Source organism: Balaenoptera ricei, chromosome 19 (genome assembly GCF_028023285.1).
Source record: "Balaenoptera ricei isolate mBalRic1 chromosome 19, mBalRic1.hap2, whole genome shotgun sequence".
Lineage (NCBI taxonomy): Eukaryota > Metazoa > Chordata > Mammalia > Artiodactyla > Balaenopteridae > Balaenoptera > Balaenoptera ricei.
The window spans coordinates 1047909-1191568 of NC_082657.1; the positions used below are offsets into that span (position 1 = coordinate 1047909).

Here is a 143660-nt window from a genome sequence, read left to right on the forward strand (position 1 = left end):
GATTCACTTTGTTATAAAGCAGAAACTAACACACCATTGAAAAGCAATTATACTCCAATAAAGATGTTTTTTAAAAAAAGAAAAAAAAGAAATCCTTCAATGCTATTGATCTCTGAAGTGTTTAGATATTCGGATTCCATGCGAACATTGTCTGGTAGATGCGAACATTGGTAGATGCAAGTGATTATACATTATCTTATTATCCTGTAAATGCACGCAGACTGAGGCATTAAAGTCATTTTATATATACCCTAAAGTCAAAATTATAATTGAGGTAAATTAATTCAGATATATCTAGTTTCTATTCCTGTCCCTCCACATTGTTTAATCTCTGCCCCTCTATATCATTACTTATTGAAGGTTATAGTTCATTCTTTAATTGTTTTTAATGTAATTGTATAGATAGACAGGTAGAGAGAAAATGTGTATTTATCTACATTATTTATATTCTTATTCCTTCACAATCATAAGAATAATTGTAGAATTACAGTTCTATAATTGTAGAATTGGAAAAAAGTTCTTTTGAGGTGGATTACCTCATCTTCCTTTGAGAACTGGAGAAGGCCCATGTGACAAATGATCCCATTGGTACCGACCACACAATTCCACACTTACTGCTTCTGATTACATTTCTGGGGAAGGTTGTAACTGCAGCTATGTTAGGTATTAAGTCTTGGTGTTAGCACGAGTGACTCCACTTAGAGGCTGTTGTTTCTGGTTTAGCAAAGTGAAAAGTCTGATAATTCTATCTTGTGGAGAAAAGCAATGTTTATGCCATGGTAACTTTTTTGAATTCTGTCTGCACATGAATGCATCGCTCTGTGTTTGCCTGTGTATTCATATATATATATATTCCTATTTTTTTTTGTTTGTTTAGTAAAAGGGATTCATAATTTGTGTATAGATATGTTGTTTGCTCACTTAACAAGAGTTATTCTTATTTACTATTATATCGCCAATTCTAGCAGAATAATTTGGACTGACAATCATGTAATTTAAAAAATTAAAAATACAAATTAATATTGATCCAACTGGAGAAATCAGAAGACTTATAGCTGTTTGAGCTAGATTAGGAAACTTTTTTCCTGGTTCAGAAATCACGGAAGAACTTAGAGACATGGGTGTCACTGCTGATGAACACAAAGGAAAGCAGGGAAAATGATGCTATTAGCACAGAGGTGTCCATTAGCCACTGCTTTGGATTCACAATAAGAGTAATGCAAAGACTCAAAATGGAAGAGAGACAGTAAACGTAGACAAAGGAGCTCACTATAATCAGGGTGGTGCATGTGGCTCTAGCCTCATGGGAAGGTCTGGGGGAGAGTCTGTTGCTGTGAATGTGTTGGACTTGTTGCTTGTGCCTGTGAAGGAAAAGGACCATGTACCCACTAGTCCAGATCATGAAGCCCAAACATATAACATCCATGTAAGATAATATAACTGCATGTAATAAGCTGATAAATTTATCAGGCATGAGTGAGGAATGGTATCCATAATTTGATTTTACACTTATATTTTTGCTACTTCTTGGACCAATTACTCTAATAGGAATGCAGACATTTAGCAAGAGTTGTAGGATCCAGAACAGAAAACTACAGAAGCCAATACACTTTGTGGATCGAATTCTGAAGTACACCCACAAAGAGGTTCTGGGGCAAAACTTAATGGCCTAGAAACCACTCAGAAGGCTGGTAGTGCTGAGAGAAACCCCTCTGGCCACTTTGTGTAAATAGAAGACAAGTTTACATCCAGCATCATCCAGGAAATATTTCAATCCAAAAGCTGCCATTGTCTGTGGGATCCCTCTGGAGAAGAGAAACAAGCTGTTGGCTAAGGCCAGTGGTTGACAATCTGATCTGTGGATCTCAACTCCTATCCAGTCAACAAAGTGAAGTTTAAATGACAAAGGAAGGAGGAGTTTCCCAGGATCCCATCTCCAGTCTGAGTGAGGAAGATGATTTCCATTTCTAGGTTGGCATTCCCTTAACTTTCTTCTTCTTCTTTTTTTTTTTTAATTTATGTTTGGCTGCGTTGGGTCTTCGGCAGGCTTTCTCTAGTTCTAATGAGCGGGGGCTATTCTTTGCTGTGGTGTGCGGGCTTCTCATTGCGGTGGCTTCTCTTGTTGCAGAACATGGGCTCTAGGCGTGCGGGCTTCAGTAGTTGTGGCACGCGGGCTCAGTAGTGTGGCACATGGGCTTAGTTGCTCCACGGCATGTGGGATATTCCTGGACCAGGGCTCGAACCTGTGTCCCCTGCATTGGCAGGTGGATTCTTAACTACTGCGCCACCAGGGAAGTCCAACCCTTCACTTTCGTATCTAGGAGATATTGATTTTAATTTGAGATAGAAATAAATGAATAAATGCTAGAAAGATAAATGAACATAAATGTGTCACCTTCTTCTGCTCAGCTGTATCTACTGCTGAACATAGCACATGATTTCCTCTCTTTTGGTAACACATTTGCTTACTTTAACTGGATTATAGCAGTACATACTTATGGGTGCAATGATTATTAATTAAGGTCTTATGATGGAATTCATCCAAATGTTCATATGAGGGGGTATTTGAATAAAGGATGCACGATTCACACAACATATTTTCCTACAGCTATGAACTGAATGAAGATCATTTTCCTTCATGTATGAAATTACCTTCAGGATTTATTCTTAAGTGAGAAAAGGCAAGTGGGTTAGGAGATGTTTAGTATTCTACAATTATTCTTATGATTGTGAAGGAATAAGAATATAAATAATGTAGATAAATACACATTTTCTCTCTACCTATCTATACAATTACATTAAAAACAATTAAAGAATGAACTATAACCTTCAATAAATAATGATATAGAGGGGCAGAGATTAAACAATGTGGAGGGACAGGAATAGAAACTAGATATATCTGAATTAATTTACCTCAATTATAATTTTGACTTTGGGGTAAATATAAATATTTCACTTATTTATTAAACTATATTATATCAAAATGAAATTAAAACAATCAATCAAATTTACTGACAAAAGTGAAACAAATATATAAATCTCATTGTGTAATAAAGTCGTAGTCTATCCATACAAAATAGTAATACTTAAAGTACTTTTTTATTTTTGGCCTCACTGCACAGCTTTAAGGATCTTAGTTCCCCGACCAGCGATCCAACCTGGGCCCCCGGCAGTGGAAGCACAGAGTCCTGACCACAGGACCTCCAGGGAATTCCCCAAGTACATTTTTAAAAACAGTTTGGACTATACATTTGTACTGAAATATATCTATGCAAAATCCCTATGGAGATTTAAAAAATTTACTCATGTTTATATTTCAAGAAAATATTCATATTTAAAATGAATAAGTACATTATACAAGAGATTTGTCACAGTTTGATCAAAAGTTAGAAAAAATGAAAGGAAACAATTTAAGTAAAAATTATATCATTTCAAACTTGATTGGAAGAATGAACTTAAACTTGATCTATATTTGTTTAAATCATATATGTATATTCTATCTCCTCTCATTAAAGGGATCTACAGATGATAGCCCTGTCCTGAGTAATTACCATCCAAATTACTCAGGCTGTGTTCTCCAAATGCACTTTCTCATGAAAGAAAATAGCATCTTTAAAAAAATTGCCAATCCAGATCTAGTGCAGGAAATGTTCAAGATGGAACATCTATTCAATCCAGGACACAAGGACAGCCTACCACACATCTGGGGTCACGTGAGAATGAGGATGCCACAGGATTCAACTTGAAAAGCATCCCCCTCCACAGTCATGATACAAATTAAATCTCAAAGAAAATTACCTGGACAAGTTTTAAACGCATCAAGTACTTTAAGTAACCACATGCTCGTAATGCTACAAAGCCAGAGTCAGAAGCCTTTCAGAAAGTTAAGGAATTGACTAGTTATTCTGGAAACAGAAAAATAAAGGGAAATATGAATGATTTCTACTGTCTTTCCAGTACAGACTATTTCAGGGTAATCAAATAGAGGATGCAGAAAAGTTTTTTGTAGAAGGATTCTAAGTGAAAATACAAAAATGATAATAGAATATTAACATTCTGCTTCCTCTAGTATAGTAGTATCTACAGAATGATCATCAGTGACAGCTGCAACCAACCGATAACAGGCTGTGGGAAATTGATACTGGATCACATGGTCGTGCTGATCAATCCTCATGTCACAGAAAGGGCTACATACAGCCTGTCATAATGGCCCTCCATTGTAGGCAATAAGAAGGACATTGTACCGCCTGAGAAGTATCCTTGACAAAAAGCTGAACCTGCATTAGACCACCCTTTGGAGCAAATTATGCATTTATTGGCCATTTGGAAGAATGTATTAGACAATATCAAAAAGCTGCAATTAGATAGTAGAATGATGGAAATGATCTTGTACAAATGATCCATTTTCTTCTCCACGAAAAAAAAAAGGTTTTGAAGGAGGGAGAAATATTAATTACAAGTGGTCTAAAAGACAAAATGACTGGATCCTGATTCAAATGATCTAAAACGGAAATTTTCTGCGGGGAGGAAATTTGTTATGTGTAAACTGTGACCATGTATTTGATGTCACTGTTATTTTTGTAGGTGTGAAAAGCACATAAATGTTCTGCTCATGAATGAATTCCATGTTTTAGAGATACATTCATGATTATTTACTTTTAATTTTTTAAAAAAATATTTTCTTTCTTTTTAAAAAATTAATTAGTTTATTTATTTTTGGCTGCGTTGGGTCCCGGTTGCCGCGCGCCGGTCTTCTCTAGTTGCCGCGAGTGGAGGCTACTCTTTGTTGCGGTATGCGGGTTTCACATTGCTGTAGCTTCTCTTGTTGCGGAGCACGGGCTCTAGGTGTGCGGGCTTCAGTAGTTGTGGCTCATGGGCTCTAGAGCACAGGCTCAGTAGTTGTGGCGCAGGGACTTAGTTGCTCCGCGGCATGTGGAATCCTCCCGGACCAGGGCTCAAACCCGTGTCCCTGCATTGGCAGGCGGATTCTTAACCACTGCGCCAACAGGGAAGCCCCCGTTTAGATCTTTAACATGTAGTCAGTTGAATTTTGTTTATCAACAACCTTCTATTTTATAAATGTACAGAGAGTAGTACTCCTTAATAAACAATAGCCAATGTTATATTTCATACAAGAGAAACTGTCAACTGTGCAGTACAAAAAGGAATGTGCATGTGTAAAACAGATTTATGTTTTTTAGATAAAACAATTTAATGTTTTATGGATAAGACGGTGTTTCTCACTGAGTCGGGCATAATCATTAATCATTGACTAACAGGAAGGAGAGGCCCAGATCCCACCACATCCGGCTTCGTTAGAGCCGTCCAATATGCCTCCTCTATCTTGTCTACTGTGACCTAGGTGATTTTTTTTTTTTCTTTAAATTCCCGGACAAAACGTACTAAAGCTCACAAAAAAGACTTTAATGCCTCAGTCTGCGTGCATTTACAGGACAATAAGATAATGTATAATCACTTGCATCTACCAGACAATGTTCGCATCTACCAGACAAAGTTCGCATGGAATCCGAATATCTAAACACTTCAGAGATCAATAGCATTGAAGGATTTCTAAATGCACTTCGGACCCCCCAGAAATTGGCCTTCGCCCCTTTAAGAGGAAGCGAAGCTTCTCTCCGACCTAGAAGAACAAGGCCTTCAGTTCGGAGCAGCCCCGGGGCATTGCTTGACCCTTTCCCTGGGAGATTCCAGCTAAGGCGCCGCTCCTGCGGGCCTGTGTGGCGGCGGGAACTCCATTACCCAGAAAGCTATGAGCTGAGCGGCAGCGACGAACACCCAATGAACATCCAGACTTTCGGCATTTCCGTGAGGGGCGCACTGGGCGAAGGCGGGACTTCCGGTATTTTGTGGCGGTCATTTTGGCGGTCCTCGGGGTCAGGAGGCAGAGAGCGCAGAGTCGGCGTTGAGGTGACAGACAGAGAAAGCGCGGGAAGAGGCTTTGTCCCCAGTGACTAGAGGCGGTTCTATAGTCGGGCACATCGCCGCTTGCGGGGCCGGTCTGGAGACGTTGGTGCCCGGTCCGTTCGGGACGCTCGGCTGTCCCCTCTCTGCCCCGGCTTGTGGCTCAGGTGGCGGCGGCGGCGGCGGCGGCGGCGGCGGCACCGAGGGACCCGCCTCAGGTAAACGCTCGTCCTCCTGGCCCTCACCGCCCTCACCGCCCTCACCCCACCAGACACTAAAGCCCCGAGTGCGGGGCGCCTGCTCTCGTGCCCGCAGCCCAGGCCCCGGTGTCCAGGACGGTGAGGCGGCCGTGGGTGGGGTCCTGTTTCTGACAGACGGTGTGATGGCGCGTGGCAGAGGGTCACAGGCGGACGGACCGGCAGGTGCAAAGGCTGGGAGGTCGGATTGAGCCGGGAGGATTGGGGAAACCTGGGGTCCGTGTTGCTTCTGCAGGGAACAAAGTGTGGGTAGAGTCGCACCTGCAGTGACAGGCTGAGGAGCTGTACCTTCCTTCTTGGGGCTCTTGGAGCCATGGAAATTTTTGCGGAAAAGAGACATGATCTAAGTTAAGTTTGAACAGATCCCCAGAGTCTGTTCAGTGGAAGCACAAATTGTAGGGCTGCTGAGGACATTGAGGCAGAGGGTGTTAAGGGTTTTTTCCCCCAAGGACACAAAACTGCTGAGAGTCAATACAGAGGTTAGATGGTCGGCCCGAGATTACCTGACTCTGGTGACCCCCAGGGGTTCAGGGAAGGCCTGAGCCCCTGGAAGGATGCCATGCTCACATCCCTCTAAGACCTGCCTCTTCCCACAGGTTTTCATGGCTGCAGAAGTGCTTTTGGAACCTAGTCAGGTAAGTGGCGGTTTCGTCCTCCCTCACTGGTCCCAACCCCTATTTTCTCCAAATTTGTGGTGTCATGAGACTTGTCACCTGCCATTTTCCCAGCCCTTGGGTGTGGGGACCTTAGAGAATCCTAGCTCAGGGTCCTGAGTTGAGTCCAGGGGTTTGATGGAGGGGTTCCCATTTCAGGCCACCAATGGAAAGAGATGTGGAAGCTTATCACAAAAACGGGAAGTGCTTGGAGGTGAGGCTAAGCTGGTTCAGGGAATTGCAGGTCTCCTTCCTTTCTGGTGAGAACAAACTGGGTGTGGGGAGTAAGAGTCAGACTTGGAATGATTGCCTGTGAGGTTAGGCATCTGTTCTGCAGGCAGTGGGAGGTCTGGATCAGGTGAGGGAGGTGTTCGCATCTAGGTCTTAACAGGCTCCGTCTGGTTGCAGAGTGGACAGCAGAGTGAACACAGTGGTTAATGGGAGCATGAGAAGACAGCAGACACCAGTGGCACCAGAGTCTGGAATCTCCTCTGAGATCTTAGAAGGAGGATGGACATGGGGTAGATGTGTGAGGAGATAGATTGTGGGTCTTCCGGAGTGAGGCTGTTGATGATTTCATCTGTCTCTATCCTGGCAGGGAAGTGTGACCTTTGAGGATGTGGCCCTGTATTTCTCCTGGGAGGAATGGGCTCTCCTTGATGAGGCTCAGAGATGCCTGTACCACGATGTGATGCTGGAGAATTTTGCACTTACATCTTCCTTGGGTAAGCTGTTACACCTGCCCCTATGCCCTGGGCAAGGCTTGGCCTTTCTCTTTTCTCCAGGGTCAGGTATGTCTCCATCTAAACCATGGGCACTGCTTCCTTCCCCAGTTGCCTGGGGTATGTGCTGTGGTTCAAGGGGTGAGCTGAGTGCATGCCTACTTCTCATCCTTATCACTCCAGCGCCTACTGCGCCAAAGGCCTTACAGGGAAGGATTTGGTATCGCTGTTCTTTAGGTCAGCGTAATGGATCCCACCTGTCATGCCCTCTCTCTCGCTGGGTGACTGTCTGGTTCCATGGCACCCTAGTATTGCTCCCTTCCTGTACCTCACATTTATTTGTTCCTGACTGTGGCTGGAAGTGTAGTCACTTATATAGTCACTAGTTACACAAATGTTCTTGAAAGTTCCTTTGCTAAGATTCTTTTTACTTTATTTTAGTTGTGGCAATTTTGCAAAACAAAATATTTACCACTTCTAAGTGGCATTTAGTAATTCTCATTGCGCAACCATCACAATCATGCATCCACAGAAGTTTTTCATCTTGTAAACTTCAACTCTGTACCCATTAAATGGTAACTTCCCCCATCCACTCACAACCACCATTCTACTTTTTGTATCTGAATTTGACTATTCTGAGTGTCTCATATTGGTGGAATCATCAGCAGTTGTTTTTTTTTGGTCTGGCTTTTTTGACTTAGTATAATATCTTAAAGGTTTATCTGTGTTGTAGTATGTGTCAGAATTTCCTTTCTTTTTAAGGCTGAATAATATTCTATTTTATGAATGTACCACATTTTGTTTACTATTATTCCATCGGTGGACACTTGAGTGCTTCTACCTTTTGGCTCTTGTGTATAATGCTGTTATGAACATGGGTGGGCAGATATTTAGTGTCCCTGCTTCAATTCTTTTGGGTATATACAGAAAATTGGAATTGCTTCATCTTATGATAAATCTATTTTTTTAAAAAAATTTTATTTATTATTTATTTATTATGTTTATTTTTGGCTGTGTTGGGTCTTCGTTTCTGCGTGAGGGCTTTCTCCAGTTGTGGCGAGTGGGGGCCACTCTTCATCGCGGTGCGCGGGCCTGTCACTATCGCGGCCTCTCTTGTTGCGGAGCAGAGGCTCCAGACGCTCAGGCTCAGTAGTTGTGGCTCATGGGCCCAGTTGCTCCGCGGCATGTGGGATCTTCCCAGACCAGGGCTCGAACCCGTGTCCCCTGCATTGGCAGGCAGATTCTCAACCACTGCACCACCAGGGAAGCCCGATAAATCTATTTTTAATAGAATTAAAATTACAGCTGCACAAAGGTTCCAGTTTCTCCCATCCTTGCCGACACTTCTGTTTTTTGTGGGTGATAACCATCCTAATTGGTGTGAAGTGGTAGCATAGTGGGGTGTTTTGTTTGTTTTGTTTTTGTTTTTTTAAAGCAGATATGTTCATTTATTTATTTATTTATTTTTGGCTGCGTTTTGTCTTCGTTGCTGGGCGCGGGCTTTCTCTAGTTGTGGCGAGTGGGGACTACTCTTTGTTGTGGTACGCGGGCTTCTCATTGCGGTGGCTTCTCTTGTTGCAGAGCATGGGCTCTAGGTGCACGGGCTTCAGTAGTTGTGGCATGTGGGCTCAGTAGTTGTGGCTCGCGGGCTCTAGAGCCCAAGCTCAATAGTTGTGGAGTACAGGCTTAGTTGCTTTGCAGCATGTGGGATCTTGCCGGATCAGGGATTGCATCCGTGTCCCCTGCATTGGCAGGCAGATTCTTAACCACTGCACCACCAGGGAAGTCCCGGTATCATAGTGTTTTGATTTGCATTTCCCTAACAGCTGGTGATGTTGAGCATCTTTTTGTGTGCTTATTACCCTTTTGTATATCTTCGTTGGAGTACTGTCTGTTGAAGTCTTTTCCCGATTTTTGAATCAAGTTGCTTGATGTTTTTGTTTTTGAATTTTAGGAATTCTCTATATATTCTGGATATTAATTTTTTATCAGATATGTGACTTGCAAATATTATCTCCGATTCTGTAAGTTGCCTTTTTACTATGTTCTTAGCATCGTTTGATGTACCAAAGTTTTTCATTTTGATGAAGTCCAGTTTGTTTTCCTTTTGTTCCTTGTGCCTTTGATTTTGTTTCCAAGGAATCATTGCCAAATGCAATGTCATGAAGCTTTTCCTCTGTTTTCTTTGAAGAGTTTTATATTTGTAGCTCTTAAGTGTAGATCTTTGATCCATTTTGAGTTAATTTATGTACCTGGTATCCATCTAATTTCATTCTTAAGCATGTGGTATTCAGTTCTCCCAGCATCATGTATTGAAAAACCTGTCCTTCCCTGTCGAATGGTCTTGGCCTCCTTTTTGAAAACCATTTAACCATATATGTGAGAATTTATTTCTGAGCTCTTTATTCTGTGCCATTGGTCTGTATGTCTGCCTTGATTCCAGTATCACACGGTTTTGATTACTGTAGCTTCACACTGATACTTGAAATTTAGAATTATGACTCCTCCAACTTTGTTCTTCTTTTTCAAGATTGTTTTGGCTATTTGCTGTCACTTGAGATTGCATATGAATTTTAGGATGAATTTTTCTATTACTGCAGAAAACGTCATTGGAATTTTGATAGGGATTGCATTGAGTCTGTAGATGGCTTGGGGGTCATATTGACATCTTCAGAATATTAAGTTTTCCAATTTATGAGCATAGAAGTCTTTCCATTCACTGTCTAATTTTTTTTTTTGGCAGTGTTTTATACTTTTTAGTGTACAAGTCTTACTTCCTTAGTTAAGTTTATTTCTAAGCATTTTATTCTTTTGATAGATACTTTATAAGTGGAGTTTTTTCTTAGTTTCCTGTTCAGATTGTTCATTGTTAGTGTGTAGAAATACAGCTGTGGAAAACTGCTGCCACGTCCTGCCCGCTGTCTGCCGCACATGGTGGGGTGTCGATCCAGGACCTTGCTTCATACGTGTGGAGGGAAGCCCTTCCCCTGAAGTTAGTTATGACTTACAGCAATTGGGTAAACTACACCTGTGCGTAGAATTGAAACATTTTTCTTTTCTCTTTGCCTGGTGCCTCCAGAAACTGGGGACTCTTGGGTTCCGAGCAGCCTTATCAGGGGAATGGAAAAGGCTGGCTCCTGGCATGTGCAGGAATCTCAATATTTTGGGGACTTCTAGAAGAGAAAAATCCACCAAGGCATAATCTGGTGGTAGGCCTTTGGCATGGCTTTCCTGGCCTTGAGAGGCCTTTTGGGAATTCGGTCTGACACTCCTTCTGAGGAATTCCACCACAACCAGTTTGGAGGAGCCTAGGTGGTCAATTGACCACACTTGTTTTGCAAACAAATTAGTTTCGATTTGGCTGTGTTTGGTGGAGATGAGGGTAATTTCAAGGAGAAAAAAGGCTATGTTTTAGTGGATATTAAATTCTAGTTCTGTTAATTGAGGTTTGTATTTATGAAAGTTATTGCGTTAGCCGTACTTTTGCCCTGATGTTCTGGATGGAAAGAAAATTATCTAGTGAAATTGTCACAGAGTGTGTGACAGTGTGACAGTGTGTCACATGAAGTGTGACACTGCTTGCTTTAAGTCTGCTACTAAAAGCACATGTACAATGCTTGTGTGACAATTGGGTATAAGAGATATATGGTCTAGGGCTTCCCTGGTGGCACAGTGGTTAAGAATCCGCCTGCCAGTGCAGGGGACACGGGTTCGAGCCTTGGACCAGGAAGATCCCACATACCACGGAACAATTAAACCCATGCACCACAACTACTGAGCCTGTGCTCTAGAGCCCGCGAGCCACAACTACTGAAGCCCACGTGCCTAGAGCCCGTGCTCTGCAACAAGAGAAGCCACCACAATGAGAAGCCCACGCACCACAGTGAAGAGTAGCCCCCGCTCGCTGCAACTAGAGAAAGCCCGTGTGCAGCAACAAATACCCAATGCAGCCAAAAATAAATAAATAAATAAATAAATTTATTAAAAAAAAGAAGGAAAGAAATATATGGCCTATAAAGTGTTTGCCCATTAACATTCCTCTGAGCCTGTTCATGAGATCTGATTGGTTTTCCCCCACCTTGTATGACTAGGCAAATATAAAGGAGGCCCAGCACCGAGGGACATGATCTGAACCTGGGGTAGGAGCCAGCACCCCAGCAAAGAGGGACGGATATTTTAGTCATCAGTGCTTTCTACTGAGAGATTTGCAGTCAGAAGGGGAAATGATGGAAAAATCTCCATGTGTTGAGGTATAGGGAAGTCATTCTGGCTTAACTTAAATTTTACTGACCAGAGCAGCCTATTTGTGGTCTTTCAGACGTGCATTGTACATCTGCTTTGGCCGTTGAGGAAGGGAATGGATTTGAAAGTCAAAATGGAGTAACTTGTTCAGACATCCAAGGTGAAACTAAGGGGCCATTGTATACATGATTTTAGTCACGTTCTTGTGTTATTGAAAGTTGAGTTTTTGAAGTGTTACACAGACTAGGAGAAAAACCACAGGCAGGTGTGTTATCTCAGAATGTGGTTACTGCTTGTGTTTTGCTTAATTGTCATAATCTCCCCTGTGCTGTGCCTGTTAGATGTCTTAAATTTCATCTCTAGCCTGAAAGAGGAAATCTATTCCACGACTGAGCAGCAACACTGGCCTCACTGCGAAGTGAGTCTAATTGCTGGGTCTCCAGCGAGATGCCATTGTCAACCTTCTCTGGACTTCCATGAAAAATTGACCTGGCTACTATGACTACGTGGGGACTACTGACAATGGGGAAGAAAGACTCTCACCATATTCCTGTCCCGCATGCCAGTACATCAGAAGGAGCCCTGTTGAACTAAGATCTCGCATGCTTTGTGGCACAGCCAAAAATTAAAAAAAAAAAAAAGAAGAAGAAGAAGAAGAAGGACCCCTGTTGGTAAACGTTACTATACAACTGACTGCCCATGAGCCTCCCTTGGCTATGCTGTGTGGAATGGAATAGGCTGGCTTCTGGACACACAAGTCCAACTAGTGGGATTAACTGTTTTTTCTTTGGAAGGACCTAATGGGTCCACTCTTAATGGCACTCAACCTAGCATGGAAAGACAGATCTGTAGTGTGACTGCTGACCCTTGGCTAGGCCACCAGAATGTTTCTTTAAAATCCGGACCTCCCTATGGGGGTAGCTCTGGGTTTGTGAAAACCCGGGGTGGCCTTACCTTCCTGATAACTGGACAGGGCACTCCTACTATTGACTCTCTTTCCATCGACCTGGTAAGCTCTTGGCTCCAAAATTTGCCCACATCCTGGCAAATGACTCTTCTGAGCATAGTAGGTATCTTGATACTCTGAGGCTGCTGCTGTCTGTATTGTATTTGTGGTATCTGGTTGCAGTGCCCCCTACATACTTGACCCCAGGGATATCGCATAAGAGGGTAGACCAAGATTGTAAGGGTCGTGCAGTGTGTGTAGGGGTAGAGTGTATGGTCAGGCCACTCAAGATGGCTGTTCTCTTGCTCTGTGTACATCCCCTGCCCGACCAGTGCCTGCTTCATCTATACCCTATGCACATGACTGACCTTCCTACTCACTTGCCCCAGGCCCCAGCTGGTGATCATTCTTATCAAAGGGGTGGTGAGGGGTTTGCCCCTCTACTGGTTTCCCTGGTAACTAATGAGCCCACCTGATGCCAGTTCCCCTATAGCTGGTAATCTTCCGTTCCCCCTGGGAGCGAAGACTGCTGTCATGTCCTGCCCATTGTCCGCCGTACAGGGTGGGGTGTCACTTCAGGACCTTGCTTCAGATTTGTAAGCTCCCCCATCCATTAAACCGTTGATGTCTCTGTTGCTGGGAGGAAAAAAAAAAAAAAAACACAACTGCTTAATTCTTTTTTTTCCACACTGCCTGGCTTGGAGGATCTTGATTCCGGACCAAGGAGTGAACCCAGGCCTTGGCAGTGAAAGCGCTGAGTCCTAACCACTGGACCTCCAGGGAATTCCCACAGCTGTTTAATTTGTATCCTCTTCCTTTGCTGAATTCATTTATTCTAACAGTTTTGTGGTGGAATCTTTAAAATTTCATGAGCTATGGATGCCTTTTGTCTTTGCTGCCTAATGCTCTGTCTAGAATTTCCAGTACTATGTTGAATAGTAGTGGCAGAAGCTGGTGTCCTTTTCTTGTTTCTGATATTGTAAGAATACTTTTTAGTCTTTCACTGTTGAGTATAATATTTGTCATGGATTTTAAATCCTTTGCTTTTATTATGTTAAACTAGTTTCCTTCTATTGATAGTTTGTTGAGTATTTTCATCATGAAAGGGTATTAAATTTTGTCATGTGGTTTTTGTGCATTGATTGAGGTGGTATGATTTTTTCCTCATTCTGTTAATGTGATATATTACACTGAATTTTGTATCTTTTTAAAATATTTGGTTGCAGCACGCAGGATCTTCCTTGCAGCATATGTGATCTTTCATTGTGGTGCGTGCTTCATTGTGGCGTGCAGGCTCAGTAGTTGTGGCTCGAGGGCTTTAGTTGCCCCGCGGCATGTAGGATCTTAGTTCCCTGACCAGGGATCGAACCTGCGTCCCCTGCATTGGAAGGTGGATTCTTAACCACTGGAACACCAGGGAAATCCCTGAATTTTTTATGTTGAACCATCCTGGCAAGTTGTATCTTGTAGAAAGCAAATAGTTGGATTATGTTCTTTTATCCATTCTGCCAATTTCTCTTTTGCTCAGAAATTTTATTCCATTGACATTTAGAATAATTACTAATGAGGGGGGAATTACTTCTGTCATTTTGCTATTTGTTTTCTACACGTCTTTTGGTCTCTTTTGTCCCTCGTTTCCTCATTACTGTTTTTGTGTTCCACTGATTTTTTGATAGTAAAATGTTTAAATTTTTTGTCGTTTCCTTTGTGTACTTTCTATAGCTATTTTTTTCTTTTTGGTTACCATGGAAATTACATTTACCATGCTAAAATTATAACACATTATTTGAATTTATACCCTTTTAGCTTCAACGATATTTTAACAAGGGTGAAAGGGGGTGGAGGGATAAATTGGGAAATTGGGATTGATGTATACACACTACAATATATGCAATAGATAACTAATAATAACTCACTGTATAGCACAGGGAACTCTACTCAGTACTATATATACTTAAACGGGAAAAAATCTAAAAAAGAGTGGATTTATGTATATGTATAACTGATTCACTTTGCTGTACAGCAGAAACTAATACAACATTGTAAATCAAGTATATGCCAATAAAAATTAATTTTAAAAAAAACCAATATTTTAACAAAATGCTCTGCTTCTATATAGCTTGGTCCCCTCCCCTTTCAGTTATTGATGTTGCAAAATTACATCTTTATATGTTGTGTATTCAGAAACTTAGACCAGTAATTGTTTTTTATGCATTAATCTCTTAAATATTATAGAAAACAAAAAGTGGAGTTATAAACTCAAGTTATTATAAAAGTGCTTTTATAATTGTCTATGTATTTACTTTTATCTGAGACCTTTGTTCTTTGTTTACTAACTAGTGTTCTTTCATTTCAACCAGGAGTCCCTTTAACATTTAATATTATTTGTTAATATTAAAATTTTATATATATTATAATATTGTAAAGAATATTTCATTTTTTGCAGGACACATCTAATAACTCCCATAGCTTTGGTTTATCTGTGATGTTTTAATTTTCCCCTCAGTTTTGAAGGACAGTTTTTCTTGATATAGAATTCTTGGTTGACAGATTTTTTTTCCCCTTCAATACTTGGAATATATCAACCCACTGCCTTATGACCTGTGTGGTTTCTGATGAGAAATCTCTTCATAATCTTGTTGGGGATTGCTTATATGTGATGTGTGCTTCTGATTTGCTGCTTTCAAGACTCTCTCTTTGCCTCTGGCTTTTGACAGTTTGATTATAATGTGCTGCATGATGGGTCTCTGAATTTATCCTGCTTGGAGTTTGTTGAGCTTCTTAGATGTTTATATTTTTATTTCATCAGGTTGGGATGTTTTCAGCTGTAATTTCTTCAAATAAGGTCTCTGCCTTTTTGTCTCTCTGTTTTACTTCTGGATGTGTACATTGTGCTTGTTGGTCTACCTGATGGTATCCCACAGGCCCTTATGCTCTTTGCTTCTGTTCAGTATTTTTTCTTTCTGTCTTCAGATGCAGTGTCTTCAAATTCACTGATTGTTTCTTCTCACTGCTCAGATCTGCTTTTGAATCCCTCTAGTGATTTTTTTTCAATCAGTTATATTGCATTTTTCAGCTCTGATATTTCTTTTTCGTTTGTTTATGTTTCTTATGTCTTTATTGGTATTTCTGTTTTGCTCATGCAACATTTTCTTAACTTTGCCCACATATTTTTTTTAATTTTTTTTTTTTGGCCACATGGCACGTGGGATCTTAGTTCCCCAACCAGGGATCAAACCCATGCCCCCTGTAGTGGAAGCATGGGGTCTTAACCACTGGACCGCCAGGGAAGTCCCTGCCCATATTTTCTTTTAGCTCTTTCTGCATCTTTTAAAATAGTTGTTTAGTTGTTTTCAAGTTTTTCTCTAATAAGTATACCATTTGGTCTTTCTGAAGGATGGTTTCTATTGATTTGTGGGGTTTTTTTTTTCCTTAGAAAGGGCCATGCTTTCCTGTTGGTTTGTATGTCCTGTGATTTTTTTTGTTGTTATTGAAAAATGGGTGTTTGTGTCTTACATTGTGGTAACTTGAGATTCAGTTCTCCCTCTTCCTAGGGTTTGCTGGGATCTGTTTGTTTGTCTTTCTGTTTGTTTGTTTATTGGTAGGGTGTCTCCATCCTGGAGATCAGTCTGAGGTATAAATTTAAGGTCTGCTCAGGTTTTTTTCTTACCCAGATATGCATGGTGACTTTGTAAATTCCCCTGTATATATGATTGATTTTGAGTGCCTTAGTCCTTGAATTTCTGTCTATCAAAACGGGACTAAGAGAAAAATGGTGTGAGGGGGGTGGACGGAATAGACGCCTGCCCTTTAAATCCCCTGTGAAATTGCTTCACCTAGTGAGGGGAGGGCCTTTGCAACATTGGTAGTGTGGTTTACAACAATGGCTGCCCAACTCCGTAGCACTACCATCATTAGAAGCAGCAAAAAGAGCACAGATTTCTGATATTTGGAGGACAGACGCCTTATTGCCCACCCTGGCTCCTAGAAGCTTCTCCAGGAACACATACATGGTGCCTGCCCCAGGGCTCAGAGTTAGGGGAGTTGGAGGATGAATACCATTACCATGCTAAGAGCTGAAAGTGATCAAAATTAAAGCAGTTTAGCATTGCAGAGGGGTTACATCAGATTGGTTCTACCAGTATAGTTGTCCAGAAGGGAAGACACATTGCTGGTTCTTACTTTTCTGCTCTCTTACCTCTGTCTGTCCTTAGGAACTTTTTTGTAGTATTTAAACAGCTTTCTGGTAGTCTATTGTGTGCTGAGTTGTCTGGGACAGTATTGGCTACTGACTTGTCCCGTCATTCCCTTAGGAATTGGATCCTCTTGGTCTCATGCAGATCCTCAGGTGGGGCTACAGAAAATGTCCTCTGCTTCACAGGATGGACATGACTCCATTCTCAACAAGATGGGCTCAGAGCAGGCCTGACACAGATGAATGGCAGTTGAGAGAGGACATCACTTCAGGGCTTTGTCGAAATCATACCAAGAACCTGTCCTGTTTAATTGTGTTTTGGTGCCATTGCTAGTGGCCACACCTCACTTCTACTTTTCCTTCTCCATTCTTAACACTTTGCTGACTTGTCATTTCTACTAGTCATTTTTATTCTTACTCCAGCTGAGAGCTACTCCCCACCTCTCTGGACTGCTTACCTCACTTATTCCTCACACTGTTCCCTCCTTAGTGCATTCCCACTTTGTAGTGTCCTAAAGTGTGCACGTGTCTTATTATCCTTAAACACCCATTACCTTTGTTCCAGTCAGATTTTTCTGGGACTGGACTGGACTTCTGCACAGCATCCCATGTCGTCAGCATATGTAATCCTGCTAAAAGCCATTGACAGAAGAATGAGCTGTAGAACATGCCTTTCCCCCTGGGCCACACCCTTTATTCATGTCCTGTGCTTGGGGAGGCCCGCACCATCCTGTGACCTTAGGGACCCAGTGGTGCACAGCAGCTGCTTCCTCAAGCTGACCCCAACTTTCTTTTCCTGAGAACAGTTTCATGGCCTGATTCTTTGATGCATCTATTTACATTTGTGATTGTTTTGCCCCCTCTCAATATGGTTAACATGTACTTCACCATCACTTTTTCAGGCTGTTGGCATGAAGTGGAAGATAAGGAAGCATCTCCTGAACAGAGCATTTCTGTAGAAGGAGTGTCACAGATCAGGACTCCTAAAGCAATTTCATCTCCCCAGAAGGCCCAGCCCTTTGAGATGTGGGGCCCAATCTTGAGAGATATTTTGCACTTGTCTGAGCACCAGGGAATGCATCTTGGGCAGAAACCATACACGTGTGGGAAACGGTTTTATTTCACTCCCAACCTTCAGCAGTACCAGGGGCAGCACATTGGAAAGATACCCATCAGAAGTTCTGCGGACCGAGACTTGTATATAAAGAGTTGCACAACCCACTTGTCAGGGAAATCCATTATATGTGTGGAGATTGCGAAGGACTTCTTAGCCAACATGGGATTTTTCCATCAACAGGTCATTCACACTGAGGAGAAGCCAAACAACAGTAATGAGTGTGAGGCTGTCTTTCACAGTGGAAAAAAGCATGAGAACTGGGGAGAAGGCAAAAAAGGCCTCAACTGCACAGACACACTTGTTGAGGCCCAAGGAGTCCTCACTAGAGAAGGGCTTTACGAGTGCAGCAAATGTGGAAAAGCCTGTACCCGAAGATGTAACCTCATTCAGCACCAGAAAGTCCACACTGGAGAAAGGCCTTATGAATGCCATGAATGTGGAAAATTCTTTACCTACCTTTCCAGCTTCATTATACATCAGAGAGTTCACACTGGAGAAAGGCCTTATAAGTGCAGTGAATGTGGGAAATCTTTTAGCCAGAGCTATAGCCTCAATAGCCATAGGAAGGTTCACACAGGAGAAAAACCTTATGAGTGCAGGGAATGTGGGAAGTCTTTTAGTCAAAGATCTAACCTCATTCAGCATCAGAGAATTCACACTGGAGAAAGGCCTTATGAGTGCAGTGAATGTGGGAAATCCTTTAGCCAAAACTTTAGCCTCATTTACCACCAGAGAGTTCACACTGGAGAACGGCCTCATCAGTGCGGTGAATGTGGGAAATCCTTTAGCCGAAGCTCCAGCCTCATTCACCACAGGAGACTTCATACTGGAGAAAGGCCTTATGAGTGCAGTAAATGTGGGAAATCCTTTAAGCAAAGCTCCAGCTTTAGTTCACATCGGAAAGTCCACACAGGAGAAAGGCCCTATGAGTGTGGGGACTGTGGAAAATCATTTAGCCATAGTTCCAACCTCAAGAACCACTGGAGAGTTCACACTGGAGAAAGGCCTATTGAGTGCAGTGAATGTGGGAAATCGTTTAGCTGCAAATCTAACCTCGTTAAACACCTGAGAGTCCACACAGGAGAAAGGCCGTATGAGTGTGGGGACTGTGGAAAATCCTTTAGCCAAAGTTCCAGCCTCATTCAGCACCAGAGAGTTCACACTGGAAAAAGGTCCTGAGTGCAGTGAATGTTGGAAAAAATTTTCAGCTGCAAAAATAACCTCATTCAACACGAGAGACTTCACACTAGTGAAGGGCCATAGATAGCTGGGATGTGCAGTTTCCTTCTAGTATAATTACACTGGAGGAGAGAAGTTGTGAGGGAGCCATTTACCTGAATTAAAGCCCATACATCCAAAAATCTGCAGTGGGGAGACTGCCCTAAAATTCCAGTTATGTAGGAATCTTTAAGGAGCTCTGTTATACTTTATTTCCTGCCAGGCTCTTTCTAGCTTTATGTCACTGCCAGTGTGGCAGAATTCATTTCACCTGTGTTACCCGGCAGGTTCACACAATGTGCAAAAGTTACCTCCCAACATGTTCAGGGAAGCTGACTTCTGTCCCATCCCTGTTTGTGGGGGATGTAATGAGTAGTCTTAGCTCTTGTGGGATCTTCATTCCCTTCCCATTTCCAAAGTAGGGCCTGGACCCGACCCAGTTTGGGCCCAGTGGACCCAGTCTGAGTTCTATTGGTGACTTGCCAGGAAGAACTGCATTTTCAGGGACATGTTAGTTTATGGTGACACTTGTCTTGGATTTTCCCAGCCTCTGAGTCACCAAGCTGGGAACTGCATGCCTCCTATTGCTCTGCATTTTGCAATAATAAAGGCATTAATGTTTAAGCCACCTTTGGTCTTGGGGTTCTATTCACTGTGTGAGGTGATCTGAAAACAACTGGGCTCTACCAACATTAAGGACTGCACAGCTCTCATGGGGGGTCCCATGCTTTGTGTGTCTCACATGTCAGTATGATTAAGAATATAACTGTTTCTGGTTTTGGCCTAAGGTAAATACATTGTTGCCCAGGGTCTCCTAGGAAAGACTGCAGGGTTTTAGGGTCCTAATTTGTGGACTGGGTATCAGGATTTTTTGTGGGCTCAGAAAACACCCTGAGGAGCCAGGAAGTTATGACAGCCCCCAGTGCTTCTGATAACAACACAAATTGTTTTTCTTATTCACAGTAAATATCACATAATGCTCAGCAGTTATCCTGCAAAAAACCACATGCCCTGATCCCCAGAGTTCACTAGATAATGCCACTGTAAGGCTAGGGCCAGAGGGAACCATCTTGGTAAAGGAACCCTGGAGTGGAGGAGAGTGCAGTGGAGTAGATGGAGTATGCCCCTTCTAAAATTGCATCAACAAATGCTCCATTGACTGTGACTGTGCAGTATCAGTGGGCACAGATGCCCAGAAATTCTCAGAACCTCCAGGCAAGTGTATCTTTTGGAGCTGAGGTCATTGTGAAAGAAAATAAGCTATTGGTTTTCTGGATTCCTATAGCCTCTCTGGGATGTTCACATAAAGGCCATTGCTACAGAGGCAGAGAAACAAACAGAGAGAGAAAGGGAATCCCTTAGTCCAGGGTTCCCTAACCCACGGGCCTTGGACCGGCACCGATCTGCGGCCTGTTAGGAAGCGGACTGCACAGCAGGAGCTGAGTGGCGGGCGAGTGAGTGAAGCTTCATTTGCTGCTCCCCATTGCTCACGTTACCGCCTGAACCATCACACACCCCACCCCACCCCCCAACCCCCGTCTGTTGAAAAATTGTCTTCCACGAAACCGGTCCCTGGTGCCAAAAAGGTTGGGGACTGCTGCCTTAGTCCACGGTGTGGCTCTGTGACCAGCCAACATTCCTGTTAATTCAGGTGGGAAGGAATCTACTACTCATCAGTATTAGCTACCACTAAGGCAAGGCTGCTCCTCCAAGGTCATCAGAAAAGAGAGGCAATATAGGATTGCCAGGCCTGATTTTTGTTTGTTAAATTTTGTTTTTTGGCTGTGCCATGCGGCTTGTGGGATCTTAGTTCCCTGACCGGGGATTGAACCCAGGCCACGGCAGTGAACCACTGGACCTGCCAGGGAAATTCCCCAGACCTGATTTTCTGAAAAAAGTGAGAGATCTAGATTTTTCTTTTGAACCATTTTGTAAATTTTTATTCAGGTATAGTTGACATGTGATATACTGTATCTATTTGAAGTGTATAAATTTTTACGTATAAAACCACAAAGCCTCATCATAATCACGATAATGAACATGTCTATCATCTCCAATTTACCTCATGCCATTTCATAATGTCCTTCCTCTCCCCCACCCACAGATCACCATTCATTTACTTTTATTTATAGTAGATTGTATTTTCTAGAATTTTATATGATTTTATTCATGAAATGTTTACTTTTTTTTCCTGGTTTCATTCATGATTCGTAAATATTTTGAGATTCTTCAGTGATCCATATATAAGCAGTTCATTTTTTTTATTGCTGAGTAATATGTTTCCTATACTTATGCTATTTGTTTATCCATTTGTCTGGTTATGGTCACTTGGGTTATTTCCAGTTTTGGCTATTGTAAATAAAGGTGCTAGAACATTTGTGTGTAATTCTATATGTATGTATGTATTTTCACTTGCCTTGTGTTACTAACTCAGAGTATAATGCCTGAGTCATAGAATAGGTGAATGTTTAACTTATGAAGCTTCCAGACTGTGACCTGAAATTGTTGTTTGCTTTTGCATACCCACCAGGAGCATGTAAAATGCTTCCACATTCTTTTGAATTTCCTTAAATTTTGAATTTAAGCAACCAGTAGTTTTAATTGCATCTCCCTAAAGATTCGTGATGTTGAGCATTTTTTTCATGGTTTATTTTCCATTTGTATATCTTCTTGGTAAAATGTCTGTTCATATCTTTTGACTATTTTTCTTTTCATTAACAAATAAATAGCTTATTTTTATCCTCAATTTTTTTGCGTGCTACATACAATGTAATTACCACAAAAACCATTTATATACTTTAAATTTAATCTGCATTATTCACATATTCTTAAATCTAGACTTTGAATAATATAATGAAGTCCTGGTTTGTAGTATTTTCCAGTTTGCCTGATACAAATACTGCCACCATGGACAGTTTCAAACTACCAGCAAGGTGTCACTGAACATGGAGCTGGGAAGAGTTCATAGAGGTACATCATTCTAATTCCAGTAGCTACAAATAACCTGTAGAACACAGATGATAATAAAACATAGTAAAATTATTAGGAAGTGACAAGTTTTGAATATTTGTTTCATGAAGGTATAATTGACTGAACATATAGACTGCACATATTTTGCATGTACATTTTCATGTTTTAATACATGTTTACACCCCGAAACCAAAATTTTCATTGGAAACAAATGACAGTCTATAATAATGGCACTTATTCAGTTAAATACTTCAGTTCAAGAAAAAGAGCAGGCAAGATGTTTGAATACAGGCAATTTTTGAGGAAAAAAAGCAACCTAACTTTGAGGATATTTTCCTCACAAAGGATCAGAAAGAATGCATATTAAATTAAAAATTGCAGTTTTCCAGCAGTTTATTCTGGAGTCAAAACCATAGTCTTTTCAGTATGAATCCTCTGGAAGTTTGTGTCTTTGTTCTTGTTGACAGAAAATTCACAAGTAAGCCAACATAATTTATAGTGATTAAGGTTCCGTAAGTGAGTGGGAACTTCAGTAAATTTGAAAACTCAGGGAGCATACTTATAAAGTGTTATTATGCTTTAGCATTCTCAGTATTATCATCCATATTTTAGAGGAGCAAATTTTAGCCCCTAATTCCTGAAGTTATCCAGTGCATCTAAACTAGGATTTATTGAAGTCTGTTTTTCTCTGTCACATTTCAGTCGTCCATATTTCATACAATCTATAATAACAAGTCCAATTAGTACTAATGTTTTGGGAAGAAAATAGCTGCCTATCATTCACAGATCCAGGACTGGACTTCTTTTTGTTTTTTTGGGTTTTTTTTTGCCTGCGTCGTGCAGCACGCAGGATCTTTTTTCCCCAACCGGGGATTGAACCCGTGCCCCCTGCGCTGGGAGCGTGGAGTCTTAACCACTGGACCGCCAGGGAAGTCCAGAGTTGGACCTTGAATAGCACATCTCTGGAGCTACAATCACGCAGATGTTTGCAGGCATCTGGAAGAGGCTAAAAGAGCACTATGGGCATGAGTCAAACAGCCAGAAGGTCAGATCAATGGAATGAGAAAAGATGTTACTATATGTAAGTGAATCCGAATGTCTCCAGAAGGATCTACAGCCATAAATGTGTTTCCTTTCAGACTCATACAGGTGGGGAGGGAAGCGTTTGTTTTATATTTACCCTCATATGTATTTATATGAACTTTTCCAAGTAAATTAAAACACGAAATAACAAAAGGAAGTAGTAGGCAAAATAACATAATTTAATCAATTAAATGAGAAAAGGTCAGAAATCATTTTGAAGACATATCAAAAAATATCTTTAACATACAAATCAGGTTCATTAACTTGAAGTGAGAAGTAACTAATTTTGTTTACATATGAGACACCACCATAGATACTAAGTGTCCTACGAAGAATGACATCTCATGGTGGATTACTGATACCCTGGTCGCATCCATTGAGGCCCCTATGCCTCACATAATTCAAATGAACGTGCCATTCAATCTTCACAGGCCAATACTTTGCTCTTACATGTATTCTAGCCAGTGCCTCTTTCAACAGCCTCTCCTTCACCTACATAGGAACTCAATACTATACACCTCTATACTTAGTGGCCCATGAGGTACCTCAATGGTTCAGCCATCACATACCTCCTCAACTGACAAGAAGTTAATTGGATCCAGCTGTCCTCAGGCACCCAACCAAGTATGGCGCTACATTGATGACATCCCCTCGTGAGGGGATTTGCTAGACACTCATGCGGGACACATATTCATCACTGCACTTGCAGAGAGCAGACGGGCCACTGCCTGACACAGATTTCAGCGTCATGCCACCCCAGTGGATTTCTTTTTTTTTTTTTTTTAATATATTTATTTTTGGCTGTGTTGGGTCTTCGTTGCTATGGGCCGGCTTTCTCTCGTTGGGGCGAGCGGGGGCTACTCTTCGTTGCGGTGCTGCGCAGGCTTCTCATTGCGGTGGCTTCTCGTTGCAGAGCACAGGCTCTAGGCGCCCAGGCTTCAGTAGTTGTGGCACGTGGGCTCACTAGTTGTGGCTCATGGGCTCTAGGCACACAGGCTTCAGTAGTTGTGGCACACGGGCTCAGTAGTTGTGGCTCATGGGCTCTAGGCACGCAGGCTTCAGTAGTTGTGGCACACGGGCTTAGTTGCTCCGCGGCATGTGAGATCTTCCCGCACCAGGGCTCGAACCCGTGTCCCCTGCATTGGCAGGCGGATTCTTAACCACTGTGCCCCCAGGGAAGCCACCCCAGAGGATTTCTTAGCTTCATCCAGTGTGCCTAAGGGCTACTCTACTGCTGATGTAGTTAAAAGCAACTTCTGATTTTGTCAGCTTCCATCAATGTAAGACGGGCCAAACCTATTGGATCTTTCTGGCTTCTAGAGGCAACATATTCTCCATTGACTACTAAGGCTTATTTACGCAGTCACCCAAAAATCAGCCTACTTTGGGGCCTTTACAACAGAAAGTCCTAGAGTCAGTTCCGATGGCTGACCATACAATGGGCTCTTCTTTTGGTGCCTCCTGGAGACTCCAAGGTGGAAGCTCTGGCACCCACCTCCTGTGCTTTGTAGAGTCTCGGGGCCCAGGATGGCAGTAAGTTGCCCAGGTGCTTCTTGTGCAAACTGCTGCCTGTTTCAACTTCACATGACATGCCATGAGAGCAACAACTGCGGGCTGCTTACTGAACTCTTTTGGAAAGGAAGGCTTTCACAGGACCTGAACCTGTGATACCCTGCACCCAGTTACCTATTATTTCCTGGGTCATGAAAGCAACACCCCATAAACTCAGAGTGACCATCACGGCCTTGATACATGATGGAGCCATTCCTGGAGCTCTGGTGTATCCCACTTGCAGGAAGAGGTAGCCTTCCCTGTCCTCAGTCTCTTGCCAGATGCCACAGTGCAGAAGGAAAGCACCCTTCTCCTGGACCCTTGGCTACCTGGGCATTCACTTGGGGTCAACTAAGTAAATAATGGGAGATCACATACTTTATTTACAGTAATGTCACCAGTACATGTGATGGAGCTCTCTGGAGGGCTGCATTCAAAAAATTTTGGATACTGTTCCTCAGTCATGTCAGACAGTTATCTTGGCTGATTATAGGCATTGATATTTTCTTCCCTGGATATTATTGTTTGGGCTTCATGATCTGGACTAGTGGGTACATGATCTTTGTCCTTCACAGGCACGAGCAGCGAGTCCAACACATTCACAGCAACAGAATTTCCCCACACCTTCCCATGAGGCCAGAGCCACATGCGCCATCCTGATCCTGGTGAGCTTCATCGTCTGTTTTTACTGTCTCTCTTCCATTTTGAATCTTTGTGTTGCTGTAATTGTAAATCCAGGCCAGTGGCTGATGGACATCTCTGTGCTACTAGCTTCATGTTTCCCAGCTTTCAGCCCATTTGTGCTCATCAACAGTGATACCTGTGTCTCTAAGTTCTTTGATTTCTGCACCAAAAAAGAAAAAAATGTTTTTTCTACTCTTGTTAAAGATCTATAAGGTTTCTCTTATTTCAGCATTTGGATCAATTGTTCATTTTCTTTTCTTTTTATTATTTATTTATTATTTTTTAAAAATAAATTTAATTAATTAATTAATTATTTAAACACTCGAACGACCTTTAATGTGCTTACAACGAATCACTTTACAAAACGCACGAACACTTTCTAAAACGTAACTTTTGACACAGTACACAAATTAAAATAACGATATCAAAAACCATGGTTGCATGGTCTGATCCTCTAAAATGGACTTTAGGAATCTCTGAGCAATTTACTAGGATTCTAAATGTTCATCCAATGAGCCTAGCTACATTTCTACAGATTTGAATGTTGCACTGAGAACACCTGCTCAAAGATGAGTTCCCTCTGTCAATCTCCACAGTTTTTCAAGGTCAAGTTACCTGTGAGCGCATTTGCATCCTCACTCCTTAAAAGTGTGCTATGAAATAAACCAGCAGGATGTATTGGGCGGAAACTGATTCCCAGGACACGTATGGATAAGCAAGTCAAACATTAAACATTCTATTTGAAAGAGGAAAAAAGCAAAGAAAGATGTTCCAATACACATCGTTCAAGGAATAGGAGTTTCTACTAAAATACAAAAGTTGCGCAGCAGCAGTTATGACTTTTAATGGTATTTTGTTACATGGGAAGACATATCCTGCCAGATATCTTGCAGGGAAAACTTTCAAGAGAGGTTACGCCTAATCTATCCCATATACTTAAAAATGGCCAAATCTGAAACTCACCAAGTCGTTTTAGGGATGAGGAAATAGGGCCACAGAAGTTAGGTGCCATCGTTTATGGCCATCAGGAGTCAGCATTTTATTCACTAAGCCCCTTGCTGAAGCACTGTATCCTTTACTGCAGGACTTCTTGCTAAAAACCCACGCCATCAAATGTCCCCCTGTTCTAACCACAAAGTGGTCTGCAAAGTTAGCCACCTACTCCTTTGTTTTCCTTGAAGCCAGATTATCACCGGCCAGGACTTTTGTATAAGGACCTTCCCCACACTTGAAGTGGTGTATTAAGTCAACCGCAGGCCAAGTTCTTTAACGTTTTCTCTGTTGGGATTACTTCTCTGCCCTGGACCAGCACCTGCTCTGCACCTCTCTGGCTGGGCAGCCCTGGGTGTGCTAACTGTCCTAACAGAGGGGCATCCACAGGGTAACCTGAGCCAACGCTGACTGTGAAGGTGATGTGACTTCAGAAAGGTTTGAAAAGCAGTGTAAGAACTGCAAACCTGTGTGAACGGTTCAGGTTAAAATATTCGAGTTCAGAGTAGTATCAGCAGACAAGAGAGGAAGAGAGTGTGTGTAATGGTCCAATTGACCCGCGTGAGTCAATTACACTTAGTAAGGAGGTGGGACTAGAAGTGAAGAACGGAGAGGAACATTGAGGTGAGAGAGACAACAATGGAAAAGCAATGGTCAACTCCAAGTTCAGAGGAACGGAAGTGTCTCAATTTGTGCGCCTGCAAAATATACACAGTGATCTGCCAACTGTCATGTTAATATGCCATGTTGCCTCTGGGATCCTTAGGAGGAAGTATTGAAGGGCCCAACATTTCAGTATTTTTCAGTGGTAATTTCAAGCTCTGTAGCTCCAGCTCTTAGACAGTAGCACTCTGATTCTATTATGTCTTGTCCTTCTTTTGAACTTTTTCCACTTTTCCCTGTTTTTGGTGATTCTTTCTCCTTCTTGTTTTTATTCGACATGGCTGGTGCAGACCACCGCCGCCGCTCCAGCCGCCTGCCCCCCTCAACGGCAGCTCCCCCGCCCCGGCCGCCGCTGCCGCCAACCGGGGCCTGAGTCGTTCGCTCACTCACGGTTTTCCTTTCCCAGGCTCCCAGAGGTGGCGGGCAGCGGCCTTATTTATGTATTTTGGCTGCGCTGGGTCTTCGTTGCTGCGCAGGCTTTCTCTAGTTGCAGTGAGCGGGAGCTACTCTTCGTTGCGGTGCACGGGCTTCTCATTGTGGTGGCTTCTCTTGTTGCAGAACATGGGCTTTAGGCACATGGGGTTCAGTAACTGTGGCACGTGGGCTCAGTAGTTGTGGCACACTGGCTTAATTGCTCCACGGCATGTGGGATCCTCCTGGACCAGGGCTCGAACCCGTGTTCCCTGCATTGGCAGGCAGATTCTTAGCCACTTTGCCACCAGGGAAGCCGCCCTCTGTCTTTTCTTGTGGCCACACCTGAGTGACCATCTCATAAATCGTACAAAACTCTTTTCATAGAAATTCCCTTTATTAAATGTCTGGTGGTTTGTACCATCCAGAAAATATCATCTTTTATCAATTCTCCACGGAAAATTCACCTGTTCATTTTTTATTTATTTTTAATTTTGAAATTTTTTATTTTTAAAATAATATTATACTATTTTCAGGTGTACAGCATAGTGATTCAGTATTTTTACAGATTATACTCCATTAAAAGCTATTACACAATAATGGCTAAAATTCCTTGTCCTATACAATATAACCCTGTTGCTTATATATTTTATACATAGTAGTTTGTATCTCTTAATCCCATATGCCTAATTTGCCCCACCACCCTTCCCTCTCTACTTTGGTAACCACTGGTTTGTTTTCTATATCTGTGAGTTTGTTTCTATTTTGTGTCATTCATTTGTATTGTTTTTAAATTGCACGTAAATGATATCATACAGTATTTGTCTTTCTCTGACTTATTTCACCAGGCACAGTATTCTCTAGGTCTATCCAAGTTGCTGAAAATGGCAGAATTTTATTCTTTTTATGGCTGAATAATATTCCATTTCACACACACACACACATCTTCTTTATCCATTCGTCTGTTGATGGGCATTTGGGTTGCTTCCATATCATGGCTATTGTAAATAGTGCTGTGGTGAACTTTGGGGTGCACGTATCTTTTCAGATTAGTGTTTTCATATTTTCCTGGAGATATACCTAGGAGTGGAATTGCTGCATCATATGGTAGTGCTAATTATAGTTTTCTGAGAAACGTCCAAATTGTTTAACATTGGCTACACCAATTTACATTTCCACCAACAGTGTAGGAGGGTCCCCTATTTTTCCACATCCTCTCCAACATATTTTTAGACTCTTTGCTAACAGCCATTCTGACAGGTGTGAGGTGATATATCATAGTTGTTTTGATTGCATTTCTCTAATAATTAGCAATGTTGAACATCATTTCATTTGCCTGTTAGCCATCTGTATGTCTTCTTTGGGATAGTGTCTACTCAGGTCTTCTGCACATTTTTGATGAGATTATTTGTTTTTTGATATTGAGTAGCATGAGCTGTTTATATATTTTGGATATTAACACCTTGTTGGTCATCATTTGCAAATATTTAATCCCATTCCATAGATTGTCTTTTTGGTTTGTCAATGGTTCCCTTTGCTGTGGGGAAGCTTTTAAATTTAATTAGGTCCCATTTGTTTATTTTTGCTTTTATTTATTTATTTATTTATTTATTTATTTATTTATTTATTGGCCACACCGTGTGGCTTGTGGGATTGTAGTTCCCGGACCAGGAATTGAACCTGGGCCCTCGGCAGTGAGAGCGCGGAACCCTAACCACTGGACCGCCAGGGAATTCCCTGCTTTTATTTCCTTTGCCTTAAGAGACAGATCTAAAAAAATATTTCTCTGAGTTATGTCACAGAGTGCTCCGTGGAGCATTTGCTTGACTTGGGCAGGGGTGCCCTGGGCTGGGGCACATGGTGAGGCAGTCACAGTCAGACCTCTCTCTGCCCTGCCTTGGGGACAGGACCCTTGGTCTCTCACAGCTGATCAGTATGTCCCCTCTCTAGCACTCCTGCTCTGTTTTGGCATTGCTCCACAGGGAGAAGGCAGGGACTGTGCGGTTCCTCTACATGTATGGTGGGTAGGTGATCTGTGGCCAAGCAGCTAGCCTCAGAAATCTGGGCTGCTTCTGATGTCCCGGTGAAGTAAGTGCCAACAATGGCGGATGCAGCCCCACCCGGGCTCTGCCCTGGGATCCAAGGGCCTCTGCATCTGAAGGTCAAGTCTTTTCTCTAGTCTTGGCTGCCCTAAACCTGGTGCAATGCTCTGACATGGAGGTAGCAGGCCCAGACATTATCAGGTAGGTAAATGGATCATTCACAGCAAAGCCATCAATGTTGTTTCCCAGTAGAAGGATAATCCTGGCCATTGAGCATGGTGTGCAATGTATGAGCAGGAGGGGGGACGGAGGGTGAACTAGGTGTTCTTTGAGTCCCCAAGCTGGGTTGGAAGGGAAAGAGGATTACAGTGACCAGACTCCCTTTGTTCTGAAACAGGCAACCTGACATTGAATCCCAAATACCTGTCCATTGCTGGGAGATCACAATGAGAAGACACACCCTCTCTGTGCCTCAGATTCCTCCCTCGAAATGGCCCATTTGCTGCTCGGTGACTACACTTGCGTCTTCCCACCTGTTACCACCCCAAACTCCTCCAACCCCAGTGCCGTCCTCATTCGCTGCATTCATAAAGCCTTTCTCCACTGTGAACTCTCTGATGTTGAACCAAGTGGCACCTTTGGATAAAAGATTTATCACATTCCTTGCACTCATAAGGCTTTTCTCCAGGGTGGATTTTCCTATGGGTATTGAGGTTTTGTCCTATGCTAAAAGATTTCCCACATTCACTGCACTCATAAGACCTTCCTCCAGTGTGAATTTTTCAATGTATAAGGAAAGTGGCTTTATGAGTAAAAAATTTTCCTCATTGGCTGCATTCATAAGGCTTTTCTCCGGTGTGGATTTTCCTATGGACAGTGAGATACTGGCTTCGGCTAAAGGATTTCCCCCATTCACTGCATTAAAAAACCCTTCACTAGTGAGGACTCTCTAATCCTGAACAAGTATTTCTGTGTGGCTGGAGGCTTTCTTGCTTTCTCCCCAGCTGTGATGACCTGTGATATCAACATGAGATGTAAACTTAAGGTCTTCTCAATCTTCAATAGATAGACCTTAATAGACTCCAGAGTTCCAAGAGTTACATTAGTTAGATTCTGTAAGTACAGGTATTGTTTAGGTGAGGAGATGGAATCCGTCTGTTGTACATCCTTCCCTCTGCCCCCATTGGAGCTTCTTTTTGTAGTATTTAAATAGTGTCCCTTTTTGTGTGCTGAGTTCCTCCTCTGCGCCAGTGTTGGCCACTCACATGTCCTACTGTTCTGTTAGGACTTGTATCATTTGCCTCCCATGTAGTTGTTGAACTGGGGGTGGAGAGTCCTTGGTGCTTCACGGGATGGACATGACTCTGGTCTCAGCAAAAAGAGCTCGTAGGTAGCATGGCCAAGATGACTGGCAGCTGGAAGAGCTTCATATCAGGTCTGTGTTCAAGTCATTCCAGAAACCTATCCTGGTTGAGTGTCATTGCCAGTGGCCACAAATCATTTCTCTTGTCCCTTCTCCATTCTTTTTTTATTTTTAAATTTATTTATTTTTGGTTGCGTTGGGTTTTCGTTGCTGCGCGCAGGCTTTTCTCTAGTTGTGGCGAGCGTGGGCTACTCTTCCATGTGGTGCACGGGCTTCTCATTGTGGTAGCTTCTCTTGTTGCAGAGCACGGGCTCTAGGTGAGCGGGCTTCAGTAGCTGTGGCCTGCGGGCTCAGAAGTTGTGGCTCGCGGGCTCTAGAGCACAGGTTCAGTAGTTGTGGCACACGGGCTTAGTTTCTTCGTGCCATGTGGGATCTTCCCGGACCAGGGATCAAATCCGTGTCCCCTGCATTGACAGGCTTATTCTTAACCACTGCACCACCAGGGACGTCCCGCCTTCTCCATTCTTGATATTCTGCCAACTTTTCATTTCTACTACTTCTCATTTTTATTCTGATTCCAGCCTGGAATTAATTCCCTATCACCTCTCTAAGCCACTTATGTGGTCCTCTCACTGTTTTCCCCATAGTACCTACTGACATTGTTTATGTCCTGAAACACATAGGTATCCTGTAATATTCCTTGAACACCAGATACCTGTTGCAGTCAGATTTTCTGGGGCCTGGACATACACTTGTGCACAGAATCACAGGTCACCAGTAGACTTGTTCCTGGTGGAAGCTATTGAGAGGAGTGAATTGTAGAACATGCCTTTCACCCTTGGGCCACATCCAGTCCTTGTTTCCTGTGCTTGGTGAGGCCTCCTCAATTCTGTGACCTTAAGGCCCAATACTGCAGAGCAGTTGCTTCCTCAATTTGACCCCAACTCCATTTCCTGAACACAATCCCATGGACTCGTTCTTTCATGTATCAGATGTACAATTGTAATGGTGTCACTCCCCCGTAACAAACTCAACATGGACTTCACAATTGTTTTCAGGTTCTTGGCATGGAGACGAGGATGAAGAGACACCATCTTAACAGACTGTATCTGGAGAAGGAGTGTCACAGATTAGGACCACCAGCACAGGTTTGTCTCCTGAGAAGCCCCAGCCCTGTAAGATGTGTGTCCCAGTCTTCAGAGATATTTTGCACTTGCCTGAACACCAAGGAACAAATAGGGGGCAGAAAGCATACACATGTGGGGAATGTGGGAAACAGTTCTATTTCACTGCAAACCTTCAACAGCACCAGAGGCAGCACATTAGGGAGAAATCCTTCTGATGTGATGTGGGGAGACCCTCATTTTTGAAGAGCTGCACAGTCTACGCATCAGGGAATCTCTCTATGTGCAGTGAGATTGGGAAGGAATTAGTGGCCAAAATTGGACTTCAGAAACAGGTCACTAATACCAGGAAGAAACTGAACAACAGTAAGGAGTGTGAAGCTGTTTTTCACAGTGGAAAAGGTCATCACACCTGGGGAGAAGGCGAGAAAGCCTCCAGCCACACAGGAATACTTGTTCAGGGTGAGAGATTCCTCACTAGTGAAGGGTTTTGTGAGTTCAGAGAATGTGGGAAAGCCTTCACCCAAAGAACTAACCTTATTCACCACCAGAAAGTTCACACGCAGAGAGGCCCTATGAATGCAGCCAATGTGGAAAAGTTTTTACCCACAAGTCCAGATTCCTTGCACATCAGAGAATTAACTGTGGAGAAAGGCTTTATGAGTGCAGCCAATGTGGGAGATCTTTTAGCCAAAGGAAGTACCTCACTGCCCACTGGAAAATTCACACCAGAGAAAAGCCTTATGAATGCAACGAATGTGATAAATCGTTCACCCAAAAGTGGAACTTAATTGAACATCAGAGAGTTCACAGTGGAGAAAGCCCTTATTAGTGCATCGAATGCGCTAAATCCTTTAGCTAAGGACAGCTTCTGCGTATCTATAGGGAAATCCACACTGGATAAAAGCCTTATGAGTGCAAGGAATGTGATAAATCTTTCACCCAAAGGTACCACTTGATTCAACATCAGGGAGTTCACAGTGCAGAAAAGGCCTTGTGAATGCAGAGAATGTGGATGGCACTGATGTTGGAGAAATTGAGGTGGTAACAGGGTGGGAAGAACCTGTGCAGTTATTATGTAGCAAATAGACCCTTTCTAGGGAGGAAACTGAGGCACAGAGAGAATGTATCATCTGTTTGTGATCTCCCAGCAATGGACACGGATCTGGGATTCAATGCCAGGTTGCCTGGTTCAGGATATGGGGGGGTCTGGTCACTTCACTTCTCCACCCCCCCACACCAGTTTTGGGGACTGAAGGAACACCTTCTCTATCCTGACACTTCTGCCCCACCCCATAACCGCCCCTCCCCCACCCTATTGAGCCCTACTCATACCCCAGACCCATGCTGATGGACAGGAGTATCTTTTCTCTGGGAACCAACATTGATGACTTTTCTGTAAGTGACCCCATTTATCTACCTATCCTAACCAGTGCTCAGATTCGATTATTATGATTCTCATTTGTGAAAGAAGGCGTGTGCAGCCCAGAGAGGTTGAGGGACTTCCACAAGAACTCACTACTGCCAGGCCTTTGATGAGAGTGGTTTCTCTACACACTGCACCCATCCACTGGCTTCTCTCCTGCCCCTCCGAGCAGGGCCTCCATTTGCTGTGTCCTGACTGTGAACCACCCACACCTGGCATCTGCACCTCAACTAGGGTCTCCAGCTTCATTTCCACCAGTGCACATCTCCCGGAAACACCCTTCCACTTGGGAAGTTCTTCACAGGGACAGTAGCACTAAGCCAGGCACTCCAGACTGGGTCATTGTTGTTATCCCAGGTTTGACACGGGCTCCACCGCCATATGCAGTGATTCGTTTCCAAGGTCCTGTCCATCTTCCTCATAAACCCACATCAGGATGTCCCTGTTGCCCCATTATGCAGTTGACCCACTCATGTTCTGGGCAGTGTGAGGGACACTGAGGAATAAGAATGTCCACTGTGGCCCTCATGTGGCCTGGTCCCCAAGGCTCTTCCTCCTAACCCCTCTACCCATCATCTCAGTGATCCTCCCCCACCACCATCGAAAAATGTAAGTCACCAAACAATGATTGTTAATCAGCAAGAACTTGCCCACCCTTCTTTGGGACCCACACTTGACCAACCTAACTTAAAAGCTAAGTCTTAATGCAGGCAGACATCTCCAATGAAGACTGTAAAATGGCATTATGGAATCATGATTTTAATTGATTTCTGTCAGGATTCTTTTTTTTTTTTAAATTAATTAATTAATTTTTCGGCTGCGTTGGGTCTTCCGTTGCTGTGCCCGGGCTTTCTCTAGTTGTGGCGAGCGGGGGCTATTCTTCGTTGCGGTGTGTGGGCTTCTTATTGCGGTGGCTTCTCTTGTTGTGGAGCACGGGCTCTAGGCATGCGGGCTTCAGTAGTTGTGGCACGCAGGCTGTAGAGTGCAGGCTCAGTAGTTGTGGCACACGGGCTTAGTTGCTCCGCTGCATGTGGGATCTTCCCGGACCAGGGCTCGAACCCGTGTCCCTGCATTGGCAGGCGGATTCTTAACCACTGCACCACCAGGGAAACCCCATCTCTCAGGATTCTTGATGTTGAGGTTGTTTTTTTTTTTTCTCAAAAAATGCTCTTTATTCATTCACATATATTATTGCATTTAATGCTCACTTCATACCCATGAACAGAGGAAGCAGAAAGATAATTCCTTCACAGATGAAGAGTTTGAGATCCATAATAAAGTCCTTTTTCCCAATTAACAGCGAGTGAACAGAAGATCAAAAACCACCTCTGCTTTCAGCTCTCCAACTTCACCCTTCTTTCTTGAAGACAATGGAGTGTTCAGCCCTCATTTTCACATATGTTTATTGTTATTAAAAATATCTTTAGCAACAAACTTGAAGTATAACGAAAAATCCATACTTCAAAATGTATAGAAATTATATTTACATATAATTTTTCACATTAACTCATTCAAAGTGTAACTCTATTATATTACAGTTGTTGGTTGAAACATCTAGGCATCTTAGCATTTTGTCTTCATATCATGCAAACTAAGTCCTAACCAGGACTTAGTGTGTGTCCTGTCTGGTTAAATTTCTATTCCTATCTTTTGCCTACTTTTATTTTGTGAGATTTGCCTATTTTCTCTTTTTTTTTTGACAAATAGGAGTGCAGGGAAACAACAAAGACATCTGTGAGATTTCACTCACTCACCAATAATGTGAATGACTTTTTTCTGAATGTAATTGTAATTTGCAATAGTGAAAGCATAGGTTCTCATGTTTTCCTCAATTTTTTTTACTATGCATGACTTAATGACCACATACATTATACATGTTTAAGATAAATCTGCATTATTAACATATGCTACCTCAGTCCTAAGTCCAGACATTCAATTACACAGTAAATTAAGCCCTGTTTTGTAGTGTTTGCCAATTTCCCACCATAGTCAATGTCAAATTGCCAACATAATGTCACCGAACACGGAGTTAGGAAGCATTGCCAGTAGGCCACCATTGTATACTTTTTCCACCTTACAGGTTCAGCAGCAGCAAATAATTTTAAGAATGTAGTTACCATAGTAGAATGATTATAAAGTGACAGGTTTTGCATATTTGTTTTAAGAATCGTTTCATGAATGTATAGTTGACTTAGAATAAATTGCAAGTATTTGAAATGTACATTTTGACATTCTGATACTTGTGCACACCCCTGAAACCAGTTTCCTCCTGCCATTTTTGATTCATCCTCAACATTAAAATTGCTGTTGCAAGGGACTTCCCTAGTGGTCCAATGTTTAAGAATCTGCCTTCCAATGCAGGGGACCCGGGTTGGATCACTGGTCAGGGAACAAAGACCCCATATGCCACAGGGCAACAAAGCCCATGTGCCACAATTAGAACGGAGCCCGGGCGCAGAAACGAAAGATCCTACATGCCACAACTAACACCCTATGCAGCCAAATAAATAAATTTTTTAAAAAATAACTGATGCAAGAACATATTCTACTTTTGTGATGACTATTTTCAAATGTTTATATAAACGGAATGACTGTTGGATCTTACCCCTATGTTAGATTATTTATCATATCATGCACATTTTTGTGCTTGTGTAACATCATGTATGTAGTGGTTTTTAAATTTATAATTCCAGGTATCATGTCATTGAATACATAATTTCTTAGCATGTATTTCTAAAATAAAAGAGCCCTCACATAACTCTGGTAACTTTATTGCACATGAAAGTATTCTAAAGTATTCTAAATATTACTGCATATCAGCACAACTGGGGACACAGTGTGTTAGATTTTGAATGCTAACACCCTTCAGTGCAGCCTGGACGTACAAGCTCATGTACCACAGCACAAAAGATGTGTGACAGAAATGAAACCTTCTTGGGAAAATAAAATGGGAGGTGCTGACCCAGCATGGCAGGTGTGGCCACACAAACACTCCAGGTAGATTGTGGGACAGGCGTGTGATAGGGATGCTCAACATTCTGGCGTGTGGGCCACACACAATCACACAGTTCTGGTGGATCCGTGTGACGAGGTGGGTGCAGACTGGCTTAGAAAGAATAGCCTCTCCCACATCACCGCAAGTTTGATGATGCACTGATGGTGTTCAGTTCAGGGACTGGGTCACCACCTTGTTACAAGCTGGAGATTCACACCTGTGAGCAGCTTTATCAAGCAAAGGACTTGGGGTGGGGTTTTACAGGGTTTATGTGAGGTGTCAGCCTGCATTCAGCCCTTAGCATTTGGACAAAGGTTTGTCAAGGGTGAGTCCTGAGGAGTTGTGGGCACGTTCTTGCTGATTAGCAATCATTCGGTGATTTATGTTTTTCTGGTGGGTAGGAGGAGCAGTAAGGAGATGGGTAAGGGGGTTAGGAGGAAGAGCCTTGGTTACAGGGAGAGTGCTGCAGTGAACATTCTTTGTCGTTCAGGGACCCTCACAGGGTTTGAAATACTTACCAGGACAATTTGTGCCCAGGCACATTCTGAAGTGGGTTCATGAAGAACATGGACACGACCTTGGAAACAAATCACTGCATATGGCATATGGTGGAGGTACGTGTCATATTTGGGGCGATGCTGAAGACCCTGTGTGGTTTGTTGGGTTCGTGCTGCTGTCCCTGTGAACAGCTTCACAAAAGGGAAGGTGTTTGCAGGGAGATGTACACTGGGAGAGGTGGAGCTGGAGGCCCTGGTGTGGATGCAGACGTCAGGTGTGGGTAGTTCATGGTCGGGACACAGCTGATGGAGTCTGTGCAGGGAGGTGCAGAGGAGAAGCCAGTGCACCTGTGCAGTGTAGAGGATGCACTCTCATCAAAGGGATGGCAGCTGAATGCCATTCTGGAAGTCCCTCAAACTTGCTGAACTGCAGACCCCTCCTTTCACAAATGGGAAAAATAATAATAGATTCTGAGCACTGGGCAGGTTGGGTAGATAAGTGGGGTCATTCACAGGAAAGCCATCAATGTTTGTTCCCAGTGAAAAGATAGTCCTGTCCATCAGCATGGGGTAGAGGGAATGAGCGGGGCTCTTGGGGAGAAGGGGACAGAGGGTGTCAGGATGGACAAGGTGTTCTTTGAGTCCCCAAACCTGCTTGGGGAGTGAAAGAGGACTACAGTGACCAGACTGCTTGTGACCTGAGCCAGGTGACCTAACATTGAATCCCAATTCCTAGTCAATTGCTGGGGGTTCACAAGCAGAGCAGAAGATACCCTGTATGTGGGCCACAGTTTCCTCTGAAGAAATGGTCCATTTGCTGCAGGATAAATGCCCCTACATCCTCCCACCCTGTTTCCACCTAAACTACAACTCCAGTGCCCTCCGTGACCTTTCTGATTCCTGCTCCATCTGAACACCCTGGGTCCCCTCCCACAGTTCCTTGGGTAGGAATTGGGACTTTTCAAATCCCCTTCACAGCATTTGTTCCCTTTGAGCAGCCACAGCAAGGAGCAGAGGCTGCAGAGTCTAGAGACCTCTTTGTGGATTCTGTCTGAGTCCCCTCTAGGGTTGTGACCTTGAGGAAGTCCCCTCTCAGCCCTTCCATTTCTTCAGGTCTGAAATGGGGATATTATAAATACCTCCCATGGATTTAGAGGACTGTGGAGGGTACATGTGTGATCCAAGTCCCTCAGTGCCCAGGTGGCTCCCTAGGTGCCGTTTTTGGTGGTGCGTAAGGATCCTCCCAATACTCTGTCCGTGTCTACAGAAAGTAGATTTATGTTTGACTGAAATGGATTTAACAGTGTTAAGGGAAAAATTTATTCTGACACTTGTTAAAATGGTAAGGAATTCTTTTTTCAGAACTATCAATATTTTGGATAGGTGTCAAGCTTCTGACAATATAGGTGAAATATTGAGTTCAACTTTAAGACAGCTGAGGATTTAGAGCCAAGGAGTAGAGTGAACGGGTCAGTGGATGGAAAATTACCAACAGAAAACAGGGTAAGAGGTGTTCTTGGTAAACCAACTTAACAATCTTGCCATAGAGGTCAGATACCAAGGATAGGAAATGAGTGTTTGATCAGATATCACTGAGGGAGTTATTCTTACTAAGCGGGCTTTGCAGATTTCTTGATAAAACTTGGCTAAGCAGGCCCTGCAAGGATGGGTCAAAGACCAAGATATGTGGGAAAGAACGCTCAGAGGAGTCTGACTAAAGCTTAGGCAAAGAGAGAGCCTTTGTCATTCTCTGGTGTTGAAGGAAGTGACCTTTTGTCCTCCAAACAATATAGGTTCATTTCTCATTTGGTTGTTTTTGTTCATTACGGACCAGCTGAGAGAAAATCAAGGTGGCAGTGTAAGAGGACATGAGCTCACTTCTCCACGTGAACACATCAGAAATACAGCTACGGTTGAGCAATCTTCACTGAAAACTAACAGGAAACTGGCAGAAGGACTCCTGTACAACCAAGGCTGTAAGCATCATGCACACGTAATCCAGCAGGAAGGGAAGAAAAGCACTGGGGTCTAGAGATATGGGACTCAGAGGAGAAGGGAGATCACATGGGCAGACACCCACCCTGGCCAGTGAGCTGATCGAGCCACAGACTGGGTGGCCCAGTCCTAGGTTCTATGTGGTAGAGGCAAGCCTCCTTACTGGTTGGAGGACCAGTGAGACAGAGAGAAAGGTTGGAGGAGCCTGGACTCTGTTTGGAAGGAGTGTGCATGCTCCCACCTGGCCCTGGGACCGGGCAGAGAGAGGTCCGCTTCAGCAGCTACCGGTTTCCAGTGAGCAGGTTCACCACACACCGCAGCCAGAGCAGAAGAAATGCTCTGGCTCCACTAACTCCATGCCCCAACATGTCGCTGGATCTGGGGCAGTCAAGACCAGGGAAGGACTCCATTTATGGATGAAGAGGCAGCCCAGTCCCAGGGCAGAGCCCAGATGGGGCTGCGGTGGCCATTGTGGGAACTTGCCCCACCGGTACATGGAAGCAGCCCACATCTCTGACGGTAGCTGTTTGGCCACAGCTCACCCACTCCACCATACATGCAGAGAAACCACACTGGCCCTGCCTTCTCCCTGTGGAGCGGTGCCACAGCAGGGCGGGAGTGGCGGAGGCTGGAGACACTGATCAGCTGGGAGAGCGTAAGGGGTCTTGTCCCAGAGGCAGGATAATATATCAATAATTGCCCAGCCTGAAGACCAAAGAAAGAGCCCAGAGACAAGGACAGAGACACCAGTGGTTTAATGGATACGGATCTTACTTATCCAGAGCAAGGTCCATGAGAGACACTCTACCATGGTCCCGACACATTAGGTAGGAAGTGGCAGCAGTCTTTTTTACTGTGGAGCAGAGGGAGTTTACCTGATTTAAAGGGAATTGATGTGAGGCTGGCTCATCAATTCTTAGGGAAAGCCGCAGAGGAGTATGCCACTCACAGTCCCTTTGATAAACTATCAATGTGAAGAAGTTATGATCTAAAGATTAGAACAGTCACTACCTGTGGCTAGGGCAAGAAGGTAGGCATTGACTGATTAAGCCTTATGATTAACAGGGAAGGTCAGCCATGTGAGTAGGGTGCAGGTGAATCAGACTGGTGGGGCAGAGATGTACATAGAGCAAGAATACAGCCATTTTGGGTGGCCTGATCATCCGTCAGTGTTTCTCACTGACTTGGGCACAATCACTGACTATGCAGCCAGGAAAGCCTTTGCTGGGGGTACCAAAAGCAGTGCTTTCCCTCTTGTTTAGCTGCATCAGGCCTGCCCAATATCTCCTTTCCAGATTTTCAGTCAGGGTCCTGTCTTTTTCCTTGTCCCTGAACATAGCTTACAAAATGACTCTAGCACTTCAGGGTGCACGCATTTCAAGAGCAATAGGATGTTTATTTACTTCTAGTTACCACTGGATGTCGACGTGGTTTGGCTTCAAGGAGTCTGAGATTAAATAAATGCTCTGAAGTATCCCCCCCTTTCCCTCAAGTATCCCCACCCCGACCTTAAGAGGGATGGAGCCGCTTCCTCGCCCCCCCTCTCCCCCCGACCCCCAGCTGATTTCCCAGCGCTTCTCTCGGTGCTGTTTGGCTTTTTCGTGGTGCTTCCAGTGTGGGGCGCCACTGCTTCAGGCCTTGGAACTACATTACCCAGAAGAAATTGCGCTAAGGGAACGTTCATCCAATGAAAATCTAGGAAAGGGGCATTTCCGGGAGGGGAACATCAGGGAGGGGGACTTCCGGTGTCTTCGTGGCGGACATTTTTATTGTTGTTGAGACTGTGGACCTGATCAATAGCTCAGCTGTGCGGTGTTGGGAACGAGGTGAGGGGCCCAGGAGGTGGAAGTGGAGAGTTTGTGCGCACTACACAGGGGCGGGTCTTAGGGTCGGGGACGACGCCGCCGCTTGCGGGGAGTAACCGTGCCAACTCCGACCCGGTCGCTGGTCTGTCGCCGTTCCGCTCCGCTCCGCGTAAAGGCTCCGATGGCGGCGCCTGCGCTGACGGACCCACCTCAGGTAAACGCTGCGGTCTCCGGGTTCTCGCCTGCCCGTTTCCCCACCGAAATACGAACGCCCCGAGTGAGCGGCGCCTGGTCACGTCTGCTCCAGGACAGTGAGGGCTTCAGGGGTGGTTTATCTATTTCTGACCACCAGTGTATGCGGTGTGAGTGAGGCTTGGAGATGCAACTGAAGCAGGAACATCCCGGGGACGTGTACTCCGTCTTGTTTCTGCGGGGAACCAAGTTTGAGGCCAGGCTGCATCTGGAGTGGTAGCTGAGAGGTTGTACCTTTCTTCTTAGGGCCCTCGGAGCGGTGGAGAGTTTTGAGCAAAGGAAGGACACGATCTGAGTTAGGCTTTTGAAAATTCTCCAAAGCCTGTTCAGTGGAAGAAAAGACTGTAGGTGGGTGATGAGGACTTTGAGGCAGAGGGAACTTGTGGCTTTTCCAAGGTCACAACTGATAAACGGTAGCACTGGGGACGGAGGCAGGCAGGGGAGATTAGCCAGTCAGCCCGAGGTTACCTGGCTCTGGTACCGCCAGGGGACCAGGGAAGGCCTGAGCCCCTGGAGTACCGCCATGGTCACTTTCTTCTATGGCCTGCTTGTTCCCACAGATTCCCAGGGCTGCAGAAGCACTTTTGGTAAATGGAGGTTGTCCCAATCCCTCACTTGTTTTGACCCCCACGCACACATTCTCTGTATTTGAGGTGTCTTAGGGCTCTTCACCTGCCATTCTGCTAGCTTTTTGGTTTGGGGACCTTGGAGAATCTCATGCTCTGGGTACTGAGTGCAGACCCAGACGTTCTATGGAGGGAGTATGGAAGGTTACTCCTAGAACCCACACCAGTATGTGGAAGTACTTTGAGGTGAGGTTGAGTTGGTTTAGGTAAGTGCAGGTCTCCTTTATTTTCTGGTGGGAATAAACAGCACAGAAGAGCAGGATTTCGGCTTCAAATGACTGCCTGTGTGTTTTGAAGGCAATGGGAGGTTCAGATCAGAGGAGGGAGGTTTTCTTCCCCAGGTCTCAAGTGGCTCCATCTCATTGGGCAGTAGGGGAAATGTGTGGGAAGATGGATTGTGGGTTTTCAGGAGTGAGACCGTTCATGGTTTTATTTGTCCCTGTTATACCAGGGCAGTGTGACCTTTGAGGATGTGGCCGTGTACTTCTCCTGGGAGGAATGGTGTCTTCTTGATGAGGTTCAGATACACCTGTACCTTGATGTCATGCTGGAGAACTTTGCAGTTGTATGCATGCTGGGTAAGGCCCTCACACCCACCCCTATCCTCTGAGCTAGGTTCTTCCTTTCTTCTCTTCCTCAGGGGCAGCTCTGTCCTCACATCTGGAACATGGGCACTGCTTTCTTCTTAAATTCCTTGGTTATGTGCTGTGGTTACTATGGCTAGGCAGAGTGCATCCCTAGTCCTTAGTGCCCGAACACCCGTAGCCCCAAAGTTACAGGTAAGGATTCAGGGTCAGTAGTCTTTTTTTGTTGATTGTTTTTAATTTTACTGAAGTATTGTTGATTTACGATTTTGTTTTAATTTCTGCTGTACAGTAGGTCCCTGGTTATCCATTTAAAATACAGCAGTGTGTACATGTCAGTTCCAAACTCCCTAACTATCCATCCCCATCACCCTTCCCCCCTGGCAACCACAAGTTCATTCTCTATGTCTGTGAGTCTGTTTCTGTTTTCTAAATAAGTTTATATGTATCAACTTTTTTTTTAGATTCTGCATATCTTTCTCTTTGTGACTTAACGTCACTCAGTATGACAATCTGTAGGTCCATCCATGCTGCTATGAATGGCATTATTTCATTCGTTTTAATGGCTGAGTAATATTCTATGGTATATAAGCACCACATCTTTATCCATTCAACTGTCGATGGACATTTAGTTTGCTTCCATGTCTTGGCTATTGTAAACAGTGCTGCATTGAACATTGGGGTGCATGTATCCTTTCAAACCATGTTTTTGCTGGATATATGGCGAGGAATGGGATTGCTGGAATATATGGTAACTATATTTTTCGTTTTTTGAGGAACCTCCATACTGTTCTCCATAGTGGCTGTACCAATTTACAGTCCCAGCAGCAGTGTAAGAGGGTTCCTTTTTCTCCACACCCTCTCCAACACTTGTTATTTGTAGGCTTTTTAATGATAGCCATTCTGACTGGTGTGAGGTTATACCTCATTGTATTGAATAGTTTTGATTTGTATTTTTCTGATAATTAGTGATGATGAGCATCTTTTCATGTGCCTATTACCCATTTGTGTTTTTGCTTTAGAGAGATGTTTATTTACGTCTTCTAGGTTGTTTGTTTTTTGTTATTGAGTTGTATAGCTGTTTATATATTTTGGAAATTAAGCCCTTGTCAGTCACATTATTTGTAAATAGGATATCTTTTTGTTTTCTTTATGGTTTCCTTTGCTGTGCTGAAGCTTATAAGTTTGATTAGGTCCCATTTGTTTATTTTTGCTTTTATTTCTGTTGCCTTGGGAGACTGTCATGGTCAGTAGTCTTGCCATCCACCTGATCGATCCCTCCTTGTTTGCCCTCTCTTTGGCCAGGTGACTATCCAAATGAATGGTACCCAAGTTTTGCTCCATTCTTGTACCTGACATATTTTTGTGCTTGACTGTGTGACAGTGTTGTCACTGACATGGTTACTACTAAAACAGACCATAAGATGTTTTTGCAAGACCTTTTTTCAAGATTCCAATTTCTCTATATCCACGCCAGCATCCGGTTTTTTGTTTCTTTTTATTTTTTTAACATTTATTTATTTATTTCGGTTTCACCAAGTCTAAGTTGTGGCTAGCGGGTTCCTTAGGTGTGGCTCGCTCATTCCTTAGATGTGGCTTGCAGACTGCTTAGTTGTGGCCTGCGAACTGTTAGTTGTGGCATGCATGTGGGATATAGTTCCCTGACCAGGAATCGAACCCCAACCCCCTGCATTAGAAGCACGGAGTCTTAACCACTGCTCCACCCAGGATGTTACAGCATCTGTTATTTTCTGTTCTCTTGTTTTGTTTTGTTTCGGCCTTGCTGGGGGGCATGCAGGATCTTAGTTCCCCAAGAAGTGATGACCAGGGATCGAACCTGCACCCCCTGCAGTGACAGCGTGCAGTCTTAACCACTGGACTGCCAGGGAGGTCCCTGTTATTTTCTGTTCTTTTGATCATAGCCATCCTAATGGGTGTGAAATGGTATATTTTTCCCATTTCAATTATATCCCTTTTGGTGTGCTTATTGGCCATTTGTACAGCTTTAGAAAAATGTCTGTTCAAGTCCTTTTTTATTTATTAATCAAGTTGGTTTTTTGGTTGTTGTTGAATTACAGATTTATCCATAGATTCTAGATATGAATCCCTTTTTATATACATGTTTTGGAAATGTTTTCTCCCAATCTGTGGTTTCTTTCTTACTGTGTTTATAGTGTCCTTTGATGTTAAAAAGTTTTTCAGTTTTTTCCTTTCTTCCCCTAGCTTTCTTGGGCTATAATGACACATAAGTTTGTGTAAATTAAAGGTATGCAACCAAAATTGTTCATTTTTATGAGGTCCAATTTGTTTATTTTTTGTTTTGTTGCTTTTGCCTTTGTTGTCAAAGGCAAGAAATCATGGCTGAATCCAACGTTTTGAAGCTTTTCTTGTTTGCTTTTTGTAAGAACTTTTTAGCGTTAGCTCTTAAGTTTAGGCCTTTGATATATTTTGAGTGAATTTTTGTGTATGGTGTTAGGTAAGGTTCTAATTTCATTGTTGTGCATGTGGGTATCCGGTTTTCCCAGCACCATTTGTTGAAAAGGCTGTCCTTATTCAATGGAAATCCTCCTCTTGTTAGTAATTATTGCATCATATATTTGAGGGCTGATTTTCAGACACTCTAGTCTCTATTCTATTCCATTGGAGTATATATCTGTCTTTATGCCAGTAGCACTTTATGCTGTTTTGCTTACTGTAGCTTTGTAAGAAAGTTTGAATTCATGTGTTGTGAATCCTTCAACTTTGTTGTTTTTCACAATTGCTTTGACTGTATCGAATCCCTTGAGTCTATGTGAATTTGAGTCTGAATTTTTCTATTTCCTGAAGACGTCATTGTTTTTGATAGGGATTGCATTGAATCAAAAATCCCCCATCTGAGTGTTAAAATTGATGAACCTACATGAACACATCATTATCACTCAAAATCTAAAGTTTGCGATAGGGTTCACTTGTGGTGTACATTCTGTGGGCTTTGATAAATGTATAATGACATGTATTCACCATTATAGTATCATACAGAATGTGTTCAATTTTCAACTAAAAATTCTCCGTGCCCCACCTGTTCATCCCTTCTTCCCCTGTACTCCTTGGTATCCCCTGATTACTTTTTTACTGTCTCATTAGTTTCCCCTTTTTGAGAATGTCATATCCTTGGACTCATACAGTATGTAGCCTTTTCATCTTGGCTTCTTTCACATAGTAACATGCATTTTAAGTTTTCTGCATGTCTTTTCATGACTTGATAGCTCTTTGCAGTTTAGTTGTAAATAGTGTTGCTGTTCTCTGGATGTATCATGTTTATCCATTCATCTACTGAAGGACTTCTTGATTACTTCCAAGTTTTGAAAGTTATGAATAAAGCTACTGTAAATATCTGTTTGAAGGTTTTTGTGTGGATGTCCGTTTTCAACTCCTTTGTATAAATACCACAGAGTACAATTGCTGGAGGATATAAGATTATGTTTAGTTTAGTAAGAATCTACCAAACTGCCTTTCAAAGTGGACTCTACCATTAAGCATTCCAATCGGCAATGAATGAAATTCCTGTTGCTCCACACCCTTACCAGCATTTGGTGTTGTCAGTGTTTGGATTTTGGCCATTTTTATAGGTATGTATTGGTATCTGCTTTTGAGTTTAATTTGCATTTCTGTTCATCTCTGTATATGCTAAATTGTCATGTGTATATCTTCTTTTAATAAGGTGTCTGTTAAGGTGTTTTGCTCATTTTGTATTTGGGTTGTTGTTTTTGTACTGAATTTTAAGGTTTTTTTGTACTTAACTTTTAGGTCCATGATCCATTTTGAGTTAATTTTTTGTGAAGGGTGTAAGGTTTGTGTCTAGAAGTCATGTCTTGGCATGTGATCTTCGGTTGTTCCAGTACTATTCATTCAAAAGACTTCATTTTTCTCCATTGTATTGCACTTGTCATCTGTCAAAAGTCAGATGAGTTTATTTCTGTGGATCTGTTTTTGCGCTCTCAATACTGTTCATTGATCAGTTTCTCTATCCTTTCAACAATACCGCACTGGCTTGATTACATTTTGTTTTTTGGGTTTTTTTTTGCCATGCCATGCAGCTTATAAGTTCTTAGTTCCCCAACCAGGGATTGAACCCTGGGCCCTCAGCAGTGAATGTGCGGAGTCCTAACCAAGGGGTGCCAGGGAATTCCCAGGCTTGATTACCTTAGATACTAAGTTTTGTTTTTCTTTTCCTTTTTCTTTTTTTCTTTCTTTTTCTTTTTAAGATACTAAGTCTTGAAGTTGAGTAGTGTCAGTCTGCAACCTTTGTTCTTCAGTATGGTGTTGGCTATTCTGGGACTTTTGCCTCTCTGTGTAAACTTTAGGATCAATTTACTTAGGTCCACAAAATAATTTGCTGGGATTTTGATTTGGATTGCATTGAATCTAGGTACAGTCTAGGTGAAATTGGGAAGAACTGACTTCTTGACGGTAGTGGGTCTTCATATTTATGAATGTGAAATATCTTTCCATTTATTTAGTTCCGTTTATTTAGTTCTTTGATTTCTTCATCAGAGTTTTAGAGTTTCCCTTATGTAGATTTTTTTCTTTTTATATTTATTTATTTATTTATTTTTGGCTGCATTGGGTCTTTCTTGCTGTGCGCGGGCTTTCTCTAGTTGCGGCGAGCAGGGGCTCCTCTTCATTGCGGTGCACAGGCTTCTCATTGTGGTGGCTTCTCTTGTTGCAGAGCATGGGCTCTAGGCACACGGGCTTCAGTAGTTGTGGCACGTGGGCTCAGTAGTTGCGCCTTGCAGGCTCTGGAACACAGGCTCAGTAGCTGTGGCTCATGGGCTTAGTTGCTCCACAGCATGTGGGATCTTAATGGACCAGCGATCAAACCCATGTCCCCTGCATTGGCAGACAGATTCTTAACCACTGCGCCACCAGGGAAGTCCCCCTTCATGTAAATCTTATATATGTCTTGGTAGATTTATAATTAAGTGTTTCTTCCTTTGTCTCTCCACTTGTTTAGGAGGGTGTTAATGTACATGGTCTTGTGTTTTTAATTTAACATTTCACTTGTTTATTCTTGATGTATTGGAAAGTGATTGACTTTTGTATATTTTCCTTGTATCCTGAAACCTTGCTATAATTGCTACCAAGTTCCAGGATTTGTTTTGGGGTTTTTTTTGGTGTATATTTTGGTTTTTACATAGCTGGTTATATCATCTGAGAATGAAGGCAGCTTGATTCCTTCCTTCCTGATCAGTATAACTTTTATATAACTTTCTCTTCTCAGTCCATTAATTATGACTTATAGTATAAAGTTGAAAGGGAGTTGCCAGAGGGAACATCCTTGCCTTCTTCATCTTATTGGGAAAGTTTCTAGTTTTTCATCTGGTAAAGATGATAGTTATAAGGTTCTATTTAGATTGTCAAGTTGAAGTTTTTTTTCTATTTTTAGTTTACTAGGAGATGGAGATTTTGATCATGAATGGGTGCTGGATTTTGCCAGATCTGGTTTTCCAAATCTGTCGATGAGATCATGTATTGGCGGATTTTTTTTTCTTTTTTTTTTTGGCTGTGCCACAGCTTGCAGTGTCTTATTTCCCTGGCCAGGGATTGAACCCGGGCTAAAGTAGTGAAAGCACCAAGTCCTAACCACAGGACTGCCAGGGAATTCTCACATATTTGTATTTAAAGTGGGTTTCTGGACTTCACTGGTGGCACATTGGTTAAGAATCCACCTGCCAATGCAGGGGACACGAGTTTGATCCCTGGTCCAGGAAGATCCCACATGCCACAGAGCAATTAAGCCTGTGAGCCACAACTACTGAGCCTGTGTGCTGCTACTATGGAAGTCCGCGTGCCCAGATCCCGTATTCTACAAGAGAAGCCACCACAATGAGAAGCCTGCATGCTGCAATGAAGAGTAGCCCCTGTTTGCTGGAACTAGAGAAAACACGCATGCAGTAAGTTGATACAGCCACTATGGAGAACAGTATGGAGGTTCCTTGAAAAACTAAAAATATAACTACCAGATGACCCAGCAATCCCACTACTGGACATATACCCTGAGAAAACCAGAATTCAAAAAAATACATGTACCACATTGTTCATTGCAGCACTATTTACAATAGCCAGGACATGGAAGCAACCTAAATGCCCATTGACAGTTGAATGGATAAAGAAGATGTGGTACATATATACAATGGAATATTACTCAGCCATAAAAAGGAACAAAATTGAGTTATTTGTAATGAGGCAGAGGGACCTAGAGTCTGTTATACAGAGTGAAGTAAGTCAGAAAGTGAAAATCAAATACCATATGCTAATGCATATACATGGAATCTTAAAAAAATGGTACTCATGAACCTAGGGGCATGACAGGAATAAAGACACAGATGTAGAGAATGGACTTGAGGGCACGGGGAGGGGGAAGGGTAAGCTGGGACGAAGTGAGAGAGTAGCATTGATATATATACACTACCAAATGTAAAATAAATAGCTAGTTGGAAGCAGCTGCATAGCACAGGGAGATCAGCTTGATGCTTTGTGACGACCTGGAGGGGTGGGGTAGGTAGGGTGGGAGGGAAGCTCAAGAGGGAGGGAATATGGGGATATACGTATACAGATAGCTGATTCACTTTGTTATACAGCAGAAACTAACACAACATTGTAAAGCAATTATACTCCAATGAAGATGTAAAATAAATAAATAAATAAAGTGGGTTTTTTTGAGAGAACATATAGCTGACTCCTGCTTATGGATTCACTCTGATAATCTCTTTTCATTGGTGCACTGAGACTATCAATGTTTAATATATTGATATAGTTGGATAAATATCTAATGTATTTGTTACCATTTTCTACCATTGCCCTTATTCTTTGTTCCTATGTTAGTCTTCCACTCTTGTTTTTATTGTTTAGATTGAGCATCTTGTATGATTGCATTTTCTCTCCTTGTTAGCATATCAGATACACTCGTTTCTTTTCATTTTTTTTTATGTAGTTGTACTAGAGTTTGCACTCTGTATTTACATCTGATTGAAGTCCACTTTCATATAACACTGTATGGCTTCCTTGGTAGTTTGAATACCTTATAATTTTAAAAAATCCTAATTGCTATCTCTCCTGCATTGTATTATTGTGCTCATTTGTTTTAATTTTACATAAGCATACATAAATGGGTGTGTTTAAAAATGCATAATTGCGCTTCCCTGGTTGTGCAGTGGTTGGGAGTCCACCTGCCAATGCAGGGGACACAGGTTCAAGCCCTGGTCTGGGAGGATCCCACATGCCGTGGAGCAGCTAGCCCATGTGCTACAGCTGCTGGGCCTGTGCTCTGGAGCCCGTGAGCCACAACTACTGAGCCTGCATGCCACAACTACTGAAGCCTGTGCACCTAGAGCCTGTGCTCTGCAACGGGAGAGGCCACTGCAATGAGAAGCTTGTACACCGCAACAAAGAGTAGCTCCCACTTGCCACAACTGGAGAAAGCCCACATGCAGCAATGAAGACACAATGCAGCCAAAAATAAATAAATTCATTAATTAAAAAATGCATAATGGAGTATACAGTTACTATTGTTCCTTAGAAGACATGCATATGGGCAACAGCTACATGAAAAGATGCTCAATATCACTAATGGTCAGGAAATGCAAATCAAAACCACAATGAGGATTTCCCTGCTGGCGCAGTGGTTGAGAATCCACCTGCCAATGCAGGGACACGGGTTCGAGCCCTGGTCTGGGAAGATCCCACCTGCCAAGGAGCCGCTAAGCCTGTGAGCTACAACTACTGAGCCTGCACCCTAGAGCCTGCGAGCCACAACTACTGAGCCTGTGTGCCACAACTTCTGAAGCCCATGCCCGTAGAGCCCATGCTCCACAACAAGAGAAGCCACCGCAATGAGAACCCCGCGCACCACAACGAAAAGAGCCCCCGCTTGCGGCAACTAAAGAAAGCCCACATGCAGCAATGAACACCCAACGCAGCCAAAAATAAATAAATAAATAAATTTATTTAAAAAAAAAATAATCCACCTGCCACTGCACGGTATGAGGGTTAGATCCCTGATCCGGGAAGGTCCCACGTGCTGCAGAGCAACTAAGGCCCTGTGCCACACTACTGAGCCTGCGCTCTAGAGCCCATGAGCCACAACTTCTGAGTCCGAGTGCCACAGCTACTGAAGCCAGTGCGCCCTAGATCCTGCACCACAACTACTGAGCCCATGTGACAGAACTGCTGAAGCCTATGCACTCTAGGGCCTGTGTGCTGCAATTATCGAGCCTGCGTGCTGCAACTACTGAAGCCTGCGCACGTAGAGCCCATGCTATGCCACAAGAGAATCCACCACAATGAGAAGCCCGCGCACGACAACAAAAGACTAGCTCCCGCTCGCCGCAACTAGAGAAAGTCCACATGCAGCAACTAAGACACAATGCAGCCAAAAATAAATTCAAAGTTAGGAAAAAAAAAACCCACTGTGAGATACCACCTCACACATGTTACAATGTCTGTTGTGAAAAAGACAAGAAATAAGTGTTGGTGAAGTTGTGGAGAAAAGGGACCCCTTGTGCACTGTCGGTGGGAGTGTACATTGTTACAACTATTATGGAAAACTATGGAGAGTCCTTACAAAGTTCAAAAAGGAACTTCCATATGGTCCAGCAATTCCACCTCTGTGTATTTATCCACAGGGAATGAAATCATCATCTCAAAAAGATATCTGTACCTCAGGTTTATTGCAGCATTATTTACGATATTCAAGATACGGAAACAACCTAAGTGTCCATTGATGGATGAGTGGATCTAACAAACATGTGGTATATATGGCATATTATTCAATATTATACAACCATAAAGAAAGATGGAAATCTTGCCATTTGCCTCAACATGGATAGACCTTGAGGACATTATGCTAAGTGAAGTAAGTCAGAGAGAGAAAGACAAATCCACTTGTCCCACTGTTTCCATGGAGGATTGGTTCCAGGAGCCCCTGCATATACTGAAATCTGTGGATGCTGAAGTCCCATAGGCAGCCCTCTGATTCTGAAGTTTTCCCATTTGTGGATTCATCCAGCTACAGATCATGTGATCCTGTGTGTATTTGTTGAAAAATATCTCTGTACGAGTGGACCCAAGTAGTGTGAACCCATGTTGTTCCAGGTTTACCTGTACTACATGAGTATACTTACATGTTGAATCTTTAAAACAACAACAACAACACCAAACTCAGATACAGACAAAGGATTAGTGATTGCCAGAGTGGGGCAAGGTGGTTAGATGAAGTGAGTGAAGGGTGTCAGAAGTTACAGACTTCTAGTTATAAGATGAGTAAGTCCTGGGGATGTAGTGCACAGCATAGTGACTCTAGTTAACGAAACTGTATTGTACATTTAGAAGTTTCCAAAGGGTAGATCTTAGAAGTTCTCATCAGAAGAAAAAATATGCAATTATATATGTTAACTTATTGTGGTACTCATAGCAGTGTATACATAAATCATGTTGTACAACTTAAAGAAATACAATGTCCCATGTCAGTTTTATGTCAATGAAAGTTTTTTATTCTCTTATGGTCTTCCTTTCTCTATGAAACCCAAATTTGTGATCTATGTCATTTTTCCTCTCTGAAGAACTCCCTTTAATATAGTCCCACAATTTTTCTGTGTCTAAGAACGTGTTTATTTCATCATCAGTGTTGAAGATTTATGTTGCTGGTTACCAAATTCTAGGTTGGTGATGTCCCCTCCCCCTTCCCACTTTAAATATTTTACTCCATTCAGTTCTTATTTCCCTGAGTTCTGAGGAGAATTCAAATGTAATTTTTTTTTTTTTTTTGGCTTCTCTTGGGAAAGGTGTTGATTCCTTCAGCCTCTTTTAGTATTTTTTTTTTTCTGCATTTGAATGTGATAAGCCTAAGATGTAGTGTTTTTGGCATTAAACCTGCCTCATGTTCACTGAGCTTTCTGGATCTGTTGGTTGGTGTCTGACATCATTTTGTTAGAAATTCTCCATCATTATTGCTTCAAGTATTTCTTCCATTTCTTTTTTTCTTTCTGTTTGAGATTTTTCCATATGTGTTTGTTAAACCTTTTGTGGTTGTCCCACGGATGTTGTATATTCGGGTGTTTTTTTTTTTAATTTTATTTTTTGTATATTTTCAGTTCATTTTTCAGTTTTGGAAGTTTCTCCTAACAGAAAAAGAAGCTCAAACATTCTCTCCTCAGCTGTGTCCAGGGTACGAATAAGCCCATCACAGTCATTCTTCATTTCTGTTATGGTGTACTTGATCTTTAGCATTTCTTTATGGTCCTTTGTTAAAATTTTCATCTGTCAGCTTACATTTCCCTTCTGGCATTGTATGCTGTCTGCTTTATCCATTAGTAGACTTTAATTAGCATATTAGTCATAATTATTTTATATTCCCAATGTGATTGTTCAAACATCCCTGTGATATCTGATTTTGATTCTGAAGCTTTGTCTTTTCAAACTGTTTTGTGGGACACTGCAGATCTTCAGAAGATGCCGTGGTTGCAAAAGAGTTAGATCTATTAGATTCTCCCAGTACAATAGTTGTTTAGATGGGGAGATACATTCCTAACATTTTGTACTCCATGCACTGTACATCCTTTCCTCTGGCTCCACCGGATGTTCTTTTTTTTGGCCCCAGTGCGTGGCATGCCCGACCAAGAATTAAACCTGTGCCCCTTGCATTAGAAACAAAGAGTCTTAACCACTGGACCACCAGGATAGTCCCTGCACCAGACATAAAATGTAATATTTATATACTGTGTATTGTGTACTGAGTTCCTCTGGGCCAGTGTTGGCTATTCAGCCATCCTGACTATGTTAGGACTTGTATCATTTGTGTCCCGTGTAGTTGGTCAAATCAGGATGGAGAGTCCTTTGGGCTTCATGGGATGGACATGACTCTGGTCTCAGCAAAAAGCCTCAGAGGTAGCCTGATTAACATGAATGACAACTGGGAGAGGCCTTGATATTAGGTCTGTGTTTAAGTCATATCAGGCAGTATGACTTCCTCTTGACTAGTGTTTTAGTGCCATTGTCAGTGGCTACAAATCACTTCTCTCGTGTTTCTCCATTCGTGACATTCTGCCAACTTGTCATTTCTCCTACTTCCCATTTTTATTCTGACTGCACCCTCGGATTCATTCCCTACCACCTCTCTAAACCACTTATCTCATGTGGTCTTCACACTGTTTTTCCCATAGTACCTACTGACACTATTTGTATCCTCAACATAAGGGATCCTTTAATATTTCTGGAACGCCAGCGACCTGTTGCAGTCAGATTTTCTGAGACCTGGACATACACTTCTGTTTTTTTTGTTTTTTAACATCTTTATTGGAGTATAATTCCTTTACATTGTGTGTTAGTTGCTGCTGTATAACAAAGTGAATCAGCTATATGTATACATATATCCCCATATCCCTTCCCTCTTGCATCTCCCTCCCACCTTCCCTATCCCACTCCTCTAGGTGGTCACAAAGCACTGAGCTGATCTCCCTGTGCTATGCGGCTGCTTCCTACTAGCTATCTGTTTTACATTTCGTAGTGTATATATGGACATACACTTCTGTACAGTATCACAGGTCACCAGGAGATGTGGTCCTGGTAAAGGCCATTGACAAAAGAGTGAATTGTACAAGACGCCTTTCGCTTTGGGCCCCATCCAGTCCTTGTGTCCTGTACTCGGTGAGAGCAGTTGCTTCTCAATTTGACCCCAAATTCATTTCCTGAACACAGTCCTGTGGACTGGTTCTTTCACTTGTCAAATGTAGACTTGTGATGGCCTCACTCCCTCCAATAAACTCAACATGAACTTCATCATCACTTCTTTGTTTTCAGGTTCTTTTCCTGCAGTTGAGGATGAAGAGACACCTTCTGAAGACAGCGTATCTGCAGAAGGAGTGTCACAGATGAGGACCCCCAGGGCAGGTTCGTCTCCTGAGAAGGCCCAGCCATGTAAGATGTGCATCCCAGTTTTGAGAGACATTTTGCACTTGGCTGAAGAGCAAGGAACAAATAGGGGGCAGAAAGCATACACATGTGGGGCATGTGGGAAACAGTTCTATTTCACTGCAAACCTTCAAGAGCACCAGAAGCAGCACATTAGAGAAAAACCCTTCAGCTGTGATATGGGGAGACCCGCATTTTTGAAAAGCTGCACAATCCATGTAACAGGGAATCTCTCTACCTACATGGAGATTGGGAACAACTACGTGGCCAACATGGAACTTCAGCCACAGGCCACTAATACCAGGAAGAAACTGAACAGGAGTAAGGAGTGTGAAGCTGTTTTTCACAGTGGAAAAGGTCATCACAGCTGGGGAGAAGGCAAGAAAGCTTCCAGCCACACAGAAATACTTATTCAGGATGAGGGAGTCCTCACTACTGAAGGGTTTTGTGAGTTCAGAGAATGTGGGAAAGCCTTCACCCAAAGAACTAACCTTATTCAGCATGAGCAAGTTCACACTGGAGAAAGGCCTTATGAATGCAGCCATTGTGGAAAATTTTTTAGCCACAAATCCCATTTCCTTACACATCAGAGAGTTAACTGTGGAGGAACGCTCTATGACTGCAGTGAATGTGGGAAATCCTTTAGCCTAAGGAAGTACCTCAGAGCACATAGGAAAATCCACAGTGGAGAAAAGCCTTATGAATGCAAGGAATGTGCTAAATCTTTCATCCAAAAGTGGAACTTAATTGAACATCAGAGAGTTCACACTGGAGAAAAACCTTATCGATGCACCCAATGTGGAAAATATTTTGCCCGCAAATCCAATTTCCTTGCACATCAGAGAGTTCACACTGGAGAAAAGCCTTACGAGTGCAATGAATGTGGGAAATCTCTAACTACTAGCTCTGGCCTCTATTATCATCTGAGAGTTCACACTGGAGAGAGGCCTTATGAGTGCAGTGAATGTGGGAAATCTTTCACTACTTGGTCGATCCTTTGTAATCATCAGAGAATTCACAGTGGAGAAAGACCTTTTGAGTGCAGTGAATGTGGGAAATTCTTTAGCCGAAATGAACAACTCAGTGCCCATATGAATGTTCACACTGGAGAAAAGCCTTATGAGTGCAATAAATGTGGGAAATCTTTTACGAGTAGGTCAAACCTTTGCAATCATTGGAGAGTTCACAGTGGAGTGAGGCCTTTCGAGTGCAGTGAATGTGGGAAATTCTTTAGCCAAAAGGCACACCTCAATGCCCATAAGAAATTTCACACTGGAGAACAGGTTTATGAGTGCAATAAATGTGAGAAATCTTTAACTCCTAGGCTGAACCTCAAGTGTCGTCAGAGAGTTCATACTAGAGAAAGGCCTTATGAGTGCAGTGAATGTGGGAAATCTTTTGTTGCTAGGAGTGGCCTCCGGTATCATCAGAGAGTTCACAATGGAGAAAGGCCTTATGACTGCAGTGAATGTGGGAAATCTTTTACTGCTAGGTCGAGCCTTCGTGATCATCAGAGAATTCACACTGGAGAAAGGCCTTATAAGTGCAGTGAATGTGGGAAATGTTTTACTGGTAGCTCTAGCCTTCTTCGTCATCATAGAGTTCACAGTGGAGAAAGGCCTTATGAATGCAGTGAGTGTGGGCAGTCTTTTACTAGTCGATCCTCTCTCTATGATCATCACAGAGTTCACACTGGAGAAAGGCCTTATGGGTGCACTGAATGTGGGAAAGCCTTTAAGCAAAGACAGCTCCTCCGCATCCATAGGAAAATCCACGCTGGAGAAAAGCCTTTTGAGTGCAAGGAATGTGGTAAATCTTTCACCCAAAGGTGCCACTTGATTAAACATCATAGAGTTCACACTGAAGAAAGGGCCTTATGAATATCACGAACATGGCCGGCAGTGACATTGAAGGAGTTCCAGGTGGTAAGAGAGTGAGAAGAACCCGTGCAGCTAATGGACCCTTTCTAGAGAGGAAACTGAGACACAGAGATGATGTGTCATCTGTTTGTGATCTCCCAGAAATGGACAGGGATCTGGGCTTCAATGCCAGATTGCCTGGTTCAGGATATTGGGAGTCTGGTCACTTCACTCCTCCCCTGCCCGCCACCTCCAGGTTTGGGGACTGAAAGAACACCTTGTCCATCCTGACACTTCTGTGCCCCGACCCCCACACCAGGAGCCCTGCTCATACCCCAGCCCCATGCTGATGGACAGGATTATCTTTTCTCTGGGAACCAATATTGATGACTTTCCTGTGACTGACTCCATTTATCTACCCAACCGATCCAGTGCTGTGATTCAGTTATTATTATTGCCATTTGTGAAAGAAGGGGTGTCCAGCTCAGAGAGGTTGAGGGACTTCCACAAGGGCTCACTAATGCCAGGCCTTTGATGAGAGTGGTTCCTCTACACTGCACCCATCCACTGTCTTCTCTCCTGCCCCTCCAATCAGGGCCTCCACTTGCTGTGTCCTGACTATGAACTACCCACATCTGACATCTGCATCACTACCAGGGTCTCCAGCTTCATTTTCACCAGTGCACATCTCCCAGAAACACCCTCCTGCTTGGGAGGTTCTCCACAGGGACAGCAGCACTAAGCCAGGCAGTCCGGACTGGGTCATTGGTGTCACCCCAGATTTGACATGGGCTCTACCACCATATGCAATGATTCGTTTCCAAGGTCCTGTCCATCTTTACATACCCACCTCAGGATGTCCCTGTTGCCCTGTTATGTGGTTGACCCGCTCACTGTTCTGGGCAGTGTGAGGGACACGGAGGGACTAAGAATGTCCAGTGTGGCCCTACTTGGCCTGGTCTCCAAGCATCCTCTTCCTAAACCCTTGATCCATTGCCTCACTGTTCCTCTCATCCCTCCAGAAAAAATGTTAACTTACCAACATGATGACTGTTAATTAGCAAGAACTTGCCCTCCCCCCCTTGGGACCCACACTTGATCAACCTACCTTAAAAGCTAAGATTGAATGTAGGCTGACCCCTCCTATGAAGACTTTAAAATTCATTTATAAAAAATTATGATTTTAATTGCATTTCTTCAGGATTTTTTTTTTTTTTGACCGTGTCACACAGCATGTGTGATCTTAGTTCTTCTGATCAGGAATCTAACTCATGCCCCCTGCTGTGGGAGCCTGGAGTCCTCATCACTGGACCACCAGGGAATTCCCTTTCTTAGGATTGTTGATGTTGAATTTTTGTTTTTCATGTGTGTGTTTTTTACCTGTTTGTCCTGTCTGGTTAAATTTCTGTTCCTATCTTTTGCCTACTTTTATTTTGTGAGATATGGCTATTTTCTCTTTTTTTGACAAAAGAGAGCAGGTAAACAACAAAGACATCTGTTAGATTTCACTCATTCACCAATAATGTGAGTGATTTTTTTTCTGAATGTAATTGTAATTTGGAATAGTGAAAGAATATGTTCTCAACTTTTTCTCAATTTTATACTATGCATAATGTAATAGTTACATACATTATACAGGTTTAGGAATAATCTTCATTATTAATATATGCTACCTTAGTGTTAAGTCCAGACATTCAATTACACAATAAATTAATCTCTGGTTTGTAGTGTTTGCCAGTTTCCGTGCTGTAAATATTCCAACCATAGCCAAGGTCAAATTGCCAACATAATTTCACTGAACATTCATTCGGGAAGCATTGCCAGTAGCCCGCTATTGTATTCTTTTTCCACCATTACAGGTACAGTAGCCACAATTTTAAGAATGTAGCTAATAAACCATAGTAGAATTATTATAAAGTGATAGGTTTTGCATCTTTGTTTTGAAAATCATTTACTGGATGAATAGTTGACTTAAGTTTTACCTAGTTAAAACGTACATTTTGACATACTTGTGTATAACCCTCCAACCAGTTTCCTCCTGCCATTGTTAATTCATCCTCAACATTAAAATGACTGATGCAAGAGCATATTCTACTTTTGTAATAGCTATTTTCAAATGTATATATAAATGGAATGACTGTGTTGGACCCTTCCTGTATCTTACATCATTTATCGTTTTTATGCACATTTTTTTGTGTTTGTGTATCAAGATTTACTTAGTAGTTTTTAAAATTTATAATCCTAGATATCATGTCTTTGAATACATAATTTCTTAGAATGCATTTCTAAAATAAGAGAGCCCTGGGACTACCCTCGTGGCACAATGTTTAAGAATCCACCTGCCAGGGACTTTCCTGGTGGCTCAGTGGCTAAGAGTCCACCTGCCAATGCAGGGGACATGGGTTTGATCCCTGGTCCGGGAAGATCCCACATGCTGCTGAGCAAATGAGCCTGTGCACCCCAACTACTGAAACCCGCACGCCTTAGGGCACACGTGTGGCAACTACCGAAGCCCGTTCTCTGCAACAAGAGAAGCCACCACAATGACAGTCCACGCACCACTTCGAAGAGTAGCCCCTGCTCATTGCAACTAGAGAAAGCCTGCACGCAGCAATTAAGACCCAACACAGCCAAATATGTATATGTGTATATATATATATATATATATATATATATATATATATATATATATATATAAATAAAACAAAAGAGCCCTTTCATAACTCCAGTAACTTTATTACACATGGAAGTATTCTAAATATCAGTCCATATCAGCACAACTGGGGACACTGTGTGACAGATTTTGAATGCTAACACCTGTTGATTCAGCCTGGATCTACAAACTTATGTACCATTGCACAAAGGATGTATGACAGAAGTGAGACCCTGTTGGGGAAATAAAATGGGAGGTGCTGACTCAGCACAGCAGGTGTGGCCACACAAACACTCCAGGGAGATTGTGGCACAGGTATGTGATCGGGATGCTCAAAATTCTCGTGTGTGAACCACACACAGTCACACAGTTTTCGTGGATCCATGTGGTGAGGTGAGTGCAGACTGGCTTGGAAAGAACAACCTCTCCCACATCACCACAAGTTTGATGATGCACTGATGGTGTTCAGTTCAGGGACTGGGTCACACCTTGTTAGAAGCTGGAGATTCACACCTGTGAGCAGCTTTGTCAAGCGAAGGACTTGGGGTGGGGTTTTACAGGCTTTATGGGAGGTGTCAGCCTGCACTGATCGTTTAGCATTTGGACTAAAGTTTGTCAATGGGGAGTCCCGAGGAGATGTGGGCACCTTCTTGCTTATTAGCAATCATTTGGTGATTCATATTTTTCTGTTGGGGTAGGAGAGACAGTGAGGCAATGGGTGAGAGGGTTAGGAGGAAGAGCCTTGGAGACAGGGAGAGTGCCACAGTGGACATTCTTAGTCATTTTGGGTCCCTCACAGTGCTCGGAATAGTGACCAGGACAATTTGGACACAGTCACATCCTGAAGCGAGGTTGTGCAGAAGATGGACAGACCCTTGGAAACAAATCACTGCATATGGCATATGATGGAGGCCAGTATCATATCTGGGGTGACACTGAAGACCCTGTGTGGTTTCCTGGGTTGGTGCTGCTGTCCCTGTGAACAACTTCACAAAAGGGAAGATGTTTGCAGGGAGATGTACACTGGGGGAGGTGGAGCTGGAGGCCCTGGTGGAGATGCAGATGTCAGGTGTAGGTAGTTCATGGTTGTGAGACAGCAGATGGAGTCCATTCAGGGAGGTGTAGAAGAGAAGCCAGTGCACCTGTGCAGTGTAGAGGAAGCACTGTCATCAGAGGCCTGGCAGCTGTGTGCCTTTGTGGAAGCTCCTCAACCTCTCTGAGGTGCAGACCTCTCCTTTCACAAACTGGAAGACTAATAATAGACTGATCACTGGGCAGTTTGGGTAGATAAATGGGGTCATTCACAGGAAAGCCATTGATGTGGGTTCCCAATCAAAAGATAGTTGTGTTCATCAGCATGGGTCTGGGGTATGAGCAGGGTTCTTGGGGGGAGGGAGACATAGTATAAAATTGAGAAAAAGTTGAGAACATATTCTTTCACTATTCCAAGTTACAAGATGGACAAGGTGTTCTTTGAGTCCTCAAAGCTGGATAGGGAGGGGAAAAGAGTGCAGTGACCAGACTACCCATGCCCTGAACCAGGCAACCTGGCATTGAATCCCAGATCCCTGTCTCTTGCTGGGAGATCATGAGTAGAGGACAGCCACCCTCTGCCTGTTTCCTCCCTAGACATGGTCCATTTGCTGCAAGATTAACGCACCTGCATCCTTCTACCCTCTTATCACCTCACACTCCTCCACCCCCAGTGCCCTCCATTACCTTTCGGTTTCCTACTACATCTAAACACCCTCAGGGACTTCCGGTTGTCCAGTGGTTAAGACTCTGGGCTTCCATTACAGGAGGCACAGGTTTGATCCATGGTTGGGAAACTATGGACCCACATGCCACGTGGCATGGCCAACACACCCCCATAAACAAAACACACACCCTTGGTCCCCTCCCTCATTTCCAAGCTAAGGGAATGGGACTCCTCAAAACCCCCTGACACCATCTGTTGTCCTTGGACCAAGCCATAAGAAGGACCGGGGGCTGCAGAGTCCAGAGACTTCTGCATGGATTCTCTCTGACCCCCTCTGGGGTTGTGACGTTGAGGAAGTTTCCTGTCAGCCCTTGTTCTCCATTTCCTTAGTCCTGGAATGGCAGTATTAGCAATTCCTTCCATTGATTAGAGGACAGGGGAGGGTACATGTGTCATGCAAGCCCCTGAGTGCCCAGGTGGTCCCCTAGGTGCCTCTTTTGGGAGGTGGGTAAGGATCCTCCCGTCCTCTGTGTCTATAGAAGTAGGTTCAGGTTTAACTGAAATGAATTTAACAGTGGTAAGGAAAAAATTATTCTGATATTTATTAAAATGGTAGACATTCTTTATTCAGTACCACTGGGATAGGTGTCAAGATTATTACAATATGGGAGAAAATTTTAGTTCAACTTTAGATACAGTAAAGACAACTGAGGATTTATAGACAAGGAGCAAATTGAAGGGTTCAGTGGATGGAAAATTACTAATGGGAAACATCAAGTGTGAGGAGGGTTCTTGCTACATTGACTTAATAAGAATCTTGCTGAAGAAAGACCAGAGACATCAGATATCAAAGACAGGAATTGAGGATTTGATCAGAAGATCAGGTATGAATGGTTGGATTATTCTTACCTAACTACCTTTGCAGTTTTCTTTCTGAAACTGAGCTAAGCCATCCCTGCAAGGATGTGGGAAGGGCCAAGGACCAGTGGGGAAGAGAGCTCAAAGGAATCTGACTAAAGCTTAGGCAAAGAGACAGGGGTCCCAGGTTCAATCCCTTGTCAGGGAATTATATCCCCCATGCATGCCACAACTAAGCGTTCACATTCCACAACTGAGAAGTCCGCATGCTGCAACTAAAGATAGCGCATACCGCAATGAAGGTCCGGCACAGCCTAAATAAATAAATAAATATTTAAAAATAAAATATAGCTTAGACAGAGTCTGTCAGTTCCTGTTGTTCCAAGAAGGAAGAGACCTTTTTTCCTCTGAAGAACACAGGTTTTTTTTCTCATTTGTTTGCTTTTGTTCCTTAAGGAATAGCTGAGAGGAAATCAATATGTACCTGGAAACTGGCAGAAGGACTCCTGTACAACCAAGGCTGTAAGAAACATACACGTGTAATTGGACAGGAAGGGAAGAAAAGTACTGGGGTCAAAAGATGTGTGACTCAGAGGAGAAGGGAGATCACATGGGCAGACACCCACCCTGGCCAGTGAGCTGATCAAGCCACAGACTGAGTGACCCAGTCCTAGGTTCTATGTGGTAGAGGCAAGCCTCCTTACCGGTTGGAGGACCAGTGGGACAGAGAGAAAGGTTGGAGGAGCCTGGACTCTGTTTGGAGGAAGTGTGCATGCTCCCACCTGGCTCTGGGACCGGGCAGAGAGAGGTCCACTTCAGCAGCTGCCGGTTTCCAGTGAGCAGGTTCACCACACACCGCAGCCAGAGCAGAAAAAACGCTCTGGCTCCACTAACTCCATGCCCCAACATGTCGCTGGATCTGGGGCAGTCAAGACCAGGGAAAGACCATTTATGGATGAAGAGGCAGCCCAGTCCCAGGGCAGAGCCCAGATGGGGCTGCGGTGGCCATTGTGGGAACTTGCTCCACCAGTACATGAGAAGCAGCCCACATCTCTGACGGTAGCTGTTTGGCCACAGCTCACCCACTCCACCATACATGCAGAGAAACCACACTGGCCCTGCCTTCTCCCTGTGGAGCGGTGCCACAGCAGGGCGGGAGTGGCGGAGGCTGGAGACACTGATCAGCTGGGAGAGCGTAAGGGGTCTTGTCCCAGAGGCAGGATAATATATCAATAATTGCCCAGCCTGAAGACCAAAGAAAGAGCCCAGAGACAAGGACAGAGACACCAGTGGTTTAATGGATACGGATCTTACTTATCCAGAGCAAGGTCCATGAGAGACACTCTACCATGGTCCCGACACATTAGGTAGGAAGTGGCAGCAGTCTTTTTTACTGTGGAGCAGAGGGAGTTTACCTGATTTAAAGGGAATTGATGTGAGGTTGGCTCATCAATTCTTAGGGAAAGCCACAGAGGAGTATGCCACTCACAGTCCCTTTGATAAACTATCAATGTGAAGAAGTTATGAACTAAAGATTAGAACAATTTCTAGGACTTCCTTGGTTGCGCAGTGGTTAAGAATCTGTCTGCCAATGCAGCGGATGTGGGTGCGATCCTTGGTCTGGGAAGATCCCACATGCTGTGCAGCAACTAAGCCCGTGTGCCACAACTACTGAGCCTGCGCTCTGTGACCCCCATCCCTCAACTACTGAAGCCCGCGCCTAGAGCTCATGTGCCACAACAAGAGAAGACACCAGAATGAGAAGCCCTGAGCACCACAAAGAAGAGCAACCCCCTGCTTGCCGCAATTAGAGAAAAGCCTGTGGGCAGCAATGAACACCCAACACAGCCAAGAAAGAAAGAAAGAAAGAAAGAAAGAAAGAAAGAAAGAAAGAAAGAAAGAAAGAAAGGAAGGAAGGAAGAAAAAGAAAGAAAGAAGAAAAAGAAAGACACACGATCACTAGCTGTGGCTAGAGAAAGAAGGTGGGCATTGACTGATTAGGTCTTATGATTAAGAGAGAAGTTCAGCCATGTGAGTAGGGTGCCAGTGAGTCAGACTTGGTGGAGCAGGGGATGTATAAACAACAAAAATACAGCCATTTTTGGTGCCTGATTATACCTCAGCTTTTCTCAGTTGGGCACAATCACTGATGATGCAGGCAGGAGAGCCTTTTCTGGGGGACCAAAAGTAGTGCTTTCCTTCTTGTTTAGCTGCCTCAGGCCTGCTGAGTATCTCATCTCCGTATTCCCAGTTACGGTCCTGTAGCTTTTTTTTTTTCTCTGACCATAGCTTACAAAATTACTTTTATCACTCCAGTCTGCATGCATTTCAAGAGCAATAGAATAATGTTTACTTGCTTCTAATTACCAGTGGATGTAAACTTGGATTGGCTCCAAGGAGTCTGAGATTATGTCCAAACACTTCAGTAATCAGTAGCATTAAAGACTCTTAAATGGGGCTTCCCTGGTGGCGCAGTGGTTGAGAGTCTGCCTGCCAGTGCAGGGGACGCGGGTTCGAGCCCTGGTCTGGGAGGATCCCACATGCCGCGGAGCAACTGGGCCCGTGAGCCACAACTACTGAGCCTGCGCATCTGGAGCCTGTGCTCCGCAACAAGAGAGGCCGCGATAGTGAGAGGCCCGCAAACCGTGATGAAGAGTGGCCCCCACTTGCCACAACTAGAGAAAGCCCTCGCACAGAAATGAAGACCTAACACAGCCATAAATAAATAAATAAATTTTAAAAAATTAAAAAAAAAGAATAACAGCAGATACTATTTATTAAAAAAAAAAAATCTCGCCAATTCCCTCATGGATCCCCCACACCTTAAGAAGGATGGAGCCTCCTCCCCGCCTGCCCCCCGTTGATTTCCCAGCGCTCCGCGCGATGCTACTTGGCTTTTTTCCTGGTGCTTCTAGTGGGGAGCGCCACTCCTTGAGCCTTTACCCTTACATTACCCAGAAGAAGTTGCGCTAAGGCGAAGTTCATCCAATGAAAATCTAGAAAATGGACATTTCCGGGAGGGAGAACATCAGGGAGGAGGACTTCCGGTGTCTTCGTGGCGGACGTTTTGATTGTTGTTGAGACTGTGGACCTGATCAATAGTTCCGCTGTGCGGTGTTGAGAAAGAGGTGAGAGGCCTAGGAGGCGGAAGTGGACGGTTTATGCGCACTACACGGGCGGGTCTTAGGGACGGGGACGACGCCGCCGCTTGCGGGGAGTAACCGTGCCAACTCCGACCCGGTCGCTGGTCTGTCGCCGTTCCGCTCCGCTCCGCGTAAAGGCTCCGATGGCGGCGCCTGCGCTGACGGACCCACCTCAGGTAAACGCTGCGGTCTCCGGGTTCTCGCCTGCCCGTTTCCCCACCGAAATACGAACGCCCCGAGTGAGCGGCGCCTGGTCACGTCTGCTCCAGGACAGTGAGGGCTTCAGGGGTGGTTTATCTATTTCTGACCACCAGTGTATGCGGTGTGAGTGAGGCTTGGAGATGCAACTGAAGCAGGAACATCCCGGGGACGTGTACTCCGTCTTGTTTCTGCGGGGAACCAAGTTTGAGGCCAGGCTGCATCTGGAGTGGTAGCTGAGAGGTTGTACCTTTCTTCTTAGGGCCCTCGGAGCGGTGGAGAGTTTTGAGCAAAGGAAGGACACGATCTGAGTTAGGCTTTTGAAAATTCTCCAAAGCCTGTTCAGTGGAAGAAAAGACTGTAGGTGGGTGATGAGGACTTTGAGGCAGAGGGAACTTGTGGCTTTTCCAAGGTCACAACTGATAAACGGTAGCACTGGGGACGGAGGCAGGCAGGGGAGATTAGCCAGTCAGCCCGAGGTTACCTGGCTCTGGTACCGCCAGGGGACCAGGGAAGGCCTGAGCCCCTGGAGTACCGCCATGGTCACTTTCTTCTATGGCCTGCTTGTTCCCACAGATTCCCAGGGCTGCAGAAGCACTTTTGGTAAATGGAGGTTGTCCCAATCCCTCACTTGTTTTGACCCCCACGCACACATTCTCTGTATTTGAGGTGTCTTAGGGCTCTTCACCTGCCATTCTGCTAGCTTTTTGGTTTGGGGACCTTGGAGAATCTCATGCTCTGGGTACTGAGTGCAGACCCAGACGTTCTATGGAGGGAGTATGGAAGGTTACTCCTAGAACCCACACCAGTATGTGGAAGTACTTTGAGGTGAGGTTGAGTTGGTTTAGGTAAGTGCAGGTCTCCTTTATTTTCTGGTGGGAATAAACAGCACAGAAGAGCAGGATTTCGGCTTCAAATGACTGCCTGTGTGTTTTGAAGGCAATGGGAGGTTCAGATCAGAGGAGGGAGGTTTTCTTCCCCAGGTCTCAAGTGGCTCCATCTCATTGGGCAGTAGGGGAAATGTGTGGGAAGATGGATTGTGGGTTTTCAGGAGTGAGACCGTTCATGGTTTTATTTGTCCCTGTTATACCAGGGCAGTGTGACCTTTGAGGATGTGGCCGTGTACTTCTCCTGGGAGGAATGGTGTCTTCCTGATGAGGTTCAGATACACCTGTACCTTGATGTCATGCTGGAGAACTTTGCAGTTGTATGCATTCTGGGTAAGGCCCTCACACCCACCCCTATCCTCTGAGCTAGGTTCTTCCTTTCTTCTCTTCCTCAGGGGCAGCTCTGTCCTCACATCTGGAACATGGGCACTGCTTTCTTCTTAAATTCCTTGGTTATGTGCTGTGGTTACTATGGCTAGGCAGAGTGCATCCCTAGTCCTTAGTGCCCGAACACCCGTAGCCCCAAAGTTACAGGTAAGGATTCAGGGTCAGTAGTCTTTTTTTGTTGATTGTTTTTAATTTTACTGAAGTATTGTTGATTTACGATTTTGTTTTAATTTCTGCTGTACAGTAGGTCCCTGGTTATCCATTTATAATACAGCAGTGTGTACATGTCAGTTCCAAACTCCCTAACTATCCATCCCCTTCAGCCTTCCCCCTCAAGTTCATTCTCTAAGTCCGTGAGTCTGTTTCTGTTTTCTAAATAAGTTTATATGTATCAATTTTGTTAAGTTTCCGCATATAATCGATAACGTACGTTATTTGTCTTTGTGTTTGTGACTTACTTCACTTAGTATGACAATCTCTAGGTCCATTCATGTTGCTGTGAATGGCATTATTTCATTCGTTTCAATGGCTGAGTAATTTTTTGTGGTATATAAACACTACATTTTCTTTATCCATTCAACTGTCTATGGACATTTAGGTTGCTTCCATGTCTTCGCTATTGTAAACAGTGCTGCATTGAACATTGGGGTGCATGTATCCTTTCAAACCATGTTTTTGCTGGATATATGGCGAGGAATGGGATTGCTGGAATATATGGTAACTCTATTTTTCATTTTTTGAGGAACCTCCATACTGTTCTCCATAGTGGCTGTACCAATTTACAGTCCCAGCAGCAGTGTAAGAGGTTTCCTTTTTCTCCACACCCTCTCCAACACTTGTTATTTGTAGTTTTTAAATGATGGCCATTCTGACTGGTGTGAGGTTATACCTCATTGCATTGAATAGTTTTGATTTGTATTTTTCTGATAATTAGCGATGATGAGCATCTTTTCATGTGCCTATTGCCCATCTGTGTTTTTGCTTTGGAGAAATATCTATTTAGGTCTTCTGGGTTGTTTGTTTTTTGTTATTGAGTTGTATAGCTGTTTAGATATTTTGGAAAATTAAGCCCTTTTCAGTTATATTATTTGGCAATAGGTTATCTTTTTGTTTGGCTTATGATTTCCTTTGCTCTGCCAGAGCTTATAAGTTTGATTAGGTCCCATTTGTTTATTTTTGCTATTATTTCTGTTGCCTTGTTAGGGTCAGTAGTCTTCCCCTCTACCTGGTGGTAGATCCCTCCTTGTTTGCCCTTTCTATGGCCAAGTGACTGTCCAAATTAATGGTACCCAGGTTTTGCTCCATTTTGGTACCTGACATTTTTTTGTGTGACTGTGTGACAGTATTTTCACTGATCTGGTCACTACTACAATAGACCATGAAGTGTGGCTGCAAGACACTTTTTCAAGGTTCCAGTTTCTCTGTATCCATGTCAGCATCTGTTATTTTCTTTCTTTCTTTTTCTTTCCCTTTCTTTCTTTCTTTCTTTCTTTCTTTCTTTCTTTCTTTCTTTCTCTTTCTTTCTTTCTTTCTTTTCCTTCTTTCTCTTTCTTTCTTTTCTTTCTTTCTTTCTTTCTTTCTTTCTCTCCTTCCTTTCTTCCTTTCCTTTCTTATTAATTAATTAATTTATTTTGGTTGTGCCAGGTCTTAGTTGTCGCAGGTGGGCTCCCTAGTTGTGGCTTGCGGGCTCCTTAGTTGCACCACACAGGCTACTTAGTTGTGACATGCAAACTCTTAGTTGTGGCATGCATGTGGGATCTAGTTCCCTAACCAGGGATCAAACCCCGGCCCCGTGCATTGGGAGCACGGAGTCTTAACCACTGCGTCCCCTGGGAAGTCCCAGAATCTGTTATTTTCTGTTCTTTTGCTTTGTTTTGTTTTGCCCTCACTGAGGGGCATGCAGAATCTTGGTTCCCCAAGAAGTGATGACCAGGGATCGAACCTGCACCCCCTGCAGTGACAGCATGCAGCCTTAACCACTGGACCGCCAGGGAAGTCCCTGTTATTTTCTGTTCTTTTGATCATAGCCATCCTAATGGGTGTGAAATGGTATATCTTTCCCATTTCAATTACATCCCCTTTGGTGTGCTTATTGGCCATTTGTATATCTTTAGAAAAATATCTGTTCAAGTCCTTTTTTCTTAATTAATCAAGTTGGTTTTTTGGTTGTTGTTGAATTACAGATTTATCCATAGATTCTGGATATTAATCCCTTTTTTTTTTGGTTTTGTTTTAGTGGTTGAGCTATTCTTTTTTATTTTATTTTATTTATTTGTTTGTTTGTTTATTTATTTATTTATTGGCTGCGTTGGGTCTTACGTTTTTGCGTGCGGGCTTTCTCTAGTTGCAGCGAGCAGGGGCTACTCTTCGTTGCGGTGCAAGGGCTTCTCATTGTGGTGGCTTCTCTTGTTGCGGAGCACAGGCTCTAGGCACGCTGGCTTCAGTAGTTGTGGCACATGGGCTTCAGTAGTTGTGGCTCATGGGCTCAAGAGGGCAGGCTCAGTAGTTGTGGCATGCGGGCTTAGTTGCTCCGCGGCATGTGGGATCTTCCCGGACCAGGGCTCGAACCCATGTTCCCTGCATTGGCCGGTGGATTTTTAACCACTGCGCCACCAGGGAAGCCCTTAATCCCTTTTTGTATACGTGTTTTGGAAATGTTTTCTCCCAATCTGTGGTTTCTTTCTTACTGTGTTTATAGTGTCCTTTGATGTTAAAAAGTTTTTCATTTTTTTCCATTTTCCCTCCAGCTTTCTTGATGTATAATTGACACATAAGATTGTGTAAATTAAGGTATGAGACCAAAATTGTTCATTTTTATGAGGTTGGTTTGTGTATTTTTCGTTTTGTTGCTTTTGCCTTTGTTGTCAAAGGCAAGAAATCATGGCTGAATCCAACATTTTGAAGCTTTTCTTGTTTGTTTTTTCTTAGAATTTTTTAGTGTTAGCTCTTACGTTTAGGCCTTTGATATATTTTGAGGCCTTTGTTTTGTTCTATAGTTTAGGCCTTTGATATATATATATTACGTTTAGGCCTTTGAATTTTTGTGTATGGTGTTTGGTAAGGTTCTAATTTCATTGTTGTGCAGGTGGGTATCTGGTTTTCCCAGCACCATTTGTTGAAAAGGCTGTCCTTATTTCAATGTAAATCATCCTCTTGTTAGTAATTATTGCATCATATATTTGAGGGTTGATTTTTAGTTACTCTAGTCTCTGTTCTAGTCCACTGGAGTATATATCTGTCTTTATGCCAGTAGCACTTTATACTGTTTTGCTTACTGTAGCTTTGTAAGAAAGTTTGAATTCATGTGTTGTGAATCCTTCAACTTTGTTGTTTTTCACAATTGCTTTGGCTGTATCGAATCCCTTGAGAATCTATGTGAATTTAAATCTGAGTTTTTCTGTTTCTTGAAGGCGTCATTGTTTTTGATAGGGATTGCATTGAATCAAAAAATCCCCCATGTGAGTGTTAAAATTGATGAACCTTCACGAACACATCATTATCACTCAGAATCTAAAGTTGGCGATAGAGTTCACTTGTGGTGTTGTACATTCTGTGGGCTTTGATAAATGTATAATGACATGTATTCACCATTATAGTATCATACAGAATGTGTTCAATTTTCAACTAAAAATTCTCCGTGCCCCACCTGTTCATCCCTTCTTCCCCTGTACTCCTTGGTATCCCCTGATTACTTTTTTACTCTGTCATTAGTTTCCCCTTTTTGAGAATGTCATATCCTTGGACTCATACAGCATGTAGCCTTTTCATCTTGGCTTCTTTCACACAGTAATATGCATTTAAGTTTTCTGCATGTCTTTTCATGACTTGATAGCTCATTGCAGTTTAGCTGTAAATAATGTTGCTGTTCTCTGGATGTATCATGTTTATCCATTCATCTACTGAAGGACTTCTTGATTACTTCCAAGTTTTGAAAGTTATGAATAAAGCTACTGTAAATATCTGTTTGAAGGTTTTTGTGTGGATGTCCGTTTTCAACTCCTTTGTCTAAATACCATGGAGTACAATTGCTGGAGGATATAAGATTATGTTTAGTTTAGTAAGAAAGTACCAAACTGCCTTTCATGGTGGACTCTACCATTAAGCATTCCAATCGGCAATGAATGAAATTCCTGTTGCTTCACACCCTTACCAGGATTTGGTGTTGTCAGTGTTTGGATTTTGGCCATTTTTATAGGTATGTATTGGTATCTGCACTTTTTAAATAATTTATTTATTTTATTTTTATTTATTTTTGGCTGCATTGGGTCTTTGTTGCTGTGCATGGGCTTTCTCTAGTTGTGGCAAGTGGGGGCTACCCTTTGTTGTGGTGCACAGGCTTCTCATTACGGTGGTTTCTCTTGTTGTGGAGCACAGGCTCTAGGCGCACAGGCTTCAGGAGTTGCAGCATGGAAGCTCAGTAGTTGTGGCTCGCAGGCTCTAGAGTGCAGGCTTAGTAGTTGTGGCACATGGGCTTAGTTGCTCCACGGCATGTGGGATCTTCCTGGACCAGGGCTCGAACCCGTGTCCCCTGCATTGGCAGACGGATTCTTAACCACTGCACCACCATGGAAGCCCTGGTATCTGCTTTTGAGTTTAATTTGTATTTCCTTGCATCTTTGTATATGCTAAATTTTCACGTGGATGTCTTTTAATGAGGCGTCTGTTAAGGTGTTTTGCTCATTTTGTATTTAGGTTGTTGTTTTCGTATTGAATTTTAAGGGTTTTTTGTACTTAACTTTTAGACCCATGATCCATTTTTTTTTAAAATTTATTTATTTAGTTATTTTATGTTTGGCTGTGTTGGGTCTTCGTTTCTGTGCGAGGGCTTTCTCTAGTTGTGGCAAGCGGGGGCCACTCTTCATCGCGGTGCGCGGGCCTCTCAGTATCGCGGCCTCTCTTGTTGCGGAGCACAGGCTCCAGACGCACAGGCTCAGTAGTTGTGGCGCATGGGCCCAATTGCTCCGCGGCATGTGGGATCCTCCCAGACCAGGGCTCGAACCCGTGTCCCCTGCATTGGCAGGCAGATTCTCAACCACTGCGCCACCAGGGAAGCCCCCATGATCCATTTTGAGTTAATTTTTTGTGAAGGGTGTAAGGTTTGTGTCTAGAATTCATTTCTTGGCATGTGATGTTTGGTTGTTCCAGTACTATTTATTCAAAAGACTTCATTTTTCTCCATTGTATTGCACTTGCTCATGTGTCAACGGTCTGATTAGCGTATTTCTGTGGCTCTATTTCTGCTCTGTCAACACTGTTCATTGATTAGTTTCTCTATCCTTTCAACAATACCACATTGGTTTGATTACTTCTTTTTTTTTTTTTTTTTGCCTGCTAGGCCTCTTGTAGGATCTTAGTTCCCCAACCGGGGATTGAACCCCTGGCCCTCAGCAGTGAAAGTGTGGAGTCCTAACCAAGGGACCACCAGGGAATTCCCAGGCTTGATTACTTTAGATACTGTCTTATTTTACTTTTTCTTTCTTTCTTTCTTTCTTTCTTTTTTTTTAAGATACTAAGTCTTGAAGTTGAGTAGTGTCAGTCTGCAACCTTTGTTCTTCAGTATGCTGTTGGCTATTCTAGTACTTTTGCCTCTGTGTATAAACTTTAGGATCAATTTATTTATATCCACAAAATAACTTGCTGGAATTATGACTTGGATTGCATTGAAACTATAGGTGAAGTTGGGAAGAACTGACATCTTGACTGTAGTGGATCTTCCTATTTATGAACGTGAAATATCTTTCCATTTATTTAGTTCTTTGATTTCTTCATCACAGTTTTATAGTTTACCTCATGTATATCTTGTACATGTCTTGGTAGATTTATAACTAAATATTTCTTCCTTTTTCTCTCCATTTGTTCGGGGGTAGGGGTATTAATGTACATGGTCTTGTGTTTTTAATTTCACATTTCACTTGTTTATTCCTGATGTATAGGAAAGTGATTGACTTTTGTATCTTATCCTTGTATGCTGAAACTTTGCTATAAGTGTTTCCTAGTTTCAGTATTTTTTTTTGTTGTTGTTGTTCTATATTTTGATTTTTACATAGCTGGTTATATCATCTGTAAATGAAGGCAGTTTGAGTCCTTCCTTCCTGATCAGTATAACTTTAATACAACTTTCTCTTCTCATTGCATTAGTTATGACTTATAGTGTGAAGTCGAAAGTGAGTTGTAAGAGGGAACATCCTTGCTTTCTTCATCTTACTGGGAATGTTTCTAGTTTTTCTCTAGTAAATATGATGATAGCTATAGAGTTTTATTTAGATTATCAAGTTGAAGTTTTTTTCTATTTTTAGATTACTAGGAAATGGAGATTTTGATCATGAATGGGTGTTGGATTTTCTCAGATGCCCCCGACCCCACATCTGTTGATGAGATCATGATTGGTGGATTTTTTTTTTTTTTTTTGGCTGCACCACAGCTTGCAGTGTCCTAGTTCCCTGACCAGGGATTGAACCCAGGCTAAAGCAGTGAAAGTGCTGAGTCCTCACCACTGGACTGCCAGGGAATTCCTGCAGGTTTGTATTTAAAGTGGGTTTCTGAAAAAAATAATAATAAAAAAAAATAAAGTGGGTTTCTGGACTTCGTTGGAGTGCATAGGGGTTAAGAATCCACCTGCCAATGCAGGGGATACAGGTTTGAACCCTGGTCCGGGAAGATCCCACATGCTGTGGAGCAATTAAGCCCATGCCCCACAACTACTGAAGCTGGCATGCATAGAGGCCATGCTAAACCACAAGAGAAGCCACCACAATGAGAAGCCCATGTACCACAACAATAGAGTAGCCCCCGCTCGCCATAACTAGAGAAAGCCCACATGCAGCAACAAAGACCCAATGCAGCCAAAAATAAATTAAAAATTAGGGCTTCCCTGGTGGGTTAGTGGTTAAGAATCCACGTGCCAATGCAGGGGACATGGATTCGAGACCTGTTCCAGGAAGATCCCACATGCTGTGGAGCAACTAAGCCCGTGCACCACAACTGCTGAGCCTGCACTCTAGAGCCCGAGAACCACAACTCCTGAGCCTGTGTGCTACAACTACTGAAGCCCGTGCACCTAGAGCCTGAGCTCTGCAACAAGAGAAGTCACTGCAATGAGAAGCCCGCGCACCACTACGAAGATTAGCCCCTGCTCGCCGCAACTAGAGAAAGCTGCACACAGCAACAAAGACCCAATGCAGCCAAAAATAAATAATAAGTAAATTAAAATTTTTTTCTTAAATTAAAAAAAAAAACCACAATGAGATACCACCTGACACATGTTACAATGTCTGTTATGAGAAAGACAAGAAATAAGTGCTGGTGAAGTTGTGGAGAAAAGGGACCCCTTGTGCACTGTTGGTGGGAATGTACATTGTTGCAACTACTATGGAAAACAGTATGGAGAATCATTACAAAGTTAAAAAGTGAACTTCCGTATGGTTCGGCAATTCCACCTCTGTGTAGTTATCCACAGGGAGTGAAATTATCATGTCAAAAAGATATCTGTACCTCACGTTTATTGCAGCATTATTTACCATATTCAAGAGATGGAAACAACCTAAGTGTCCATTGATGGATGAGTGGATCTAACAAACACGTGGTATATATGGCATATTATTCAATATTATACAACCATAAAAAAAGATGGAAACCTTGCCATTTGCCTCAACATGGATAGGAGGACATTATGCTAAGTGAAATAAGTCAGAGAGAGAAAGACAAATCCACTTGTCCCACTGTTTCCATGGAGGATTGGTTCCAGGAGCCCCTGCATATACTGAAATCTGTGGATGCTGAAGTCCCATAGTCAGCCCTCTGATTCTGAAGTTTTCCCATTTGTGGATTCATCCAACTACAGATCATGTGATCCTGTGTATATTTGTTGAAAAATATCCATGTACAAGTGGACCCAAGCAGTTCTAACCCATGTTGTTCCAGGTTTAACTGTACAACATGAGTATACTTACATGTTGAATCTTTTTTTTTTTTTTTTAAATAACGGACCTAATTTTTTTTTTTTTTTTAAACTTTGGGTTTATTTATTTTATTTATTTATTTATTTATGGCTGTGTTGGGTCTTCGTTTCTGTGTGAGGGCTTTCTCTAGTTGTGGCAAGTGGGAGCCACTCTTCATCGCGGTGCGCGGGCCTCTCACTATCACGGCCTCTCTTGTTGCGGAGCACAGGCTCCAGACGCGCAGGCTCAGTAGTTGTGGTGCACGGGCCTAGTTGCTCCACAGCATGTGGGATCTTCCCAGACCAGGGCTCGAACCCGTGTCCCCTGCATTGGCAGGCAGATTCTCAACCACTGAGCCACCAGGGAAGCCCCCACATGTTGAATCTTTAAAACAAGAACAACACCAAACTCAGATACAGACAAAGGATTAGTGATTGCCAGAGTGGGGCAAGGTGGTTAGATGAAGTGAGTGAAGGGTGTCAGAAGTTACAGACTTCTAGTTATAAGATGAGTAAGTCCTGGGGATGTAGTGCACAGCATAGTGACTTTAGTTAATAAAACTGTATTGTATATTTAGAAGTTTCCAGAAGGGTAGATCTTAAAAGTTCTCATCACAAGAAAAAAAAAAATGTACCTATGTATGTTAACTAAACTTATTGTGGTAGTCAAAGCAGTGTATACATAAATCAAATCATGTGGTACAACTTTAAGGAATACAGTGTCTCATGTCAGTTTTATGTCAATGAAAGTTTTTATCTTCTCTGATGCTCTTCCTTTCTCTATGAAACCCAAATTTTTTGATCTATATCATTTTTCCTCTCTGAAGAACTACTTCTAATATAGTCTCACAATTTTTCTGTGTCTAAGAACGTGTTTATTTCATCATCAGTGTTGAAGATTTATGTTGCTGGTTACCAAATTCTAGGTTGGTGATGTCCCCTCCCCTTTCCCACTTTAAATATTTTACTCCATTCAGTTCTTATTTCCCTGAGTTCTAAGGAGAATTCAAATGTAATTGCTTTTTTTTTTTGGCCCCTCTTGGGAAAGGTGTTGATTCCTTTAGCCTCTTTTAGGTTGTTTTCTTTTTTTCTCTGCATTTGAATGTGGTAAGCCTAAAGATGTAGTGTTTTTGGCATTAAACCTGCCTCATGTTCCCTGAGCTTTCTGGATCTGTTGGTTGGTGTCTGACATCATTTTGTTAGAAATTCTCCATCATTATTGCCTCAGTTATTTCTTCCATTTCTTTTTTTCATTCTGTTTGAGATGTTTCCATACGTGTGTGTTAAATCTTCTGTAGCTCTCCCAAGCGTGTTGTATATTCTGGTATTTTTTTTATTTTATTTTTTGTCATTTTTCAGTTCACTTTTCAGTTTTGGAAGTTTCTCCTAAGAGAACATGAAGCTTAAAGATTCTTTCCTTAGCTGTATGCAGGGTATGAATAAGCCCATCACGTCATTCTTAATTCCTGTTATAGTGTACTTGATCTTTAGCATTTCTTTTTGGTCCATTGTTAGAATTTTCATGTCTCAGCTTACATTTCCCTTCTGGCGTTGTATGCTGTCTGCTTTATCCATTAGTAGACATTAATTAGCATATTTGTCATAATTATTTTATATTCCCAGTGTAATCATTCACACATCCCTGTGATATCTGATTTTGATTCTGAAGCTTTGTCTTTTCAAACTGTTTTGTGGGACACTGCAGGTCTTCAGAAGACGCCATGGTTGCAAAGAGTTAGATCAATGAGATTCTGCCAGTACAATAGTTGTTTAGGTGGGGAGATACATTCCTAACATTTTGTACTCCATCCACTGTACATCCTTCCCTCTGGCTCCACCGGATGTTCTTTTTTTTTTCGGCCACGCTGCGTGGCATGCCCGACCAAGAATTAAAGCTGTGCCTCCTGCATTAGAAACAAAGAGTTTTAACCACTGTACCACCAGGAAAGTCCTTCCACCAGACATTCTTTATGTAATATTTAAATATTGTGTATTGTGTACTGAGTTCCTCTGGGCCAGTGTTGGCTATTCAGCCATCCTGATTATGTTAGGACTTGTATCATTTGTGGCCCGTGTAGTTGGCCAGATCGCGATGGAGAGTCCTTGGGGCTTTACGGGATGGACATGACTCTGGTTTCAGCAAAAAGCCTCAGAGGTAGCCTGATTATGATGAATGGCAGCTGGGAGAGGCTATGATATCAGGGCTGTGTTCAAGTCATATCAGGAAGTATGAATTCCTTTTGAAGAGCGTTTTAGTGCCACTGTCGGTGGCTGCAAAGCACTTCTCTCGACTTTCTCCATTCGTGACATTCTGCCAACTTGTCATTTCTACTACTTCCCATTTTTAGTATGACTGTGGCCTCGGATTCATTCTCTAACACCTCTCTAAACCACTTATCTTATGTGGTCTTTACACCACTTTTCCCATAGTACCTACTGACACTGTTTGTGTCCTCAACATAATGAATCCTTCAATATTTCTTGAATGTCAGAGACTTGTTTGCAATCAGATTTTTGGAGGTCTGGACATACGCTTCTGTACACTATCACAGGTCACCAGGAGATGGGGTCCTGGTAAAACCCATTGACAGAGGAGTGAATTGTGGAAGATGCCTATCGCCTTGGGCCACATACAGTCCTTGTGTCCTGTACTTGGTGAGAGCAGCTGCTTCTCAATTTGGCCCCAAATTCATTTCGTGAATACTATCCTGTGGACTCGTTCTTTGACTTGTCAAATGTAGAAATGTGATGGCCTTACTCCCCCCAATAAAGTCAACATGAACTTCACCATCACTTCTTTGTTTTCAGGTTCTTTTCCTGGAGTTGAGAATGAAGAGATGCCTTCTGAACAGAGCGTATCTGCAGAAGGAGTGTCACAGATGAGGACCCCCAGGGCAGGTTTGTCTCCTGAGAAGACCCAGCCCTGTAAGATGTACATTGCAGTCTTGAGAGACATTTTGCACTTGGCTGAAGAGCAAGGAACAAATAGGGAGCAGAAAGCATACACATGTGGGGCATGTGGGAAACAGTTCTATTTCACTGCAAACCTTCAAGAGCACCAGAAGCAGCACATTAGAGAGAATCCTGTATGATATGGTATGCGGAGACCCTCATTTTGGAAAAGCTACTCAATCCACACAATAGGGAATCTACCTACCTACATGGAGATTGGGTACAACTACGTGGCCAACATGGAACTGTTCTGGGCAGTGTGAGGGACACGGAAGGACTAAGAATGTCCAGTGTGACCCTACGTGGCCTGGTCTCCAAGCATCCTCTTCCTAAGCCCTTGATCCATTGCCTCACTGTTCCTTCCATCCCTCCAGAAAAATGTTAACTCACCAACATGATGATTTTTAATTAGCAAGAACTTGCCCTCCCCCCCTTGGGACCCACACTTGATCAACGTACCTTAAAAGCTAAGACTGAATGCAGGCTGACCCCTCCCATGAAGACTTAAAAACCTGTGTATAAAACAATTATAATTTTAGGGGCTTCCCTGGTGGTGCATTGGTTAAGAATCCCCCTGCCAATGCAGGGGACACGGGTTAGAGCCCTGGGATGGGAATTTCCCACATGCCACGGAGCAACTAAGCCCGCGTGCTACAACTACTGAAGCCTGCGTGCCTAGAACCCATGCTCCGCAACAAAGAGAAGCCACTGCAATGAGAATCCCACGCACTACAACGAAGAGTAGCCCCCACTCGCCGGAACTAGAGAAAGCCCGTGCGCAGTAACGAAGACCCAATGTAGCTATAAACAAACAAACATAAATAAATAAATGTATTTTTTTTAGTCGTGATTTTAATTGCATTTATTTCAGGAATTTTTTTTTTTTTTTTGACCCTATCACACAACATGCATGATCTTAGTTCTGACCAGGAATCTAACGCATGCACCCTGCTGTGGAAGCCTGGAGTCCTCACCACTGGACTGCCAGGGAATTCCCTTTCTTAGGATTGTTGATGTTGAATTTTGTTTTTCATGTGTCTATTTTTTACCTGTGTGTCCTGTCTGGTTAAATTTCTATTCCTATCTTTTGCCTACTTTTATTTTGTGAGATATGGCTATTTTCTCTTTTTTTGACAAAAGAGAGCACGTAAACAACAAAGACATCTGTTAGATTTCACACATTCACCAATAATGTGAGTGATTTCTTTTCTGAATGTAATTATAATTTGGAATAGTGAAAGAATATGTTCTCAACTTTTTCTCAATTTTATACTATGCATAATGTAATGGCCACATACATTATACAGGTTTAGGAATAATCTGCATTATTAACATATGCTACCTTAGTGTTAAGTCCAGACATTCAATTACACAATAAATTAATCTCTGGTTTGTAGTGTTTGCCAGTTTCCGTGCTGTAAATATTCCAACCATAGCCAAGGTCAAATTGCCAACATAATTTCACTGAACATTCATTTGGGAAGCATTGCCAGTAGGCTGCTATTGTATTCTTTTCCCACCATTACAGGTACAGTAGCCACAATTTTAAGAAGGTAGCTAATAAACCTTAGTAGAATGATTATAAAGTGACAGGTTTTGCATCGTTGTTTTGAAAATCATTTACTGGATGAATAGTTGACTTAAATTTTGCCTATTTAAAATGTACATTTTGGGGTTTCCCTGGTGGCGCAGTTGTTAGGAATCTGCCTGCCAATGCAGGGGACACGGGTTCATGCCCCAGTCTGGGAAGATCCCACATGCCGCGGAGCAACTAGGCCCGTGAGCCACAACTACTGAGCCTGCGCGTCTGTAGCCTGTGCTCCACAACGGGAGAGGCCGCGACAGTGAGAGGCCTGTGCACTGCGATGAAGAGTGGCCCCTGCTCACCGCCACTGGAGAAAGCCCTTGCACAGAAACTAAGACCCAACACATCCAAAAATAAATAAATAAATAAATTTATTTTTTAAAAAATTTAAAAAATATAAATAAAATATACATTTTGACATACTTGTGTACAGCCCTCCAACCAGTTTCCTCCTGCCATTGTTAATTCATCCTCAACATTAAAATGACTGATGCAAGAGCATATTCTACTTTTGTAATAGATATTTTCAAATGTATATTTAAATGGAATGACTGTGTTGGACCCTTCCTGTATCTTACATCATTTATCGTGTTTATGCACATTTTTTTGTGTTTGTATATCATGATTTACTTAGTAGTTTTTAACATTTATAATCCTAGGTATCATGTCTTTGAATACATAATTTCTTAGAATGCATTTCTAAAATAAGAGAGCCCTGGGACTACCCTGGTGGAACAGTGGTTAAGAATCCACCTGTGGGCTTCCCTGGTGGCACAGTGGTTGAGAGTCCACCTGCCAATGCAGGGGACATGGGTTCGAGCCCTGGTCTGGGAAGATCCCACATGCCACGGAGCAACTAGGCCCGTGAGCCACAACTACTGAGCCTGCGCATCTGGAGCCTGTTGTCCGCAACAGGAGAGGCCGCGATAGTGAGAGGCCCATGCACCGCGATGAAGAGTGACCCCCGCTTGCTGCAACTGGAGAAAGCCCTCGCACAGAAACGAAGACCCAACACAGCCAAAAATAAATAAATAAATAAATTTAAAAAAAAAAAGAATCCGCCTGCCAAGGACTTCCCTGGTGGTGTAGTGGTTAAGAGTCTGCCTGCCAATGCAGGGGACACGGGTTCAAGCCCTGGTCTGGGAACATCCCACATACCGTGGAGCAACTAAGCCCGTGTGCCACAATTACTGAGCCTGCGCTCTAGAGCCCACGAGCCACCACTACTGGACCCCGTGTGCCTAGAGCCCATGCTCTGCAAAAAGAGAAGCTACCACAATGAGAAGCCTGCGCACCTCAATGAAGAGAAACCACTACAATGAGAAGCCTGCACACCTCAATGAAGAGTTGCCCCCACTTGCCGCAACTAGAGAAAGCCCGTGCGCAGTAACGAAGACCCAACACAGCCAAAAATAAATAAATAAATAAATTAAATTAAATAACAGAGACCGGGACTTCCCTGGTGGTCCAGTGGTTAAGACTCCAATGCAGGGTGCACTGGTTTGATCTCTGGTCAGGGAACTAAGATCCTACATGCTGTGTGGCAAGGCCAAAAAGGAAAAAAAAGAAAAACAAACTGAGACCATGAGACCACCTGACACTCATTAGGATGGCTAATATGTAATATATATATTTGTTGGACAAAATTAGAATTTTGGACTGGTTTTATAATATAAGTCAGCACCAACCATTACATATATTTATTGTTTCTCCTCCCACCATATGTCTCCTCTATTTCTGCATTCCAAACATGGTGGATATCTTCAGATCTCTGATAGCTCTGTGAAGTTATGTGTGGGGCTCTAGAGGTGCTCTTTCATCTACCTGGAACTCCTGGATCTGAATATGCTTTAAAAATTTGTTTTTAAAGTAACCATATAAGATACAAGTACATAAAGACACAAACTTCTATGTCTAAATTTCCTGTTTCTTTCCATTGTACTCAATTAGTTAATGAAAACTTTCCCAAGAGTGGCTACTAGGTAGTAAAGTATAAGTAGATTAAGTAAATTCTGTATAACTAGATAAAATTTTCATTTTCTGGATATTCTATTAGCTCTAGAAATGCAAGAATTTATCTGTTCTTATTCACCAATATATCCCAATTAATGAATGAAAATTGAAAGACCCTTAGCCAATCACCTTTTCATTGTATAATTATTTGTACCTGACAATCACCTAAGTTAAAAAAGAAAATTAGGGACTTCCCTGGTGGTGCAGTGATTAAGAATCTGCTTGCCAATGCAGGGGATAAGGGTTCCAGTCCTGGTCCAGGAAGATCCCACATGCTGCGGAGCAACTAAGCCCATGCGCCACAACTACTGAGCCTGCGCTCTAGAACCCACGAGCCACAACTACTGAGCCCGCGTACCACAACTACTGAGTCCCGTGCTCCTAGAGCCTGTTCTCCGCAACAAGAGAAGCCACCGCAATGAGAAGCCCGAGCACCACAATGAAGAGTAGGCACCACTCGCCACAACTAGAGAAAGCCTGCACGCAGCAACAAAGACCCAACGCAGAGAAAAATAAATAATAAATAAATTAAAAACAAATTGAGGTCCAGACCTCTCAAGTGGCTGAACTAGGAAGGAGTAGATCCCCAAATTTCCCTTAAAAAAAAATTAATTGATTCACTGCAGAAATAAGACATAAATGTTTAACAATATTAGGAAAATAATTTTTTTGGAGCAGAAATCATAGAAGAACCTAGAGACACCGGTGTCACTGCTGATGAGCACAAAGGGGCTGAAAGCTGGGAAATCCGGAGCTAGTAGCACAGATGTTTCCATCAGCTACTGGCCTGAATTTACAATTACAGTAACACAAAGACTCAAAATGGAAGAGAGACAGTAAAAAGAGATGAAGAAACTCACAAGGATAAGGATGGTGCATGTGGCTGTGGCCACGTGGGGAGGTCTGGGGTAAAGTCTGTTGCTGTGGTTGTACTGGGTTCGCTGCTTGTATCTGTGCAGGACAAATATCATGTACCACTGGTCCAGATCTTGAAGCCCAAATAACATCCAGGGGATAAAATAAGAATGCATGTAATAAGCCGAGACTTCTGTCTGACGTGGCTGAGAAACAGTATGTAAAAATTTTTTTCACACATATGTGCTGTTTCCAGGACCAATCACGTTCATAGGAATATAGACATTTACCAACAGCTGAAGGAACCAGAAAAGGAAAGTAAAGAAGCCAATGCATTTGGGGGGACTGAATTCTGAAGTCTATCCACCAAGAGGTTCTGGGGCAAAACTTAATGGCCAGGAAGCCACTCAGAAGGCAGGTAGTGCCGAGAGAAACCCTTGTGGCCACTCTGTAAATACAAGACAGATGTACACCCAAGATCATAGAGGAAGTGTTTCAATCCAAAAACTGTCATTGTCTGTGGGATCCCTCTGGAGCAAAGAGCCAAGTTGTTGGGGAGGCTAATAAAATAGTCTTGTTCAGGCTTCAGAGACAATAGGCTTTTGACTAAACAAAGACTCTGAAAGAGCTACACATCGAGCTGCTAGACTACATGCAGGTCAGCAGAAACAGTGCTAGTCAGTCTTGGGATACAACAGATAAAGAAGGGAGTAAGTCACAAAGCTTCCTGGGACTTGGGAATCTGGCCAGTTCCCGCAATTCAGCGAACATTCTGAGACTTACAACTAAAGTATCAAAACATTTGCGATAATAGCCAGAGCTGCATACTTGCACGCAAGCTGATGACTATCAGCTTGCGGCTTGGTGTTAAAAGCAGGACTCCTTTGGGCAGCACTCTGAAGTCCCACCCGTGGGGTGGACTCACCGCCCGGGACGTTCCCAACTGGGACTCCAGATTGCTGTTCAAGGGAATTCCTAGCTGCCACTTGGATCTGGAAGTAGGTGTCAGCCCAATTCTGTGATGTATGCTCTGTTATATACTCTGTTAATATTCCTCTCCCTCTAATGATTGTATATTGAAATTTATATACTCTGTTAATATTCTTATTCCTTTCCCTCTAATGACTGTATATTGAAGTTAAGTTAAATCACTTTCTATTAAAGATTTGATTGAAGCTGTTTATTCGTGTGAGACGAGTGGTTATTTTGCCAGCGAATCCAACGAACCTTAAAACCGAAAGCAGGCTTTTGGCAAAACAGTTGTTGGCCAAGATCAGTTGGTTGACAGTCTGATCAGTGGGTCTCAACTTGTAACTGGTGAGCAAGGTGAAGTTATGAAGACAAAGGCAGGAGGAGTTTTCCAGGACCCCAGCTCCAGTGTGAGTGAGGAACATAATCTCTATTTCCAAGTTGGCATGCACATCACTTTCATATCTAGGAGATATTGATTTTAATTTGAGACAAAGAAATGGTAGAAAGATAAACAAATGTATTACCTACTTCTATTCAGCTCTATCTTCTGCTCAGCTGTATCAGATAAATGGGCACTGAGTAATCTGGAGAAAGTAAATCTTGCCTAATATACAGGTGCTTCTAAGCTCAGCCAGTTATTCAATTGTGTTTTTGATAGTTATATTTTTTCCAAAAAACAGAAAAATCTATCTTGGGTTAGGAATCCACCAATATTGATAATTTTGTAAAGTCTATATTAAGAAAATTGTCCGTTGCACGCGAAACTGCTCTGTTTTTAGTGAAACCTCTGGGTAGCCTCTGTACATCAGATCAAACCATTTTCAGTAATAGATAAAAATGCGGAAATACCAAGTGAAATATGATCTAAAGATTAGCACATTCACTAGCTGGGGCCAGGATAAGTAGGTACGCATTGACTGATTAGGCCTTATGATTAAGAGGGAAGGTCAGGGAATTCCCTGGAGGTCCAGTGGTTAGGACTCCACCGTTTCCCTGCTGTGGGCCTGGGTTTGATCCCTGGTTGGGGAACTAAGATCCCAGAAACCACACAGTGCAGCCAAAATAAATAAATAAATAAAATAACAATAGTAAGGGAAGTTCATTCACGTGAATAGGGTGTAGGTGAATCAGACTGGTGAAGCAGGGAATGTACAAAGAGCAAGAGAACAGCTATCGTGGGTGGCCTGATCATCAGTTTTTGTCACTGAGTTGGGCACAATCACTGACTATGCAGTCAGAAGAGCCTTTTCTAGGGGGACGAGAAGCAGTGCTCTCCCTCTTGCCGAGCAGGCCTGTCCAAAATCTCCTCTCCATATTTCCAGTCAGCGTTCTGTCTGACTTTTTTCTGGTCCCTGAACAAAGCCCACAAAATCATTAACTCTTCAGGCTGCATGCATTTCAGGAGCAATAGGATAATGTTTAGTTTTTGTTCCTGTTACCAGTGGGTTTAAACGTGGGTTGGTTTAAAGGATTCTGAGATAATGTCCAAACACTTCATTGATAAGTAGCATTAAGGACTCTTAAATGCTCTTAACACTCCCCGCCCCCATGGGTCCCCCGCCTCCTTAAGAAGGCTGGAGCCCCTCCCCAGCCCCAGAGGTCATTTCCCAGTGCTCCTCCGGGTGCTTCTTGGCTTTTTCCCAGGTGCTTCCCGGTGTGGGGCTTCCTTCCTTGAGACCTTTACACTACATTACCCAGAAGAATTTGTGCTAAGGGGCAGCGACTTTCATCCAATGAAAATCGAGCAAGGGGGCATTTCCGGGAGGGTGAACCTCCGGGAGAGGGACTTCCGGTTTCTTCGTGGCTACCATTTTAGTTACGGTGAAGTCTCTGGAGATGGTCAGAGGCTTCTGTGTGCGGTGTTGGGAGCGAGGTAACAGGCTAAGAGGCGCAAGAGGAGGGTCTGTGCGCACCGGGGCGGTTTTGAGGGTCGGGGACAGACCCGTGCAGTGTGCGTGCAGAGTGGGACCCGGTCGGTCGACTGTCGCCACTCCTTTCGTCCAGAAGTTCCGATGGCGGCGCCTGCGCTGAGGGATCCGGCTCAGGTAAACGCTGCGTGTTCCGGGTTCTCCGCGGCCTGTTTCCCCACCCAGATACGAACGGCCCGCCTGAGAGGCGGCTGTTCTCGTCGCTTTATCCCAGGCCCCGGGTCTAGGACAGAGAGGCCTCCAGGGGTCTTTTCCCTTTTTCTGTCTGAGTGAGACTTGGAGATGCAACTGAAGCAGGAACATTCCGGGAACCTGGAGTCCATCTTGTTTCTGCAAGGAAGAAAGTTTGAGGCCAGGCTGCATCTGGAGTGGTAGATGAGAGGTTGTACCTTTCTTCTCCGAGAAGAAAGCCCTCCGAGAAGGGCTCCGAGAGCCCTCGGAGCGGTGGAGAGTTTTGAGAACAGGAAGGACACCATCTGAATTAGGCCTTTAAAAATACTCCAGAGCCTGTTCAGTGGAAGCACAGGCTGTAGGGGGTGATGAGATCATTGAGGCAGAGGGAAGTTGTGACTTTTCCAAGGTCACAACTGGTAAGAGGTAGCACCGGGAACCGAGGCACGGAGGAGAGGTTTGCCAGTCAGCCCGAGGTTACCTGGCTCTGGTACCCGACAGAGGTCCAGTTGTGAGAAGGACAGAGATACCCTTGGGGAAAAGAGAAAGGCAGAGCCTAGCTCAGAGCATAGGGTTGGGTGTGAGGGCCTTACCCAGCATGCATACAAGTGCATGAGCCTCTGGAACACCGCCATGGTCTCTTTCCTCTATAGTTTGTCTTTTCTTACATGTTCCCAGGCTGCAGAAGCACTTGGAGCAAGTGGAGGTTGTCCCAGTCCCTCGCTTGTTCTCACCGCCCACGCACACATTCTCTGTATTTGAGGTGTATTGGGGCTCTTCACCTGCCATTCTCCCAGCTCTTTGGTTTGGGGACCCTGGAGAACCCCATGCTCAGGTTCCTGAGTGCAGGCTGGGTTCTATGGAGGGGCTTCCCATTTCCCAACACCAATGGAAGGAGGCGTGGAAGGTTACTCATGAATCCAATACCAGTATGTGGAAGTGCTGTGAGGTGAGGTTGAGCTAGTTTAGGTAAGTGCAGGTCTCCTTTTTTATGGTGGAAATAAACAGGGAAGGGCAAGAGTTAGACTTGAAATGACTGCCTATGTATTCTGGAGGAAAAGGGAGGTGCAGATCAAAGGAAGATGGTTTTCTTCCCCAAGTCTCAAGAAGCTCCATCTGATTGGGTAGTAGGGGAAATGTGTGGGAAGATGTATTGTGGGTTTTCAGGAGTGAGACTGTTCATGGTTTTATTTGTCCCTGTTTACCAGGGCAGTGTGACCTTTGAGGATGTTGCCGTGTACTTCTCCTGGGAGGAATGGTGTCTTCTTGATGAGGTTCAGATACACCTGTACCTTGATGTCATGCTGGAGAACTTTGCAGTTGTATGCATGCTGGGTAAGGCCTTCACACCCACCCCTATCCTCTGAGCTAGGCTCTGCCTTTCTTCTCTTCCCCAAGGGCAGCTCTGTCCTTCTCACATTTGGAACACAGGCACTGCTTTCTTCTTCAACTGCTTCGTTATGTGCTGTGGTTACTATGGCTAGGCAGAGTGTACCCCTATTCCTTAGTGCCGGGACACCTGTAGCTCCAAAGTTTTGCAGGTGAGGATTTAGGTTTAGTAGTCTTGCACTTAGTCTGATAGATCCCTCCTTGCTCGCCCTCTCTGCCCAGGTGAATGTCAAAATCCATGGTACCCAAGTTTTGCTCCATTCCTGTTCATGACATTTTTTTGTGCCTGACTTCACAACAGACTGTTGTCACTGACATGGTCGTTACTAAAACAGACCATGAGCTGTTTCTGTAAGACCTTTTTCCAAGGTTCCAATTTCTGTTTATCAACACTGGCATCTGTTAAGCATTCCGGTCAGCAATGAATGAAATTCCTGTTGCTCCACACCCTTACCAGCATTTGGTGTTGTGAATGTTTGGACTTTGGCCCTTCTTATAGGTATGTAATAGTGTGTACTTTTCAGTTTAATTTGCATTTCCTTGCATCTTTGTATATGCTAAATTGTCATCTGTATATCTTTTTTTTGGCTACGTTGGGTCTTCGTTGCTGCACGTGGGCTTTTTCTAGTTGCAGCGAATGGGGTCTACTCTTCATTGTGGTGCACGGGCTTCTCATTGCAGTGGCTTCTCTTGTTGCAGAGCACAGACTCTAGGCACGCGGGCTTCAGTAGTTGTGGCTCGCAGGCTCTAGAGCACAGGCTCAGTAGTTGTGGGACACGGGCTTGGTTGATCCGCGGCATGTGGGATTTTCACAGACCAGGGCTCTAACCTGTGTCCCCTGCATTGGCAGGCAGATTCTTAACCACTGCACCACCAGGGAAGTCCTGTATATCTTCTTTTAATGAGGTGTTTGTTAAGGTGCTTTGCTCATTTGGTCTTTGGGTTTTTGTTTTCTTACTAAGTTTTAAGAGTTTTTTGTATTTAGCATTTAGGTCTGTGATCCATTTTGAGTTAATTTTTTGTGAAGGTTTGTGTCTAGAATTCATTTCTTGGCATGTGATGTTTGGTTGTTCCAGTACTATTTATTCAAAAGACTTAACTTTTCTCCATTGTATTGCGCTTGCTCATCTGTCAAAGGTCAGTTGAGTGTATTTCTATGGGTCTATTTCTGGGTTCTCAATACTTTTCATTGAACAGTTTCTCTGTTATTTCAACAATATCACACTGGCTTGATTACTTTAGATACTAAGTCTTAAAGTTAAGTAGTGTCAGTCTGCCAGCTTTGTTCTTCTTCAGTTTTGTGTTGGCTATTTTGGGACTTTTGCCTTTTTGTATAAATTTTAGGATCAAAGTATTTATGTCCACAAAATAACTTGCTGGTATTTTGATATGGGTTGCATTGAATCTATAGATGAAGTTGGGAAGAACGGACATCTTGACGATACTGGGTTTTCCTGTTTATGAACGTGAAATATCTTTCCATTTATTTAGTTCTTTGATTTCTTTATTAGAGTGTTTGTTTGTTTGTTTGTTTGTTGGCTGCACTGCGAGGCCTGAGGGATTTTAGTTCCCCTACTAGGGATCCCCTACTCAGGCCCATGGCAGTGAAAGCATGGAGTCCTAACCAGTGGACCACCATGGAATTCATGATTTCTCTATCTAAGTTTTATAGTTTCTCTCATGTATATCTTGTACATGTTTTGATAGATCTGTAACTCAATATTTCTTTCTCTTGCTCTCTTTTTTTTTTTTGAGCGGGTGCTAATTTACATGGTATTGTGTTTTTAATTTCAAATTGACTTGTTCATTGATGGTATATAGTATGTAATTGACTTTTGTATATTAAGCTTATGTCCTGAAAGCTTGCTATAATTGCTTCTTAGTTCTAGGAATTTTTTTTTTCCTCTATTTTTTGGGTGTTTTACATAGCTGGACATGTCATATGAGAATGAAGACAGTTTTATTCCTTCCTTCTTGATCAGTATGCCATTTAAATAACCTCATCTCATTGCCTTTGTTTTGACTTCCACTGTAAAGTTGAAAGTGAGTTGTACAAGGGAACATCCTTGCCTTCTTCATCTTAGTGGGAGAGTTCTAGTTTTTCTCTAGTAAGTATGATAGTAGCTATAGGGTTTTATTTAGTTTATCAAGTTGAAGTGTTTTTTTTTCAATTTTTAGGTTATATTATATGGAGATTTTTTAAATTAATTAATTAATTATTTTTTAAATTTATGGCTGTGTTGGGTCTTCGTTTCTGTGCGAGGGCTTTCTCTAGTTGTGGCAAGCGGGGGCCACTCTTCATCGCGGTGTGCGGGCCTCTCACTATCGGGGCCTCTCTTGTTGCGGAGCACAGGCTCCAGATGCGCAGGCTCAGTAATTGTGGCTCACGGGCCCAGTTGCTCCGCGGCATGTGGGATCTTCCCAGACCAGGGCTCGAACCCGTGTCCCCTGCATTGGCAGGCAGACTCTCAACCACTGCACCACCAGGGAAGCCCTATATGGAGATTTTTAACATGAGTGGCTGTTGGATTTTGTCAGATCCTTTTTCTGCATCTATTGATGAGATCATGAGTTGGTTTTTAACCTGTTGATGACACGGATTATATTAATTGATTTTTTAATGTTTTTTTTTTTGTTTTGTTTTGTTTTTTTTGTTTTTTGTTTTTCCATACAAGTACAAATATAAGATTTTTAGAAATTTCATGTAATGTCTGAAACATTTATATTAACATATTTCCATACATATTTCCATACAAGTACAAATATAAGATTTTTAGAAATTTCATGTAATGTCTGAAACATTTATATTAACATATTTCCATACATATTTCCATACAAATACAAATATAAGATTTTTAGAAATTTCATGTAATGTCTGAAACATTTATATTAACATATTTCCATACAAATAACCCAATGAAAGTTTAGTATTAGTTGTTTTGTTTGTTTTTTTATACTGCAGGTTCTTATTAGGCATCAGTTTTATACACATCAGTGTATACATGTCAATCCCAATCGCCCAATTCAGCACACCACCATCCCCACCCCACCGCAGTTTTCCCCCCTTGGTGTCCATATGTCCATTCTCTACATCTGTGTCTCAACTTCTGCCCTGCAAACTGGCTCATCTGTACCATTTTTCTAGGTTCCGCATACATGCATTAATATACGATATTTGTTTTTCTCTTTCTGACTTACTTTACTCTGTATGACAGTCTCTAGATCCATCCACGTCTCAACAAATGACTCAATTTCGTTCCTTTTTATGGCTGAGTAATATTCCATTGTATATATGTACCACACCTTCTTTATCCATTCGTCTGTTGATGGGCATTTAGGTTGCTTCCATGACCTGGCTATTGTAAATAGTGCTGCAATGAACATTCGGGTGCATGTGTCTTTTTGAATTACGGTTTTCTCTGGGTATATGCCCAGTAGTGGGATTGCTGGGTCATATGGTAATTCTATTTTTAGTTTTTTAAGGAACCTCCATATTGTTCTCCATAGTGGCTGTATCAATTTACATTCCCACCAACAGTGCAAGAGGGTTCCCTTTTCACCACACCCTCTCCAGCATTTGTTGTTTGTAGATTTTCTGATGATGCCCATTCTAACAGGAGTGAGGTGATACCTCATTGTAGTTTTGATTTGCATTTCTCTAATAATTAGTGATGTTGAGCATCTTTTCATGTGCTTCGTGGCCGTCTCTATGTCTTCTTTGGAGAAATGTCTATTTAGGTCTTCTGCCCATTTTTGGATTGGGGTGTTTGTTTCTTTGATATTGAGCTGAATGAGCTGTTTATATATTTTGGAGATTAATCCTTTGTCCGTTGATTCATTTGCAAATATTTTCTCCCATTCTGAGGGTTGTCTTTTCGTCTTGTTTATGGTTTCCTTTGCTGTGCAAAAGCTTTGAAGTTTCATTAGGTCCCACTTGTTTATTTTTGTTTTTATTTCCATTACTCTAGGAGGTGGATCAAAAAAGATCTTGCTGTGATTTATGTCAAAGAGTGTTCTTCCTATGTTTTCCTCTAAGAGTTTTATAGGGTCCAGTCTTATATTTAGGTCTCTAATCCATTTTGAGTTTATTTTTGTGTATGGTGTTAGGGAGTATTCTAATTTCATTCTTTTACATGTAGCTGTCCAGTTTTCCCAGCACCACTTATTGAAGAGACTGTCTTTTCTCCATTGTATATCTTTGCCTCCTTTGTCATAGATTAGTTGACCATAGGTGCGTGGGTTAATCTCTGGGCTTTCTATCTTGTTCCATTGATCTGTGTTTCTGTTTTTGTGCCAGTACCATATTGTCTTGATTACTGTAGCTTTGTAGTAGAGTCTGAAGTCAGGGAGTCTGATTCCTCCAGCTCCATTTTTTTGCCTCAAGACTGCTTTGGCTATTCGGGGTCTTTTGTGTCTCCATACAAATTTTAAGATGATTTGTTCTAGCTCCGTAAAAAATGCCATTGGTAATTTGATAGGGATTGCATTGAATCTGTAGATTGCTTTGGGTAGTATACTCATTTTCACAATGTTGATTCTTCCAATCCAAGAACATGGTATATCTCTCCATCTGTTGGTATCATCTTTAATTTCTTTCATCAGTGTCTTATAGTTTTCTGCATACAGGTCTTTTGTCTCCCTAGGTAGGTTTATTCCTAGGTATTTTATTCTTTTTGTTGCAATGGTAAATGGGAGTGTTTCCATAATTTCTCTTTCAGATTTTTCATCATTAGTGTATAGGAATGCAAGAGATTTCTGTGCATTAATTTTGTATCCTGCAACTTTACCATATTCATTAATTAGCTCTAGCAGTTTTCTGGTGGCAGTTTTAGGATTCTCTATGTATAGTATCATGTCATCCGCAAACAGTGACAGTTTTACTTCTTCTTTTCCAATTTGTATTCCTTTTATTTCTTTTTCTTCTCTGATTGCCGTGGCTAGGACTTCCAAAACTATGTTGAATAATAGTGGTGAGAGTGGACATCCTTGTCTCGTTCCTGATCTTAGAGGAAATGCTTTCAGTTTTTCACCATTGAGAATGATGATTGCTGTGGGTTTGTCATATATGGCCTTTATTATGTTGAGGTAGGTTCCCTCTATGCCCACTTTCTGGAGAGTTTTTATCAGAAATGGGTGTTGAATTTTGTCAAAAGCTTTTTCTGCATCTATTGAGATGATCACATGGTTTTTATTCTTCAATTTGTTAATATGGTGTATCACATTGATTGATTTGCGTATATTGAAGAATCCTTGCATCCCTGGGATAAATCCCACTTGATCGTGGTGTATGATCCTTTTAATGTGTTGTTGGATTCTGTTTGCTAGTATTTTGTTGAGGATTTTTGCATCTATATTCATCAGTGATATTGGTCTGTAATTTTCTTTTTTTTGTAGTGTCTTTGTCTGGTTTTGGTATCAGGGTGATGGTGGCCTCATAGAATGAGTTTGGAAGTGTTCCTTCCTCTGCAATTTTTTGGAAGAGTTTGAGAAGGTTGGGTGTTAGCTCTTCTCTAAATGTTTGATAGAATTCACCTGTGAAGCCATCTGGTCCTGGACTTTTGTTTGTTGGAAGATTTTTAATCACAGTTTCAATTTCATTACTTGTGATTGGTCTGTTCATATTTTCTGTTTCTTCCTGGTTCAGGCTTGGAAGGTTATACCTTTCTAAGAATTTGTCCATTTCTTCCAGGTTGTCCATTTTATTGGCATAAAGTTGCTTGTAGTAGTCTCTTAGGATGCTTTGTATTTCTGTGGTGTCTGTTGTAACTTCTCCTTTTTCATTTCTGATTTTATTGATTTGAGTCCTCTCCCTCTTTTTCTTGATGAGTCTGGCTAATGGCTTATCAATTTTGTTTATCTTCTCAAAGAACCAACTTTTAGTTTTATTGATCTTTGCTATTGTTTTCTTTGTTTCTATTTCATTTATTTCTGCTCTGATCTTTATGATTTCTTTCCTTCTGCTAACTTTGGGTTTTGTTTGTTCTTCTTTCTCTAGTTTCTTTAGGTGTAAGGTTAGATTGTTTACTTGAGATTTTTCTTGTTTCTTTAGGTAGGCTTGTATAGCTATAAACTTCCCTCTTAGAACCGCTTTTGCTGCATCCCATAGGTTTTGGGTCGTCGTGTTTTCATTGTCATTTGTCTCTAGGTATTTTTTGATTTCCTCTTTGATTTCTTCAGTGATCTCTTGGTTATTTAGTAACGTATTGTTTAGCCTCCATGTGTTTGTCCTTTTTACGTTTTTTTCCCTGTAATTCATTTCTAATCTCATAGCGTTGTGGTCAGAAAAGATGCTTGATATGATTTCAATTTTCTTAAATTTACTGAGGCTTGATTTGTGACCCAAAATGTGATCTATCTTGGAGAATGTTCCGTGCGCACTTGAGAAGAACGTGTAATCTGCTGTTTTTGGATGGAATGTCCGATATATATCAATTAAATCTATCTGGTCTATTGTGTCATTTAAAGCTTCTGTTTCCTTATTTATTTTCATTTTGGATGATCTGTCCATTGGTGTAAGTGAGGTGTTAAAGTCCCCCACTATGATTGTGTTACTGTCGATTTCCTCTTTTATAGCTGTTAGCAGTTGCCTTATGTATTGAGGTGCTCCTATGTTGGGTGCATATATATTTATAATTGTTATATCTTCTTCTTGGATTGATCCCTGGATCATTATGTAGTGTCCTTCCTTGTCTCTTGTAACATTCTTTATTTTAAAGTCTATTTTATCTGATATGAGTATAGCTACTCCAGCTTTCTTTTGATTTCCATTTGCATGGAATATCTTTTTCCATCCCCTCACTTTCAGTCTGTATGTGTCCCTAGGTCTAAAGTGGGTCTCTTGTAGACAGCATATATATGGGTCTTGTTTTTGTATCCATTCAGCCAGTCTATGTCTTTTGGTTGGGGCATTTAATCCTTTCACGTTTAAGGTAATTATCGATATGTATGTTCCTATGACCATTTTCTTAATTGTTTTGGGTTTGTTTTTGTAGGTCCTTTTCTTCTCTTGTGTTTCCCACTTAGAGAAGTTCCTTTAGCATTTGTTGTAGAGCTGGTTTGGTGGTGCTGAATTCTCTTAGCTTTTGCTTGTCTGTAAAGCTTTTGATTTCTCCATCAAATCTAAATGAGATCCTTGCCGGGTAGAGTAATCTTGGTTGTAGGTTCTTCCCTTTCATCACTTTAAGTATATCATGCCACTCCCTTCTGGCTTGCAGAGTTTCTGCTGAGAAATCAGCTGTTAACCTTATGGGAGTTCCCTTGTATGTTATTTGTGGTTTTTCCCTTGCTGCTTTCAATAATTTTTCTTTGTCTTTAATTTTTGCTACTTTGATTACTATGTGTCTCGGCGTGTTTCTCCTTGGGTTTATCCTGTATGGGACTCTCTGCGCTTCCTGGACTTGGGTGGCTATTTCCTTTCCCATGTTAGGGAAGTTTTCGACTATAATCTCTTCAAATATTTTCTCTGGTCCTTTCTCTCTCTCTTCTCCTTCTGGGACCCCTATAATGCGAATGTTGTTGCGTTTAATGTTGTCCCAGAGGTCTCTTAGGCTGTCTTCATTTCTTTTCATTCTTTTTTCTTTAGTCTGTTCTGCAGCAGTGAATTCCACCATTCTGTCTTCCAGGTCACTTATCCGTTCTTCTGCCTCAGTTATTCTGCTATTGATTCCTTCTAGTGTAGTTTTCATTTCAGTTATTGTATTGGTCATCTCTGTTTGTTTGTTCTTTAATTCTTCTAGGTCTTTGTTAATCATTTCTTGCATCTTCTCAATCTTTGCCTCCATTCTTATTCCAAGGTCCTGGATCATCTTCACTATCATTATTCTGAATTCTTTTTCTGGAAGGTTGCCTATCTCCACTTCATTTAGTTGTTTTTCTGGGGTTTTTTCTTGTTCCTTCATCTGGTACATAGCCCTCTGCCTTTTCATCTTCTCTATCTTTCTGTAACTGTGGTTTTTGGTCCACAGGCTGCAGGATTATAGTTTTTCTTGCTTCTGTTGTCTGCCCTCTGGTGGTTGAGGCTATCTAAGAGGCTTGATGGGAGGCTCTGGTGGTGGGTAAAGCTGACTGTTGCTCTGATTTTTTAATGTTAAAGCAGCATTGCATAACGTGGATCATTCTCAGTTGGTCATGGTGTATAATTCTTCCCTCCTTCCTTCCTTCCTTCCTACCTTCCTTCCTTCCTTCCTTCCTTCCTTCCTTCCTTCCCTCCCTCCCTCCCTCCTTCCCTCCTTCCCTCCTTTCCTGCATTGGGTCTTCGTTGCTGTGCACAGGCTTTCTCTAGTTGCGGCGAGCGGGGGGCTACTCTTCATTGTGGCGTGTGGGCTTCTCATTGCAATGGCTTCTCTTATTGTGGAGCACGGGCTCTAGGCGCGTGGGCTTCAATAGTTGTGGCACGCGGGCTCAGTAGTTGTGGTCTTGAGGCTCAGTCATTGTGGCTCACGGGCTTAGTTGCTCTGTGGCATGTGGGATCTTCCCAGACCAGGGCTCGAGCCCGTGTCCCCTCCACTGGCAGGCGGATTCTTAACCACTGCGCCACCAGGGAAGTCCCGTATAATTCTTTTTCAACTGTTTTTGAAACAATTTACTGATATTTTGTGAGAATTGTTGCATCTATGTTCATGAGAGATACTGGTCTATACTTTTCTTTTAATGTCTTTGGTTTGATATTAGAGTAATGCTGTTCTGATGCAATTAGTGTGGAAGAATTCCCTCTGTTTCTGTATTCTGAAAGCAGTTGTAGAGAATTGTGTACTATCTTCCTTATTGTTTGTCAGATTTGACCAGTGAACCAAAGTCTGCCAATTGTATTCCCAGAAAATTTAGAAGGTTATTAATTTTTTTTTAAGATTTTTTTTTTTTTTTTTTTGGATGTGGACCATTAAAAAAATTTTTTTTTTAATCTTCACTTTGTTGCTTCGGGTCTTACTTGCGACAGGTGTGCTCCTTAGTTGTGGCTTGCAGGCTGTTTAGTTGTGGCATGCAAACTCTTAGTTGCAGCATGCATGTGGGATCTAGTTCCCTGATCAGGGATCAAACTTGGGCCCCCTGCATTGGGAGCGCAGAGTCTTAACCACTGTGCCACCAGTTAAGTCCCTGGATGTGGACTATTTTTAATGTCTTTATTGAAGTGGTTACAATATTGCTTCTGTTTTATGTTTTGGTTTTTTGGCCCCGAGGCATGTGGGATGTTAGCTCCCTGACCAGGGATTGAACCTACACCCCCTGCATTGGAAGGCAAAGTCTTAACCACTGGACTGCCAGGGAAGTCCTGTGGAAAGCTATTCATCATTGATTCAATTTCTGTAGTAAATGTAGACCCATTGAGATTGTCTATTTCTTTTTTTTGTTGTTTTAGTTTTAGGTTTTTTTGGAGGGGCTGCACACCAAGGCATGCGGGATCTTAAGCTCCCCCTATCAGGGATCTAACCTGAGCCCTCTGCAGTGGAAGCATGGAGTCTTAACTGCTTAAATACATGTAGACCTATTTAGATTGTTTCTTTTTGTGTGAGTTTGGTAGACTGTATCTTTCAGGGCGTTGATCCATTTCATTTAGGTTTTCAAATTTATGGTCTTGGAGATTCTCATATATTTCATTATTATCCTTTGAACATCCATTGTATCTATAGTCATGTGTCCTTTTTAATTTTTTTTTTTTTAAACTGAACAAACTGCACTTTTTTTATTATTATTTTTTTGGCTGTGTTGGGTCTTTTTTGCTGCACACAGGGTTTTCTCTAGTTGTGGCGAGCAGGGGCTACTCTTTGTTGCAGTGCGTGGGCTTCTCATTGGGTGGCTTCTCTTGTTGCAGAGCACAGGCTCTAGGCACATGGGCTTCAGTAGTTGTGGCACTCGGGCTCAGTAGTTGTGGCTCACAGTCTCTAGAGTGCAGGCTCAGTCGTTGTGGTGCGCAGACTTAGTTGCTCCGTGGCATGTGGGATCTTTCCAGAGCAGGGCTCGAACCCATGTCCCCTGCATTGGCAGGCGGATTCTTAACCAGTGCGCCACCAGGGAAGCCCTCCTTTTTCATTTTGATATTAGTAATTTGTGTCCTCTCTTGTTTTTGTGACGAGGCTGACTAGCATGTTTTTGATTTTATCGGGCATTTTAAAGAACCAGCTTTTTTTTTTACTTTGTTGATTTTTCTCTACTGATTTTTTAAATTATTTCTTTTCTTCCTTTGTATTTCATTTTCCCCTAGTTTCCTAAGATAGAAGCACAGATGACTGATTTTAGGTCTTTCATCTTATGTAATATATGCATTCAGTGCTACCGATTGCCATATAAACACTGCTATCACTGCATCTGCATTTTTTTTTTAAGTTTATTTTTGGGTGCGTTGGGTCTTCATTGCTGTGTGTGGGCTTTGTCTAGTTGCAGTGAGTGGGGGCTACTCTTCACTGCGGTGCACAGGCTTCTTATTGCAGTGGCTTCTCTTGTTGCGGAGCACGGGCTCTAGGCTTGCGGACTTCAGTAGTTGTGGCGTGTGGACTCTAGAGCGCAGGCTTAGTAGTTGTGGCACATGGGCTCAGTTGCTCCATGGCATGTGGGATGTTCCCAGACCAGGGCTTGAACCCATGTCCCCTGCATTGGCAGGCAGATTCTTAACTGCGCCACCAGGGAAGTCCCCATCTGCATGTTTTGACAAGTGCTGTGTTTGTTTCTTTCAGAATACTTAAAAATTTATCTTAATATTTCTTCTTTGAACCCTGTTTTATTTGGAAGTGTATTGTTTAATTTATCAGTGTTGTGCAATTTTACAGCTATCCTTTTGTTACTGGTTGCCGGTGTAATTCACTTTGTTCTGAGAACTGACCTTGTATGTTTTCTGTTCTTTTAAATTTGTTAAGGTATGTTTTCTGGCCCAAGATGTAGTCCATCTTGTGAATGTTCTATGTCAGTTTGAGAAGAATATTCTGTTTTTGAATGGAGTAGCCTAGTAATCTATAGTTGACTGTTACATCCAGTTGACTGATGATGGTGATCCTCAGTTTACCAGCATCCTTATGGATTTTTTATTTTCTGGATCTGTTCATTTCTTATAGAGGTGTGTTGAATGAAGTCTCCAAGTGTTATAGCAGATTCATCTATTTTTTGCTTGTAGGTCTGTTTTGCCTCATATTTTGACATTGTGTTGTTAGACGCAGACATGTTAAGGATTGTTGTGTATTCTGGAGTATTGACCCCTTTACCACTGTGTCATTCTCATTATCCCTGATAACTTTGCTTATGTGAAATCTGCTGTGATATCAGTATAGTTACTACCACTTTTCTTTTTTTTCTTTTGATTTGTGTTGACCTCTTTTTCTGTATTGACATACTTTTAATTTATATGCATCTTATTTTTAAGCATCTTTTTAAAAAAATTTTTTTATTTTGGTTGTGCTGGGTCTTAGTCGAGGCTCACGGGCTCCTTAGTTGTTGCTCACTTGCTCCTTTAGTTGTGACACATGTGCTCCTTAGTTGTGGCACGTGTGCTCCTTAATTGTGGCTGGTGGGGTCCTTAGTTGCGGCCGATGGGCTCCTTAGTTGCAGCTCACAGTCTCCTTAGTTTTGGTGTGTGAACTCTTAGTTACAGCATGCAAGTAGAATCTAGTTCCCAGACCAGGGATCAAACCCGCATCCCCTGCATTAGATGGTGGATTCTTAACCACTGCACCACCAGGGAGCTTCCTCTATGTGCATCTTTGTATTTAAAGTGGGTTTCTCGGAGACAACATATAATTCAGTCTTGTTTTATGATCCACTCTGACAATCTGTCTTTAAATTGGTTCATTGAGACTATCGATGTTTAATATATTGATACAGTTGGGAAAACATCTAACATATTTGTTACCATTTTCTTTTCATTGCCCTTGTTCTTTGTTCCTAGTTGAGTCTTCCACCCTTCTTTTTGTGATTTTAATGAAGCATTTTGAATGACCCTTTTTCTCTCCTCTGTTAGCATATCATCTATACTTGTTCCTTTTCATTTTTTATGTAGTTGCGATACAGTTTCCAATATGTATTTACAGCTCATTCAAGCCCACATTCAAATGACAATATGTGGTTTCGTGGGTAGTTTAAAAAGCTCATAATTTTAAAAAATCCTAATTTTCCATCTTCTCCATTGTATTATTGTTGTCTTTTGTTTTAATTTTACGTAAACATACATATATGGGTATGTTTAAAAATACATGATGGAGTACACTGTTGCTATTGTTGTTTTGTACAAACTGTTATATCTAAATAGACAGTTTTCAGAAGAAGATATGCAAACGGTGACCTTCTACATGAAAAGGTGCTCAATATCACTAATTGTCAGGGAAATGCAAATTAATACCACAATGAGATACCACCTCACACCTGTTATAATGTCTGTTATGAAAAAGACAATAAATAAGTATAGGAGAAGGTGTGAAGAAAAGGGACCCCATGTGCACTGTTGGTGGGAATGTACATTATTTCTACCACATGGAAAAGAGTAGAGAATCCTTACACAATTAAGAAAGGAATTACCATATGGTCCATCAGTTCCACCTCTATGTATTTATCTAGGGGAGTGAAATCATCATCTCAAAAAGATATGTGTACTCCATGTTTATTGCTGCATTATTTACAATATCCAAGACATGGAAACAACCTAAGTGTCCATTGATGGATGAGTGGATAACAAACACGTCTTATATATGGAATACTATTCAGTTTTATTCAACCATTAAAAAGAGAAGGAAATTTTGCCATTTACAGCAACATGATTGGATTTTATGGGCATTATGCTAAGTGAAATAAGTCAGAGAGAGAAATCTTGTTGTCCCTATGTTTCCACAGAGGATTGGTGCCAGGATCCCCTGCATATACTGAAATCTGGGGATGTTTAAGTCCCATAGTCAGCCCTGTGATTCTGAAGTTTCCCATTGTTTTAAAAATATTGATTAATTAATTAATTTTATTTATTTTGACTGTGTTGGGTCTTCGTTGCTGCATGTGGGCTTCCTCTAGTTGCAACGAGCGGGGGCTACTCTTTGTTGTGGTGCGTGGGTTTCTCATTGCAGTGGCTTCTCTTGTTGCAGAGGACAGGCTCTAGGCGTGCAGGCTTCAGTAGTTGTGGCACACAGGCTTCAGCATTTGTGGCTCATGGGCTCTAGAGTGCAGGCTCAGTAGTTGTGGCACACGGGCTTAGTTGCTCCACGGCATGTAGGAATCTTCCCAGCCCAGGGCTCGAACCCATGTCCCCTGCATTGGCAGGTGGATTCTTAACCACTGTACCACCAGGGAAGCCCAAGTTTCCCATTTTTGGATTCATCCAACTAAAGATCATGTAGTGCTGTGCATTTATTGGAAAATATCCCTGTATAAATGGACCCAAGCAATTCTAACCCATGTTATTCAAGGTTAACTGTACTACATGATTATACTTACATGGGAAATCTTTGGAAAAAACAGCAACAACAACACCACCAAACTCAGATGCAGACAACAGATTAGTGATTGCCAGAATGCGGGAAGGTGGGTAGATGACATGGGTGAAGTGTTTCAGAAGTTACAGACTTCTAGTTATAAGATGATTAAGTCCTGGGGATGTAATTCACAGCATAGTGACTTTAGTTAACAAAACTATATTGTATATTTAGAAGTTTTTAAGAAAGTAGATCTTAAAAGTTCTTGTCAGAAGAAAGAAAATTGTAAGACATAATTCAACTGAACTTATGTGGTAGTCATTTCAGTGTGTACACATATAGAATCATGTACAGCTTAAAGATATACGATGTTCCTTAACAATTATGTGTCAGTAAAATATTTTTTATTCTGATGCTCTTCCTTTCTCTATGAAACCCAAGTTTCTGATCTATATCATTTACCATCTCTCTCTCTCCTTTTTTTTTTTTTTTTTTGGCCATGCTGTGCCACATGCAGCATCTTAGTTCCTCGACTAGGGATCAAATCCATGCCCCCTGCAGTGGAAGCGTACATGGTAACCACTGGACTGCCAGGGAAGTCCCTTCATCTCTCTGAAGAACTTCTTTTAATATATTCCCACAATTTTTCTGTATGTAAGAAAGTGTTTATTTCACCATCAGTGTTGAAGGGTAATTTTTGCTGGATACCAAATTCTGCGTTGCTGAAGGTCACCTCCCACACCCACCCCAAGCACTTTTTTTTTAAATTTTTAAAAAATTAATTAATTAATTAATTAATTTTTGGCTGTGTTGGGTCTTCGTTTCTGTGTGTGGGCTTTCTCCAGTTGCGGCGAGCAGGGGCCACTCTTCATCGCGGTGTGCTGCCCTCTCACTGTCGTGGTCTCTCCCGTTGCGGAGCACAGGCTCCAGACGTGCAGGCTCAGTAGTCGTGGCTCCTGGGCTTAGTTGCTCCACGGCATGTGGGATCTTCCCAGACCAGGGCTCGAACCCGTGTCCCCTGAATTGGCAGGCAGATTCTTAACCACTGCGCCACCAGGGAAGCCCCCGAGCACTTTAAATGTTTCACTTCGTTCTCTTCTTGTCTGCATGAGTTCTGAGGAGAATTCAACTCTAATTGTTTTTGTTGCTTCTCTGTGGGTAAGGTGTTTATTCCTATGGCTTCTTTCAGGACTTTTTTGTGCATTTGAATGTGATATTCCTAGGTGTAGTTTTTTCACATTAAACCTACTTGATGTTCTCTGAGCTTCCTGGATCTGTGCTTTGGTGTCTGATAGTAATTTGGTGGAAATTCTCCATCATTATTGCCTCAAATATTTTTTCTGTTCCTTTGTCTCTTTCCTTTTGATGTTTCCATACATGTATGTTAAACCTTTTGTAGTTGTCCCACCAATATTGGATTTTTTTTTTTGTCTTGTCCTTTTTTCTTTTCAGTTTTGGAAGTTTCTCCTAAGAGAACATCAAGCTCAGATTCTTTCCTCACCTTTATGTCCAGTTTATAAATAAGCCTATCACAGTCATTTTTCATTTCTGTTATGGTGTTCTCGATCTCTAGCATTTCTTGATTCTTTGTTAGATTTCCCATCTCTCTGCTTACATTGCCCTTCTGCTCTCGTATGCTGTCTGCTTTATCCATTCGCAGACATTAATTAGCATATTAATCATAATTGTTTTATATTCCCAGCATGATCATCCCAACATTCCTGTGATATCTGATTCTGGTTTTAAAGTTTCGTCTGTTCAAACTTCGTTTTGTGGGACACTGCAAATCTTCAGTAGACTCCATAGTTGCAAAAGAGTTACATCAGTTAGATTGTTCCTGTTTAGGTGGGGAGATGGATTCTTAACAGTCTGTACTTGATCCACTGTGCATCCTTCCCCCCTCTGGCTCCACTGGACGTTCTTTTTGTGGTATTTAAATATCGTTCCTTGGTCTATTGTGTACTGAGTTCCTCTGGGCTCATGTTGGCCACTTACTTGTCCTGACTCTGTTAGGGCTTGTATCATTTCTGTCCCGTGTAGTTTTTCAGCTGGGGATGGAGAGTCCTTGGTGGTTTCATGGGATGGACATGACTCTAGTTTCAGTATAAAGAGCTTACAGGTATCCTGGTAAGATGAATGGCAGCTGGGAGAGGGCTTGTTATAAGGTCTGTGTTGAGAAGTAATATCTGGAACATATCTCATTTGAGTAGGGTTTTAGGGCCATTGCCAGTGGCCCCCAATTACTTCTCTTGTCCTTTCTCCATTCTTGACATTCTGCTAACTTGTCCTTTTTTTTTTTTTTTTTTTTTTTGACCATGCCCCACGGCCTGTGGGATCCTAGTTTCCCAACCAGGGGTTGAACCCACACTCCCTGCATTGGAAGCATGGAGTCTTAACCACTGGACCACCAGGGAATTCCCTACTTCCCATTTTTATTCTGACTCCAGCCTGGGATAATTTCCCTACCACCTCTCTAACCCATTTATCTCATGTGGTCTTCACATTGTTTTCCCCTTAGTACTTACTGGTATTGTTTATGTCCTCAACCATGTATATATCCTTTAATATTTCTTGAACACCAGCTACCAGTTGCAGTCAGATTTTCTGGGGCCTGAAAATACACTTCTGCATATTATGATAGGTCACCAGTAGATGTGGTACTGGTAAAAGCCATTGACAGAGGAGTGAATTGTAGAACTCGCCTTTTGCCTTGGGCCACATCCAGTCCCTGTGTCCTGTACTTGGTGAGAGCACCTTTCCCAATTTGACCCCAACTCCATTTCCTGAACACAATCCTGTGGACTGCTTCCTTCATGTGTCAGATATACTGTTGTGATGGTGTCACTCACACCCAATAACGTGAACAAGAACTTCACCATCACTTCTTTGTTTTCAGGTTCTTGGCACCGGGTTGAGGATGAAGAGACACCTTCTGAACAGAGGGTATCTGCAGAAAGAGTGTCACAGATCAGTACTCTCAGTGCAGGTTCATCTCCTGAGAAGGCCCAGCCCTGTAAGATGTGCATCCCAGTCTTGAGAGACATTTTGCACTTGGCTGAAGAGCAAGGAACAAATAGGGGGCAGAAAGCATACACATGTGGGGCATGTGGGCAACAGTTCTATTTCACTGCAAACCTTCAAGAGCACCAGAAGCAGCACATTAGAGAGAAACCCTTCAGCTGTGATATGGGGAGACCTGCATTTTTGAAAAGCTGCACAATCCATGTAACAGGGAATCTCTCTACCTACATGGAGATTGGGAACAACTACGTGGCCAAAATTGGACTTCAGAAACAGGTCACTAATACCAGGAAGAAACTGAACAACAGTAAGGAGTGTGAAGCTGTTTTTGACAGTGGGAAAAGTCATCACAGCTGGGGAGAAGGCAACAAATTCTCCAGCCACACAGAAATACTTATTCAGGATGAGAGAGTCCTCACTACTGAAGGGTTTTGTGAATGCAGCAACTGTGGGAAAGCCTACACCCAAAGAAGTAACCATAGTCAGCACCAGAAAGTTCACACTGGAGAAAGGCCTTATGAATGCAGCCAATGTGGAAAATTTTTTACCCACAAATCTAGTTTCCTTACACATCAGAGAGTTCACAGTGGGGAAAGGCCTTATGAGTGCAGTGAATGTGGAAAATGTTTTACTACTAGGTCTGGCCTCTATTATCATAGGAGAGTTCACACTGGAGAAAGGCCTTATGAGTGCAGTGAATGTGGGAAATCTTTTAGTAATAGGTCGATCCTTTGTAATCATCAGAGAGTTCACAGTGGAGAAAAGCCTTTCGAGTGCAGTGAATGTGGGAAATTCTTTAGCCGAAACGGACACCTCAGTGCCCATAAGAAAGTTCATACTGGAGAAAAGCCTTATGAATGCAATAAATGTGGAAAATCTTTTACTGCTAAGACGAGCCTTCATTACCATCAGAGAATTCACAGTGGAGAAAAGCCTTATGAGTGTAGTCAATGTGGGAAATCTTTTACTACTAGCTCTGGTTTCTATTATCATCAGAGAGTTCACAGTGGAGAAAGGCCTTATGAGTGCAGTGAATGTGGGAAATCTTTTACTACTAGTTCTGGTCTCTATTATCATCAGAGAGTTCACAGTGGAGAAAGGCCTTATGAGTGCAGTGAATGTGGGAAATCTTTTACTACTAGTTCTGGTCTCTATTATCATCAGAGAGTTCACAGTGGAGAAAGGCCTTATGAGTGCAGTGAATGTGGGAAGTGTTTTACTGGTAGCTCGAGCCTTCATCGTCATCAGAGAGTTCACAGTGGAGAAAGACCTTATGAGTGCAGTGCATGTGGGAAATGTTTTAGTATTATATCTGATCTTTATGTTCATCAGAGAATTCACACAGGAGAAAGGCCTTATAAGTGCAATGAATGTGGGAAATGTTTTACTGATAGGTCAAGCCTTCGTCGTCATCAGAGAGTTCACACTGGAGAAAGGCCTTATGAGTGCACTGAATGTGGGAAGTCCTTTAGCCGAAGACAGCTCCTCCATATCCATAGGAAAATCCACACTGGAGAAAAGCCTTGTGAGTGCAAGGAATGTGATAAATCTTATTGAAAGGTGCCACTTCATTAAACATCAGTTCACACTGGTAAAAGGACCTTAGGAATATAGCGAATATAGATGGGACTGATGTTCAAGGAGTTTGAGATTGTAACAGGGTGGTTAGAACCCCTGCAGTTACTGTGCAGCAAATGTACCCTTTCTTGGGACAAACTGTGGCCCAGAGAGAATGTATCATCTGTTGTGAACAGCGATCTGGATTCAATGCCAGGTTCCCTGGTTCAGGACATGGGGAGTCTGGTCACTTCAGTCCTCTTCCCCCGTTTCCCCCGTTGAGGACTCAAAGACATGTTGTCCATCTGGACACTTTTGCCCCCCACCCCAGGAGCCCTGATGATAACCATTAGCCCCATGCTGATGGATAAGGCTGTCTTTTCTCTGGGAAACAACATTGATGGCTTTCTTGGAAATGACTCCATTCATCTACCCAACCAAACCAGTGCTCATAGTGTTTTTATTCCCTTTTGTAAAGGAAGGCATGTGCAGCCCAGAGACGTTGAGGGAATTCCACAAGGCCTCACTACTGCCAGGCCTTTGATGAGAGTGCTTCCTCTACACTGCACCCTTCCAGTGTCCTCTCTTCTGCTTCAAGCAGGGACTCCATTTGCTTTGTCCCGATGATTAACTACCAACACCTGATGTGTTCTTCTCCACCTGGGCCTCCAGCTTCATTTTTCCCAGTGTACATCTCCTTCCTGCAGGCACCCTCCCTCTTGGGACGTTCTTACAGTGACAGCAACACCAAGCCAGGCACTGTGGAGAACATCATTGGAGTCACCCCAGATGTGACACTGGCTCCACTGCCATATGCAGTGATTCATTTTCAAGGTCCTTTCCTTTTTCATAAACCCACTTCAGGATGTCCCTGTTTCCCCATTATGCAGTTGACCCGCTCACTGTTCTGGGCAGTGTGAAGGACACTGAAGGACTAGGAATGTCCACTGTGGCCCTCACATGGCCTGGTCCCCAAGGCTCTTCCTCCTAATCCCTTTTCCCATCCCCTTAATGCTCCTCCCCTGCCCCCCCTCCCCAAAATGTAAGTCACCAAATAATGATTTTTAACCAGCAAGAACTTTCCTGCCTCCCTTTTGCAACCTACACTTGACCAACCTAACTTAAAAGCTAAGACTGAATGCAGGCTGACCCCTCTGATGAAGACTGTAAAATCGTGGTATAAAATCAGTATGATTTTAATTGCTTTTTTCTCATGGTTTTTTTTTTTTTTTTTTTTTTTTTTTGGTGCACTTTGTGGCATGTGGGATTTTAGTTCCCCAACCAGGGATTGAACCTGTGCTCCCTGCAGTGGAAGTGCAGAGCCATAACTAGTGGACTGCCAGGGGATTCCCTCTCTCAGGATTCTTGAGTTTGAGTTTTTTTTTTTTTTTTAATGTGTCTATTTTTTACCTGCACATCTTGTTTTGATAAATTTCTATTTCTGCCTTTTACCTACTTTTATTTTGTGAGTTCTTGTCTATTTTCTCTTTCCTTGACAAGTAGGAGATCAGGGAAACAACAAAGGTATCTGTGAGATTTCACACATTTACCCAATGTGAGTGACTTCTGCATGGAACTGTAATTTGGCATAGTGAATATGTTCTCAATTTTTTCTTAATTTTGGTCTTATGCATAATGTAATGGCCACATACATTATATATGTTAAAGATAAATCTGCACTATTAACATATGCTACCTCAGGTTTTTTTCCTTTTTTTTATTCTCACCTCCCCCCCCCTTTTTTTCCCCACACCACACAGCTTGTGGGACCTCAGTTCCCCGACCAGACATCAAACCCAGGCCCAAGTACTGAAAGCCCAGAATCCTAACCACTAGGCCACCAGGGAACTCCCATATCCTACCTCAGTCCTAAGTCCAGATATTCAGGAACACAGTAAATGAAATCCTGGTTTGTAGTCTTTGCCAGTTTCCCTGGTGTAAATACTCCCAGCATATCCAATGTCAAATTGCCAACATAATGTCACTGAATATGGAGTTGGGAAGCATTGCCAGGAGCCCACCATTGTATTCTTTTTCTACCTTACAGGTGCAGTAGCCACAAATAATTTTAAGAATGTCGCTAATAAACCATAGTAGAATGATTATAAAGTGACAGGTTTTGCATATTTGTTTTAAAAATCGTTTAATGTATGTGTAGTTGACTGAAAATAAATTACATGTATTCTTAAATGTACATTTTAACACTGTGATACTTGTGTAAAGCCCTGAAACAAGTTTCCTCCTGTCATTTTTAATTCATCCTCAAAATTAAAAATACTGATGCAAGAGCATATTCTACTTTTGAAATAACTTTTTTCAAATGTATATATAAATGGAATGTGTAGGAACCTTCCTGTATCTTAACATCATTTACTGTATTTTTGCAGATTTTTTGTGTTTGTGTATCGTGATTTACTTAGCTGTTTTTACAATTTATAATCCCAGGTATCATGTCTTTGAATACATAAATTTCTTTTTTTTTAATTTATTTTATTTATTTTTGGCTGTGTTGGGTCTTCATTGCTGCGCACAGGCTTTCTCTAGTTGCAGCGAGTGGGGGCTACTTTTCTTTGTGGTGCATGGGCTTCTCATTGTGGTGGCTTCTCTTGTTGTGGAGCACGGGCTCTAGGTGCATGGGCTTCAGTAATTGCAGCACTTGGCATGTGGGATCTTCCCAGACCAGGGATCGAACCCATGTCCCCTGCATTGGCAGGCAGATTCTCAACCACTGCACCACCAGGGAAGCCCCTGAATACATAATTTCTTAAAATGTGTTTCTAAAATAAAAGAGCCCTTTCATAACTCCAGTAACTTTATTACACACGAAAGTTTTCTAAATATCAGTGCATATCAGCACAACTGGGGACACTATGTGACAGATTTTGATTGCTAACACACTTCAATGCATCCTGGACCTACAAACTCCTGTACCACAGCACAAAGGATTTATGACAGAAGTGAGAACCTGTTTGGGAAATAAAGTGGGAGGTGCTGACCCAGCACAGCAGGTGTGGCTACAAAACTCACAAATACTCCAGCGAGATTTTGTGGCAGGCATGTGATAGGGATGCCCAACATTCTGGTGTGTGGGCTGCAGATAATCTCCCAGTCCTCCTGGATAATGTGTGATGAGGTGAGTGCAGACTGGTTTGGAAAGAACAATTTGTCCCACATGACTGCAGGTATGATGATGCACTGATGGTTTTCAGACCAGGGACTGGGTAACCACCTTGTTACAACCTGGAGATTCACACCTGTGAGCAGCTTTGTCAAGCAAGCAGAAGGACTTGGGGTGGGGTTTTACAGGCTTTATTGGAGGTGTCAGCCTGCATTCAGCACATAGCATTTAGACTTAGGTTTGTCAAGCATGAGTCCCGAGGAGATGTGGGCACGTTCTTGAAGATTAGCAATCATTATTTGGTGACATTTTTCTGGTGGGTAGGAGGAGCAGTTAGGCAGTGGGTCCTAGAGTTAGGAGGAAGAGACTTGGGGACTGGGAGAGGGCTACAGTGGACATTCCTAGTCCTTCAGGGTCCCTCACAGCACTCGGAATAGTGACTGGGAGAATTTGGACACAGGCACATCATGAAGCAGGTTCATGAAGATGGACATGACCTTGGAAACAAATCACTGCATGTGGTGGTGGAGGCCTGTGTCACTTCTGAGGTGAAACCGAAGACCTGTGTGTGTTGCTGGGTGGTGCTGCTGTCCCTGTGAAGAACTTCCTAAGAGGGAGGCTGTTTGCAGAGAGGTGGTGTGCACTGGGGATAGTGGAGCTGGAGGTCATTCACAGGAAAGCCATCAATGTTGGTTCCCAGTAAAATATACTCTTGTCCCTCAGCATGGGGTGTAGGGTATGAGCAGGGCTCTTGGGTGGAGGGTCACAGGGTATCAGGATGGGCAAGGTGTTCTTTAAAGGAGTCCCCAAAGACTGAAAGATTGAATTCAACATTAAGTAAAGACAGCTGAGGATTTATAGCCAAGAAGTAGAATAAAGGAGTCAGTGGATGGAAAATTACCAACAGAAAACAGGGTAACGGGTGTTCTTGCTAAACCGACTTAATAAGAATCTTGCTATTCAGATCAGATATCAAGGGTAGGAAATGGGTGTTTGATCAGACATCAATGGGGGAGTTATTCTTATTAAACTGCCTTTTCGGGTTTCTTAATAAAACTGGGCTAAGCAGGCTTGTCCTCCAAACAATATAGGTTCATTTCTCATTTGGTTGTTTTTGTTCATTATGGACCAGCTGAGAGGAAATCAAGGTGGCAGGGTAGGAGGGCATGGAGCTCACGTTCCCCCACGAACACATCAAAAATACATTTACTTTGGAACAATCCTCACTGAAAACTGGCAGAAGGACTCCTGTACAACCAAGGCTGTAAGAAACATATACACGTAATTGGGCAGGAAGGGAAGAAAAGCAATGTGGTCAGGAGATGTGGGACTCAGAGAGGAAGGGCGATCACTCGGGCAGTGAGCTCACTCCCCGGGGAGTGAGTGGCTTGAAGTACAGACTAGGTGTTCCAGTCCTCGTGTTTATGTTGTGGAGACAAGACTCCTTGACCGGGTGGAGGACCACTGGGACAGATAGAAAGGCTGGAGGAGCCTGGACTTTGCTTGGGAGGAGTGAGCAAGCAAATGCCTGTCCCTGCGACCAGGCAGAGAGAGGTCTGCATTAGCAGGTTTTTGCAGGTTTCTGGTGACCAGGATCTTAGCACACCCAAGTCAGAGTGGAGCAAATGCTCTGGCCTCACTAACTCCATGCCAGAACATGGGACTGCGTGTGTGGCCACCAAGACCTGGGAAAAGAGTCGACTTTTGGAAGCAGAGGCAACCTGGTCCCAGTGCAGAGTCAGAGTGGGGCTTTGGTAGCCATTCTTGGCACTTACTTCCCAGGTATATCAGAAGCAGCCCAGTCTTCTGACGGCAGCTGGTTGGCCACAGCTCATCCAGCCCACCATACATGCACAGAAACCACAGGGGCCTGCCTCCTCCCTATGGAGTGGTGCCACAACACAGCGGGAGTGAGGGAGAGTGGAGATACTGATCAGCTGTGAGAGAGCAAGTGGTCTTGTTTCCAGTGCAGGACAGAGAGAGGCCTCTAGCAGCTGTTGAGTTCACCATGATCACCTCACCATGGTCCCCAGTCCAGTGCACCCTGTCCAAGCCAAGAAAATGCTCCAGCCCACTGCATGCCACAGTGCAGCACTGGATCTCGGGCAGCCACAACTGGGGAAAAGACCCTAGGTTGCATCTGAGCGTAGCCACAGAGGCCTACACAGGCAGCATACCAGACCCCTGTATGCAGGAAAACTCCACTTGTTTCAGCACTCCCTTCCTGTGGCTAAAGTCCCAGTGTGGGGAGAGGGAAGAACACACACTTAATAGGAACAGAGCCAGCCCCAGCCCGACCCTCATGGCTTCTGTTCCTGCAACTTGGGATCAGGTCCCACACCCGGTGCTGGCTGTAGTCCCTCAATCTCCAGTCTCAGCCGTTACTGTGGTGATAGCTGCCATCACGCTCTGAGGAAAGACGTGACTTGCACCCACATCAAGTCCAGCCCTCCCACCAAAAGCATTGGGTATACCCACTCTGCATAGTCATAGTCCCTCAGAAGGACACCCCTTCAAGACCCCAAAGGGAAACTGTATCACCTAAGTGTATAGAGGTAGAGAAAGTTAAATAAAATGAAAATTGCCAATGAAATACTCTCAATTGAGAGAAAGAGAAAACCCCTGAAAGAATAAACAATGAAACAGAAATAACTGTTACAATGTAAATAATTCAAAACATTGGTAATAAAAATATTAACTGAACTAGGAAAAATGATTGACCTAAACACTGGACATTTTAACAGAGAACTAGAAAACAAAAGGAGACCCAATGAAAAATAAATACTTCAAGGGAGTTCTCTGGTGGCCTAGTGGTTAGTATTCTGGGCTTTCACTGCTGTGGCCCGGGATCAATCCCTGGTTGGGGAACTGAGATCCAACAAGCTGCGTGGAGCGGCCAAAAAAAAAAAAAAAGTTCAATGGCTCAAATAAAAAGCACGCTAGCAGGAATGAACAGCAGAGGAAGAGATACAGAGAATGCATAAGTGGTCTGGAAGATAGAATAATGGAAATCACAGAATCAGGAAAGCAGACAGAAAAACCACTTTTTTTAAAAATGAAAGGAATGTACGAGATCTCTAGGATAACTTTGTGTTCCAATATTCAAATTATAGGGGTTCCAGAAGGAAAAGAGAGGGAGCATGGGAACAAAAATATTTTTCAAGACATTATAGCTGAAAACTTCCTTTACCTGAAGAGGGAAACTGGTATTCAGGTACAGGAAGTATTGATACACAGGATCCCAAACAAGATGAACCCAAACAGACCCACACCAAGACATATCATAAGAAAATGGCAAAAGTTGAAGATAGAGTTCTCAATGCATCAAGAGAAAAAGAAAGAGTCATAAACTAGGGAATCCCAATAATGCTATCAGCTGTTTTCTCTGCAGACACTTTGCAGGCCAGAAGGGAATGGCAGGATATATTCAAAGTGCTGAAAGGGAGAAAGCTGCAACCTAGGATACTCTACCCAGCAAGATTATCATTTAGAAAAGAAGGAGAGATAAAGAACTTCCCAGATCAGCAAAACCCAAAAGAATTCATCAATACTAATCCTACCGTAATAGAAATGTTGAAGAGTCTTCTCTAAATGGAAAATAAGTAATAATCTTCAGGAAAGGGAAAATCCCACTAGGGAAGGCAAATATATAGTAAAGAATGAAGATCGTTTAAATAAGCTGGTAAGTAGATTTTTTAAAATGTAGAAGGAAGTAGAACTACACACAACAGGATAAGCACAAAGATGTAAAATACGACATCAAAAACACAACTACAGTAATTATTATTATTGTTTTGTGGGGGCCCTGTAACATGACTTGTGGGATCTCAGTTCCCTGAACAGGGATGGAACCCTGACACGGCAATGAAAGCACTGAATCCTAACCACTAGGCGAGCAGGGATCTCTCCAGAAATCAACTACAATAAGAAAAATGGGAAAAGAACAAATATGTGGAGTCTAAATAACATGCTACTAAAAAACAAATGGGTCAGTGAAGAAATCAAATGGGAAAGCAGAAAATATCTTAAGACAAATGTAAACTGAAGCATAACACTCCAAAATTTATGGGATGAAGCAAAAGCAATTCTAGGAGGGAAGTCTATAGCAATGCAGGTCTCAAGGAACAAGAGACATCTCAAATAAATAGCCTAACCTCCTACCTATGAGAATTAGAAAAAGAAGAACGACAAAGGTTCCCTTCCCCCTCAAGAAGACTGGAGCCCCTAAACTACTATCTATGAAAATTAGAAAAAGAACAACAAATCTTCCCCGCTCTCTTAAGAAGATAGGAGCCCCTTTCCCTCCCTAGAGGTCATTTTCCAGTGCTTCCTTGGTGCAGCTTGTCTTTCTCCCGGCGATTCAGGTGCGGGGTGACCTTCCCTGAGACCTTGGCACTACATTTCCCAGAAGAGTTTGCGCTAGGGCAGCGACGTTCATCCAATGAAAATCCAGAAAGGGGCATTTCCGGGAGGGCGAACCTCCGGGAGAAGAACTTCCGGCGTCCTCGTGGCGCCCATTTTGATCGTGGAGCTAGTCGAAAGGTCGGAGTGTGCGGTGATGGGACCGAGGTGACGGGCTAAGAAGACGCAGGAGGAGGCTTTGTACACACTGCAAAGGGACGGCCTGACTGTTGGGGACACCGCCGCCTGCGGGGTGCATCGGTACAAAGTCCGACCGGATCCCTCGACTGTCGCCACTCCTCTCCGCCCAGGAGCTCCGATGGCGGCGGCTGCGTTGAGAGACCCGGCTCAGGTAAATGCTGCGGGCTCCGGGTTCTCCCCTGCCCGTTTCCCCACCCAAATACGAAACCCCTGAGTGAGAGGCGTCTGGTCCAGGACGGTGAGGCCTGCAGGGGTGGCGTCCCTATTTCTGACCACCGTTGTAATGTGGTTTGAGTGAGGCTTGGAGATACAACTGAAGCGGGAATATTCGGGAGCCTGGAGTCCATCTTGTTTCTGCGAGGAACGCAGTTTGAGGCCAGGCTGCACCTGGAGTGGTAGATGAGTGGTTGTGTTTCTCTTCTTAGGGCCCTGGGAGCGGTGGAGAGTTTTGAGCAAAGGAAGGGCACAATCTGAGCTAGGCTTTTAAAAATTCTCCAAAGTGTTCAGCGGAAAGCAGAATGTAGGGGAGCGATGAGGACATTGAGGCAGAGGGAAGTTGTGGCTTTTTTCAGGGTCACAACTGGTAAGTGGGAGCACTGAGGATGGAGGCACAGAGGAGAGGTTAGCAAGTCAGCCAGAGTTTACCTGGCTCTGGTACTGGGCACAGGTCCAGGGAAGGTGTGAGCCCCTGAAGCACTGCCTAGGTCACTTTCCTCCATTGCCTGCCTTTTCGCACAGATTCCATGGGCTGGAGAAGCACTTTGGGCAAGTGGAGGTTGTCCCAGTCCCTCACTTGTTCTCACGCCCCACGCACACATTCTGTGTATTTGAGGTGTCTTAGGGTTCTTCACCTGCCATTCTCCCAGCACTTTGGTTTGGGGACCCTGGACAACCCCATACTTGGTTTCCTGAGTGCAGGCCAGCTTTTGTGGAGGGGGTTCTAGTTTCCCACCACTGATGGAAGGAGGTGTGGAAGGTTACTCCTGGAACCGGTACCAGTATGTGGCGTGGTTTTTTTAATGTTTTTTTTTGGCCACACCACACGTCATGCGGGATCCTTAGTTCTCCCACCAGGGATTGAACCTGTGCCCCCTGAAGTGGAAACTCGTAGCCTTAACCACTGGACCACGAGGGAAGTCCCTGTGGCAGTGTTTTGAGGTGAGGCTGAGCTTGTTTAGGTAAGTGCAGGTCTCCTTTTTTCTGATGGAAATAAACAGGGAAGAACTGGAGTTAGACTTGAAATGACTACCTGTGTATTCTGGAGGCAATGGGAGGTTCAGATCAAAGGAGGGAGGTTCTCTTCCCCAGGTCTTGAGAGGCTCCATCTGGTTGGGTGGTAGGGGAAATGTGTGGGAAGATGGACTGTGGGTTTTCAGGAATGAGACTGTTCATGGTTATATTTGTCCCTGTTATACCAGGGCAGTGTGACCTTTGAGGATGTGGCCGTGTACTTCTCCTGCGAGGAATGGTGTCTTCTTGATGAGGTTCAGATACACCTGTACCTTGATGTCATGCTGGAGAACTTTGCCCTTGTCTGCATGCTGGGTAAGGCCCTCACACCCATCCCCATCCTCTGAGCTAGGCTCTGCCTTTCTCCTTTTCCCCAAAGTAGTTCTGTCCTTCTCACATCTGGACCATGGGCACTGCTTTCTTCTTAAAGTTACGTGCTGCGGTTATGTGCTGCGGTTACAATGGCTAGGCAGAGTGCATCCCTACTCCTTAGTGCCATGAAACTTGTAGCCCCAAAGTCTTGCAGGTGACCATTCAGGTTCAGCAGTGTTGCAGTCCGCTTTAGAGATCCCTCCTTGCTTGCCCTCTCTTGGGCCAAGTGAGGGTACGGATCCATACTACCCAAAGGTTGCTCCGTTCCTGCACCCGACATTATTTATTTATCTATCTATCTATCTGTCTATCTATCTATTTATTTATTTATGGCTACATTGGGTCTTCATTGAGAGTGGGCTTTCTCTAGTTGAGCCAAGTGGGAGCTACTGTTCTTTGTGGTGCATGGGCTTCTCATTGTAGTGGCTTCTCTTGTTGCAGAGCAGGGGTTCTAGGCGTGTGAGCTTCAGTAGTTGTGGCGTGCAGGCTCTATAGCGCAGGATCAGTAGTTGCGGTGCATGGGCTTAGTTGCTCCGCGGCATGTGGGATCTTCCCGGCTCAGGGATCGAACCCATGTCCCCTGCATTGGCAGGCAGGTTCTTAACCACTGCACCACAGGGAAGTCCTTAAAATATTAATTAAGGAACTACGGTATGATCCAGCAATTCCACCTCTGTGTGTTTATCCAAAGGGTGTGAGATCATCATATCAAAAAGATATCTGGGGACTTCCTTGGTGGTGCAGTGGTTAAGAATCCACCTGCCAATGCAGGGGACACAGGTTCGAGCCCTGGTCTGGTAAGATCCCACATGCTGCAGAGCAGCTAAGCCCGTGTGTCACAACTACTGAGCTTGCGCTCTAGAGCCCGTGAGCCACAACTACTGAAGCCCGTGTGCCACAACTACTGAAGCCCCCGTGCCTAGAGCCTGTGCTCTGCAACAAGAGAAGCCACCGCAATGAGAAACCCATGCACCACAACAAAGAGTAGCCCCAGCTCGCCACAACTAGAGAAAGCCCGTGTGCAGCAACGAAGACCCAAAGCAGCCATAAATAAATAAATAAATATATTAAAAAAAAAAAAAAATCTGTACCCCCTGTTTATTGCAGCATTATTTACACTATCCAAGACATGAAAAGAATCTAAGTGTCCACTGATGGATGAATGGGTAGCAAATGTGCTGTATATGGAACACTATTCAATATTGTTCAACTATTAAAAAAGAAAGAAATTCTGCCATTTGTAATAACATGGATGGACCTTGAGAGCATTATGCTAAGTGAAATAAGTCTGACAGGGAAAGACAAATACAGTTGTTTGCCAGTTTCCAGAGAGGATTGATTCCAGGAGCCCCCGCATATACTGAAATCTGCAGATGATGAAGTTTCACAGTCAGCCCTGTGATTCTGAAGTTTCGCATTTGTGGATTCATTCAACTACAGATCATGTGGTGCTGTGTTTATTTAATTAAACATAACCATGTGTAAGTGGACCCATGCAGTTCTAACCCATGTTGTTCAAGAGTCAGTTGTACTCCATAATTACACATACATGTGGAATCTTTTCCTTTTGGCTGTGACGAGTCTTAGTTGCAGCACACGGGATCTTCATCGAGGCATGCAGGATCTTTCGTTGGGACGCTCGGGCTCTTCGTTGCAGCACAAGCTTCTCTCTAGTTGTGGTGTGCAGGTTTTTCTCTTCTCTAGATGTGGTGCCCAGGCTCCAGGGTTTGTGGGCTCTGTAGTTGTGGCACGCAGAGTCTCTAGTTGAGGCGCGCGAGCTCAGTAGTTGTGGCGTGCGTGCTTAGTTTTCCCGCAGAATGTCAGATTTTAGTTTCCCGACCAGGGAATCGAACCTGCGTCCCCTGCATTGGAAGGCACATTCTTTACCACTGGACAACTGGGGAAGTCCCTGGAATCTTTAAAGAAAAAAAAAAACCACACACACACACACCCCCAAACTCAGAGACAGCACAGAAATTAGCGGTTGCCAGAGTAGGGGATGGGCGAACAGGGTTAGATGAAATGCGTGAATGGTGTCAGAAGCTACAGACTTCTAGTTGTAACGTGAATAAGTCCCGGGGATGTAATGCATAGCTTAGTGATTATAGTTAATTATACTGTATGGTGTATTTCAAATTTGCTAAGAGAGTAAATCCTAAAAGTTCTCATCAGAAGAAAAAAATTGTATTGTGGTGTTAACTAAACTTATTGTAATCATTGCACAATGTATACACATATCAAATTATGTTGTACAGCTTAAACAAATAAAATGTTCCACATCAATTATATGTCAGTGAAACTTTTAAAATTCTACAATGCTCTTTCTTTCTCTGTGAAACCCAAATTTCTGATCTGTATTATTTTCCATCTCTCTAAAGAACTTTTTTTAATGAATTCGCACGATTTTTGTGCATCTAAGAAAGTGTTTATTTCACCATCACTGTTAAAGAGTAATTTTATTGCATTCTGAATTCTAGGCTGACATTGGCCACCCCACCCCCACCCCCACCCCAAACTTTAAATGTTTCACTCCTTTCTCTTCTTGTTTGCATGATTTCTGAAAATTCAGATGTTATTCTTTTTGTTGCTTCCCCATGACTAAAGTGTTTATTCCTCTGGTTTCTTTTTGGATTTTTTTTTTTTCTGTATTTGAATGTGATATGCTTAGGTGTAGTTTTTTTTTTTTTTAATATATTGATTTATTTATGGCTGTGTTGGGTCTTCGTTTCTGTGCGCGGGCTTTCTCTAGTTGCAGTGAGTGGGGGCTACTCTTCATCGCGGTGTGCGGGCTTCTCATTGTCGTGGCTTCTCTTGTTGCGGAGCACGGGCTCTAGGTTCACAGGCTTCAGTAGTTGTGGCACGTGGGGTCAGTAGTTGTGGCTTGCGGGCTCTAAAATGCAGGCTCAGTAGTTGTGGCACACAGGCTTAGTTGCTCCACAGCATGTGGGATCTTCCTGGACCAGGGCTCGAACCTGTGTCCCCTGCATTGGAAGGTGGGTTCTTAACCAATGTGCCACCAGGGAAGCCCCAGCTTAGGTGTAGTTTTTTGGCATTAAACCTGCTTGATGTTCTCTGAGCTTCCTGAATCTGTGGGTTGGTGTCTGACAACTTGGTGGAAATTCTCCATCATTATTGCTTCAAATATTTTTTCTATTCCTTATTCTTTTTTTCCTTTTGATGTTTCTATATATGTATGTTAAAGCATTTGCAGGTATTATACAGTTTTTAGATATTCTTTTTTTTTTTAGTCCTTTTTCTCTTTGTTTTTCAGTTTTAGAAGTTTCTACTACGAGAACCTCAAGCTGAGAGATTCTTTCCTGAGTTGTGTCCAGTCTTAATAAGCCCATCCTATTCATTCTTCATTCCTCTTCTGTTCTTTTTGATCTCTAGCATTTCCTTTTGGTTCTTTATTAGAATTTTCATCTCTGCTTGCATTGCCTTTCTTGTCTTATATGCTGTCTGCTTTATCCATTAGCAGGCATTAATTAGCATATTAATCATAATTGTTTTACATTACCAATTTGATCATTCCAACATCCCTGTGATATCCCACCCACCCTCCCTCTTTTCTTTCTTCCTCCCCTCCCTTCCTCTCCCCTCCCCTCCCCTCCCCTCCCTTCCCTTCCTGGCATGCAAGATCTTAGTTCCCTTACCAGGGATCTAACCAGTGGCCCTTACAGTGGAACTGTGGAGACTTAACCACTGGATCCCTAGAGAAGTCCCTCCCTGTGATACATGATTCTAGTTCTGAAGTTTCCTTTGCCTTTTCAAAATTTGTTTTTTGGCCTTTTAGTTGGCCCTGTAATTTTTTTCTTTGTAACTGGCATGATGTATTGCCTAAAAGGAACCATTGTAGATAGGCTTTTATTGATGTGTTGGTAAGATGTGGAGAGTGGAAGCATGCATGTTGCTGTTAGCATTCATATTATATTTAATTTTCAATCTTTTAATGAGCCTGTGTGCCTGGATCCTGAACTTCACAACTTCTTCTCAATTTAATTTTCCCTCCCTTAGTTGGGACAGGATGGGTATTGGGGGCTGTAGTTGGGTATTTCCTCTTTCCCAGGTAAGTTAGGCTGTGATAAAATGACAGTAGGTTAGGCTCTGGTTAAGTAGTTTCTACTGAGGGCAGGCTTTGTTACGAACAGAATGTTCTGGCTATTTTGTTTTTCTAATCTTCATCATTTCCTTTTTCAGAAGGCTTTGTTTAGTTTGTTTGTTTTGTAGTTCCTCAAGTTGTAAAGGTAAGTTGTTGATTGATGATATTTCTTTGTTTATATGTAAGCATTTATAGATGTAAATTTTCTCCTTAGTACTGCTTTTGTGGCATCCTATAAGTTTTAGTATGTTATATTATTGTTTTCTTTAATCTCTTAAGTATTTTCTAGTTTCCTGTGTGAGTTTTTTTTCATGGACTTATTGGTTGTTTCAAAACTTGTTGTTTAATTTCCAGAAATTTGTGGATATTTGTTTTCCATATGTGATTGATCTCTATCTTCATTCTGTTTCAGTTGGAGAGGACAGTTTGTATGATCTTAATCTAATTTAAACTATTGTTCCTGTCTATTGCTGAGAGCAGAGCATTGAAGTGTCCCCATACTATAGTAGAACTGTTTCTCTTTTCAGTTCTGTCAGGTTTTGCTTTATATCTTTTGATGGTCTATTATGAGGTGTGTAAATATGTATACTTATTTTTATTTTTTTATTTATTTATGTTTGGCTGCATTGGGTCTTTTTTTAAAAAATTTATTTATTTTATGTATTTATTTTTGGCTGCATTGGGTCTTCGTTGCGGCACGCGGGCTTTTCATTGTGGTGGCTTCTCATTGCAGAGCACAGGCTCTAGGCGTGTGGGCTTCAGTAGTTGTGGCACGTGGACTTATTAGTTGTGGCGCATGGGCTTAGTTGCTCCACGGCATGTGGAATCTTCCCAGACAAGGGATCAAACCTGTGTCCCCTACATTGGCAGGCAGATTCCCAACCACTGCACCACCAGGGAAGTCCCTAGATTTCTTTATTGTTTGATATGAATAATAGCCACCCCTGTGTTCTTTTGGTTACTATTTGCATGAAATATCTTTTTCTAACCTTTCATTTTCAATTTAATTGACTTTTGTCAACAGCATACAGTTGGATCATTTAAAAAAATCTGTCAGTCTGTCTTTTGCTTTGAGAGTTTAATCCATTCACATTTAGAGCAATTACTGATAAGAGGTATTTTTGTCATTTTGCTCTTTGTTTTCTGTATGCCTTAGAGCTTGTTGTTCCTTATTTTTTTGTTATTTTCTCCTTTTGTATTTAAATTTGTTTAGTGATATGTTTTAATTGTCTTTTCATTTCCTTTGTGTACATTATATGATTATTTGTAGTTACCATGGGGATTACATTTTATATCCTAAACCTACCAACATACTAATTTTAATTTACACCAGCTTACCATCAATAACATTACAAAAACATCTCTCCTTCTGTAGTGCTCTATCCCCACCATTTTCTAATATTGATTTTACAAAATTACATACTTGTATGCAGTGTGTTTAACCTAAGACTACGGTTTCTTTAAATGCATTATTCTGTGCAATCAGGTAGAAAAAGAAAAAGTGCTGTTATAAACTTACAATCGCAGTAGCTTTTATAATTTTCTATGGATTTACCTTTATCAGAGATCATTATTTTCAAATAACTTTGAATTACCATTTAGTGTTTTTTTCATTTCAACCTGAAAGACTCCATTTAGCATTTGCTGCAAGGCAAGGCTAGTGTTAAAGAACTTCTTTAGCTTTTGTTTACGTTGGAATATGTTAATTTTCCTTAGTTTTTGAAGGATGTTTCCCTGCTACAGGGTTATTGGTTGACATATTGTTTTCCTTCAACAATTTAAATATATCAGCCCACTGCTTTCTGGCCAGATTTCTGATTAGAAATGTGCTGATAACCTTCTTGGGGATCCCTTGTCTGGAATGAGTCACTTCTCTTGCTGATTTCAAGATTCTTTGTCTCTGCGTTTCAACAGTTTTATTATAATGTGCTGCAGTATGGCTCTCACAGTCTATTCTGCTTGGAGTTTACTTAGATTTTTGGATGTTCCTATTCATATCAATCCATAAGTGTGCTATGTTTTTCTGTTTCAAATCCTTCTAGTGTTTTTTTTTTTTTTCCACTTCAGCAATTGTACTTTTCAGTTCCCAAATTTCCTTTTTTACAATACTTATACTTTCTATCTCTTTATTGTTATTCCTACTTTGTTCAGGCAACACTTTTTTCTGTACACCTGTTTTTTTTTTAGCAATTGTACTTTTCAGTTCCCAAATTTCCATTTTTACAATACTTATACTTTCTCTTTCTTTATTGTTATTCCCAATTTGTTCAGGCAACATTTTTTTTTCTGTACACCTGTTTTGTTTTTTTTTTTTAGCTATTTGAACATCCTTTAGTCAGTTGTTTTTAAGTCTTTCTATTTAGTTCGCCATCTATTTTTGGTGTACCTGTTTATAAGTTATAGTTGCGGTTGATTTGTTATTTTCCTTTGCATCATACATTCCTGTTTCTTTGTATGTCTTGTGAGTTTTTGTCATTGAAAACTGAGCATTTGTATCTTATAATATGGTAACTCTGGAGATCCTGTATTCACTTTAACAAGGGTTTGCTGGTGGGGGCTTCTCTTTGTTGTTGAAGTTTTCAGGTGACTCTTTCCTGGATATCAACATGAGGTGTAAACTTAAGGGGTTTTCACTGTGCCTTTCTTGGGGGTGCACTATGACTTTTGATGGCTGATTTTGAATGTTAGTCTTTAAATATCTCACTCTTCAAAAGCGAAAAACCAGAAAAATGAAGAGTAGGAAAAGAGACACTGGCCCTTAAAATCAGGTGGGGAGATGGATTCATAACACCTTGTACTCCATCCACTGTTGTTCAGGTTGGGAGTGGATTCCTAACACCTTTTACTCCATCCAGTGTTTTTCACGTAGGGAGATGGATTCCTAACCCATCCCCTGTTTTTCAGGTGGGGAGAAAAACACCTAACATTTTGTTTCCATTGTGTTTCCTAGCATTTTGTACTCCATCCACTGTACATCCTTCCCTCTGGCTCCACTGATGTTTCTGTTTGTAGTATTTAAATATCGTTCTTTTGTCTGTTGTGTGCTTAGTTCCTCTGGGTTCGTATTGGCCACTCACCCATCCTGACATTCCATTAGGCCTTGTGTCATTTGTGTCCCATGTAGTTGTTCAACTGGAGATGGAGAGTCCTTGGGGCTTCACAGGATGGACATGACTCTGGTCTCAGCAAAAAGAGCTCACAGGTAGTCTGGCCAAGATGAATGGCAGCTGGGGGAGGGCTTGATATCAGGTCTGTGTTTTAAGTCATATCAGGAACATATTTTGTGTGACTGGTGTTTTAGCCCCATTGCCAGTGGCCCCAAATCACTTCTTTTGTCTTTTCTCCATTCTTGGTACTCTGCCAACTTGTCATTTCTACGACTACTCATTTTTATTCTGACTGCAGCCTGGGATTTATTCCCTACCACCTCTCTAAGCCACTTCTCTCATGTAGTCTTTACATTGTTTTCTCTATAGTACTTTATGACATTGTGCAGGTATCGTTGAATGGCATTAGGCAGGTATACTTTAATGTTCCATGAATACCAGCTACTGTTTCAGTCGGATTTTCTGGTGCATGGGCATATACTTGTGCACAGTATCACAGATCAGCAGCAGATGTGGTCCTGGTGAAAGCCATTGACAGAGGAGTGAATTGTAGAACATGCCTTTCACCCTTGGGCCACATCCAGTCCTTGTGTCCTATGCTTGGTGAGGCCTCCTCAATTCTGTGACCTTAAGTCCCAATAATGCAGAACAGCTGCATCCTCAATTTGACCCCAACTCCATTTGCTGAACACAGTCCCGTGGAATGGTTCTTTCATGTGTCAGACATACAGTTGTGATGGTGTCACCCCCATCCAACAACGTCAACATGAATTTCACCATCACGTCTTTGTTTTCAGGTTCTTGGCGTGGAGTCGATGAAGAGACACCTTCTGAAGAGAACATATGTGTGGAGGGAGTATCACAGATTAGGACCCCCAGGGCAGGTTCATCTCCTGAGAAGGCCCAGCCCTGTAAGATGTGCGTCCCAGTCTTGAGAGACATTTTGCACTTGGCTGAAGAGCAGGGAACAAATAGGGGCCAGAAAGCATACACATGTGGGGCATGTGGGAAACAGTTCTATTTCACTGCAAACCTTCAACAGCACCGGAAGCAGCACATTAGAGAGAAACCCTTCCGATGTGATGTGGGGAGACTTGCATTTTTGAAGAGCTTCACAGTCTACGCTTCAGGGAATCTCTCTGTGTACAGTGAAATTGGGAAGAAATTAGCAGCCAACATGGGACTTCAGCAACAGGCCAGTAATATCAGGAAGGAACGAAACAACAGTCACGAGTGTGAAGCTGTTTTTCACAGTGGAACAATTAATCGGAGCTGGGGAGAAGGCAAGAAAGCCTCCAGCCACACAGATATGTGTGAGAGAGTTGTCACTAGTGAAGGGTTTTGTGAGTGCAGCAAATGTGGGAAAGCCTGCACCCAAAGTTGTAATCTTATGCAGCACCAGAGAGTTCACACTGGAGGAAAGCCTTATGAGTGCAGCGAATGCGGAAAATCCTTTAGCCAAAGCCACCACCTCAGTGTGCATAGGAAGATCCACACTGGAGAAAAGCCTTATGCATGCAAGAAATGTGCTAAATCTTTTCTCCAGAGATCCAGCTTCATTCAACATCAGAGAGTTCACACTGGAGAAAAGCATTATGAATGCAGTGAATGTGGAAAATCTTTTAGCAAAAAGTCCAATTTCCTTCAACATAAGAGAGTTCATACTGGAGAAAGGCCTTATGAGTGCAGTGAATGTGGGAAATCCTTTATCCATAGATGTCAACTTTTTATACACCAGAGAGTTCACACAGGAGAAAGGCCTTATGAGTGCAGTGAATGTGGGAAATCCTTTATTCATAGATGTCAACTTCTTATACACCAGAGAGTTCACACAGGAGAAAGGCCTTATGAGTGCAGTGAATGTGGGAAATCTTTTACAGTTAGGTCTGTCCTGCAAAATCATCAGAGAATTCATACTGGAGAAAGGCCTTATGAGTGCAGCCAATGTGAGAAATCCTTTATCCATAGATGTCAACTTCTTATACACCAGAGAGTTCACACAGGAGAAAGGCCTTATGAGTGCAGTGAATGTGGGAAATCTTTTACAGCTAGGTCTGCCCTCCAAAATCATCAGAGAATTCATACTGGAGAGAGGCCTTATGAGTGCAGCCAGTGTGGGAAGTCCTTTATCCATAGATGTCAACTTCTTATACACCAGAGAGTTCACACAGGAGAAAGACCGTATGAGTGCAGCCAATGTGGGAAATCTTTTACAGCTAGGTCTGGCCTCCAAAATCATCAGAGAATTCATACTGGAGAAAGACCTTATGAGTGCAGCCAATGTGGGAAATCCTTTATCCATAGATGTCAACTTCTTATACACCAGAGAGTTCACACAGGAGAAAGGCCTTATGAATGCAATGAATGCGGGAAATCTTTTACAGCTAGGTCTGCCCTCCAAAATCATCAGAGAGTTCACACAGGAGAAAGGCCTTATGAGTGCAATGAATGTGGAAAATCCTTTATTCATAGATGTCACCTTCTTATACACCAGAGAGTTCACACAGGAGAAAGGCCTTATGAGTGCAGTGAATGTGGGAAATCCTTTATTCATAGATGTCAACTTCTTATACACCAGAGAGTTCACACAGGAGAAAGGCCTTATGAGTGTAATCAATGTGGGAAATCTTTTACAGCTAGGTCTGGCCTCCAAAATCATCAGAGAATTCATACTGGAGAAAGGCCTTATGAGTGCAGCCAATGTGGGAAATCCTTTTTCCATAGATGTCAACTTCTTATACACCAGAGAGTTCACACAGGAGAAAGGCCTTATGTGTGCAGTGAATGTGGGAAATCTTTTATTCATAGATGTCAACTTCTTATACACCAGAGAATTCACACAGGAGAAAGGCCTTATGTGTGCAGTGAATGTGGGAAGTCTTTTATTCATAGATGTCAACTTCTTATACACCAGAGAGTTCACACAGGAGAAAGGCCTTATGAGTGCAGCCAATGTGGGAAATCGTTTACTGCTAGGTCTGGCCTCCGAAATCACCAGAGAGTTCATACTGGAGAAAGACCTTATGAGTGCCGTGAATGTGGGAAATTGTTTATTGTTATTTCTGGCCTTATTAAACATCAGAGAGTTCACACAGGAGAAAGGCCTTATGAGTGTAATGAATGTGGGAAATCTTTTACTGCGAGAGCTGGGCTCCGAAATCATCAGAGAATTCACACAGGAGAAAGGCCTTATGAGTGTAAGGAATGTGGGAAATCTTTTACTGCGAGATCTGGCCTCCAAAATCATCAGAGAGTTCACACAGGAGAAAGGCCTTATGAGTGTAAGGAATGTAGGAAATCTTTTACTTCTAGGTCTGGCCTCCGAAATCATCAGAGTGTTCATACTGGAGAAAGGCCTTATGAGTGCAGTGAATGTGGAAAATCTTTTAGCCAGAGACAAATCCTCAGTACCCATAGGAAAATCCATACTGGAGAAAGGCCTCATGAGTGCAAAGAATGTGGTAAATCTTTTATCCAAAAGTGCAGCTTAATTCATCATCAGAGAGTTCACCGTGGAGAAAATGCCCTATGAATGCAGCTGATAAGGACGCCACTGGGGTTCAGAGGAGTTTGACATGGTAACATAATGGGAGGAACAGGTGCAGTCATCATGCAACAGATGGACCATTTCTAGAGAAGAAACTCAGGGTGAGAGAAAGGGTGTCATCTGCTTGTGAACTCCTAGCAATGGACAGGGATTTAGGATACAGTGCTAGGTTGACTGGTTCAGGCCATGAGGAGTCTGGTCACAGCGCTCCTCTCTCACTCCCTACCCTGCTTTGGGGACTCAACACTTTGTCCATTCGGAAACCCTCTTGCCACCCTCACACAGACACAAAGAGTTCTGCTCAGGACACCCCCTCCCCGCATGTGACCGGACAGGACTGTCATTTCACTGGGAACAAATATTGATGGCTTTCCTATGAAGGATCTGACTTTTGTACCCGATAATGATCTGGTCCTGCTAACTCCATGCCACAGGTGTGCAATAGATGTGGGGCAGCCAAAATCGAGGAACAGACTCAACCTTGGGATGTGGATGTGACCCAGTCCGAGGACAGAGAAAACTAATCAATGTAGGACACCACATTAACAGAAGGAAGGATGAAAAATAACATGATCATCTCAGTAGACAGAGAAGAAGCATTTGACAAAATTCAGCATCCATTCATGATGAAAACCCATCCAGGTGGGTATAGAGGGAACATATCTCAATAAAGGCCATTTATGACAAACCCACAGCAAACATCATACTGGTGGAAAGCTGAAAGGCTTTCCCCTAAATTCAGGAAGAAGAGAAGGATGCCCACTTCCACCACTTCTATTTCACATAGTATTGGAAGTCCTAGCCCCAGCAATCAGACAAGCAAAAGCATCCAAATTCGAAGGTAAGAGGTAAAACAGTATTTTCAGATAACATGATACTTTATATAGAAAACCTTAGTGTCCAACTCAAAACTCTTAGAACTAATTAACGAATTCAGCAAAGCTATAGGATATAGTACAAATATACAGACATCTGTTGTATTTCTATACACTAATAATGAACTATCAGAAAGAAAAAGTAAAAAAAAAAAATTGCTTCAGATCGCATCAGAAAGAACAAAATACCTAGTAGCAAATTAACTGAGGGCTTGAAAGACATATTCAGAAAACTATAAAACATTGATGAAGAAGATTGAAGATAAAGAAATGGAAAGATATCCTGTGCTCTTGCATTGGAAGAATTAAGATTGTTACAATGACAATACTATGCAAAGAAATCATGAAACGGAAAGAAGACATAATGGAGTTAGAAAAACTATCCGAAGTGATGCAAATGAAGAACACACGTCTATTGTCATATGTGTTCAGTGTCTCAAGAAATATAGCAGCAATCTTGTGAGTAAGGCATATTCTAGTAAATGGGATATATTCACGTCCAAGACATAAAAAGGAGTCAGTCCTTATGTAAGCAATATTGTAGTTGATGGAAACTGCACCTAGGTAATTAGATTTCATGGAATATTAGAATGAGATGCTCCTATGAAAAGGGAGAAAAAGAGCAAGTTACAGTTGAGGAAAAACAGGGGTTTGGGATGGGTTGAAAGAGTAAATAGGGTATCCAGAGTAGGACTTTAGTGAAGGTGGACAGTTGTGGAAATACTGACTTGTGTTAAGGAAGGACAGCTTGCTTTTCTCTTTTCCAATTGTTATATGTTCATTTTCTTTATTGCATTAGAGAGGACCTCTGGCATATTAGGGAATACCAGTGTAATGCAGAGAACTGCCATCCTACTGATCTCAAGCATCCTATTTATGTCCTTTATATCTAGTCTTTTCAGTCCAGAACCATGTAAAGTCACACAAATTACATTTATTTCTCATCTCCCTTTAATGTCCATTCTGACACAATCTCTCTGATTTCCTTCAAGTTGTTTTCCCTTGGTATTTTTTATACAATACATGACAATTATTTTGTAAAATTTCCCTCACTTGATATACAATAAGATATCCTTATAAATAGATTCAGATTATGTGGTTTATTGTTTTTATTGTTGCTGTTTTGCTCCCATCCAAGATAATACGAAAGTGCAGCCTTGTCCTTTTCAGTGTACCATATCAGGAAACACGATGTCTGTTTTCCCAGTATTGGCAGTGTTTCCTTTGATCACTTCTTTATGGTGATATCCTTTGGATTTTGTTCCTACTACTCTGGGAGGCTGAAGAAGGGGTGTAGCAAGATGGTGTGATCATCTATTTGTTTCTAAGTCTCTCTGGCTTCTGTGTGGAGAGTGAACTTAGGAGGGAAGAACTGATGTAGGAGAGAGGACAGAATCCTTTGTGTAGTCGGGAGCCCTATGATGATGGACCGGCCCAGGATGGTGGCATTGGAGATGGTGAGGACAGGATGACCTGGGACACATTAGTAGGAGGCAGAGTTGGCAGGACATGTGCATAATTGAGATGATGGGGTGAGTCCCAGAGAATGATTTTTTTCCCTTCAGTCCTCAAGAGCGAGCTGTTGCATCTGTGGGCCTGAGAGGCTTAGCTTGTTCTGTTAGATTTCTGGATCAGCTGTCAGCTATGTGGAGTAACTGCAGCCAAAGTTTCCAATGCCTGGCACAAAAAATAGGCAGGACTGCTCCCTGACAGTTATTTGGGTAGATGAGTTTTATGTGGCCTTGCTTTCCTTGGGCCTGCCAGGGTTAGATGAGGCTGGATAGGAAAACTTTTGTGGTGGTGGTGTGTATCTGTAGCATCTGTAGCTGTATGTGTTTGAGCCTGCCAGGGAACATTAGTTATTCTTTGAATATAAATTCAAAACTTGCCCTCGAACTTCACTTGATGAAAATTAAATCCCTTGCTAAGGAAGTCTAGGGCCATCCAAAAGTACTGACAGCAACTTTGAATGTTTATTTCAAGCCATTTAATGTAATTGTTGATATATTTGGGTTGAAATATATCCTTTTATTTTGTGGATTTCATCCCCTGCCCCTTGTTCTTTATCTTGGTCTTTAAAAAATTTTTTAACCCTCTATTTATTAGTTATTTGTAATTCAATTTTCTTTACTTCTAGGTTTGAAAATATATACCTTTATTCTATTTATTGTTTAAGCCCCAAATCACTTATTTAACACATTAGAGCACAGAGTTATAAATACATTTTTTTTTCTTCATTCTGCATATTACAAGGGGTTTAAAACATTAATTTTTCCCATAGGAATATATGTTTTTCAAGGTATGCATAGGGATTCTATCATTCTAAATCTGTAAGGAAATATTACTCAATGCTTTACACAATTAGTGACATGTATGTCAATCAACACATGCATTTCTCTCTTCAGTTATCATTCCTTCTGTCATCACTGATCTTTCAACTGGAATTACAATCCATTGTTCATTGTCCTTGAATAGAACTTTTAATGTTCATTATTCTGGGTTAATTGTGCATTAATTTTCTCATTTCAAATCGTTTTGTTTCATCCATTCTTGAAGGACATATTTGCTGTATATAGAAATCTCGGTTGGCAATTTTCTCTTCAGCAGTGGGGGGAGGTCATAGTGACCTTTCTGCTTCTGTGGTTTTCTTAATCTCCTTGAGCTTAAGATATTCTGTATGCCAAGATGCGCTATTTTGAGGTACTTCACTCTGAACCTATCAAGATCAAAAGGAAATAGGGAATGACTCCCCTCCCCTGCCCCACCTCCTTAGTAGCACAGCGAGTCCCCCTATGGGTTTATTCTTACAGGAGATGCAGAAACACAACCAGTTCCCTTGTAAGGGGTTCTAACCTTCTGCACTCTAGTCCAAGTGATTTTCATCTGTCCCATTCTGTAATTGTTGATTGTTGGTCTCCAGCAGCTATTTACCTTCATGGATTTCACCACTTCTGGGTGCTGCTTTTCCAGACACCCTGAATTGGGAAGACGCTGGGGGTTCCGGGGTTACTGAGTTCATGCCAGTTCTTGTTGTGGTTTCTCAGAAGGACTCAGGCCCAGGAGTGCAGGGTGGAGGGTCCTATGGGCGCCCCACAAGGGCTGGTTCGCTCGTGTCTCTTCCTGCTCCCGTGTACTAGAGGGAACCTGTTGAGGCTTTTTCCTCTGTGGACCCATGTGCACCAAGTCCAGGGGCGCCACGTGTGATCTGAGATAACCTATCAGAGGAGACAGTGATAAAGGAAGAGAGCTAGGTGGTCTTCAGGGTGGGGGATAGGGGAACCACAGACTCCCAGAGGAGGGCGGGGTGGCCTGGGGACACGGGGGAAACCTGGAGATGGTGGCGCCACACGAAGGTGGGCCATATGAAAGACCCCTGGGCTGGGACTCCTCCCTGGTCCCACAGGCTGTGTTCCCTATGCTCCCTCAGGCTTGGTTCAAGACACGAAATCCAGAATGTTTGCCCAAAGGCTGAGTCCTTCCTTTTCACTGCCGTGGCCCGGCTCCCTCACAAAAGTGCACCCCTGAGTGGCGGTGACCAATCTCCCTCCTCCTGGCTGAATCCTCCTTCAGGGCCCAGAGGCCACGTGCGCTTTGATGAAGAAGAAATAAAAGAAGTTTCGTGGCACCTGGGCCCACGCTCTAGGGTCTTGGTCCACTCTGGGACCCCCCTGCCCTCTGCGGTCCCGATGTGAGGTTTCAGCCTCGGAGCCATCACTTCCACACTCCCGTCTGGACAGCCTTAAGACAGTCTCCCAGGACAGGAAGCATCCTTGACACTGGCCTCAAGACACCTCCCCATCCTCCCTCAGTCAGCCACAGGAACTGATATTTGTCCTGAGGCTGAGGAGGTAGAAATGCGGCCTGACCAGCAGAGATGGACCCCTGGGCATCTGCATGCAGTTTCTGTGCCTTGAAGGAGTGACTCTGCAGGGAATGAGGGGCCTTTCGTTGCTCAGAGCCAGACTCTGTTGTATACAGACAAGGGACAATAATGCAGGCCCTGAAGGAAGGGGGCCGTTTTTAAATAGACAGGTGGTCTTCCTAAGGAGCTGTCAGGTGCAAGATGTATTGCTAAATGAGTGACAGAGACATCAATGGTTTAATGGATATTGGATCTAAATCATCCAAAGCAAGGTCCTGGAGAGACACCTCATCTTGGTAGGCAGGCAGCAGGCAGGATGTTTCAGCAGTTTTAGCTTCTGGAGAAGGAGGTTACCAGCTTTAGCGGGAATTGACATCATGCTGGCTCATTGGTTATCAAGGAAAGCAGCAGAGGAGCATGCTCCTCACATCCCCTCTGGTAACACTATCAAAGTGGAGAGTTTCTGATCTAAAGATTAATCACTAGCTGAGGCCTGGGCAGGTACCCAGGTGTTTGCTGATTAGGCTTTATGTTTAAGAGGGAAGGTCAGCCATGTGAGTAGGGTGCAGGTGAATCAGACTGCTGGACCAGGGGATGTACAAAGAGCAAGAGGACAGCCATGGTGGGTGGCCTGATCATCCGTCTCTTGCTGAGTTGTGCAAGTCATTGACTATGCAGACAGGAGAGCCATTTCTGACGTGACCAGAACCAGCTCTCTCACTCTTGTCCAGCTGCTTCAGGGCTGCCCAATATCTCCTTTCCATATTCCTGGTCAGGGTCCTATCTTTTCTCTTGTCCCTTACCAAAGCTTACAAGATGACTAACGCTTCAGACCGCATGCGTTTCAAGAGCAATAGGATAATGTTTATTTGCTTCCTGTTACCAGTGGATGTCAACTTGGGTTGGCTTCGTGGAGTCTGAGATAACATCCAAACACTTCAGCAATCAGTAGCATTATAGAGCCTTAAATGCTCAACACTCACCGGAAAGTTTCCCCGCCCCCATAAGAAGAATGGAGCTTCCTACCCCCACCCCCACCCCCGCCCTAGAAGTCGTTTCCCAGCGCTCCTTAGGGGCTGCTTGGCTGTTTTCAAAGTGATTCAGGTGTGGAGCCCCGTGCTTCCTTGAAGCCTTTGCACTACATTACCCAGGACAACTTGCGTTAAGGCAGCAACGTTGATCCAATGAAAATCCAGAAAGGGTGCATTTCCGGGAGGGCGAACCTCCGGGAGAGGGCCGTCTTCGTGGCGGACATTTTGATTGCTGTGGAGTCTGAGGAGCTCGTCAGAAAGTCGAGGTGTGCGGTGTTGGGGGTCAGTTGACGGGGCAAGAAGGCACAGAAGGAGGTCTTGTGCGCACTGCACAGGGGCGGGTCTCGGGGCCGGGGAGACCGCGGTCTGCGTGGAGTATCCACGCCGAGTCCGACCTGGTCACTGGGCTGTGGCCTCTCCGCTTGGGGACTCGGTGGCGGCGGCCGTGCTGAGGGACCCGGCTAAGGTAAACACTGCGTGCTCCGGGTTCTCCCCTGCCCGTTTCCCCACCCAAATACGAACGGCCGGCGTGACAGGCGCCTGTTTACGTCTGGTCCAAGACAGTGAGGCCTTCAGGTGTCGTGTCCCTATTTCTGACCACCAGTGTAATGTGGTCTGGGTGAGCCTTGTAGACGCAACTAAAGGAGGAACATTCGGAGCCTGGAGTCCATCCTGTTTCTGGGAGGAACAAAGTTTGAGACCAGGCTGCACCTGGAGTGGTAGATGAGAGTTGTACTTTTCTCTTTGGGCCCTGGGAGTGGTGGAGAGTTGTTTTTTTAAAATAAATAAATTTATTTATTTATTCATTCATTCGTTTATTCATTCATTTATTTATTCATTGATTGATTGATTGCTGAGTTGGGTCTTCGTTGCTGCGCGCAGGCCTTCTCTAGTTGCGGCGAGCCGGGGCTACTCTTCCTTGCGGTGCGTGGGCTTCTCATTGCGGTGGCTTCTCTTGTTGAGGAGCCACGGGCTCTAGGCACGTGGGCTTCAGTAGTTGTGGCTCGCGGGCTCTAGAACGCAGGCTCAGTAGTTGTGGCGCACGGGCTTAGTTGCTCCGTGGCATGTGGGATCTTCCCGGACCAGGGATCGAAGTGTGTCCCCTGCATTGGCAGGCGGATTCTCAACCACTGCACCACCAGGGAAGTCCCTGTGGAAAGTTTTGAGCATAGGAAGGACATGATTTGAGTTAGGGTTTTAAAAATACTCCAAAGCCTGCTCAATGGAAGAACATAATGTAGGGGGGTGATGAGGACAGTGAGGCAGAGGGAAGCTGTGGCTTTTCCAAGGTCCCAACTGGTAAGCGGTAGCACTGTGGACTGAGGCACAGAGGAGAGGTTTGCTAGTCAACCTGAGGTTACCTCGTTCTGGTACTGCCAGGGGGCCAGGGAAGGCCTGTGCCCCTGGAGCACCGCCCTGGTCACTTTTCCTCCGTCGCCTGCCTTTTCCCTCAGATTCCAAGGGCCAGAGAAGCACCTTCGTTAAATGGAGGTTGTCCCAGTCCCTCACATGTTGTGACCCCACGCACACATTCTCTGTATTTGAGAAGGGTCTTGGGGTTATTCACTAGTCATTTTCCCAGCCCTTTGGTTTGGGAACCCTGGAGAACCCCATGTTCAGGGTCCTGAGTGTAGGCCGGTTTCTATGGAGGGGGTCCCATTCCCCACCTCAAATGGAAGGAGTTGTGTAAGGTTACTTCTTGATTTGATACCAGTTGTGGAAGTGCATCAAGGTGAGGCTGAGCTGGTTTAGGTAAGTGCAGGTCTCTCTTTTTTTTTTTTTTTTCTAGTGGAAATAAACAACACAGAAAAGCAGGATTTCTGCTTTAAACGTCTGCCTGTGTATTCTGGAGGCAATGGGAGCTTCAGATTAGAGGAGGGAGGTTTTCCTCCCAAGGTCTCAAGAGTCTCCATCTGGTCGGGCAGTAGGGGAAATGTGTGGGAAGATGGATTGTGGGTTTTCAGGAGTGAGACTGTTCATGGTTTTATTTGTCCCTGTTTACCAGGGCAGTGTGACCTTTGAGGATGTGGCCGTGTACTTCTCCTGGGAGGAATGGTGTCTTCTTAATGAGGTTCAGATACACCTGTACCTTGATGTCATGCTGGAGAACTTTGCACTTGTCAGCATGCTGGGCAAGGCTCTCACACCCACCTCCATCCTCTGACCTAGGCTCTGCTTTTCTTTTCTTACCCAACGACAGCTCTGTTTCTCACATCTGGACCCGGGCACACCTTGTTAAATTCCTTGGTTATGTGCTGCGGTTACTACAGCTAGGTTAGTGCCTCCCTACTCCTTAGTGCCTGGACACCTGTAGCCCCAAAGTCTTGCAGGTGATGCTTCAGGGTCAGTAGTGTTGCAGTCAGCCTGGTAGCTCTCTCCTTGCTTGCCCTCTCTGACCAGGCGAATGTCAAAATCCATGGTACCGAAGTTTTGCTTCATTCCTGAACCTGATATTTATTTGTGCCTGACTGTACAACAGTCACTGACTTGGTCACTACTGAAACAAACCATGAACCTTTTTCCAACTTTCCAATTTCTCTCCATTCACACCAGCATGTGTTATTTTGTTTTTCTCATAATAGCCGTCCTAATGGATGTGAACTTGTGTATCTTTTGCATTTCGATTGCATTTCCATAATGGTGTGCTCATTGGTGTGTTTATTGGTATATCTTTAGAAAAATTCAGGTCTTTTTTCCATTTTTTAATCAAGTTGGTTCTTTGGCAGTTGTTGAGTTCAAGGCATTATCCATGTATTCTAGATATTAATCCCTTGTTGTATACCTGATTTGGAAATATTTTCTCTCATTCTGTGGTTGCTCTTTTACTGTGTTCATAGTGTCCTTTGATGTACAAAAGTTTGTCTCTTTTTTCGCTTTCCCCCCCGCCCCCAGCTTTATTGAGGTATAATTGACACATAATGTTGTGTAACTTAAAGGCATCCAACAAAAATTGTTCATTTTTATTAGGTGCAGTTTTTGTATTTTTTCTTTTGTTGCTTGTGCCTTTGTTGTCATAGTCAGGAAATCATAACTGAATCGAACATTTTGAAGCTTTTCCTCTTTGCTTTTTCTAAGAATTTTATAGTTTTAGCTCTTATATTTAGGCTTGTGATATATGTATATTTAAAACTTATTATTTATTTATTTGGTTGCACTGGGTCTTATTTGTGGCAGCTGGGCTCCTTACTTGTGGCTTGAGGGCTCCTTAGTTGTGGCTCACAAACTCTTAGTTGTGGCACACATGTGGGATCTAGTTCCTCGACCAGGGATTGAACCCGGGTCCCCTGCATTGGGAGTGCAGAGTGTTAACCACTGCACCACCAGAGAAGTCCCAAGGCTTTTGATATATTTTGAGTGAATTTTTCTATGTGGTATTAGGTGAGTTCCCAACTTCATTCTTGTGTATGCAGGTATCCAGTTTTCCCAGCACCATTTATTGAAAAGGCTGCCCTTATTGAATAGTAATGGTCCTTTGGTCAAAAGTTATTTGATCATAAATATGAGGGTTTACTTTTAGACTACTCCCTGTTCTATTCCATTGCTGTGTATATCTGTCTTTATGCCAGTAGCATAGTATTTTGCTTACTGTAGCTTTGTAGTAACGTTTGAAATCAGGTGGTATGAGTCCTTCAACTTTGTTCTTTTTCATAATTGCTTTGGCTATATGGAATCCCTTGAGAGTCCATCTGAATTTTTGGAAGAGTTTTTCTATTTTTTGAATATGTCATTGGGAATTTAGTAGGTATTGTATTGACTCAGGAATCCCCCAAGCAAGTATTAAAATTGATGCGTCTATACTGACACATTATTATCACTCAAAATCTGAAGTTTACATTAGGGTTGACTCTTGGTATTGTACATTCTATGGGCTTTGATAAATGTTTAGTGATTCGCATTCCCCATTATAGAGTGGTTTCAATGGTTTTCAGTGTTTCAGTCCTTTTTGCTCCACCTGTTCATCCTTTCTTCCCCTGTACTCCTTGGTAAGCATTGATTTTTTTTTTTTTTTTACTGTCTCTATGTGTTTTCCCTTTTCTAGAGTGTCATATAGTTAGAATCATACATTATGCAGCCTTTTCATCTTGGTTTCCTTCACTTAGTAACATGCATTTAAGTTTTCTGTTTCTCTTTTCTTTTTAACCCCCCGCCACGTGCCTTACAGGATTTTAGTTCCAGAACCCGGGCCATGGCAGTGAAAGTGCCAAGTGCTAACCGCTGGACCGTGAAGGAACTCCCTTGCATGTCTTTTCATGACTCGATAGCTCATTCCATTTCAGCTCTAAATAATGTTCCCTTAGAATGATTTAGGAAGTATTCCCTCTGTTTCTGTCTTCTGAAAGAGATTGTAGATAATTGTATAATATCTTCCTTAAATGTTCATCAGAATTGACCAGTGAACCAATCTAAGCCAGTTGCATTCTGTTTTAGAAGGTTATTATTTATTGATTCAATTTCTTAAAGACATGTAGACCTATTCAGATTTTCTATTTTTTCTTGTGTGGGTTTTGGTAGACTGCATCTTTCAGACAATTGATCCATTTCATCTAGTTATCAAATTTATGGTTTTGTTTGTTGTCATATATTTTATTGTTGTCCTTTTAATGTCTATGGTATCTGTAGTGATGTTTCTTCTTTCATTTTGATGTTAGTAATTTGTGTTCTCTCTCCTCTTTTTCTTCAGTAGCAATAATAGAATGTTTTTGATTTTACTGGTCATTTTAAAGAACCAGCTTTTCTTGGCTTTGTTGATTTTTCTCTATTGGTTTAAATTATTTCTTTCTTTCTTCCTCTGGATTTAATTTTCTCCTAGTTTTGTAAGGTGGAAGCACAGATGATTGATTTAAAATTTTTCTTTTTTGTTAATATAAGCATTCAATGCTATAAATTTTCCTATAAACACTGCTTTCACTTCATCTGCATATTTTGAAAAGTGGTATGCTTGTTTCTTTCAAAATACTTAAAAATTTATCTTGAGATTTCCTCTTTGATGCATGTATTATTTGTAAGTGTATTCTTTAATTTCTCAGTATTTTGGAATTTTTCCAACTATCTTTCTGTTACTGGTTTCTAGTGTAATTCTGTTGTGGTCTGAGAACAGATGTATGATTTCTGTTCTTTTTTACAATACTTATTTATTATTTATTTATTTTTATCTTTGACTGTGTTGGGTCTTCGTTGCTGCACACGGAATTCTCTCCAGTTGTGGTGTGCAAGTTTTCTCTCTCTAGTTGTGGCGCGTGAGCTCCAGAAAGCACAGGCTCTGTTGTTTGCGGCCCTCAGGCTCTCTAGTTGAGGGTGTGGGCTCAGCAGTTGCAGCTCATGGGCTCAGTTACCTTGCAGCATGTGGGATCTTAGTTCCCCGACCAGGGATCGAACCCACCTCCTTTGCATTGGAAGGCAGATTCTTAACCACTGGACCACCAGGGAAGTCTCAATGATTTCTGTTCTTAAATTAAATTTGTTAAGGTGTGTCTTTTGGCCCCAGATGTGGTCTGTCTGGTGAATGTTCTATGTCAGCTTGAGAAGACTGTCTCTTCTGCTGTTGTTGGATGGAGTAGCCTAGTAGTCTGTAGGTGTAATTTTATCCAGTGCATTGATGATGGTGTTCCTGAGTTCAACAAATCCTTATGAATTTTCAGTTTGCTGGATCTGTTCATTTCTGGTAGAGGGATGATAAATGAAGTCTCCAAATATTATAACAGATTCATCTCTTTCTACTTGTAGTTCTGCTTTGCCTCATATTTTGACATTCTGGTTTTAGGTGCAGATATGTTAAGGATTGTTGTGGATTCTGGTGAATTGGCGTCTTTATCCCTGATAACTTTGCTTCCTTTAAATCTGCTCTGAGATTAATATAGTTACTACCACTTTTTTTTTTTGTCCCCCTCCCGACTACCACTTTTTAAAAAAATTAGTGTTAATCTATCTTTCTCTATCCATTTACCTTTAATCTACATGCATCTTTATGTTGAAAGTGGGTTTCTTGGATGCAACATATGTTACCTGTTTTTTGATTCACCCTGGTAATCTTTTAATTGGTGCATTGAGACTATTGAGGTTTCATACATTGATATAGTTGGATAAATGTTTAACATATTTGTTAACATGTTCAATTCATTCTCCTCCTTCTTTGTTCCTGTTTTAATATTCCACTCTTCTTTTTGTGTTTTTTATTGCATATTTTGTGTGATTTCATTTTCTCTCCTTTGTTAGCATATCAGACATACTTGTTTCTTTCCATTTTTTTTTAATGTAGTTGCCCTAGAGTTTGTGGTATGTATTTACAACTAATTGAAGTCCACTTTCAAATAACAGTATATGGCTTCATTGGTAGTTTGAATACCTCATAATTTTAAAAAATCCTAATTGCTTTCACTCCTCCATTGTATGATTACTGTTATTTGTTTTAATATTACATAAACCTACCTAAGTGTGTTGTATAAAAATGTATAATGGAGTGCACTGTTGCTATTGTTGTTTTGAACAAACTGTTATCTGTTATATCTGAGTAGACATTTTTGTAAAGAAGACATGCAAATTGTGAAGATACTTGAAAAGATGCTGACTATCACTAATTTTCAGGGAAGTGCACATCAAAACCACAATAAGATACCACCTTACACCTGTTTTAATGTCTGTTATCAGAGAAGAAATACGTGTTGGTGAAGATGTGAAGAATAGTGACCCCTTGTGCACTGTTGGTGGGAATGTACATTGTTGCAACCACTGTGGAAAAGAGTACGGAGAATCCTTAAAAAATTAAAGAAGGAACTACATTATGATATAGCAATTCCACCTCTGTGTACTTCTCCAAAGGGAGTAAAATCATTATGTCAGAAAGATATCTGGACCCTGTGTTTATTGCAACATTATTTACAATATCCAGGACATGGAAACAAGCTAAGTGTCCATTGGCGGATGAATGGCTACCCAAAATGTGGTTTGTATGGAATACTATTCAGTGTTTTCAACCATAAAAAAGAAGGAAATCCTGCCGTTTGCAACAGCATGGATGGAGCTTCAGCAAATTATGCTAAGTGAAATAAGTCAGACAGGGAAAGACAAATACTGTTGTCCCTCCGTTTCTGCTGAGGGTTTGTTCCAGGAGCCACTGAATATACTGAAATCTGCAGATTCTAAAGTCCCATAGTCAGTCCTCTGATTCTGAAGTTTTACATTTTTGGATTCATCCAGCTACAGATCATTTACTGCTGTGTGTGTTTATTGAAAAATATGAGTGGACCCTCGCAGTTTTAACCCATGTTGTTCAAGGTTCAACTGTACTACATGATTACACTTAAATGTGGAATCTTTAAAACAAACAAACAAAAAGCCAAACTCAGATACAGACAACAGATTAGTGGTTGCCACAGTGGGGGAAAAGGAGGGGGTGGATAAAATGGGTGTAGTGTGTCAGAAGTGAGAGAATTCTAGTTATAAGATGAATAAGTCCTGGTGATTTAAGCACAGCATAGTGACTCTAGTTAGCAATACTGTGTTGTATATTTGAAGTTTGATAAGAGAGTAGATCTTAAAAATTCTCATCAGAAAAAAAATTGTAACTATGTTCACTAATTGTAGTAATCATTGCACAATGTATACACATGTCAAATCTCCTTATACAGCTTAAACAAATACAGTGTTCCATGTCAATTGTAAGAAAATGAAATTCTTTAAATTCTCTGATGTTCTCCCCTTCTCTATGAAACCCAAATTTCTGATCTATATCTTTTTTCATCTCTCTGTAAAACTTCTTTTTATAAATTCCTGCAATTTTTTTGTGTCACAGGAAGTCTTTATTTGAACATAAGTTTTGAAGGGTAATTTTGCTGGATACTGAATTCTAGGTTGCTGATGTGTGTGTGTCATCTACACTCCACCCCCACATTTCAAATGTTTCACTCAATTCCCTTATTGTCTGGGTGAGTTCTGAGGAGAATTCAAATGTAATTCTTTTTGTTGCTCTTCTGTGGTTAAGGAGTTTATTCCTCTGGCTCTTTCAGGATTTTTTTTTCTACATTTGAATGTGATATGCCAAGGTGTAGGGGTTTTTTTTGGTTTTGTTTATTAGTTTTTGTTTTTTTGGTTTTTTTTGCATTAAACCTGCTTGTTGTTTTCTGAGCTTCCTGGATCTGTGGGTTAGTGCCTGACATTAATTTGCTGCAAATTCTGTACCATTATTTCTTCAAATATTTCTTCTGTTCCTTTGTCTCTTTCTCATTGTGATGTTTCCGTGTGTGTGTATTTTTTTTAATATTTATTTATTTATTTATGTGGCTGTGCTGGGTCTTAGTTGCTAGATGCGGGACCTTTGTTGATGCATGCAGGATCTTTAGTTGTGGCATGTGGGATCTAGTTCCCTGACCAGGGCTCTAACCGAGGCCCCTGTTTTGGGAGCACAGAGTCTTATCCACTGAACCACAAGGGAGGTCTCTCCATATGTATGTGTTAAACCTTTTGTAGTTGTCCCACAGTTCTTGGATATTGTGTTTAATTTTTTTTTTTTTTTTTTTAGTCCTTTCTCTTTTTTATTTTTTCCCAATTTTGGAAGTTTCTCCTAAGAGGACATCGAGGTCAGAGATTCTTTCCTCAGCTGTGTCCTATCTTTCTTTATCCATTCACATATAATCTGTAAGCATCTATGGGTTTAAAGTGGGTTTCTTGGAGACAACATATAATTGAGTCATGTTTTTAGATCCACTCTGGTAATCTCTCTTTGAATTGGTGCACTGAGACTATTGATGTTTAATTTATTGATATAGTGAAATAAGTATCTAATGTATTTGTTACCATTTCCTATTCATTGCCTTTGTTCCTGTTTTAATCTTCCACTCTTCTTTTTATGATTCTAATTGAGTATTATGTATGATTTCATTCTTTCTGCTTTGTTAGCATATCAGTTGTACTTCTTATCTTTTTTTATGTAGTTGCCCTGGCATTTACAATATGTTTTTACAGCTAATCGAAGTTCACTTTCGAATAACACTGTATGGTTTGACAGGTAATTTGAGTACGTTCTAATTTTTAAAAATCCTCATTACTTTCCTCCATTGTATCATTGTTGTCATTCATTTCACTTTTACAGAAGAATACATACTGTGTGTGTGTATAAAAACGCATAATGGAGTACACTGTTGCTAGTGTTATTTTGAACAGTGTAATCTGTTAGATTTGAATAGGCTTTTTCCAGAGAAGACATGCAAAAGGCAAACAGCTACATGAAAAGATGCTCAATATAACTAATGGTTGGGGAAATGCAAATTAGAACCACAATGAGATACCACATCACATATCATGTCTGTTATGAAAAAGACAAGAAATAAGTGTTGGTGAAGATGTGGAAAAAAGGGACCCCTTGTACACTGTTGGTGGGAATGTACATTGTTGCAGCCACTATGGAAAAGAGCATGGAGAATCCTTACAAAATTAAATAAGGAACTACCATATGGTCTGGCAGTTCCACCGGTGTGTTTATCCAAAGGGGCTGAAGTCATCATCTCAAAAAGATATTTGTACCCCATGGTTATTGCTGCATTATTTACAATATCCAAGAGGTGGAAACAACCTAAGTGTCCACTGATGGATGAATGGATAACAAACACGTATATATGGAATACAACTCAATATTATTCAAACATAAAATAAGGAAATCTTATCATTTGCAACAACATGGTTGGACTTTGAGGGCATTCTGCTAAGTGAAATAAGTCAGACAGGGGAAGACAAAGTTGTCCCTCCGTTTCTGCAGAGTATTGATTCCAGGAGCCTCTGCACATCCTGAAATTTGTGGATGCTTAAGTCCCATAGTCATCTCTCTGATTCTGAAGTTTCACATTTGTGAATTCATCCAACCACAGATCATGTAATGCTGTGTGTATTTATTGAAAAGTATCCATATGTGAGTGGACCCATGCAGTTCTAACCCATGTTGTTCAAGGGTCAGCTCGACTACCTGATTACACTTACATGTGGAATCTTTAAAAACAAACCCCACCAAACTCAGATACAGATAACAGATTAGTTGTTGCCAGAGCTGAGGAAGTGGATTGGATGAAATGGGTGAAGGGTGCCAGAAGCTACAGAGTTTTATTTATAAGATGAATAAGTTATAAGGTTATAAGTTTATATATGGATAAGTTATAGTATGAATAAACCTTTTGCAGTTGTTCCAGAGTTTTTGGGTATTCTGTTTTTTTGTTTTTGTTTCTGTTTAATGGAAGTATACTTGATTTACAGTGTTGTGTTAATTTCTGCTGTACATCAAAGTGATTCACTTATATATACATTATTATTTATGTATTATTTCCACCATGGTTTATTACAGGATATTAATTATAGTTCCCTGTGCTTATACAGTTGACCTTGTTGTCTATCCATTCTATATATAATGGTTTGCATCTGCTAATCCCAAACTCCCACTCCTACCCCCCCACAACCCTCCCCCTCCCCATTGGCAACCACATGTCTGTTCTCTGTGTCTGTGAGTCTGTTTCTGTTTTGTAGATAAGTTCATTTGTGTCATATTTTAGATTCCACATATAGGTGATATCACATGGTATTCATCTTTCTCTTTTTGACTTCAACTAGAGTATGATAATCTCCAGTTTCACCTATGTTGCTGCAAATGGGATTTTTTTTTAATGGCTGAGTAGTATTCCATTGTATATATGTACCAGATCATCTTTATCCATTCATCTGTCGGTGGACATTTAGGCTGTTTCTATGTCTTGGATATTGTGAATAGTGCTGCTATGAACATAGGGGTGCATGTATCTTTTGTTTTTTTTAAATCTTTAAAACTTTTATTGGTCGATGTTTAATTACAATATCAGGTGACTAATTTAGTCGATTATCTTTTTTTTTTAATTTTTGAATTTTATTTATTTTTTTATACATATATACACTAACATGTATAAAATGGATAACTAATAAGAACCTGCATGTATCTTTTTGAATTATAGTTTTTTCTGGATATATGCCCCAGAGTGGGATTGCTGGATCATATGGCAACACTATCTTTAGCTTTTTGAGGAACATCCATACTGTTTTCCATAGTGGCTGCACCAGCTCACATTCCCACCAACAGTGCAGTTGGGTTCCCTTTTCTACACATCCTCTCCGTCATGTTATTTGTAGACTTTTTAATGATGGCCATTCTGCCCTGTGTGAGGTGGTACCTCATTGTAGTTTTGATTTGCATTTCTTTTTCTTTCCTTCCTTCCTTCCTTCCTTCCCTCCCTCCCTCCCTCCTTCCCTCTTTCTTTCTTTGTTTCCTTTTTCTTCTTTCTCTTTTTCTTCCTTCCTTCCTTTCTTCCTTCTTTTAGTTCTTTTCCCCTTTGTTTTCCAGTTTTGAAAGTTTCTACTATGAGAACATCAAGCTCAGAGATCTTTCCTCAGCTGTGTCCAATCTATGAATAAGCCCATCACAGTCATTCTTCATTTCTGTTCTGGTGTTTTTGATCTCTGGAATTTCTTTTTGGTTCTTTCTTAGAATTTCCATCTCTCTGCTTACATTGCCCTTCTGGTCTTGTATGCTGTCTGCTTTATCCACTAGCAGATACTAATTAGGATGTTAATTGTAATTCTTTTATATTCCCAATATGATCATTCCGACATCACTGTGTTATCTAATTCTGGTTCTGAAGCTTCCTTTGTCTCTTCAAACTTTGTTTTTTGGGGCACTGCAAATGTTCAGTAGAATCCAGGGTTGTAAAATAGTTACCTCAGTTATATTCTGCCCGTACAATTGTTGTTTAGGTGAGGAGATGGATTCCTAACACTTGGTTCTCCATCTGCTGTACATCCTTCTCTCTGGTTGTACTGGAGGTTCTTTTTGGAACACTGAAATATCATTTCTTTGTTGTGCGATGAATTCCTCTGGGCCAGTGTTGGCCACTCACCTGTCCTTACTTTCCATTAGGACTTGTATCATTTGCATCCCATGTAGTTTTTCAGCTGGGGGTGAAGAGTGCTTGATGCTTCATGGGATGGACATGACTCTGGTCTCAGGTTAAAGAGTTCAGAGGTAGCCTGGATAAGATGAATGGCAGCTAGAAGAGGGCTTGACATCAAGTCTGTGTTCAAGTCATATCAGGAACGTTATCTTGTGTGACTAGTGTTTTAGTGCCATTGCCAGTAGCCCCAAATCACTTCTCTACTCCTTTCTCCTTTCTTGACACTTTGCCAATTTGTTATTTCTATTACTCCCATTTTCAGTCTGACGCTAAGCTAGAATCTATTCCCTGCCACCTCTCTAAACCACTTACCTCGTGTGGTCTTCACACTGTTCTCCCTGTAGTACTTACTGACATTGTTATGTTCTCAAACACGCAGGTATCCTTTAATATTTCTTGGACACCAGCTATCTGTTCCAGTCAGATTTTCTTGGGGCTGGACATACACTTCTGCACAGTATTGTAGGTCACCAGGCGATGTGGTCCTGGTAAAAGCAACTGACAAAGGAGTGAATTGTAGAACTCACTTTTTGTCTTGGGCCTCATCCAGTCCTTGTGCCCTGTACTTGGTGAGAGCAGCTGCTTCCTCAGTGTGACCCCAACTTCATTTCCTGAACACGATCCCTTGGACTGTTTCCTTCACGTGTCAGACATACAATTGTGACGGTGTCACTACCCCCAGTGGAGTCAACAAGAACTTCACCATCACTTCTTTGTTTTCAGGTTCTTGGTGTGGAGTCAAGCATGAATAGAACATATCTGAATAGAACATATCTGAGGATGGAGTGTCAACAGGTGAGGACTCCCACGGCAGGTTCATCTCCTGAGAAGGCCCAGCCCTGTAAGATGTGTGTCCTAGTCTTGAGAGACATTTTGCACTTTGCTGAAGAGCAAGGAATAAATAGGGGCCAGAAAGCATACACATGTGGGGCATGTGGGAGAGAATTCTATTTCACTGCAAACCTTCAACAGCACCAGAGGCAGCACATTAGAGAGAAACCCTTCTGATGTGATGTGGGGAGACCTTCGTTTTTGAAGAGCTGCACAGTCTATGCATCAGGGAATCTCTCTACCTACATGGAGATTGGGAAGGACTTCATGGTCAACATGGGATTTCCGCAAGAGGCCACTAATACCAGGAAGCAACAAAACAACAGTAAGGAGTGTGAAGCTGTTTTTCACAGTGGAAAAGGTCATCACAGCTGGGGAAAAGGCAAGAAAGCCTCCAGCCAGACAGAAATACTTGTTGAGGATGAGAGAGTCCTCACTAGTGAAGGGTTTTGTGAGTTCAGCAAATGTGGGACAGCCTGCACCCAAAGAACTAACATTATTCAACACCAGAAAGTTCACACTGGAGAAAAGCCTTATGTGTGCAGTGAATGTGGGAAATCTTTTATCTAAAGGTTCCTCTCATTCTACATCAGAGAGTTCACACTGGCAAAAAGGGCCGTATGAATGCAGTGATTCAGGAAAATCTTCCATCTGCCAGTACGGTCTCCTTACACATCAGAGAGTTCACACTGGAAAAAGGCCTTATGAGTGCAGTGAATGTGGGAAATTCCTTTAGATGAAGCTATGACCTCAGTAACCATAGGAAAATCTACACTGGAGAAATGCCTGGTAAGTCCAAAGAACGTGGAGAATCTTTCAGCCAAAGTTCAACCTCATTTATCATCAGCGTTCCCACTGAAGAAAGGCCTTATAAATGCAGCAAATATGGGAAATTGTTTAGCTGGAACTTCAGCCTCATGCAATGCCAGAGAGTTTACAGTCATGAGAGGCCATAGAAATGTCGTGAGTATGGGAAATCCTTCAAGCATAACTCGAACTGCTTAGCTCATCAGAAAGTCCACACTTGGTAAAGGCCTATGAGTGTGCTGAGTTTGGGAAATCCAGCCTCATTCAACACTAGGAAGTTCATACTGGAGATAAGCCATTTAAGTGCAAAGAATGTGAAAATCTTTTAGCCGGAGGTTCACCCTCATTCAGGACTGAAGAGTTCATAGTGGAGAAAGACCTTATGAGTATGTGGGAAATCTTTTATTTGAAGCTTCAGCTTCAACCAATACCAGAGTGTTCACACTAGGGAAAGGACTGAGATGTACAGGGATGCACAATTTCTTTAATAGAATTACACTGGAAGAG

At 42.5% G+C, this 143660-nt stretch overlaps 5 protein-coding genes across 10 annotated transcripts; all 5 read left to right on the top strand.

The window, feature by feature from the left end:
* Positions 1–5874: 5874 nt before the first annotated feature.
* LOC132354030 (zinc finger protein 211-like) lies at positions 5875–21538 on the top strand. Its single transcript, XM_059905569.1, has 4 exons — positions 5875–6140; positions 6776–6814; positions 7431–7557; positions 17840–21538. Exons 2-4 carry the CDS (start codon positions 6782–6784, stop codon positions 19231–19233), a joined length of 1554 nt encoding a protein of 517 aa, XP_059761552.1. The 5' UTR covers positions 5875–6140; positions 6776–6781; the 3' UTR covers positions 19234–21538.
* A 15619-nt stretch (positions 21539–37157) lies between these two features.
* Positions 37158–58290, top strand: LOC132354029 (zinc finger protein 211-like). Of its 6 annotated transcripts, XM_059905564.1 has the most exons (4): positions 41036–41085; positions 41370–41471; positions 42201–42327; positions 54169–58290. In XM_059905564.1, exons 3-4 carry the CDS (start codon positions 42294–42296, stop codon positions 56157–56159), a joined length of 2025 nt encoding a protein of 674 aa, XP_059761547.1. In that variant the 5' UTR covers positions 41036–41085; positions 41370–41471; positions 42201–42293; the 3' UTR covers positions 56160–58290. The 6 variants fall into 6 exon arrangements, with proteins under 6 accessions (XP_059761551.1, XP_059761550.1, XP_059761548.1 ...); XM_059905567.1 differs by lacking the exons at positions 41036–41085; positions 41370–41471 and adding an exon at positions 39592–39893; XM_059905565.1 differs by lacking the exons at positions 41036–41085; positions 41370–41471 and adding an exon at positions 40815–40892.
* A 5409-nt stretch (positions 58291–63699) lies between these two features.
* LOC132354031 (zinc finger protein 211-like) lies at positions 63700–77694 on the top strand. The gene is made up of 3 exons (XM_059905571.1): positions 63700–64667; positions 65783–65909; positions 76708–77694. Exons 1-3 carry the CDS (start codon positions 64635–64637, stop codon positions 76989–76991), a joined length of 444 nt encoding a protein of 147 aa, XP_059761554.1. The 5' UTR covers positions 63700–64634; the 3' UTR covers positions 76992–77694.
* Positions 77695–84095: 6401 nt separating this feature from the next.
* Positions 84096–105955, top strand: LOC132353215 (zinc finger protein 211-like). Its single transcript, XM_059904246.1, has 3 exons — positions 84096–84321; positions 85584–85710; positions 102037–105955. The coding sequence occupies exons 1-3, from the start codon at positions 84289–84291 to the stop codon at positions 103716–103718; spliced, it is 1842 nt and encodes a 613-aa protein (XP_059760229.1). The 5' UTR covers positions 84096–84288; the 3' UTR covers positions 103719–105955.
* A 5409-nt stretch (positions 105956–111364) lies between these two features.
* Positions 111365–122854, top strand: LOC132353214 (zinc finger protein 883-like). Its single transcript, XM_059904245.1, is given in 4 exon segments — positions 111365–111589; positions 112857–112983; positions 121044–122740; positions 122743–122854. Coding segments are annotated over 4 exon segments (1884 nt in total). The 5' UTR covers positions 111365–111556; the 3' UTR covers positions 122770–122854.
* The last annotated feature ends 20806 nt before the right edge of the window (positions 122855–143660 follow it).

Excerpts from the sequence above, each read along its gene's own strand:
- LOC132353215 (XM_059904246.1), top strand. The coding sequence starts at position 84,289 with ATGGCGGCGCCTGCGCTGAGGGATCCGGCTCAG. Across the intron at positions 84,322-85,583 it reads CGCTGAGGGATCCGGCTCAG|GGCAGTGTGACCTTTGAGGA; the intron begins GTAAACGCTGCG and ends CCTGTTTACCAG. Across the intron at positions 85,711-102,036 it reads TGCAGTTGTATGCATGCTGG|GTTCTTGGCACCGGGTTGAG; the intron begins GTAAGGCCTTCA and ends CTTTGTTTTCAG.
- LOC132354031 (XM_059905571.1), top strand. The coding sequence starts at position 64,635 with ATGGCGGCGCCTGCGCTGACGGACCCACCTCAG. Across the intron at positions 64,668-65,782 it reads CGCTGACGGACCCACCTCAG|GGCAGTGTGACCTTTGAGGA; the intron begins GTAAACGCTGCG and ends CTGTTATACCAG. Across the intron at positions 65,910-76,707 it reads TGCAGTTGTATGCATTCTGG|GTTCTTTTCCTGGAGTTGAG; the intron begins GTAAGGCCCTCA and ends CTTTGTTTTCAG.
- LOC132354030 (XM_059905569.1), top strand. The coding sequence starts at position 6,782 with ATGGCTGCAGAAGTGCTTTTGGAACCTAGTCAG. Across the intron at positions 6,815-7,430 it reads TGCTTTTGGAACCTAGTCAG|GGAAGTGTGACCTTTGAGGA; the intron begins GTAAGTGGCGGT and ends CTATCCTGGCAG. Across the intron at positions 7,558-17,839 it reads TGCACTTACATCTTCCTTGG|GCTGTTGGCATGAAGTGGAA; the intron begins GTAAGCTGTTAC and ends TCACTTTTTCAG.
- LOC132354029 (XM_059905563.1), top strand. The coding sequence starts at position 41,053 with ATGGCGGCGCCTGCGCTGACGGACCCACCTCAG. Across the intron at positions 41,086-42,200 it reads CGCTGACGGACCCACCTCAG|GGCAGTGTGACCTTTGAGGA; the intron begins GTAAACGCTGCG and ends CTGTTATACCAG. Across the intron at positions 42,328-54,168 it reads TGCAGTTGTATGCATGCTGG|GTTCTTTTCCTGCAGTTGAG; the intron begins GTAAGGCCCTCA and ends CTTTGTTTTCAG.